This window comes from Trachymyrmex cornetzi, unplaced genomic scaffold (assembly GCF_001594075.2).
Source record: "Trachymyrmex cornetzi isolate Tcor2-1 unplaced genomic scaffold, Tcor1.1 scaffold156, whole genome shotgun sequence".
NCBI classification, from domain to species: domain Eukaryota; kingdom Metazoa; phylum Arthropoda; class Insecta; order Hymenoptera; family Formicidae; genus Trachymyrmex; species Trachymyrmex cornetzi.
In genome coordinates, this window is record NW_017296157.1 from 131,078 (window position 1) to 240,528 (window position 109,451).

Genomic DNA, 109,451 nt, shown 5'->3' on the forward strand with positions numbered 1-109,451 from the left:
CCTTTCACCTGCAGGAAATCCCATGATTGATGCCACATGGCACTATGTTGCTGCCGCATTATATGCACGCGCACACATTGTATACACTCCCCAATAACTACGGGCGCGAATACATACTGCAATAACTCGATATGTAAACCGGTATTCGCATTGCAGTGCGTGATGGGGAACACGAATGCGTTTACAACTTCGTTGAAGGACAACGAAACGTATCTTGTCGTACAGAAGAATATAATTTACCCAGAAAGTCATTTCCTGGTTTTTCTTCATTGATCTTTCTTATTTCGTGCTATAATACGTATAATGACGTCATATAATTTTGCTCGAGGAAAAATTTTTCAGATGAGACTTTTGCGAAGACGAAATGAATGTTGAGTGTTTTTGAGGAGAAGCGTTTTTCTTAGTTAAGGAATTTTTGTTATTTTTTTAATGAATAAATTTCCTAATTACGCTATGAACTTTGTTATTTCCGCGATAAAAAGTAACGAAGAATTATTTCATTAAAACGGATAATTTCTGTTCAGAAAGAAATAATAGTGAGCAGTATGGTGATCTATCTCGATAAATCACGACAGAATATTGATCGATGCAATGTTCAATTTCTATTATTTTATTTGTATACAAATATTTTTTTTTATTACATTTTCTCTGATCTGGCTTATAAATTTTTTGTTTTTCATGTTTTGACAGCTCCAATATCTATAAACCATTTATTTCACTAAACCGCTCTGAGATAGATATTTTCAAAATTGAAGTAGACGTCAAGTTTTTAAAAAAGGGATTTTATACTATTTTCTTTCATATCTTTTATGTTATATCATTTTTCTCATTTAACTCTTCTATTTATTTTAAAATATAAAAGAATGACAATTAAGTTATGGTATAAATTTCAAGTCAAATTGAAATACGCATTTAATTTTTTAAGCTAAAGCTTGACCAAAAAGTTTAAAGCATTATTATTTAAAATTTTTTATGCGTTTTTAAAAATTAATTTTCGTTATACATTGGATTTTTTTGGAAAAATTACGTTTACTAATTACTGGAAAAATTAATCAATTTGATTAATCATTTTATTCTTTCAACACTATAAATTATTGCAAATTAAGATTTTATGTTTTGACAGTTCTAAACTGTTGTAACAAATCATTGCTACGAGGAGAATAATTCATCCTAATTCGCACTCGAGTCGACACTAATCCAAATATTCCAAGGGTCAAGTAGTGTTGATAAATTAAGAAGACGGCATTATGTTTCTCTTTGTCGTAAATTTCTACAAATAAGAGATAAGAACGGGTCATGCGACACGTCGGGCTAATTTCCCAACCTGAGTATCATTCTGTGAGTTTAAAACGTCATTCAAAAACGATAAGAGATCACATACTCTTACATTTGTGCTTGAATGCAGATTTGCGCAAAGATAAAATCGTTACAAAGAGTGCAAGTTGCTCCAAAGAGTGTTGTTATCTTTACATGTACATTATTACGAGCGCATTTCATTTGATCACGTTCAAGAGTGAGATCTAATCTATAATGTAAAAGTAAAAACCTGTGTTTTTTATTATTCTTGCTTGGCGAGTGGAATTTTTTCAAATTTAGAAATCCATACTCTTACACACAGTTCCTGATACACAGACTTGCGCGCGCTCTTAATTCTGTTTTTTTATTTGAGTACATAAACTTGCACGCGTTCTTATTATTAGCGTTTTTAAAAAGTCTTAAGTAAAAACTGTTATAGGCTTCCTACAATAATAACAAAAAATCCAAAAAAAAAACAGGGCGAATGAGAGTCAGCGTGGTAGTTAATACGCAATCTTAAATCTTTAATCCAGAAAATAGAATCTTTATTCCAAAAAATAATAGTACACTGAGAAAAAAATGCTGTTGATTCAATTAAAGTCTATATTACGGGCTGTCACTAGCATAAGTGATTAATTCATGCGTATATTTTATTGATATAAAGGTTGATTATTGAAATAATAATTTATGCCTTTGTGTCAATAAAAATATATATGAATTAATCACTTATGTAGTGACAGCCCGTAATATAGACTTTAATAGAATCAACAGCATTTTTTTCTCAGTGTACGTTTCAGTTTACTTTGGAACCATCCTCAGCAATGCAATTTCAAAATATCAACCCCTTCATGTCCAAGAAAAAATCAGATTAACAGATTTGGTTAATAGACTTGATTTGATTAAACTCTTTAGTGAATATAAATTATAATTGGTTTGATCCAATGTCGAGACAAATTCCTTCTATGTCTTGGGATTACAACATCAAATCTGTTAATCTGATGATGATTTTTTCTTGGACATGAAGGGGTTGATATTTTGAAATTGTATTGCTAAGGATGGTTCCGAAGTGAACTGAAACGTACTATTATTTTTTGGAATAAAGATTCTATTTTCTGGATTAAAGATTTAAGATTGCGTATTAACCACGCTGACTCTCATTCGCCCTGTTTTTTTGGATTTTTTGTTGTTGAATTTGGGAGAGTCCGTAAGAAGATTACATTATTACTATTTCTACAATAACCCATTATCTAAGCTTTAAATCTTAAGCCATAAGAAATTGATCAATTACGCTCAAATATGAGAAGACTAATCGACTCTAATTAGTCATTTTCTTGTGACTTAAGATTTAAAGATTAGGTAATGACTTATTGAAGAAAGCCCATTAAACCAGAACACAGGCCTTTGTATAACACACAATGCATAAAGCATAAGAAAATCAACCAATCAGAGTCTTTTATTACATGAAAAGAAAGGAAATAAAGGACTGGTTCATTTTCTTATGCATTATAGATTATGCGTTATGGAAAACTTTATACTCCCGCCCTTATCTTTGAAACGCGTATTTGTTTACATGTATAGAATTACAATTAAATTGCTTGAATATCTTTTGACAAAACCAACGGATAAGATTGTACATGTAAAGGTCGCTTCACTTTGCCAGGGGCCCAATAATGAAAATAAAAATCAGAGCGTAAGTCGAATATAATGGGAGAGCAACAGAAGCGTAAACGAAACTTGTAGGAAGCGAAAATTGAAACATCAAAATGTAAAAGAAGCGTGAATGCTTCTTTTACATTTCATTGTTCCAATTTTCGCCTTCTAGAAGTTTCGTTTACGCTTCTATTACTCTTCCATTACATTCGATTTACGCTTTGATTTTGATTTTTATCAGGGGGCCCGCAAGCGTATTCCTCAGTTAGTCTTCGGCGTCGGCGGCCCGCTGCATCCGGAGCACGCCCACGGATGCACACGTGACGCGAGATGTACCCGCGCGACGACGCGGTCCGGCGCGGAACGGCGCGCCACCACTGCTGCAGAGCGGTCGTAACGTAGAGAAAGTCAGTCCGACGTTGGCGCCGCAACAGACGTATACGGTGGTAGAACGCGCCTTCCTGTAAAAAGCCACCCTCCTGCCCCCCGATTACCCCACCCACCGAATCGGGGTACCACCCGCGACCGTTCTCTGTCGATTAATCGCGCGGGGGTATAGAGAGGGGGGCAAGAAATAAAAGGAAGATATAAGCGCGGATGTGCCGCGCCAATCGTTCGCGAAGGCAATATTGTTAAAGGATATTTTGGAAGAAGAGGGAAATTGTTCGCGTCCTAAATCCATATCCAGTAGGGGATCGAGATCGATCCTCGGTGTTAATAGAGGGTGTGGACCACGTATCCGCGGGGTTATCAGTGATCAACGAGCGGGTCACCGAGCTCGTAGTGCCTTTTTCCTTTCGTTCTCCGTTTTCCGCGCGAGTACTCCTTCCGGTTGGTACCGTCAGTCCGACCCCTTCCACCCTGCGTGGATATATCAAAGTGACCGAGTAACTCTTCATCTCTCTGCCGAGAGTGTTTATTCTTGTTCCACTCTCGCTGAGATCCCGGCCGCAACATGCTTTCGTCTTCGAAGACTTTCCCGCCGATTCTCGCCGTGGCGCTCGTCATCTGCATCGGTGAGTGTTGCGTTAGAATTAAATCATCTCTTTTTCAAAGAAGTGAAATATTCTATGGAAATCAATATTGACGAGGATCTTCGCGAAATTACGTTACATCAAAATAATGCGCGGTTTGATTTGTGATTTTGAAAATGTGTTAGGGCGTGATAGGTGTGTTTATGAGGTTTAGGGGATGCCCAAAAGTTCGTTCGAAACTGCATACTGTGAGAGGGTTCACGATGTATGTGTGATGTATTTAGGTACCCGCAATAGAACATCACGAAGAATTAGTTTTATTTTCGGATTGTTGACACTGACGCATCATTAATATCTTGTTAAAATGTCCGATATTTTCTAATCAGTATCAACAGTTTTGTAGAATTATAAGCAGTTATAATAAAAATATTCTCGAGAATAACGTCTTAAGCTTTCGATTTATGTTTCTTGTTATAAAATATCAACCACTCGATATTATTAGAAAAAATTATTGTACATTATTTTAATAGCAACTAACCGTAGTCGCCATTTCGCAGAGCCGTCAAGATCACTTAATTAAGTGTTGGCAAGTGTATAATTAAAACGATTTTATGTATCACGTTACACTTCGTTTATCGGAAATGTTATGCTTGACATGGCACATTTAATAATTACTTGCCGTTTAATAAAACTACCGCTATGCATTTTTATATGAGTGCGCTCGCGCAATCGAGAAATTATTAATGACTCAAGGACCATTTTTATTATTGCGAAAAATACAAAAACATTATAACTTTATAAGAACTTGCGAATAAATTCGGTTGTCTTCAATTCAGCTGAAAAGAGCATTCTCTTCTTCTCTCTTCTTTTGCTTCTAATTAATAATGGAAACTTGTTTTAATTAAAGTCACAAGCAAAACATGTTTCCGTTTGTAATAAATATATAATTTTTTGGACATTTCTGTCTACTGGATAGTTTTAAATTAAGGCGGAGCCTCACAGCGTTACATAATTTCTTGCTACACATTTTAACAAGAATGAATAGCGTTTTAGATTCGTTAAAAAAGCGAATTTAAAAAAAAATTGTCATTTATCGATATATTCGCTTTCTCAATAACATTTTTTTTTATTAAATATTTGTGCTTTAATGAAATCAACATACGGTCGGAAATCGTGAAACTAATTAAATTTTCGATTGCCCCCTATAAATAATACACCGTGGATGGACAATGCAAATCGGATTATGGCCGAGTAAATTACTCATCAATGGAATCACAGAAGATAGAGTGTCATATATAGATAAATATGGTTATTACATATGTAAGTAAGAAATTTTTAGTCGACTATCTACCTACTTATATCGACGAAATTTCTTTTTCGACTCAATAATCGTGAAAAATCGGCGGAATTGTTTGTCAATCGCAACTGACGTGATAAAAAGATTACAATTTGTGTTCGTAATAATATTCGGAATTAAATGCTTAATAATTGTATATTTTTTGAGCTGTTTCAACAATTTAAGAATGATTTCGAAATAGGCTTATTAACTCCTCGACACAGACATATTTGGACACGTATTCTGGCGTTTTTCCCTCGTCGATCTATCTCGTACCGAACGATTATGCGCACACAGTTACATGCATATCGATGGGCGTTTTGCGCACGGATTATAGCCCCCTTCCCTCAATGAAATTGGGATTTCGGGAAGGACGTTCTGTGCTATATGCTATATATATATACATATCCGGTATCTAGCGGTCCAATTCCGCAGTAATAGTGTAATCTTGCTGATAAACTGACTTTTCACAAGTAGGTATTACATCTGCTTGCGGCATGTGAGATCCAACGATGATTTATTTCGAAGATCAACATAATTACGCTGTTGGAGTGCAGCGCGAGGAAAGTCGGATATTCTGAGATCGTACAAAATGCTGCGTTGTAATTTCTTCGCGTTTGATAAAGAAGAGGATAAAGGTCAGGATAGATTAAATTATGTTTGCACAGAACTTTTGACGAAGAAGCGATATCGCGGACTGAAATTTTCATGCTAAATTCCAACGTATAACGTTAAAATATTATCAAAAAGGATCAGTTAAAGTTAAAGAATTTAGTACCATAATGATCTAATTAGTTAACCTAGATGCTATCGATGTTAAGTAATACAATATTGCTATTAATATGTAAATTTTACGTATAAGGAAATATTAATCGTAATTAATGTAACATATGGTTTACGTACGTTTTATATGTTTAATGACAAAATATTTATAATCTGGACTTTTATAAACACAAATAAACTAATTATTAACTTGAAAAGAAAGAAAGAAGAAATAAACTATAAAAAATTTAGTATTAAAGTGGTTCTTTAATAAATCGAGTTATCGGTAGAAATGTCTGATTTTTTTATATAATAAAGTTGAAATATTGAAATTGACGTGTGCAAAATTTTACGACAGATTAACGATAAAATAAAAAAGAAAAAAAATGTTAAAAATGTAACCTTTCACATATAGCTTAGTGACAGATAAGGCTCGCAGACGCTTCTTTAACTAACTGTACACAAATCATAAGTCTTAGACTTTTCTCAAAAACAAGATTATAATAGTTTAAAAAATTATAATTTTAAAGGTAATAGATAGACAAAAATGTAATAGATAACGGCTATTTTGAAAAGATATTTACGTGCATAAACATGCATATAAATTTAATCTCGAAAAGTAAACATAATCTTATCTTATTTTTGTTTGATGAAGATGCAGCTCTTGATTTGTTATTATATGTTCTATACTAATTCATTCAGATATACACGTAGTTTTAACATTTCACCCAAATTGTCCAGATATTTGTAATTTTGGGTGGGCTTTGGGGTAAGTTATCCCAAATTTTCGGTACTTTACTAAAGAACCACCTTAAAATAATATAAAGTATATGTAGTCCAGTTATTGTAGACTACATTCTCCATATTATTTTAAGATTGAATTTAACTCCTCATAACGCTTAAATAAAATATATAATAACAAAAAAATAATAATACATAAAACTGCTTAAAATTGAAATCACTTATCACACTCTCTGTTATAATACTTTTTTACTTTATTAAACTGATCTCTTCAGAGATTTTAAACTGATATACGTACAATAGAATTATTTAATTCTTGTTTCCTCTTGTTCTCACGTTTAGAATAGCAGATTGGACCTCCTAATGACCACTAAAGGTATAACTTAGCATTCAATGATCTCATTTACTTGTACGTAAAATTTACATATTGATAACGTTCTAAGATTAAAGCTTTTTTAATTAATTTTAAATTGATTTTGAGATTATATAAGCAAAGAAAGACAAATGTAGCTGATCGCGTAGAATAGACAAACAGTTAATCATCCGGTCTGGATGAGTCGAGGCTATCATAGAGGCAATCACGTAATGGAGGTCCGTTTTTCCGCGGACACATTTAATAAAGCGATGAATATGGAGTCTTTACTCTCTCATGTGCGAATCTCCCATTCCTGGAAGCTGATAATCCGAATGTAGTGTCACCCGCGTTCTGAAGTTCCCTATTCATTGGGAGTAGTAAAGCGATATGGCGTCGTAAGTATACAAGGTGCGCATCCGTCACTTTATTACTTCAAGCGTTCGCGTTGAGGGATTACACAAAAGGGTCCGAGTAAATCTGATCCTAATCCTCGTTGTCGCTCGCAATCGCCGTCCTGGGAGATTCTCGCCAACACGATTGCTTATTTCCCTTGGGTTTTGTATTTGGATAGTACATAATTTGTACCCGCGTACTTTCTTTCTTTTTTTCGGAGGGAATTGAATATCAATATAGTTATATTTTTCATCTTTGACGCTTGGATCTTTCTATATTATTACACAACCGTCGATAGATCTCGAATACACGCCCGCTTGAGTTTAGCTTTTTCGAATCCCAGAAAGGCGGTACATATATAGATCTGTAGTAAAACTGGGATACGTTTGTATCCGATAAAATGTCAAAATGTGGGCTGAGGCTCGGGTTGAGGTTTTACTCGCGGTGTTTACTATTACACGCCTTTGGAAACTTTGTCTTTCCGGTATTGCTTGTGGTTGCAAGCAATCAAAACATCCACGTGGATATTCACGTATCTCAAAGTCAAAAACACGGAGCTTCGAAAAAATAGGTCGGGGAAAATACATGTGACCGAATTGCCGCGACCCGTTTTCTTTATGCCGCGCGTTCGACGCTATTAATTCTGACGAGAAGGTATACACATGATGCACCGAAGATCGATGCAAAATGAAACAAAAAAAAAAACAGAAACCGCGTCGATGACACCAGTTCGTAAGATGACGACTGTAACAAATCCTTGACTTTGGGCCAAAGTTTCGACTGTCCGTCTCCTCCACGCGCACGGTTTGATATCTCGATGTTTACGATTCCTTCCTTGAGAATTAATTGCGGAAGTCATGAAATTATAATTTATAGCGATTCACGTGCCTATCACGCTATACATCACTCTTATCAGGTCCGCTCAGTAAGCAGCTGCATAAACTGACTCATTGCCGTTGTATATCGTGCATATCGTGATTTCTCGTGGTCCATGCATCCGCAGTATTCATATCCATCCGTTCGATAGTGATCCCAAGGTTAGCCTTAACGATTTCGCAATTACTATGCTTCGTTAAAATTTTAATTACTGTGAAATAACATTTTCAGACAGAAATTTGACAATATTTTAAAATTGACGAAACCGAAAATTTATTGAAATTATATTATGGGAAATCACTGAAGAAATATTCTCAACTCAACGAATAATGAATATCAGGTTGTATTGTATTCACGTTTATTAAACTCTTGGTACACAGTGTGGGCGGCTGGATAAAATGCTGTTTCCTGTTGTAAATGTTAATACCGTTTGAGAGACGTTTGTTAATACTATCTTGTCGGGTCTCTAGATGCAATGAGAACAAAGACAAAAGAGAAGAAGCAGCTGTCTCCTTGAAGGCATTCTTGATAATTCTTATAATTTCTTTATATTCGTGACGCTTTGTACTGGTCTTATTTTCAAGAACGTCAACTTCTCAACTATTTATTCGTCAGTATCGACGTTGTCGCAGGAAAAACAGGAAAGAAAAGAAGCAATATAACACTTCCAATGAAACTGGATTAAACGCAGATTCTACTTTCTTACCTTTTACGATGTTTTCTCAGAGCGGACAAACACTTTTGCCTTCCGACGTGGCCGCGTTACCGCGCAAGTTCGATTTTAAATGGCGAACGCCACCGCGTCTCCTCATCCCTTGAAGATATTTGCGTTTTACGACTTGCAAAGTTCCAACCAGTAGAATTCAACTGCGAATCCTTCGATCTCTTCCTGAAGAAGATGAACGATTGGACCGTCCTGCATTGACGTCGGATTTGTGATAGTCTCGGTGACAGCCGTTAATCCTGCGGTGGAATTCACGAATGTCAGCGTCGTTGTCGGCGAGGGAAATCGGGCCACTGTTCGGTGAAATTAGAACATCATCGCCATAACATAGCTACAATCCGACATCTGGCTATCGGACAGTCGACGACATGACTTATTATCACCGAGAGCCCCAAAGTTACCTCATAATTTAGCTATACGTCGGTTATCTCGTTATTTGTCAATGTAAACAGTTAAAGTGGGAGAAATTTAGACTTAACTACTGACATATGGAATTTGCTTAAAAGAAGATACTTCTCAGCATTTCCATCGCTTGTTTTCGAGCATCAAATGAATCGCGTTCACTTCCGCCCACCAAACAAACGCTCGTTCATTTTCACGACTCTCGTTTATCTAGGAAAGCAAGATATTCTTCTTTTTCTTCTCTTCAAGCGACTCAAAAGAAACAGCAAAAATCAGTCTCAGAGAATACTATCTTGTTAATAGAAGAAATAAATAAATCGCGAAATCGAGCTTTGTTTACAAATGTACCATGTCGTCGATGCAAATGGTACAACGCGAAACAATGGATCGGTCTCGAATTTGAATCGAAGATCATGAAAGTGAAGTGAATGCAAAAAGAGAGGAACACGACCGTTTGCGAGCACAATTGAATGTCTTTTTAGTCTTTTTATTTACGAGTTAGACATGCAGTCATTTTCCGTATACAAAGAGCGAATATGCCATGGCTTTTAGAGAAGCATTTAGATGAGCTCATCTACGGCGAATATAAATTTAACCTGACTATTTGGCAGGTACGAAAGGCCCAGCGCTCCCGAAGGTGTTCCATAATCATGAGTTTGTCGAGCCCTCGATATTCATATATCGACATCTATTTTCGTGACACTTTGTCGGCTCACGTAAAATAACAGGTTCGATCGTGGTCATATATGCATTCTATCATCATACGTGTTTGCTATTGTAATCCTGTCGATGACGCCGTCGGTTCCCGATGACGTAAGGACATGCATTTGTATAGCCTCAACAAAGCGTAACCTAATAATAATCGAGTAATTTCATATTTTTATTAATATAAAAAATAAATATAAAAAAATAATATCCTATACATATAAAACCAGTTAGAGTCACGTTGCTGTAACTTACAGTGCATATATATTATGTCACTTATTTGTTGCAACGACATAACTCAATAATTGTCATTTTAAAGTTGCTTACAGAAAAAGAACGGAAATATAAAGAAAAAAAAAACACTCCAAAGGACATATTTTTATTCCTTTAATATCAGTTGTTAGAAAAAAAAACATACTCTAAAATTATTATATTAAATGAGTGCAAAAATTCGTGTCCAATTTATTATTCAAAATTCAAACAGTTACTATTTTTGTTAAAAAAATAAAATAAAATAAAATCTAAATCTTACTTTAGCTGATGAGAGAATTTAAGAATCTGTTAAATTGTGATGGTTTTGATGGAGTTACGAGCAATCAAAATCAAAATATTCTTTTTATTTAATTCGTAACAACTCAGTAATGAAAAATCGTATGGACATGTTTTAAAAACGATTTTATAGGGAAAACTTTAAGTTTTTACATTAGAAATTAAAAAAGTTTTGCAAATTTTTCTTGGACATGTGACAGGCCCACAAAGTGAAGGAAAAATTTCCCGATTCGTTTAACTCGTAGTTTTCTATATGTAAAAATTACAAAACTCACATAAATTCAAAAAATATAGCAACCATTCAAAAGTAGAAAAATTTCAAGCTTTAAAACCTTTTAAAATTTAAATTTTGTTTATTTTTAACAAAATTGCGGCTGTTTGAACTTTGAATAATAAATCGGGAATTTTTGCACTCACGCAATACATTTAAAAATTAATATTACAAAATTTCAACGATTCAAAAATATTAAATTCATTTTCTGGAAAACTTTGTTTTTTGAGTTTGTCGTTATTTTAGCAAATAAGCCATATGCAAATATTTGAAATATTTAGTTATTTAGGTGGATTAAAAATTGCTATATTAAATTTAATAAATTGCATCAAGCGAGCTGTTATATAAAACTTTCGAACGTATTAATCTTCAAAATGCTGCGGCGAATATTTCGTTTGAAAGATCAACCGCGCGTTAAAAAGTATAGCCTCCGCTGACGTATCGACAAATCGCATACACGGCTTAAAACTTCACGGCAAGCCGGAAGTAATGCATCGAGACGAAGAGTTCAATTCCGCCTGGAACGCCCGCGACCTAGTTCAAATGTAGACCGCTGTCATACAATGTTCCTCACAATACCCACTCTTCGCGTGCAGCTCTTTTTACTTGTGAATTTTTCAAGTATATCTTTTAGAGTAATGTGTGCTAAACGTATTGAGCATACCACTCACGGAAATATCGAAAGGCGAACTTTTCTCACTTGCTTTTTGTATTTACCTCAAAATAGTGTTCTTTAAAATTCTCTTAACCAAATAGCACAGCTGTTGATGAAATAACTTACATTAGAGGCGCGATCGTACTACGCTGAAACAAGCTCGCGATTGAATTGCTCCCGACTCTCGAAACGATTTGAAGATATTTCCCTGCAAGCGGAACGGCTAAATAGACGAAACTGGAAAATCAAGCACGTAGTTTCGGCTTTACGTCACGATGGTAGTTCGATACTGACCTATTAGCTTAAAGTAATTTCCGTTTAATTTTAGAGCTCACGAGCTCCAAGACTTCGATGTGCGTACGCGCTACGAAAGTCCTGATAAAGCTTTCGACCTTCGCGTTTGTCATTTTCGCGCCGTTTAGCCTTCTCTCTCCTTCTCTCTCTCTCTCTCTCTCTCTCTCTCTCTCTCTCTCTCTCCCTCTGTCTGTCTTCCTCCCTCTCTTTGCTCTCTCTCTTCCTCAATCTCGACACTCTCTCGAGCTGTCCCCTTGGTGGCCATATGCCGCTTAATGAGTCTTTAATATCGTGCAGCTGAATCTAGTAATGCTTGGATAATGAGCCGTATTTTGGCAATGTTTCAGAGGTATAGCAATTGCGAGAGTGTTGAAGACACTTGATTTGATTGATTATAGGGAAGCTTAAGAACCTTAACAGCTCTGTAATATTGATTTTGTAAAAACATAGGTAACTATATGTAGCTCAAACTGAAATAAAGTAAAATAGTAATATTAGTGATTCGAAAAATAAATATAAGTAAAATGTCTATAACGCGATAGGTACAACTTGCAATTAATTGAGATGTACTTATCAAACAAAATTAAAGTAAACGCAAATGTTTATCGGAACGTCTTGAGTTGTTGCTTCAGTTCTTGCCGTCTCTTCAATCACAAATGGCGCCAATAATGATAATTAAAATACTAGAAATCAAAAGCAAAGAGAGATTAGATATTAGATAGATACCTAGATATTTATGAAGCGTTAATATGTAACTCAAGAGAGGTATATTATGGAGAGAGATATATTATGGAAATTAAATGTTAAGAACTTGGCATTCCTTTCATGGCACAAATGGCGTATTTGGCATGAAGATTAGGCGTTTGTGATGTAAAGCGTAATGAGAGGAAGTGTATCACCGTGATATTTAAATTTTAAGATAAATTTAACATCTCGGACTCTTGGTATTCGACTTTCATTCGTCTCTCTTATCTCAAATGCAAAAGCTATTTACAATGACACGTAATATCTTGAGACTCCGCGAAATTATTGCAGAGATATCCCGGGACGTGACCCTTTAGCGATAGGAGATTTCGTGCAAAAGGTGGACGACAATAATTTATCGTGTTACTCACAGTGCACGTAACGAAGGTATGGAGGAGCCATGATGCGTTCGAGGCGAGGGTTGCAATGAAAGAGCTGCATTCTCGTGGCGACCCTTCTCAACCTCCATCACATCGCCGCTCTCACCCAGTCCCATCTCGCCCACGACCCCACTTCCAGCAGGTCGAAAACTTGATAAAACTTCCGGGCGAGAATTTCAGATACTTCTCGCGGTACCACACGGCGCGATCTTTTTGTTGTCGCATCTTTTCCCGGGGCAGCCATTTTTCTCCGCAACAACGTTGTCCTACTTGTCAACACTGTAAGATGCTATTTTGCACGTCGAAACGGCGTAAAATTGGAAAATAATGCTTCCTGCTGTCGCTTACTGACGTACAACAGATTTTCGGATTAAAGGTACCGAGTTTCTCTGAATAGGGCTTGTTTCGCGGTTTCTTGCTTTCTGACAATACGATACCTATCACTGGACTATAAACATCCATAATGCTAATTTCTCATTAAACGCATTATAGCTTCTATTAGATTCAATGAATCTTAAATACAAATATTGGGAATTGTCGAAATATAAAAATTTATTTAAGATATGAGATTAATAAATAATATACATTTGTCTATATATAAACAGTATATAGAATAAAATATAAATTTTTTCTAATTAATAATGCACCTGAAAATACTTAAGAATAAACAATTTGCGTAAATAACGTAGAGTAATTAAATTCTGTTTAATTAGTTTTATTTTCTCGTCGTCCGAGCTTGTACCACTTAATAAACAATTTTTAATTCTCGTAAGATCCATCTATTCTGAAGATCAGCTACCATCGTTACCATCGTTTATACAGAAAATATAATTTGCAGCATTAATATATAACGTAAAACGAAAACTATCAACTAAAAATAAAATGTAACACAAATATGTAAAATATAATATAGAACAATGTACAGAATTATAAATACAAATTTTCTTTAATTAAAAAATTGCGTAAAAAGCAAATGTGTATGCCTTTTAAGTAATTTTTTCATTAAAAAAAATTTAATTCTGTATATACACTGTTATGTATGTGTTATATTTTACTTTCAATAGGCAGTTTCCATTTTTACATTGTTATTAATGCTATATAACCATTACCTTCTATATAAACGACGATAACGATGGTTTGAATGGTCTTTATGATTATTTTAAAAGTCACTATATACTTCCCATGCTGGATACTGATTGGATTTTATTGACGGAATTTCGTGAAAATCGGAGAAATATTTTCGCGAATTTTTTTCTAGATGTATATTTTCTGGCTATAATCGAACGATTACTATTTATTGTCAATGTAACGATTTCTCTTTAATTATACGGGCGTTAATACACATCACGTTTTTTGACGAATTTGATATTTTCGTGATACTAGTGTCGAATGAAGAACGTGTGCCAGCAGTGTTTATTGCATTACAGGTGAACATAAGCTTCACGAAAGCGTATATGCATCTCGCGAAGGTAAAGCCTTAATTTAGAGCCCACGGGGGCGCAATAAGTTACGACGTTCCTCGTCGTTCGTGCAAATTCTTGTAAGTTAATTTCTACTGCGTCAACCTCGTCTGTTTGACGTTCATTTTATATTGGTTTTCTGTCTTGTGCTGAGTATAGGACGTTGCGTGACTCACGTAATAATTCGATCAAACGGCATCGTTAGCAACTGTACAGTTGCATATTGCGCACGTTAACATTTATTTATCAATCCCGCGAGATTCATTCGCCGAATTAATTTCGCTTGATACTCTGGACATATATAAGTGAATTTTGAAGAGTATCATTTTTTTTCCCCGGGATCGAATTCGCGTGAGCTGCAGCTCGAGAATATTCAACAGAGGAAATTTGCATAATATATATTTCATACAATTTTATATGCAATTTATGATTTATTTGAAAGTTAATGAGACTTATAAATAATACAACAGATATAAAGGTTATGCGTTTAATACAACAGATAATTAAAATACAAAAGTATGTTTGATATATGAATGTTATTTCTCTCTGAAGCCTTTTTATTCAACGACGGAAGCGAGAAATATGGTAGAGGGGAAAAAACGATGGATGGCGAATATAATCGTATGACTCATTGTATCCGCCTCTTGCGTATCACGCTGCTCCGAAAACTTATTTTCGGCTATTCCCACTTTGGGGAACTCCATTTTCTTCGCTCCTTCCTTCCGCCCATGCATTCCTGTCCGCCGTCTAATCCTTTCTTCCGCTCGTTTCGCGGATTAAAAATTCGTCTGCGATTTATCGTCGGCACCCCGGGCATTTGTCAAAATGATTTACGAGCCGCGTTCGCTCGTGAATGTTAACGACCGTCCCTGATGGTGGTTCCATTTGATTTCTTACGTGTCGAACTTCGTGTCGCAACGGAGAGAAAAACGGGACGCTTCTCCGGCCGCCGAGAAACGGCAAACGTGTGACACGATACGAACGATCTTCGAATACACACGATCGCGAAACGAATGATGGGACGCGATTTCACGAAAGAGATTCTCAATAGGAGGTATACGTCGCTTCCGGTCGCTTTACATGCATCTTTCAAATTTATCTGAGAAAACCGCCGATGCATGGAAGCTATAAGATAAATATTGATAGAAACGGCCTCCGTTAAATCGTGTCTTGAATCTTCAAAATCTCGATACTTTTACCATAAATCGAACTACATTGAGAGAAAAGTTTTTGGTATATATATATTTGTGACTATATATATAATTACATGTTATCATATAAAATACACACTGAAAAAAGAAAGCTGCCGTAACTAAAAACTATGTGATAACTAAATGGTAGGTGCAAAAATATGGATAGCTAAAATATAGGTATCATAGCTAATGTCTTAGTTGTGTAATAACAGCAAACCATTTTTCACCATAGTTTATAAACTTATAGTTACAACAGCAAATATATTTTAATAAACCAAGATTAGCTCCGACAGAAAAATTTTTTTTCCATATAGTTGTCCAAAATATGATTATAAAATTATAAATTATAGTTAAATGATTAGTAATCGCAATTGTTGTTATGATAATAATGATTACAATTTGTAGGAATACCGGATATTGGATATACGAAAAGAATGTAACACCGATATTTGGCTGAATATTCGATAGGACAATTATCTGGCCGGATACTTTCCTGGATATCCCGTCATCCTACAAATTCCTCAAAATTCAAAAAAGGAGAAGCAAGGAAAAAATAGCGATATAATTAACTAGTTGTGTAATAATTAATTAGCTGTGGAGCAGGGTTGTTTGTAATACAGTTTCAACAATGCTTAGTAATCAAAGTTTAATGTTAATAAATTTTTCATAATCGGCAATAACATTTCAGCATTTTCTGATAACAATCTGTTTCATAATTATGAGCATAAACTGATTTTCTTGCGCTGAAAAGTCTTTCCGAATGCATGGAAGACGATGGAGTACCTACTCGAGTATTTTGAGACCAAAGTTTTCAGACTGGGATATTCTTTTTCATTATCAATGTTTACTCTTCAAATGGTTCCATAAAGATTTAGTAGAGAATAATTGATGTGTTTTCCCTCTTACAATTTCCTTTTTCCACGTAAAATCACAACATTCAATTTTTTGTCATCATTACTACATATTTAAAAAAATTTCCATTCGTATTTTAAAAAATTCCATAATTATTCTTGTGCCATATTTTATGATTTAACTCTTAATTGGTCATAAAATTTATGATATTTTCTCAGAGTATTTACACAGTTACATCACGTTACAGCAGTTTTTAGGTTACACTCTTTTTAACAGTGAGCTATTAGCATTATTATTGCATCATTCTATATATCCTATTCTTAATTATTTTAGGTTTAATGAATGATAAAGATAGAATAACACAATAGCGCTGATGCTGTTGATATTGCACTTCCCACATGCAGCCTGAGCCAAATTTCTTGCACAGTTTATCTTTTTTTTATCTCCCCAACGTGAAAAGAAGGAAGATAAATTGTACAAGAAGTTCAGTTAAAAAGAATAGAGTTCTGCATCAATGTGACGTAAACTTTCAATAAAAAATTTCAGCCGTATATATATATATATATATATTATCGGATTAATAATGATATCCAATCGGATAATAAAAAAGTACCAGATAATACTGGATAACGGATATTTTTCCAGATATCCAGTGCATCCCTAATAATTATTGTCATTATCGGTGCCAATTATACTTATATATCTATTGATATAATTATATATATAGTTATTATTAACATTATAGCAGTAATTATATGCCATAATTATGGCACCATGTAATTATAGTCGTAAATTCCAGAAATTTTTTAACGTAAAAGAGGATCTACAAAAACTTCTTTCTCAAGAGAAAGCTTGTTCACTCCCGACCACAGATATACTTGCGGCACGAACAAGAAGAGAATTAGATAAAATGCAAAAGATTATTTTGCTTGATTTATTTAATGTGACTAAAATGCTTAGACGTTGAACTATATTTTATCTGAATGACTTTGTTCCATACGCAAGACGAGGAGAGAGCACTGGGATGACTTGTCAGAACAGCGCTGTGAATTCTCATAAAACGTTTTCACGAAAATGTCAGCGCAGATTACCTCGTCATTTTCCAGATAAAAATGCAATCGCGACCAGGCAATCGAGCCCCCGTTCTCTGTCGTGGCCTTTGCGAACTACCGAGATCTTTGATTCCGAGAACTCTCCTCTACATTACTGCTCTATGGTAATTAATTAAAATGTCAGTCCACGTAAACCTGCTAGAATGTCAATTTGCGTTTGACTCACTCGTTCAATCTTTCATGAAAATCGTTGATCATGTAAATGAACATACAAGCCGAAGCAGAAGCGGATTATAAATTGAAATAATAAAATGTATAGTGTATTTTACACAAATTTTCTTCATTCTGCGTTATACTGACAGCACAAAATTGACATATATTTCATGAAAGACACAGTACTTTAATATGCACTTTTTATTTGCATTTCGTTATGTTCAACGTAAAATGTAGAGTAGCTTACTGCAAGTATCCCTGTACTTATGACACAGCTACATTTTAAAACTTCGGTTGTAAGTCAAATAGTAATCTATAAAGTAATAACAACAATCTATTGTACAATAATATAATAATAATAATTTATCATAAATCAAACAATAATTATATAATGCTAATCCATTGTGTATTCTTTCTTTCTCCTTTAGTAATAATATTATGTATTGCTACTTGCTAGTCATTATGAATATAAAAATAATTACAAGATTTTATAAAAAGGTAAAAATTAATGCTTGTTTCTACTAAGAGATTAATTTTAATCTTGGTTTAATTTATTCTTCATCTTTTTCTAATTCTTAGCGCATTATATCAGTCATATGTTCAAAAATTAGTAAATCGAAGTAGTCGTAAGATCGTAGAGGAATATCTGTATATAATTTGATGCGCGAGGCTTTAGGGCCGTAGCAGAAAGACTTACTTATAATCTTGAGACAGTGTCTTAGGACTTACGTCTTATGTCTTTAATAACGCACCAGAATTGTCTTATGTCTTAAAGGCATTTCGTATTTATACACCTTTAAGACATAAGTCATAAGATAGTTCTTGTACGTTAATAAAGACATAAGACATTAAGTCATAAGACATTGTCTTAAGATTACATGTCAGCTTTCTGCTAAGGCTCTAAGTTTCGTTATTTATTTTTATTTTGCTGTTAGACATTGGACACTCATTCGGAAGGTGCGACTTGTGCTGTGAAATGGGGAAGGTCGAGGGGGAAGCCTTCGAGTAATTTCCAGTCGGATCACATGGCTACGCTTGCGAGCTCGTATTAATAACGTCTTTGTGGTCGGCGGTTTCTTCCAGCCCTTTTCTCACCCCAGCATCATCTAGAGCGTTGTGTGTTGGGGTTTGACCCGTTTGCTCATAAATCCACGATGCGCGCCGTGAACCATGTTCCATGGTTGAAATTTCAATGAATACTAAAGTTAAACAAAACCATACGTGTGTGGTACACCTACACATGATAGGTCCGCACGCTTTACGTGTACGGTACTGTCTCGCTTTTCCCTTTTTTTTGGATCTGCCGAATAAAATGGATATTCGTATGTAAGCTGAATTAAATTCCTAACATTTTCCATCAACTCCGGCTCTCGTGCTATTCTCATCGACGCTATTCTCCAACGATGAAAACCGTTCAGAAACCGTTCGAGAAACCGTGCGCTCATCGATATCGGTCATCAATATTGTCCATGCAGATGCTTCCAAGTGTCTACGCATAAGGACGAGGGACAGGTTTTTCCCTGCTTTCCTGCATCTCTCTCGTAATTTCTAGCAAGCTCACGAACACACGTCAATAATTTCCTTTGTGTAGACGCGCGAGCGATTTCTTTCGCGTAGATCCCGCTAAAGTTCCCGCGAGTCCCGCGAGCGTAAAAGCGACGCGGTCATCACATGACATTAACGCTTCACCAAAGGTGAACCTTGACATCTTTGCAGCGTCGATGTGACAGCGACGTTCTGTTCGGAAGAGCGAGAATTTCGTCCCGGGAAGAAAACTACGCAAAGTTGTGTCATCCGGCCGGCAACTCGGAACTCGGAAGCTTCATTGCAGTATAGGGATAGATAGAGAAAGAGAGAGCCGGAGACAGCTTGAATCGATTAATCGATGCCACCGTGACTATTTATGGCAAGATCGGGATAAGAAGTATCCGTGCATTGTCGATGGCATTCATTTTTTATTCGCGTCAAAAATGTAATAGCTTCGCAAACACACAACATAATAAATCCACGTAGATCATCTCGGGCAGATCATCTGATTGATCATGTCTTGATACACAATTCAGTTATTTATGTCCTATGCATTTATTCATTTAAGATAGGAAATTACTTTTTAAAATATTACGGTAGAAAAATGTGAAGTAATATGGGCTAGAATTTTAGTAAATTTTATGAAATTGATAGGTCCATATAGGATTAGATGCCCACTTGTGTAAAGTTTTCTGTACTTTTTTGATAAATGATCGATGTATGCTGTAAGATATTCTTTATGTTTAAATCTATATAAATTACCATACACCTAAATAGAATTTATTTTATCAACGAGTTTTGCCTTAGCGCTGACAAAATTTATTGCGCAATAAAAAAATACACGTGTATAAAGTTCTCAGAGTTGTTTGTATTTATCAGTTTTGATGAATGGTATGATTTACTTTCTGTAAGATATATCACTTGAATGGATTTGTTATAGTTGTAATGTACTATTTATTTTACACCTCTGATATTTCTAGTTCCAAGCAAAAGTAAAGTTCGTCATAAGTTCGATAAAAATAGTCAGAATATTTTTACTGGTCTTGTAAGGTAAAAATTATTTAACCATTTTTCTCCATGTAGAAGCATGGTTAAATAATGGTCTTCTCTACTTTTTCTTTTTTTTTTAACTATATAGGTATACAAACTTACAAATATTTTCTAAAAATGTTAACATATATGTAAACATTACTCAATAATCTTTGTATATTTATATTTAAAAGTTATGAAAATTAATTTAGAGAACCTGTTATACTATATGTGTGTGTGTTCTAGGATTAATTTAAATATATTTCGTAAATGTAACAAAATATTTCAGTAAATAATATAGTTTTATATATATATAATATAATAATTTTTCTTTTTAATTAAGAGGATAAGTTTGTTTGGAAGAGCTGCTCTCGATGCGCGATTCGATCGCGACGAAATCTCTTGGTAGAGTGATATCCTCACCGCGAAAAACGTAAAACAATCTGACAAATCGTTTCGCGTCTGTAATCTCGCTCGGTGGTCTGTGACATTTTTTTCTGGCGGCTTTAACCAGGGATTGTCGTAGTTCGTTCACGATCCACCGAAGAAATCTGCAATTCAAAAGCCGCACTTTCGTTATATTCGGATGGGAGGCCTCATTAACAATTCCAACTGTTCTTCTCCCCTCTTGTCCTTGCTCTCTTCGGCTCTCAGCACCAGCACCGCATGTTTTGATAGAGCGGAAATTAAACGGCAGTGCCGGGTCTTTAATCCCCGGGCAGTACGGACTTCCTTCTGTCAACGATATTTCGTCGCGATGGAACTCGTCGATCCCGCGATCGCGTCGGATGAGAGAGTTTTATTCATGCGCGATTGAAAAGAACGAACAATCAAACAGGGCGACGAATCGATAGCACGTATAGATTTCTATTTTCTTCTTTTTTTTTAATCGGTTATTACATTCACTGATAATTCCAATTAAGTTTTATTTGAGTTAGCTAGTGAAAGGGAGACTCATGATCTCCATTTCCGAATTGATGTGCGACTATAACGGAGATATTCAACTCAAACAGTTTCTCAGGAATCTCTATAAGATTTCTGACACAGAAGGAAGAATATTAAGTGAATTAATTGTGTGAAGAATCACAATCGGTTCTGAATCAAATGAAACGTTGAACTTTCTCATAACTGTAGTACAACTTACTTTACGCGAATCGTGAATCCAGTCTTTTACGTGCGGCGAATAAAAGAGTGCCTTTTCTTCTGTCGGATTTCAAGTTTCCGTGTCCAACCGTGGAAAGAAAGACGAATTGTGAATTAATGAAGCGATCCGAAGAAATTCCGCAGACGTCCGCAGATGTCCAATGCTCAATGGACCAAAAGGCAGATAGTGTTTATAAAGTTGTCAATATGATACTGTTATAATAATAGAACTTCCGTATGTATAATATTGCATAATCCAAGTTTAATTTTCCGCAGCTGACGCCAAAATCTGTAACACAATTACTGACGTTTACAGACCCATGCATTTATTTATGTTAACTGAAAAACATTAATTAATTTTAAGGAACAATAATGACATAACTAGTATGAAAGTTAATGAATGCTAAATATATTTTAACAAGAATAAATCAAATTAAAGAAAACTGAAAAAACTGAAGAATTGAAGAAATTGAAAATTGAAGAAATTGAAGAAAATTGTAACGTAATGAAAATTGATAGACATTTTTGACAAAAAGATTTATAATTTACTGGGTCTAATAAACCCATCATCAGCTCCGGTCTAATAAACAATATCAGCTTCAGAACTTTCTTCATCTCTTGCTAAATGCTCAATTGATACACATAGTGCATGTTTTATGTTCAATGAATCTTGTTGTCTCAATTATTAGCAAGTTTTTGCAATACTATGTATCCAGATACGATGAACGCTAAAGTCACGTTATTTAGTGAAAAGTGAGCATGCGCAGTTCGACTTTTCACTAAATAACATGACTTTAGTGTTTACCGTATCTGGAATTTGGATACACGATAAAACTGTCTATTATTAGGGAGTTTTTGCAATACTGTTTATCCAGATACGGTGAACGTTAAGGTCAGGTTGTCTTCTTCTTAACAACTAATTAAGAAAGGAATAACATGACTTTAGCGTTCACCGTATCTGAATTCACATTATTACAAAAACTCCCTATTGTCTCGATATCTACGTGAGCTTTCTTGCGATTTTAATATTGATTAGCGCAAATTCCAGCATAAGAATTTTTGGATTTCTTTGCTATTATTCTCAAAGGCGACGATGCGGCATGAATTTCGTGTCGATGAATCGTTCGCTCGCCGTGTGCGTAGCAACGTTTCGTACTCTGTCAACGGGCAAGCCTCAGTTATTACGTATTCCATTTCCCGGTATAACTGGAATGTCTCGAGATGATCCGCTCCTCCCTCGCAACATCCCTCGATATCTTGTCCTTTCTATCATTTTTCATCGCGATCAACTTTTCTCGTCCAGTCTATAAAAAGTCTGTTTCTTCATTTCTTCATCGCGCATCCGTACATTCGTGTAGCACGAATGCACTGCAGAAACCTACTTCTCATCCCGTTAATTAACCATTTCGTGCTACCTTTCTCTCATTATCGTTGAGAATGACGGAGATAAGACATTCATCGCGTGCCCTTTTGAATTTAACAATAAGCTTCAAGGATTACTCATGGGGTATAAAGTATAAAGTTGATGGATGAGAAACTTTCTAATGATATCAACATGAATTACAAACATCACACATCACAGAATAATATTAACTATTCGTTTTGTTTTGTTTAATTAGAATTATTAACATAAATTGTAACATCATACATTACACATATTGCAAACAACTGGTTTTAGAACAGTATTACAGGGGGATATGGAATAACAATTTGTCACGCGTTTGGAATCCAACGAGATCGCGGATACAGTTGATTTCAGATTCAGGATCCGTGCTTGAGGAACTTCTGGCGGCCAGACGTCGCGGGAAGATGGCGCAATTTTTTTGCGACCGTCCTCGCTGATGAAAAAGCAACGCACGGTCGAGTCCGGAATAAGTCTTATTACGTCGTAGACAGACACACGGTAGAGGTACGCCCTGGATTAACGTCAGCCTCGAATGCTCGAAGAGACAAAAGCAATTATATCCGCTGACCCAGATGGTCGTGGCGAATGAGTTCTTGCGATGGAGATTTTATGTGCCGCGACAAATATGTGTCAAGCTTTATGTAAAACGTTTACGTAAATCCTAAGTGAAGTTAATCAAAAGCAATTTAACTTATTATTTGTTCCGACTGTATGGCTGCCATGGTTAAAGATTTATTAATACTACACCGCCGAGAACAGGGACTCTATTTATTCCACTTAGTAATAAAATTCCAGTTCAAGGGGGTTGTTAAGAGCGAAACAAGAAGAAACGAATTCAATGAATGAATTAAAGCGTTTTCAAGTAAATCAACCGTTGCTATTTATTTAAATAAATAAATAGCATTTACGTGATTAAAAGTAATTTCTCTAATTTCATGAGGGATTAATTGCAATTCTCTTTGGAGCTCAGAAATAATTTGTGTATCAGTGTTGTTTTCATCTTCCAGCATCCTCGCGAGATAATGAAAGCTTTACAGTCTGTTCTTTAGATTTTCCAAGAAAGCCTTGACAAGTAGTTAGGCATTGTAGTTAGGCTAACTACCGGCGCTAGAGTGCCTCAGCATTCAAAGGAAAGCATGTAAATCTGTAAAGTGAGATCTTCCTTCTCTCTCCTTTTCCCTCTGTATAGAATATGAAAATCCGTACAATCATTCTTATCCCGTTTTTTCTCTGCTTTCCCTTGGTAGTTTCTACGTTATCTGATATTCATCTTGTGAAGTTTCCTCGAAAGATTTATCGTATCGTGTTTTCTAGAAAATAGTGAAAACTAATCTAATTTTTAATAATTTATTTTCACAAGAAGTGTATTATTTATATGATGCAAAGAAAGATATCGTGATATACATGAACAAAAATACAAAGCTAAGTAACTTATATTTTATCTGAGGAACATCTTGGGAACATTCTTAGAACATAAGGACGTCTTCGATGACGTCTGTAGAATGTCTCTTGGAGGTCAAGTGCCGGTTAGAAAATTTTCAAATGATCTCTGACCATAAGAATCTTTATTCAGTAATTAATTATTGTATACGTTCTCTTTTAATTAAAATATTTCAACCTTAAAACAATAGCGTCAAACTCAATAAACTTTTTTAGATTTATTATTCTGACTTTACTGTATTTTATGTTAATATCTTTTAAATTCGCGCGATGAGACAAGCGACTTCGCATTGTGGTCGGTTCGGTTTCACCTCGAAGGATCGGTTTATTAAATTGGCATAATTATATTCGTACACGGCTGTCAGGTGCAATGACATCTGGCACGAAACCTGACCTGAAATTTCCGGCGAGCAACGTCGACAATCTGGTCCACTTCCCGGCTATTCCATCTATCTCGTCCTAAGTTTCTCCCTTTGTCCGCTGAAAATTAGTGAAGTTAGCCTACTCGATGGATGAACTTATCTGCCTGCTCATGCTCAACGTCGTTAATTAACGAAATCTCGCGGATATCTTTTTGAAAACTTCGAGACTGGAAAATTCAAAGAATTGGAGGGAGGGGGGGGGGGGAAAATAAAAATTAATGTGAAGTATTTTATATTTCTTACATTATACATCACTCTCTTGTCTAAAAAAAAATGTAATTTTCAAGTTATCAGTATGAATAAGTTAAGTAAATATTATATATTCTATATCAATCATCAAAGGTAAATTTAGCTTCATAAAAAATTATCGAAATTATTACAATCCAAAAAGAATTGTTTTTTAAAAGTTGTGAAACGAAAATGCCAAAAATAACATTTGATCATGTTAAAAATACTCATTTTATCTCTCTCTCGACATTATTTGATTATAGTCAATAATTTTCTGTCAAGTGAAAAAATAGTTTTTTTCTTTTTTTGAGAAACTTTTTTGAGTTGTGTCACTTTTATGAAATAAGGAAGAGTGATATACATAGATTAAGTATATAAATAAGTTTTCACTGGTTTCTTCGAAACACATTTCAAAAAAGTATTTGGCTTTGAAATTTATCACTATTTTTCGAGTAAAATACGCGATTAAAGAATACTTATCAAAATGCGTTTACATAAAAATCACTACTTTTCAAACTTTTAAACCATTCTTGACACAATTTTTTTAACACAATCTTATCTCCACAAGTTTCACAAGTTATTCTAGTTGTTTCAGTGGTAGTTTTGTTGTAATGAAAATAATAAAGCATGCTGTGGCGAATATGCACCTTTTCATCGTTTATTTTCAATTAAACTAAAATGTAGTTAATTGTCTAACCGTAAATTGTTATATAGCTTTCGAAATACAGGTCAACTTTATTAATGGAAAATAATTGTGCATGGAATTTTAAATACACCGCAGTTAGCGTTACTTAAAGTTAATTGCGGGAACTAATTTATACATCTAATATATACATGGAAAGAACAATCTTAATAAAATCTTAATAAAATATCTAAAAATTTAGCTAAATAAAGATCTAAAAATAATTTTATTAGTCCATCAAAATATTTGCGTAGAAAACTCAAGCATGATAAGCATTGCCATAACAAATTTTGATATTCTAGCAATCAGCTTCAACGTCCTACATCATTATTTTGAGAGTCGAACAAAATTTATTTTTAGATCTATATCTAGCTAAATTTTTAGATATTTCAGCAAAATCGTTCTTTCCATATAATATAACACACACACACACACACACACACACGCGCGCGCGCGCGCGTATCATATGTTTATGATATTGTTGCAAAATTTACCTATATGTTTTAAGCCCAATTGATTGAATATTACTTTCACTTTAAGCGAGACTTAAAATTCTCTCTGTCTCTGTTTTAAAGCCAAAAGCGAGTCAGAGACAGAGAAAGTTTTAAGCCTCGCTTAAAGTCAAAGGCCCATATATTCTGAGTCTTTTTTTATCGATAAAGGCACTTTTAAGCATAAGTATCTATAACATAAAGTATCTATAACTTATATGCTTAAAAAAGCGACTTTATCGATAAAAGAGGATTCAGAATATGGGTTAAAGTAACGTTAATGTAATCTTAATAACGCAAGTACTAGTTTATAGTTGTAAACCCTGAAAATTGATTATCTTTTCGGTTTCATAAAACGGCTTGTTTGGTCGTATGTAAAGTCGAAGTTCGATAACGAAAAAAGGAAAAAGAACATCGCATCGTAATTTTCGCACCACGACGAGTTGAACGCGACGGTGACTTCGTAGTCGGCAATTATAGCGCAATTAGAAGCGACAAGTAGTGAAAATCAACGACGAGGTCGACGATGAAGTGCTTTCTTGTACGACACGCCGTTGTCGTGCGGCGTGATTCACGGCCGCATTTGCACACGGGGCTTGTAAAACGGCGTTATAAATGTGCGGCACAAGGGTATAGTCGTAAAGTTTTGCTCCGATTAATCTATTTATGCCTCCTTTCGCGCACGCGCGCTTGTTAATAATCTCGGAGGTACATCAGCGGGTTTTATGCGATCATGTTTAAAAGTTGATCCGTACACCCGGGGCTATCCTTAACGATCCCTGCGAAATACAGCATGCGGGATTTTGTGCGAGAATTGGGTGAAGTTTGAGCCAGATGATAAATGCGCCGACTTTATACGGGGCTCAACGTTCAGACATTTTAATGATCTTCTGCTTTGTATATATACACGTGTATATACATATATAAGTTTAAACATTTCCTTCCCTTCCTTTTGAAAACTCCCGTTACTATTGCGGATTATTTGTTAATTTCAAAGTTTTGCAATAATTCATCTAGGCGGAAAACCGGATATGTTATACCACGTATTCGCGGAATGCGGTCTTTTATACATATTGGCGTTCCTATAAATCGCACTTTATTCGATAATTTGCTGGAAATTTTTGATAACCATCTATAGAAATTTATTTTGAAATTTTACCATGTTTCGCGGCGTAACTCTAAAAAATATCAGTACCTCATCATTTTAATTGAGCAAATATTAATCTGGCGACAAAATTCACACGTAAACGGTACATATATGATTAGAAAAAGAAATCCGGGATATTCTACGTTATTACTCGAACGCAAACGAGGAAATGCATAAGATACCGTCAAAAATTTAAATTTCGTACTATTACGATGGAAGTTGGCACAAATTTGATTTTGCGAGCGTAATCATGTTTGTAAGTTGAAACCGTGTCGATGATTCCATTTTATCGCAAATGTGATACTCTTCCGTCTTTACGAGTGTATCGGCAAGATAGCGTGTCTTCGAATTTTTCGACGTTTTCAGTGCAGTCACCGAAGAAAGCCGTGTGGTTGTCTCTTACTTTTATTGCCTCAAGTGCTGTCAACGACAGTAACGATAGCGGAAATGCGCGTTCAGAGTGACAGGCGACGCCAAGAAAAGTATCGCCAAGGGAATCGGCGAGAAAAAAAGATAGTTGCGTGAAAGAAGTGAGAAAAGCTCGCAGAGAGATCCTCTTACGGTAATCCATACTTTGCTGCGATACTGATATTAAAATTATGGGCATATACGATTTCTTATTATAAGATAATTGGCATAACGCGAAATTATCGACATTACAGGTTAGAAAGTTCCTCAATTGTTGTAAAATATTGTTTTGTATGGATATCGCTTAACATATTCTTTCTTTTTTAATAACTAATCTTTACGAACATTTAAATATGAAATTCCATCGATTATATTCATTAAAATCTTTTTTTTAATAATGTCGTAAGAAGTTACTTAACATGCTCATTTAATATTTGTTTGGTTTATATTTATTTTTTTTTTTAGAAAATTCATGAAGTTGTTAAATACTAATAAATTGAAAAACTATCAATAATATATAATATATAATCGAAATATAATCACTAATATCTATGTTGTTAATAATAGTTTAGGGTGTAAAAACAGGTGTTTACATAAAAAAAAATCAAGTGACTATTCCTAGATTAAAATACACATGAATAAATTTCGAAGGATATTTTCAATTCTATAAAGCCACTTCACATCACTCTCAATATTTCCTTAATTCGATCTTCAGAATTTAAATCCGCAAAGTGCGACGCTTCTCGGTAGAAAACTTTTTTTTACTACTCGTGCTGCGCGTATAGCTAATGTACTTAAGTGTACGCCTGTACGCATACATATTCATTCGCACGATATAAAATGAACACACGAACTTGGTCGTGTGTGTATTTCTCGCGCTTTTGTAATGGAATTTCTTGTTAGAGAATTTTCAGTGTCTCTCTTCTCCCGTTTTGATTCGTTACTACGCATTTACCACGTATTTCGCATTTAAATGTATACTTATTGTATACATTTACGGAAGCTTTGAAGGGAGCGCAAGAATATTCGAAGTGACAGTTTCGAATAGAAGATCTCCTGCAGGATCTACCATGAAGAAGAACATTCTCAATGCGGTGCGAGAAGTATATCATGGGTGTTAGGCGAATAGCTTTCTAAGTGCTGTCTTGGTGTGCGCCCCTCGTGGTATCTCGCTCGTACATCATTACGGAAATATTCGAGCAAGACGTGATACACTGCCTCTCTACCAAATATAGGGTGTCCCGATGCCATCCCCTGTACATTCCGCGAGACGCTGAATAGCTGCGTGCCGGCATTCTGCATATCTCAGACGCGACATCCGAAGCTCCTTCCACCGACGATACTTCTACGTCGCTTTACGGGAACAAACGACGTCTTCTAAATTCAGGACGCGATGCGAGGACGTACGAAGGGACCGGTGTGTCCCTTTGCGCGATAGAACGGTGGAAAGCACTTGCAAGTGTCAACCGCAGGGTGTACGACTTCTCTGATAATCACATTCCTTTCTTCGTCAAAGAAGACGGGCACTAGTTAGATACTTTTGCAATGAAGCTGCGTTCGGCAGAGAAAGTAGCTTTGCAACTTTTGTAAAATTCATTGATATGATTGATTTATACATTTTGATTCAGTAAGGAATTAAAGGCAAGATCAATCATATTAAAGAATGTTACAACAGTTGCAAAGCTACTTTTTCTGCTGAACGCAGCCAATTCTAGAAAGCGCTATTTACAAACATCATCTTCATGAAGGCGCGGGAACTATAACGGATGCTGTCTGATAGTACAGCGTTCATTTTCGTTACGTCATAAATAAAGAAATCCAATTAATTCAAGGTACGGATAAGAGCAGAATCGGATGTTCGCGAGAGCCGCGTTACGGCCGCGTTACGGCTGTCGGAATAAGACAATCTCGAATTAATCCATTGTGCCCTTCGACCCGCCGCTTGTCTGATGTCTCTTCCGTTGCGCACCGGGAAATTAATCCACGGCAGCCTCAAACAATAGCCGAGCGTAAATAGCCGGCGGGAAAATGACGACGGTACGTGGAGGATACGTGTATTTTACGTTACATCTAATAGGAATGAAAGGAAGGATTGTTTGCCACGATGAAAAGGTGTGTGCACCATCCGTTTGACACTCCAAGTAGAAATGGTTATAATATTTCACCGATTGTCAACCGCAAGACTAAATATCGCACGAGATTCTCTCTCTCTCTCTCTCTCTTCCGTATTTGCTCCTGCATGTTTCAAGCAAGCGGGATGCTTTTCTGGCTTTTAAGATAATGAATGTATTGCGGTATCAAAACGATCTATCATTTTACTCGGTACATACTTATATCGAGCTCATCAAGTGTAGCTCTTTTTCCTATAAAGTTGCAAGTTCAATAGAACGTATCTCCTTAACGAGATCTACGTTGAAAAAGGAAACAGAGACTCTTTCCCAATTCTACATCAATTTTATTCAGTGATTAATCGCCGTAATTGCGCAATGCGATCTAATTCTAGATATCATTTTGAAGCTATTGTGCCGCATTAGCAATGCTATTACAGTGGATATTTTTACGGCCCGATCCGATTAATCCGTGGAAAAATTGATGATCGTATAATGAAGGCTTGAATACAGCCAGTCGTCATTAGTCACACAGAACACATTTGATGGCGAGTGTTAGAATCCGACGTACATTCAGCATTGTTACCCATGTCGCCGACAATACTCGCGCGAAACATTGGTGGCTTGCTGGGAATACCTCAGCAACCTAACCACCAGGCCGTACCAGGCAACTTCCGTATGCAGGTACGAGGGCACGGACAGACTTACCGACACAATACCGACAATGACTGTGTCGACGCTTCACTCCGACGTGCCGTGACATCGTAACACACCGACGCGACGGTCTTGTCGCCAACTTTCGGATTCGGCGAGCGCACAGGCAAAAGTTAACTCGAAGTTCCTCAATTACGGAAATCATCACTGTTTGTATAAAATGTATATTTAATCGAAATATTAGTAGTCTATTGTACATTTAAATTTTATATGGACATTTGAAATTTTTTATTCTTATATATCCTGATAGAAAATATAAAATACGTATTTAATAAAACATTAACTTTTCATACAACAAGAATCTTATTGGACTGTATATAAATACACAACCAATAACTTTTACTATTAATTTCTCAAATCTTAAGGATGTATTAGATGTACTCTCTGCAAAAAGTGACTAGAATTGGAAATTTATATTTCCCATATAATAAAAATGAACATGTTATATACATATGAAGTAATTCAATATAGTTAATACTTAACATTTAACAATACAATTTTATAACTTAAATGAAACCTTTTTCATTTTATTTTAATTATTTTTTTAAAAACATGTCTGTTTCTTATTATAGTTTTTGATTAGTTTCTTAAAATAGTTTTTGATTAAAGTTATAAATTGCCGCCAAATTTTTTGTATTACTTTCAAATACAATATATAAAAATCTGCAGTTTTTTCAAAATATTTCCATTCTGTTCATTAAAAATACGTGCTATATACTGTTAATTCTTTCAAAAGGAATTTATGAAAAACTGAAATATATTCCCATGCAAATATATGAATAAATTGTTTTAATAGAATTAATTTTTTTATTTGTATTTATTATGCTTTGTACACACAATGATTTTTCGATCCTTTACTACACGATGGATCATGTCCAGAGTTAATTTTCATCTCTTTTATAAGTATACAAAAATTATTAAGTAATTTATATACTTTAACATTTTTAAAAAGTATCTGTAATGTTATATATTAAAAAAAAGAATAGAGGACATTATTTAATCAGATGCTCCTAGTATTTCAAAGAAAAGAAACGCGCAGAACACGAACGACCCAATCGAGTATGTCTTTTTATCCTTATAATATACAGGAAAACTGTTTGGAAATTAGTGATAAGTCTTTCGCACAGGGGCAGAATGGACTAAACTGAAAAGAAAAGTCCTCAACCATTTTGCAATTTTCGCAATAGTTAACAAGATATTAATTACTAAAAATTGCCGAAAATTGATATTCAATAATTTTTGACTCAAATACTGTCAACTTTACAGAAAAACTACAAGAAACAAAAATTGTTTATTTTCTTCTCATAGAACTGCAAGAATTTTTTCAGAATTTTTTAATATCATATTTTCTCATATTGGTAAAAACGAGAAAATGCAGTGCTAAAAAGTTGACAAAAAATTCTGAAAAAATTTGTAGAGTTCTATGAGAAGAAAATAAACAATTTTCGTCTTTTGCAGTTTTTTTTATAAAGTTGATAGCGTTTGAGTAAAAAATTATTGAAGACCAATTTTCGGCAATTTTTAGCAATTAATATTTTGTTAACTATGTTTGAGTAAAAAATTATTGAAGACCAATTTTTAGCAATTAATATTTTGTTAACTATTGCAAAAATTGCAAAATGGTAGAGGACTTTTCTTCTTAGTCCATTCTGACCCTATGCGAAAGACTTATCACTAATTTCCAAACACCCTGTATATAATAATATATGAATGTAATTATTGCAGTTTAAAACCAAATAACGAGTACGCTTTGAATAAACTTCTATTAATTCATAAATAATGGACTTTATTTAATTTTTTTCCTTAGGGTTTTCACAGTTCCACTACTCTCTCTTATATATATAAAGACGAATAAAAAGTGAAGACGAATAAAAGATTCTTAAAAATTTTTTACTTCGTATAAGTTACGGCATTTGACACAATAAAAAATTCGATACAGCTAACGATTTATACTCACAAAATATTTCGAGTTATTTCGAGACGGAAGACGGAAGAGACGATTGTGATGATGCACGATGCAATCTGTTTCCAATTCGATCAGAAACTTAATTAATGATTTATACCTGCAACAGAAGTAGACTATCATCGCTACTGATATTCTCACGTGCTTTACAACCATTTCTCTTCCGAAGCGATGTCTGAACACGTATCGCTCCCATTCGTAACGCTACCAATATTCGCGGACAATCCTTCTTGGTTCGCGCTGTCAGTGCGAAGTCCGCTTGATCGATCGCATTTGGTTTATAGCAGATTAACTACAAGTCTGCGCTGCCAGTAACGAAGATTCCTCGTGATTCAAGCAGTGGATTTATAAGGAGAGTATAGGCTTTTCCGGTATTTTCCAAGCCGATCTATCAGAAGCTTGGCATTCCTCGTAGCGTCCCTCTTCCATGAAACGTGACCTGGGTACTTTAAGATGTTTTCAAAATCATGGCTATTACGGTTACGATACCTCTGCCAATTCCAAGCATGGCAAACACATCATTGGCAAACACATATTGCATCGCCAATTAGTCGAAAATATCGCGAGAAAGCTTCAGATCGTACTTCTTCCTTTTTGTAAACTTGATTAGTACTCTTTTCTTGTTACACTTTAAAAACTATCGGAGCGGATTTAACACGACCATGCGGTGTCTATGTAATTCTTATTGTGTTGGTGTTAATGTTAACATCAACATAATGTGGATTTAACACTATGGGTTTTAAATCCACTCCGTGATGGTATTAATATAAATATCAGGAATTATTAATTAATATTAATACCAACACGGTGAAAATTATACAACCATAATGTTAAATCCACATCGATATTTTTTAAAGTACACAAAAGTATTGAGTGATTAAGATGTTTTTCTCTTCGCGATCATTTCCGATCTTATTTTCATCATTATTCTCGTTTTTGCTATTCGAGCAATAAGATGCGACTACAGTTGAATTACGAAGCGAACGACTGTTTTCATTACGACGTCGCGACTTTGAGACGTCGTAATTGATTATATGCGGATGTTATTTCGCGACGTTACACGCGAGTCGGAAAAACATCACCGAATCATCGATCTTTACTCGTAGTCGTTTACTAGTAATACTTTCGCACGGGAAGCTCCCGACGGACGCAATATAGACAGGAACTATGAGAAGAATGGCCACGGTTTTCTCGACCGTTCGACTCATTTTTCATTAGCCTTGGGAGTTTCCTTCCGGCGTATGCGAGCGCAATCATGGAACCAGATTCCTTGTCGAGCGAGCAGACAATGTCAACTTCGATCTCGCTCGCTTCAATGCTTCTTCTCTGGCGACAGATGATGCAACTTCGACCTCGTCTTTGGAGACCAGACAATCTATCTTTTGCGCGCGTCAGATGCTGCGGGGAAGTTTTTTCCTGTCTTCTTACCCTCATGACAGAGGGATATTATTTATAACTCTTTCTTTATAATTGTATGCTTTGCTTTATAATTGTAGAATGCTCTGTAATATTTGTATGTACATACATTCTGTATCAAATTACATCTAGAATAAGATATTGCCTTTTTTATACAATTATATATTTGTATGATTACAATATATTTCGCTTTTCTAACTATGATTAAAAAAAAGATGTAGGAAAATTTCAAGTAAAATAAAAACAGGAAGAAAATAGAAGATACAGATAACGAATCACTTTAATAACTCGCAAGATATAGAACAACAATAAGTTATAGTCTCTATTACAAAAATCATTTGGAGTAAAAGAAAAGTTATGTTTAGACAGCATTTTCTGTCACCGCACAATAAATATAATGGGAAGGTCGTATTATTTTCCTCGTAGGAAATAAAAAAGAGACAAGGAAATAGTTTCATATTTTCGGAGTATTTCGGTGTTACCGACGAAATGCATTTTTTATTAGAAATGTAGAAAGGTCGTAAGTTCACATACGTTTGTTAATATTGCAAACTGGAAAGATCACCGTCCCCATTTGTCTCTTTTCATGAATAATACATAATCCAGATTAAACAACTGCGGGATTGAAAATCACTTTCAGCGATTTTCAAGCCTTGAAGCATTTGAGCAAATGCCACGTTGCCCCGAGGTTTTTTGAGCCATAATGCTCGAGATCTAAAGCCACCTGTCTACTTCTCGATATCAATCATTCTGCAAGAAAGCGAGAATCGGCTTGATCTCCGATGTTCCCGAGAACGACCCGATGAAAGATGAACTTTCAAACGGAGGTTTGCACGTCGTAGTTCTACCACAGGAATTGTGTAAAGGGTCGAGAAGAAGAGGCATGTGCAGGAGAGACCAAAGGATGAGAATGGTAGGACCGAAATAGAAGAGAATTTCGGAGGGCGGTTTTGAGAGGCCTGCGGCGAGCACAGATTAAATACCGCAGTAAAGAGCTAATCTGTCTATCCTCGTCTATTCTCTCCTTTCTTTATCCCTTCTCACTCGTGTCCTTCTTCTGTAACTCACCCTTTCCGTTTTCGTGCACTTCTGAAAAGTGAAAATGAAAATACCGGCGATGCGCGCAACCACCGTTATAGACGTTATATATTGATGCTTGATGGTATAACGATCTTCGTCAAGAAAATCGTGGAGATAAAGATCGATCGTAGCTTTGGAATCTTCCTCCTAGTGTCCTTACGAATTTCGGATTTCGAGTATTAAACATTTAATCGCTTTCGTGACGGAGAAGTTCTCGTAGAAATCGCTGACAGGAAGCTGCTTTCTTCCTTCAGAATTTGATCTTCCTGAAAATTATACCTCTTGGTATCTTCAAGAACCGACTTTCTTCGGCATCGCGTCTTCCGCGTCGCACTGTGAAATTCTCGTTGGTCAATTGGAAGATCTTTTTCGAAATTTTGTCTTTTTCGGGATGATTCTCGGTTTTCTCGAGAAAAGTTTTTCCAGATACTACTTTCCTTTGAAAAAGGAAAGATTCCGGATTTCCGTCAGTTTCCAAGGAAGTAAGTATTGTGTAGAGAATTTGATTTTTTTTCAAATCGAGTAACTTATTGTGTCTGATGGCAATAGAGATTTCCGATATCCGTTTGTATGCTCTGCATTAAATCGAGATGCATTTAAATTAGAATAATGAATACTTTATAATAAAATTCACAAATTTGTTATGTTTGAGGTGGGATTTAATTTTGTGTTCAAGTCGTAGACAAAATAAAATTATTATTAATAATAATTTTAATATCAATTTAATATTAATATTTATTTAGATATTTAAAAAATTTATATATAGATATATTATTTATTTCTTATGACAGTAAAAAATTTATTTCTACTACAGAATTTTGTGCTGCGTGTTACTAATTTTTTTATTCGAGAGAAGTAACTTTTATCTTTTTTAAAATGAAATGAGTAGTTAAGTGCATACAGAACACTCGCTTCATTAAATTATGCCAACCGAGCAAGCTTTTTACATTGCAGTAATGAGCATCTCGTGCATTTCAAGATTGCGTAGCCGCTATTAATTTTACATAGTATATTCCTGTTGATTAATACTTGATTTTTAAAATGCTTGGTATTATAAATAGATGTCTTTCTTACCCTAACACATTATTTACATTAATAACAGCTCTATTATTTTTCATTTAACTCTGAGCGAAATTTCAGATAGAATAAATATGTTAAAAAGATGAACGTTGAAAAAAGTAAGCGAATAAAATGGCCTCGTTCTGCTATTTTTATTGAATAAATGTTATCAGTTTTTTTCTGACTAGAATTATCTAACAAACAGAATTTTTCTGAACATTACGCAACATTTTTTACGAAGTGCGAGCGCGCAAAACAGATTTCTGGTTGTATCGCTGCTATCTCTGTATTCGTGTCATTCCGTTTCTCAACCACCGCTCACGCGAAGGCACTATAAACTTTTTATTAATATCGTAAATGCAAGCTCAGCCTCTATCTCGCGTCGCGAGGCAAAGTTGTCCCTCTAATGCTATTAATTAATTCCGTTGAGAATGCAACGAAGCGCAGCGGAGCGAACGAGAAAGTCTGCCGCACACTTGAAATACATGGTGCAAATTACCTCAACTGAAAAACGAGTTAATCCTACAAACTGATTATCCTTCCTCTGTCACTTCGTTGTAGCGGCCTGTAGACACGTGCTTATTGTCGGATTTCTGACATTCTCGACAATCGCAAGAGATATTACATTTTGTGACTACAGTGAACTTGAAAACTCAACATCTATTGTTATATAATCAATTTTAATCAATTTATTAATGCTTATTTAGCAATCGACACAAAGTAAAATCTTTTCTTACAACTAAAATTTTATAGTCTAAAATTATATAAGTTGATGCCTTTTGGAGCCAAACACAGGATGTCGATGCGTTATAAGGTTTATTAGTTCTAATGACTTATACATACGTTTCGATCCAGTTTCGGATCCTTTTCAATACACATTGAACGAACTCATTGAGTTTCCTGACGCACTGTACAAATATAATCGATATCTCATTGTTAACATGATTAGAAAAAAAATAAATGTTGACAAGAAATAATAATCTAATACATTAAAGTCGTGAACAACTACTAATTCGAAAAACTTACACGATATTCGTTAAGCTTATAAAATATACATGTCATCTGTACGGACATTACGATACATCTAAACAATGCTAAGCTAAAGTACAAATCACGAGTTAAAGCACAAATAACAGAGATATTGAAGAGAGGAAAAATTCAGTTATTTTTTCAAATAAAAAGTCATACGCTTTTCGTTTAATGAATCCGTGTCTGATTGTATATTCAAACTATTTTTCTGTTTGCTGATGAAAACTATTTCTGATATGAGTCTTTCGTTTAATATTTTTTCTTGATCTAATATCTTAACATTGTCCCAGTCAAAATTGTGTGCTTGTTCTAGTCAATGTTCTGCGATAACTGACCTTTAGTCTGTATTTCGATTGAAATTTTATACACTCTTGGTTCAATTATGTTACATTACATTTTGTGCATTATATAATATTATAATTAAGTAACTATATAATTAAGAATAAAATTAAATTTTGATAGAAAGAACAATTTTCTTACAAACTTTGATGTTCAAACGTATCACCTCGTCGAGAGAGTAGAATCAATTATAAGGAAAATGCGATGTCGATGAAAGTACAATAATATTCGGCGTTTGAATCGCGATTAATTAACTAAGCGAGAGTTAATCGAGGAAGAGACGAACCATTCTCAAAGGATCTCCACGAAGGGCGACTCTAATGAGCGCGGTACTTTGGAATTGCTTCCAGCCGCATCGTTCCTCCTCATGCGTGAAAGATCTCCGAAGGGAGTCACTCGGTTAATTATCGACAGTTCTTAATTGCCCCCTTCCTCTAATACTTAGCAGAACCAAGGCTGGCCACGCTGTCTGGACAAAGTTATTTTTCAAGAAACGTAAGATACCTTGTATATATTATATTCCCTGGCCAATTAACAATCTCAAATATGTCTGACGTTTCAATTTCAATAATATATCGCTTGTGACAACGTTGCGCGCGCGATAATAAATGTTGAAATTCCAATTCATATCACGCTACCTTAGAAATGAATAACCAGGAGATAGCTATGTGGCTTATGACAAATCGCATAAGGAGACGTAATTTTCTCATTCGCAGTCACCTCTGTTAGACATACGCCAACAGTGGACGGGTTAAATATTTTTCATGAATCCTCTCAGAATAATGTCTCGGATTGCAAGAAGGGTCAAGCTACGCCAAGGGAGATTCAGTATATATTTCTATAAAGATTCTGTCTAGCGTGGAAGATGATACCATGCAATACGGCGCGCTAGACAAGCTGACGCAGAAGATAAACGTCAAGTTGCGATTTGTTTCTTCGTCGGTCTCGCGCTGGAGAAGTTGCGCCGGTTTCTCTCATACTTTATTGCGCCTCGTATCCATAATATCCTCCCATCTGACACTTTGAATTTCGGACACGGAGAAAGGAGCAGGGGAAAGCTCCCGGTGAAACTTGTTCCGACGTGAATGTTCGCGAGATGCAACCGACCAGATTTGATTATATCCAACCCGGACCGGAGTTTCGGCTCACATTTTCTCAGGGCTTCGCGATCCCTGATTCTATTCGTGAATGTGCCAGACGCATCTCGGTTGGAACGGAGATCAAACGGATTTCGCCACCGGTCGCGCTGCAACCCCTAGACGCCTCTGCAACGTCTCGTTCGGAGATCTTGCCAAACCCGTACAATCGAAATTGCTGTGAGTAAAATGTTTTAAAGCGAGAAACCCAGGCGATTTTCGTATAAACCCGTGAAAGTAGGGAGCTTTTTATGGGCTCGGCTGCTGGTAACTTTAGCAAACGTATAACAAATTGTATTCCGTATAGGGACGAGCGTTGCATCGCCATAAAACAGTTAAACGATTCTTTTATTAGTCAGAATCGGGCCGAATTTATTGCGTCGGGAAATTCGAGCGCGTATGTTTAAAAGAATTATTTAATCGTCCGATAAAAAAAAACGTGATTCAGGATCTGATTATTTGCCGAAATTGAAAACGCTGCGCAACGCGTTTTTCGGGAGTGTATTATAGTCTTTCGCACTCCATCGACGTACATCTTTTTATCCCTGTCACGCGTTTTCAATTGTATTTCTATTCCGCGTGATAAATCTTTTCCATTCGAGCAGTTCGGTAGTTTATCTCTTGGGGGTTACCTCATACCATTTATCTTTTCCAGCCGTGCTTAATTTACCGTCGCTGACTGAATCTCGGGAAGATTATCTTGGCCGTCGGCAATCACCGCGATTTTCAACATATCCATTTCCATTTCCATCACAAGGAAGATCGCCCGACAGTTGAAGTTTTCAACCGTCATATTTCATTTGCTAGAGTATTCTTAAGCAAATCACAATGTTCAGTTGAGAACGCGAATGCAAACTGTACAAACCTACGTACGTACAACAATAAATCTGTTATTATAATAATTTAAATAAGAAAAGGATCAATATGATCGAGGCCAGATGTTGGTGCTTAATAATATTTTTATATATAAATTTTAAACACATCTTTCAATAAAATAAATTATACGCCGCTTTATACTGGATTTGAAACGCACAATCATAAACTTAAACCAAAATAATAATATCATAATTAAATTGATATTATTATTTCATAATACTAATTTATGATTGTGTTTAGCTCTTTCTTTATTTACATAACGATTTAGATTAATTTATTATTGTTTATAATAATTTGTTCACGTTGCAATAATTCAAATCTTTAATTATTCACATCGATACTTTGGGATTTAAGGTCTCTCTTGTACTCATCGTACTCTCAATTTAACACAATTTTTCGTGCATAATTTTTCATTTCCTGTTGTCACACGCGCATTGAGCGATCGTGCCAACGACTTGTATTCTAAAATCATATTATCTTGCCGCGATCCGATGGCAGAAGGCGCAAGAGAGGGCATTTGGCACAGAGGACACATGCAGTACGGAGTCTAGAAGCGCGCCTGGTGCGCCGAGTACATTCACTATTCACTTATCTAGGTCGGTTTGCCCAACCCAGCCGAGGCCTCGACCCACCCCGAAATCCTCGGCTTCGTCAAACTCTCTCCATCTCCCTTCCAACTAGACGAGACCCACCCAGAAATCCATAGCATCCTGTTAGTTATCTTAACGATGCTTTTATTTGGCAAGGATTTCCGGCTCGAGATTATAATCTTCGGGAGATTGTGTCCGATTCGATTCAATCCTCTCATTTTTTTGTTTCGTTAATCATCCAAGCGAAATAATTGCTGCCGATGAGGGTTGATATTGATGTGCCGTTGGCTGAATAATTTCAATGTAATATCTCGAGGATAAATATTATTTGCGTCAGTCCTATTTTTGCGATGGAAAAGGTAATGACAGAAGTAAAGTTGAAGCATATAGAGCGATGATGCATCACGGAACCGTGATTCTTCGAAAAGAAGAGATGATAAGTGATACTTTACTATGTAAATATTATTTTACACATGTTTGCCTTATGAATATTTTATGACGTGTCACATATTTATAAGGTACATGATTATCCATCATTTCGATCAACTGAATTTCACGACAATTTCCATATGAACTCCCTGTGGAACCGCGATTTGATGTAACATTCTATGAATACAGAATTAGTTAGATATTAGTTATAAATTCGAAGTAAGTGCATATAAATATAAAAATAAATATAGTTTTAATTTTTTGGTTTCAAGATTAAAATTAATGTAAGTAAAATGGCAATATAAATGAGTATCTCCGATACTCATTGTTGGTGCCTAAACAATATATAAGATGATAAGATATAATTCGCAAGCAATTGGAATGTAGGTATAGCCGATTACAGAAAGATTGCAACACTTTTTTTCAATGAGTTTTGGAATACAGCTCAACGAGTGATTGGTTTTTACTCATGAATCTAACCATTTATGTTCAACAGTTCTACGAGCAAGACTGAATTCCAAAATTTATCAACCTTTCTGTGGTCGAGTATACTTCCCAATGATGTTAATTGTAACTACAAATTATAATAAATAATTATCACCACTAAAGAACACTCGCCGCTGATTGCAACGGAGTTTTCAAATTTTTACAAGTTTAATTTAAAAAAGACTCCGCGCACTAATCATATAAAAAAAAGTGGTTTCAGTTAAATCGACTGAAATTGTGGTATCTCATGATTTATGAGAGAGACTGATTTTTAAGTCTCTATATCCTCTAAAACTTTTAGAGTAAATCTCTCTTAAGGGTGAACTTTTTTTCAAAATATGACTTTTTTTCAAGACTACTTCAATTTTCACTCTTTAGAGTGAGATTCCAACCCAAAGAATTTAGAAAGTAGGCACAATCATAAAAATGGATAGATTTTGCAGGAGCACTATTTAAAAGTTGTTATTTTAGGTCTAGCTGTATTGAAAAATATCTTTGTCTACAGTACACAGATAGTTTTTTAATTGTTTACAGTGAGTGCAAAAAGTATTTGTACAGAGAAAATATTTTGTAAAAAAAACTTTATTTGTATAAAGTAAATATTATCCAGCGGGAAATGACTTATCGAATTGATGTCGAATCGATGTAAATACGATGATTTCAACATCAATTTGATGTCGATTCGACGTTTAATTGACGATCATTTTTTGTTGGATAATTAACAATTTATTCATAAAGAATAAAATAGATTGTATGTTTCTTAAAATTATATATACCAAAAAAAGATATATATTAATTATACAAAATATATCATCTTAAAAATAAGCGAAAATTAAAAATTGTATTGTTTGAATGCACAAAAAGTATTCGTACAGACGAGAAATTTAGATTCTAAAATCAAAAATACATGCGAAGCTCATTTGTTTATGTTGGAACAGAATGTATTCATTGTATAAAATTGCTAATTAATGTTTATTTTCTACAAATAAGACTTTCTTTATAACAAATTTCCTTGTACGAATAAATTTTTCCTCTCACTGTAAGTATTTATACACATAACCATATGTGTGTCTATTAGTGAAAAGTTTATATCTCACAATCAATGTGTAACAGTGGAAAGGGTGAGTCTACATAATGTATCGGTTGTGTGTCGATGGCTATTCCATTAGTATGTCTGATATTACGTATAGACATACATATGGTAAGTATATATATAAATGCCTGTACAGTTAAAAAGCAAACAATGTACGTGAAGGTACTTTCTAATTCGATTAAACCCAGAACTGCAATTTTTATTAATGTTATAGCAAAATTTGTCCATTTTTTATGGTTAAATTTGTGAAGATTTTGAACATCTTATAAATTACTAAATATTATAATTTTAGCCAATTTGACTGAAGTCACTTTTCCCACATGATTAATGCGAAGTTTTTCCATATTCATAATACACACAAATAAATTCTATTTATAACGTAGTCGCAAGATATAGAAAAAAAGATTGACTAAATTATTAGTTATACGAATTTAATGAAGAAAGCGTTAATAAATGGCTGCAAGCGACGTTATCACAAAGAATAATAATAGCGATAACCCGGGGCCGTAAACATACTTCCCGCGTGGAATTCCACGTGAGAAGAGGACAGAATGTGTCCGCGTGCATCTTCGCATTGCATGCGCACGCGAGTGCATCCCGATCCTTAGTAGTGCGGAAGGGAGTCGCATAGCACCCTTGCATAGTGGTCATTGCGGTATCACGGTGTTATGCGAACAGTACGAGCACAAACGGGACAAAGACGTGTACGAGAGTCATTTTGCACTCGGAACGATTCATATCGCGATACTAGACGAATGTGTGTGTTCCATAAACTGGTGTGGAATATAATATGTGTGTCTAGGATTAACATCTAGAAACATCCAGTGATCCATCACGACAAAATATCATTATGTGAAAAACTTGACGATTGTATGTATATTATGGGAAGCGGTATAGGATCGAGTATAATCAGACATCAAACCAGTGGTTTACTCGATCGCGATCAGACATGCAGGTATCGAAGTGAATAACGTTCGAATCTGATCAGCCGTATTAATAACGGCTGAAAAAATTGTGTTACTCTTGTGGAAACGTCGTAATTCATAATTCCAAGACTTTCTGAAAGGATGGTCCACTGCTCGACTGTTTTCTCATAACGTCATTCCGGAATCTTGTTGCTTTATGCATGGGTGCTCTTGCTTTCCCAACGTCTGGTAAGCTTACGGCGCCTCGGACGCAGCTAATCTTATATCGCTTGGATGCAAACTTAATACTACTCGAGTGCATCGCATTCAACATTTACAGATTTAAACATACCGTTTACTCGATGCATTTATCGGGGTAATGCGGATGGATTTTACAAGTTCTTGAAAATCTTAGAGAAAACTCTATCTTACAAAGATTCCGTTAAATAAGTTCCAACTATTATATTTTGCGGAACCACCATAACTAAGAAACAAATTCAATTGGTAACTATAAGAAGAAATCTTTTTCCTTCTTCATGGTTCTTCATTTATTCCACATTTTTCTATATACACAAAGTTTTTAAATATGCAGAACTTAAATAGGTAAGAAAAGGGTTTAATAAGGGGCTAATATGGTCGAAGCTTATAGATCTTGATACCTAATAATATTTTTATATATTCTAAATACATCTTTTAATTATATAAACTGCGCTTATTGTCGAACTTGAAATGCAATCATAGACTAAAATTAAAGTAATATCACAAAATCAAATTGATCGCGATTTGATAATGATACTATTAAAATATTATTAGTTATCAAGAGTTAGTATTGGTCTTGTCTTTACTTATTTGATTCATTTACATAATAATCTGGATTAACTTATTATTATTCAGAACTCTGTATTTTGCTAAAATTTGCTGAGTCTTTCAAGAAAATATTAATTATTATCTGATATATCTTTACAACACACATACACACACACATACACAAACACACACACGCATATATTAGGCGGACTGTCTTTTTTTAACTTGTCAAATTCTCGCGATTCTTTTTCTTGTACAAATAACACATTAATACTTCGAGAGAACAGTATGAACAGTATACCGCGGTCGGTTATTATTAATATTACAACTGCGGTTATTGAGGCGTACAAAACTAGGGTGCGTGAAAAATAGAGAGACATGGCAATGCATGGCAACTCTTGATAAGAAGAGTAGGAAGATCACCTCGGTAAGCCCGCGGGATATTGAAGTGGCTGCTGGGCGCATTCACATGCAGTTCCAAGGATGAATTCCAGAGATTTAGATTAGTCACGGATCTACCTCAGTCGGGATATTCACCCCTTCCTTCGTTCCTCTTTAACCCCCGTCGTCGCTGCGTTCTTCGAGGATTCCTCGTGACAAGTGCTTAGTCAGCTAATTATTCGTTTTGGTTTGCAAAATTACCTGTTTCCTCCTTCTCGAGAAATGTGGAAGTAGCTAGATATTGGCACGTCTCGAAAGTCAGCTGAGCGCTGAGGCGAGAAATTCTCGGAAGACAAATTCAATGAAAAGGTCGACTCTTGACATGGGTGGTCAGATTATATGTAGACATCGCCATGTAAAAGCTTCAGACCTACCAAGAACCACTTCATCGACATATTTGAGCACAAGGGCCAACTAACGTCTCGGTGATTTTAACTGAAAGATCACTGCCTTCGAGGTCATTACCGGTGACACCTATCGCGAAATTGATTGGTTTTGAGTACAGAAATAGATTTAACTCTGATGGATATCGAGATACTTAACTTTAGTAATTAATATAACAATTAATATGTAATAAATGAAAACAGGAAGAAGAAAAGAAAAATAGCGGTTATATAAACGATGATTTTTAAAATAATTCATATGGTTTTTTACATCGTTACTTGTGCAATCTTGTAAATTTTGTAAAAGAATGTACAATGTAAGATAATACACTTCCTTTTAAAAAAAGTCAATATAATATAAACTGCAAACGCTTCCTTAAGGATAGAGATATTTTTCTGAGAATATTAAAGCCATTTCGACAAACGTACATTGAAAAATTATATTCTCGCCATATCATTTTAAAATTCAGTAGACCAATAGGCAAAAGGCAGACAACATAAATGAACGTTGAATTTTGTTAAGCCTTCCAGGACATTGTAATTGGGATCAGATTGATGTAATTTTGATTAAAATGTAAACCCACAAACGATAGAAGGATCCTTCCAATAGATTTCCAATAGCCGCACACTGTGATTCATCTGTAACTCCAAAGCGATTTCTATCGACGGAAATACGTCTGCCAACGACGTATCTTGCGGGTATCTCCTCGTTTCTACTAACGTCGAATCTAGGTGCCTCTGAATACCCGATTGGCTTAACTGCCCGTGAAATGACGCCGTTTCTCCGCTTGCAGATCATTTACATCCTGCTTTGTGGAGTCTCCTCACGACGCGCGACGGCTTCAGAATCATATGCTGTACCCTTATCGCATCCATGAATCATACTGTCACATAATTTATGTTGTCTGCCTTTAGTCTATTGGTCTACTGAATTTTAAAATGATATGGTGAGATAATTTTTCAATGTACGTTTAGTCGAAATATCTTTAATATTCTCAGAAAAATATCTTTATCCTTGGAAGCGTTTGCAGTTTATAAATGTATATTATATTGATTTTTTTTAAAAGAAAATGTATTATCTTGCATTTTACTTCTTTTTACAAAATTCTGAACTTTATATACAGATGTTTTATTGTCCGATTTAATTGTATCCAGTCATATTTAATATGCAATTTTAATTTATTTTAATTAGATTTATATATATTTTATGAATCTGTTTAAGTAATATAATTATGATAGAATAGAACATTGATTGACAACGGAAATTGGATGTTGTAAATCTCCGATCAATCGGTCGAAAGAGGAAATTCTATCGTGTCGAGATGCAACTTACAAGCAGGATGCCTAAAGCGTCACACCACGCCGACGTCTGAGATGGGCTTTTGCTCTCGATAGGGAAATTCCAAGAGTCCGTAGTTACTTAGATGCTTCGCTCAGAATCCAACAGTTTCAGAATTCTTTGAACTTCCTTATAAGATACGAAGCCGCACAACTAACTCAATGAGCACATTTATAATGAAGAAATAACAGCAATTTGTCTTTATTAAAACCACGGACCATCGCTCGTTCATTTTTAAATGAAAATTTTGGTGCAATTGTTATTCCTCTTAGCACCTTCCGCTCTTATCATCATCGACTTTTAACATCATTAATTATGTACATATACTTACAGTGACTTTTCATTAAAGAATCCGATAATCTGGAAAGATACTTGTAAAATCACATCTTGAGGATTACTTCCGGAATTGACGAGAGCGCTTACTATCTTGGCTCTCTGCATTTCCGTAAAGACTAGCCTCTATAATATAACAAGCGCGAATATTTCCGCGAAAGACGTTCCGTCTCGAAACTTATTTCTTCAATTACTTTCATTCTTCGGTCGGAGTAATAATCCGGTTTCATTCCGCGCGTTGATACACCAGCAACTTTCGTGGCCGGAAAAGGCTAACTTTTCTCTCAAACGTACTTTATGTGAGCATCGTTCGATGCAAGTTGCTTGCCACAAAGCCGATTGTGGCATCGAGATATCGGTATTTCCGTTCAGATACCTTTGCGACGACGACGAAATCTTTCCGCTTGCGTAATGACGTTACTCTCTACTATAAGTTTCGATCCTTCGCGAATTGCGAATTTCCTCTCCCGCAAAGGATTCCGTTCGTGACTCTTCCTCTTTGAACTTTGAAGTTGTCATCTAAGTGACATGATTCATAAAAGCACATCACATTTTTATTCTACTATAAGTAGAATATAATGTGGAAAATAATTTTGGTCCCATTCTATATATAGAAGTAGCGCAATAAGTTAAAATTACTAAAATAATTAAAATTACCTTTTCGTAAAACAAAAATTATTAAAATATGTATATTTCTTTAATATTTAATATAAAAATGTAATACTTAACTTTTAAATGAAAAAAGAATTTTCAAAATTAGCATTAATATAATCAATTATACAAAAGATATTAATATTGCAAGGATTTTGGAATATTTCATGAATAATTACGATAATTTTGGGAGGAAAGCTATTAATTTCGACTCATTTATGAAATTTTAATGTGTTTATTTCATATTAGCAGGCAGATTAACTCGTATGTCAATAGCAAACAAAATCCTCACGGACTTCGTCAAGGATTTTGCTCTCGTCGTCGGTTCCAGTTCTTCCTCGATGATCGCTTAAGCTTACTTGGGGCGACGAAGTTTAAATTGTTTTCGAAACAGCGGCGAATTCCATTGTCGGCGATTGCCGGAGCGAATATTTGATGCAACCACTTATATAAGACAATTTATCTTGTAGTTTTAATCACTGTCATTTTCATCTTAATCAATGTAAATCATATAATTACATAAATTTTTTTAATCAGATAAAAGAAAGAATCCTATTTTTGATTGAAGGATTTTGGCGAGGAGGTAATCACTTAATGTAATAGTGGGGCAATATCAACCGAAATCATTATAAAATTCATATGATATCCTTATGTATTATATAATCCGATAATTACAGATGCAATCACGAGAAATCATTGTGTAATATTAGATAAAATCGTTTATTTTAACAAATAACTTCGTATGTAGTGAAGAAAATTATTTGTAATCATATGAAATCGTATGAAATTAAGTGAAATTATGTAATCTGTGGGACAATATTTCATCTAGTGATTACCTCAGATTTTGGTGCTTAATAATATTCATATGTAAATTTGCGAAGCAAATACATATTTTTTCAGTTTTTAAATTGCGTTCCGATATAGTTTGTCTTGAAATGCAATCATAAAGCTGGAAATAACATCACAAATTACATTAATCGTTAATTTAATAACGATATGCTAAAATAAGCATCTTAAAATACCGAAAACTTTTTATATCAAGCGTTATAAATATTAAAATATATCTAATGTTTAGAATATTTTCTCCAGGGGATTTTTGCTTAATCTTGAGAAATCAGGCAAATTTGCGATAAAATTGTTCATTGCGTACATATTCCACACAGTGAAGCTGCATGTCGGTACAGACTCCATTATGTCTGATCGAAGGCAAATATTTGCGGGAGGATATCAAAGTTGTAGAGCAGAGGAATATAGATAGTTTATCTTATCGCATCGTTGCACATCAACTAACCTTTAGTTCGTATAATAAAGCCGAATAAATGTATGTAAACTATCTTGATGTTCTACCATAGTTAATGAATGGTTAATGACAAAGTGCATCGTGATAGTTGATATGTTGCATGAAAATTATGATATTGTACGTTGTGACAATGTTATAACTTTTGACGTTGATTGAGATATACCGTCGGTTCTGTGTTATTCGTGTCCAAAAATGATAACATTATAACTCTCATCTATTCTGCTTAATTAACTCTCAGCCATGTCTTTTTTCTTTTTTTCGCAGTAAGTAAAAAAAATATACAAAATAATAAAAAATTACATTATTAAACAAAATAACTTTTAAGATCGTAATGTGAATACACAACAAATAGGAAATAAAGGCCTTAAACGATCGAGCTGCATCTTTAATGAATAAATAAATAATATAATAAAAAAAAGTATAAGTAATATAATAGTAAAAAAGTTTAGTGCTTAAAAAATGCAATAGTAAAAATGTGTGTGTGTATAAGTTGCTGTAAAAAACAGCAAACTTAAATACTGTTATAAAAAGGCAATTAATTCTTCGAGGTCTGTGAAATTGGATAGGACGACCGTTTCAATTTCTAGAGTATTGAACGCGGTTTTCGGCAACTAGCCGATCACATCGGCCACGTACGTCTCACCCCCCCGAAATAATGACAACGAGGAAAATACATCTCTCGGCACGTTGGCCACGCTATCAATACTACGCGCCGTATCCGGCGAGAATGCGGGTTCTATCGCGCGTCGCGCGCGCGGTGCCTCACGGAAAAAATGAGCGACGAGATAAATCATCCGGATCGCGCAAGCGAGCGAGCAGGAAGATACAGGCACGTCCGTCTCGGTGAAATTTACTACCAATATTTTTCTTCTTCCGCCCTGAAAACGAGGTCGAATCTACGTGTCGCGTCTCCACCGCCGAACGCGCGCCTGGCAGTCGCGTGGCGGGAGGTGCTCCAGAGCGCGGATATATCTCTGTACCACACGCCGTCACACGCCCGCGTGTCCGCAATATTGAGCGAAACAACCCCCGAATCCTCGCAGCAGATTCCATTCAGAGCTCTATCTATATTCCAGTACTGCCACGAATGATCTGCCAATCTCCCAGAAACGAAACTCCACCGGAACTGTTTATTCAGGTTTATTCAAGTAACTGTTCCTATTAGTGTGTATCCTTTTGTATTTAAATAAGCCTTAAAGAAAACTAGCACAAATAAGTAAGAAAAAAAATTTTTTTTATCAAGTTAAATTGTTGATGTATACTATACCAAAGATAATATTCTCTTTTTTAACTATTAAAAATATAGTAAACATTTTTCGAAAGATATATATCACAATTTAGAGGAATTTATGTGAGTCCAATAATACTGTGAGATTTTAAGCTTGTTTCTATTAGTGTACCCTGTATTGGAGCTATGAGCGTTATGTAATGAGTGTATATTGAAATTGTAAGTATAATTGAAATAACGATTTATGCTATATTGACCAATTACATCTATTATTTGTTTGAATAACTATATAGTAAAATGAATCAAATACGGTTAAGCACATAAATTGGAGGCATATTAATAGGAACAAAAACATTTTCTTTATTTTTATCAAAAACATTATGAAACATTACCATTTTTTTAAATTAAAAAATATAAGAAAAAGAAATAGTTGAAAAATCGATATTGATTTCAAGCACACAAAATTAAAAAGCTTACAATATTTAATAGTTAATTCAGTAATGAGTAAGTTGGCTTAAAAGCATACTAATAGGAAGAGTTACCCTGTATCGCTGTAATTTTAACTCTGTTTAACGTTGACTATGCAACGTAGGTCTGTGATGAGAAGATCGAGCATGTGTCCTTGTATGAAGTTATTATTCTATCTGCTCTGTATTACTCTATCTACTACTGTTATTATTCTATCTACTACTGTTATTATTCTATCTACTACTGTTATTATTCTATCTACTACTGTTATTATTCTATCTACTACTGTTATTATTCTATCTACTACTGTTATTATTCTATCTACTACTATTATTATTCTACCTACTACTGTTATTATTCTATCTACTACTATTATTATTCTACTGCTGAACTGATTGTGAGTTCACATTATTAATTGCTGAATTATGTCCTTGAATATCTATTGTCTATTGATATGCAAGGGGTGTATTAGTGAAGCGATTTCCGGGAGATTAAGGGAAAGCGGTTGGCGTATAATCGAGCTAAGGATTTGCTAGATTGGTGTATCGAATTCCGAACAGTCGATTCGTAGAAAATTGGAAAAGTTGCCTCTTTATTGAGTCGATTCCGGCGTAAGGTGGATATTCAGTCAAGATACGGTAAAAATATTTTATTGGAGATAGAAAAACACTGGCAGGCAGAAAGGTTCTTAATGCGAGGCGGACGCTGATCCATTCTTTTACTCTAAATTGTCGTGGTTTTACATGTAATAGCATCGTCACTAGAATCAAACTCGTTTCGCTTCTTGTTACACCGGGTCATTTTTGTGGCCTAACTTACGATCTGAAACTTACGTTCCAGATCTGTATATTGTGTATTTTACACTGCATTGCTTTGCGGTGGACCAATAAAGAAATAAAATCATGAAAAAGGAACGTAATTTTCTTTTTACGTTGGTGGTAGCTTCCTGTTTACAAGTCTGGACGTTTGACATAAAATCCTGTTATTCTTATAGGTACACGGCTCTGCGATAAGATATAGTACAGATAAGATTTATTCGAGTTATATATCTTTTTTCCAGACTGTCTGACATTTTCTCGTCTATCTTACAGTTTCAATTTAATGCACTATGACATATAAATGAATGTATGCAAACGGACGATCTTAATACTTTGTCGAGGACCGAGTCAATATTGCGGCGAGCAGTGTTGCGAAACACATCGGCCTGGATGAACTCGCAAGTTCATAAAGTTCTAACGAGGTTCACGGTGGTTCACCTCTCAAGAGGACCGTATGCTGAGAGAGTCCCCCCTCTCTCTCTTTCTCTCACAAACTGCGTTAGGAACTGTTGAAGTTCGATGAAGGACCTACCGCATATTTGTACGACGGACACTTAAAGCGTTTCATTACCTCTATTAATCTTGCCTTCCTTGTTTTTATGCCTTTTATAAAAAAACGCTCAATGCGAAACTGCCGCAAGTTTTATTTCGTGAACGTAGAAATAATTAAGCCAAGTCCGCCAAGTTTGTCGAGCGAACTTATCGGCTATTGAAAAATTCTCATTAATAACGTGCGATATCAAAGTTTTATACGGGTTAATTATTTTTAAATAATAAGTATATGTGGTATATATAAATTTTTTAAAGCAATTTAAAAAATTGAATAAATTTGAAATTTATAAGAAGCATTTGAATTAGCGGACTGCATTTAAGGTGCACGTAAAATCTTGTGTTGTTTCGTCGGTAATTTTTCTTTCTATCTTTTTTTTCGTCATGAGAGGCGAGCGAGTTTAATCTAGCGAGTGGCGAATCTTCCGCGACCCTTGCTAGCGAGCGTCTCATCTGGAATCGACGGTGGCGCTTAGTACCACCTCATAAATTTCTGATTTTACGGACGCGCATTATATTCGCCGGCGAAAAAGAGTTCGATCGGTCCAGCGCGAAAAAGCACGGTAAAACTTTTCCTCGCGCGTCGCTTGCATTATGAAACTCGACCAACTTCGCGAAACGAGCCAAGCGCTATTACTCGCGCCACGTATGGAATATGCGCTGGGCGAGGACGTCCGAGTTTTCGCATTTACGAGGCACGATTAAGCGTTTTATAGGTCCTATCAATTTTGGAATCTTATAGCACACATACGGGATTAAGAATCGGATCGTGAGTGTCGAGTTGAGAAGCCAATTGCGAATCTGCTGCATTTTAACTGTCGCGAATTATTTTCGTCCCGATATAGTCGATACAGAGTAAATGAAGAATCAGGAAAATACACTGTTAGATATAAAAACAGCAATGGTAACCGAATTCTTTAAATTAAATAATATTTTGTTATTTTTAACTAACATATGTGTCAAAATGTAAATTAATCCATTTCTGTGGTTAGTTTACTAAACAAAGTAAACATAGTCCATATTAACATATATTTAGTAAATAATAATAAATTAAATTTCAATTAAATGTAATATTCTTTAAATTTGAATCAGTGGATAATTATTCAGTCCTTAGTATGCCACTGGTAATCAATGAATTGGCTGCATTCAGCAGAAAAAGCAACTGTTGTAAACTTCCTTAATATGACTGATCTTATTCTTAATTCCTCACTTGATCTAAATGTATAAACCAATAATATTCAAGAATTTTACAGCAGTTGCAAAGTTGCTTTTTCTGTTGAACGCAGCCAATGAAACGTGGAATCTCTAACCTTGTTTGAAGATTGGAACTGGCATAGAAAAATATTGGTATTTTAATTATATAGGGTGCGACGCATGATGCATTATTTGTTCTTGTTGTTCACCAAATAATAAAGAAGGATAAAACGATATATCATGCGCTTCATACGTAACTCGGAACGCACTCATAATGTTCAAACTTTGTTTTTTAGTAGTTTGAATTTCATTTATTATCTATTGCCATTAGGTAATCAGTGATTACCCACTAATTCAGATTTAGGAAATACATTTTCTTGAGTTAAGTTAAACTGTTAATTTAATTCTATTGTTTTACTTAAATTAACGATATATCGAGTAGGAGTAATGGCAAGCTATAGAAATAATCAAAAATAACTCAAATTAAATATAATTTGATATTATGAGTTCAACAGCATATAATTTCGTGCCTCGTGCGATTTGTATGTAGCACCGACGAGATACTAAAGACCGTCTACCCTGGGCAAATTTTCGCAACTATAATTAATGGGGCCCGGGAATAATTGAAGAACAATGATGTTATCGATAATTAATAAAAATTTATGATTATTAATTATATAAATATTAATAATATAAATATTTCGATAATACATTATTAAATTCGTGATTTTTTATTATATAAATGCTGTATAAATAAGTATGCATATTTTTAATGTTATAATATCTTATATTGTATGTGTGTGTGTGTGTGTGTGTGTGTGTGTCGAAAAATTACAATTTTTTCTCTGCAGTTATCATCTTTATTGATAATCAAACTTGGATGATATAACATTAAAATCATAATTTTAAATCGAGTATTAAGTTTTAAACATATGTACATGTCTACGAAACTAATAAATCATGAAATTAGTACCGTATTATTAGTTTCTGACTCTTAATCACTTAAATTTTAACGGGCACGCGAACTTCCATAAGCGCCGACTGTCTTTAATAGTATCTCGTCGGTGATTGTAGATTGCTCGTCGTTCAGTTTCCTATTTCGAATTATTCTTGCGGCGGCGGCGCGCTTCCCATGTGGTTTTACTTGACGATTAAATGTTATATATGTATCGCAGGTGTCGCGCACGGTCTTAGATGTTACAAATGTGGACAGTACAACGAGGGAGTTGGCAGCATTACACCGTGCATTAATTACACCGCACACATGCTGATGGAATGCCCATCCTCGGACGAATGGTGTATCGTAAGTATAAATTATTTTTCCATTTAATTCGCCGAAAAAAACGACGTGAAATATTTTGTAGACTGTGATTGCGATCGCCGACGTAATTTTACAGAACGCTGCCAAGTATTGTCGGAAGAAAATAAAAAAGAAAATAAAATTATTTTATATTCGATCTTACATCCAATATTGTAGCGTTGCTGAAACACTTGCACAGCTGGAAACGGAAAAGCTCGCCGAATTCAAATATTCCGTGAAAAGATAAATATTTCTTTCGCGGAAATAAGCGTCAATACGGCGCCAATGATCACTTGACACTCTTCCAGAGTCGCCTATAACGACGTTATTTACCTCTCGGCAGACTCCCCGATGTCGGATTTATGAGATGAGTCTGCACAAATTGGTTCGAGAGTCTTTTGCAAGCTTGCACATCCATTCGCTAGAATACCTTCCGGCTTCTCTTCGGTTACAGTGAAGAAGCTCGGTATATATTGTCATGCTATCAAAGGAATTTTTTTAATTTAGAAAAGTAACTCGCGTTCCATGAGAAGTACTTGCGATAGAGTTATAAATATTTGAAGAATTGTATCGCCGTCATATAACTACACTGTTAAATCTAATAAAGTGACTCACACACACAAATTTAACTAATTTGAATCGCCACTGTTCCTACTCAATATATCGTTATTTTATAGTAAAACAATGAAGTTAACGATTTAAAACAGTTCAAATTGATATTATTATAATGTTAAATTTAACCAGCCACTGACTGTGATACATAAACAAGTTTTTCTCTCACCTTGAAGTAAAACTGCATATTATTAAATTTTTCGATCCTTCTCATTTATCACGCAACAGAGAAAACAATGTCTGCTCGAGATGGAAACAAAGCTGTAATCTCTGTTCAATAATACATAACTTCGCGTTGTAATTTGTTCAGAAAAACCGCAGCTTCTCTTTCTAGTGCCCACCCATTCATTAACTTGAATATTTTATTATACGTTTTCAAAGCAAATATGAGGAGAGAAAAATATTTGCGTCACATCGAAAATAAAATTGACTAGGTGAAAACGAGGAATAAACTCGAGGAATTTATTCGAATAAGGACGACCGATATTACTTCGCGATTTGAATAAGGGGATCAATGGCCTATGTATGTACGTTTAGAACGCGCAAATGAGATTTCTGAGTATAATAAAATCTCCTGAAATCTTCTGGAATTTGCTCCGAATGTTCTACGGAATTGGGAAGTGAGGTGGAGTAGAGGTCGATGATGGTCTGTCTGTGTCTGCGACAATAGGAAATGATTGGAAACTTGTCTCGTTTCAGAATAAAACGCCATGGAACCATTTTCTCGCGGCTCTATGAATCTCGAAGTTTACATCCACCGTCTTAATAAAACGGTACGATTTAATCAGCATAACGGTAGAGAATCCTCTTGTTGCTTTGTCAGGAGCTAAGTAAGGCGACGTTCATTCGCGATGAATCCCTTCTTCTTTAGCTTTTCTTCATCGCTTTCCCAGTCATCCCTTTCTACCTCCTTATTCCGTTTTGAGATTTAGTGTGCTGGTATAAAAGCTCGCATACTGAATCCGCGAACAGTATAACAAGGAGCTCAAAGAAATTGACCAATAACGATTTGAGTCATCCTTTACGATCTCGTTTCAATAGAATAAAAATGAAAGAGTCATTAGACAGCCAACTAGGCGGATCAACGAGATTTGATGTTCATTCACACAGTATAATTATTTTATATTTTTCCATTTATTATATCCCGCAAATAATAATTATAAGATTTTCTTTGGCACTAATTCCCTTTGAATGCGTGTATATGTACACAATCAAGAGCTCGAATTAACACGAGATGTCACAACCATTCCCGATGTCCAATTGATTAGTCTTATGATTGATTAGTCTGAGACACGATTGAAACGCATAGGAATATGGAATAACTAGAGTTTAACATACCGTGTATTCTGGTATTGGCATAGTTTTTGATAGATTGAAATCTTTTATTCCCTATTCCTATTGCCTATGCTTTTCAATTGTATCTCGAGCTTTAGTCTCTTTCCTGTCGATCCCGCTGTTGTATAAGCTTTTCGCTCTTCCCAAAGGAATAACAAAGCAAAGGAGGGTGCAAAAATAACATGATCTATGTTATTGTGTTTGATCATAACCCGGCAAGAAACGTTGATCGTCGGTTTCGTGATGGCTGACGTTTAGTCGATTATTTTTGGTGAAACTGAATTCAAGAGTTCCGCCAGGCGAGGAGCCATCAGTAATTAAATGCTTTCCGTGCACGCGATAGCGGCCGACGGCCTTCGAAGTCTCTTCGATTTCGATGTAGCCGACAATCCCCGGCGACCGAACGGAGTTCGATGCCTCCGGACCGTTGAGGTGCATTCAATGCAGGCACTGCATTATTACGCTCACGCTCGTGTTGCTCCCCCTTAGTTCCCCGCTGGGCATTCCGATTTGGCCTTCAAATTAGTGCCAGTTGCATATGTCATGTCGTATTAATTAACATTTAGCTGCGTTATCGACTGTGATAGACCTGGTCTATACGGCTCTGTTGTAGAAATATCCTGTCTCTCTCTCTCTCTCTCTCTCTCTCTTGTTTTATTTTATGTTATATTATTATATTATATTTCATTGTTCCTTTATTTTATATTATTTTCTTTGTATTATGCTGTTTGAAATTGTAATTTCAATATAATTGTTATTGCTCCTTATTTGTTTGTTCGATTTTCTTTATATATTTTTATTTATTTATTTTCTTTGGATCCATTGCTACTTTTATTTGTTTTCTTTGTTTTTAGAGGAGTTGTCCTAGAATGTTATAATAAACGCTTTATCTATCTATCTATCTACCTATCCATCTATCTGTCTCTCTCTCTCTCCCATTTTTTCTCTCGAAAATTCACGATATCAGTAACGATTTGGTGGACGAAACTTTAATGTTTTGAATTCGATCCAATTATTTGATCCATTACATCGATAAAAACCGATCATCGTCCAGCGTCCCATTAACGCGCAATGGATGTGTAATTATCTCGAATCGAGTTAAAACGAGAGTACATAGATTAAAATTTGAAATTCGTGTTGCAAAAGCAAACCATCATAATGATTGTCATATTTAAATAACAGCTTTTCTGCTGCTTATCTAATGAAGTAAACAAATGCTACTCTGAAGCTCCAATGGGCAAATTTAGTTTGCTCAACACGTTTATCTAGAAATAGAGATGTTTAGAATGCATTAATAACTATTTATTTGTTTTTATAAAACAATTAGACAAAATAACAAGAGTTATTTTTTATAAAATTCATTTAATGGTTTATCATAGTTTTTAGTGTCTAAAGTTCTTGGTGAAAGTTTTAATAATATTTAAGATTGTATGTGTGTGATATTTCTTGTTAACTTGTGACATTCTTGCTAATGAAAATTGTTTTATTATGATGAAGAAAAATTGTTCGAGGATTTTTTAAAAATTCTATTTCACAGTTTTACGAAGAAGTCGCGTTAGTTATTAACTCCTCTCCTGAGCTTGGTGATGTCATTTTCGTCGTAAAAATAATCTTCTTTTAAATAACGGAGGACATTCGCGTTTGCAAAGCCATCGTTACTTATTAATGATGAATATACTTCTCACGTTGCAGAGGCATGTACTATTATGAGACTATTTATTTTATATGAGAAGCCTTGATATGGAATACCTGAGTGTTATGATCGTTCTTATGATCAACTTTTTATCGCGGCTGTTTCTATAATAAATATGATAAAATGAATATGTCTGGAGATAAAATTATTTTTGTACTGTCAAACTCTCTTACCCGGTGACATAAACCTCCTATTCATTTTCCACTTCAGATTAAAAATACAAGCGTTCCGCATTCGATTCGTTTCGTTGATAAAACAATCTAAAAGAATCAGCAGTTTCTACGTCTTCACGATCGTGCGACTTTTTTCCTGCAGAAGAGTCCGCAACAATATTTCTATTTTATTCGGATTTTCTGTTTCAAAGATACTCACGCCCCAGAGCACTGACGAAAGTACCACAGATAAATTTGAGGGTACCGAAAACGCGAGGAAGAATACGGGAATTCACTGGTTGGCTTTGCCACCGAAATCGGATGGCTGCTCTCTTTATCTGCCGTTCGATGGCACACTTTTTTTTTCGCGCATTATCCGACATGTTCGTCTCGCATCTGCATAGAGATTGGATAGCGGTGGTGTATTTCAGTTTGAGGGTGCGAAAGCTTAATATTCGTCCACCGGCAGGATCGAACGATACAAAGTTAACGGAAAGTTGCGTAAGCAATTTCTCGACAATATAAAAGCACTATCTATTTTTGTCCTTAATTAGAAGCGAAAGATCGCAAAAAGATCCCAAGGTGAATTTACGATGTCTCTGATTTAATCCTTACTCTACTAGATACAATTTGGTGCCTCAAAAACTAACGGAGACACTAGAATCCATCCGTTTTTTTTTTTACTTATTCAGAATGATTCAAAAAATCTCTAAAAATTCAACATACTTTTAACTTTTTAGAATAAATATTGGCACTTTATTTTGAAAGATAATAAAATGTAGTATAATTTATAGTAATTACAGATAGATGCAAAGAAACTTGTACGAACAGGAATCGTTCGGTAACTAATGACTCCCCTTAGTAAGGTAAGGGTTAAAAGTCATGATCGTTCACGAATCTTCTTTATCACGGGAAGCGTAATCGTTTTCATAATTGCCGGATTTTTGTATCGGCGCAATACAAGAGCCGGGTTGGTAAATGCCGAGCATTGCATTTCTTTCTGATGAATTTATATAACGTTAAAAATTTACGAATGGGAAAAATCGTATCCATTATTTCTTTTTTAAATGGTTTGCTAGATTAATTGTTATGCCCTGTAAAAAATTTGGGAAGATTTTTCTATCAACGGTACGTGTACGTGCCGAATCAATAATCTATAATAGTATCTTTATACTATTCAATTAAGCCGCCGAATAGTGCTGTTGTCGAAATACTATCTTGGATCTAAATGACCACCGAGATTTCCGCAATTTCCGTTTGAAAATATTTCGATTCTTCGCAAAGAGAGAGTCAACCCTGTCATTCTTGAATAAGCAATCTCTTTCGGGATACTCTTGAACATTCAAAGCTTTATCGTTGATTTCTGATTAGCTCTTATTTGTGGATTTCGTCAGGCGGTTTGCGTGTCGAGCTTTCTCATTAAAGAGAATTAAAGAGAAAGAGAAGGGTAGCACTTATATTTCTTTGTACACGATTCTCTTGAAAACCGCAGGATTTTAATCAACGTTGAGCTGAGACTTATAGCTTTGACGATGAATCATTGGATTTTCTACTTTAATGTTTTGTACGTCATTGTGGAAGCATATTAACTTTGGTAATAAAATTAGCAATTGATTTAGCTTAATAGATTTCAAAGAGTGGAAGGATAATCAGCTATTATAATTTAAGTTCAACAGCGCTGAATTAAACACACACACACACACTTAAGAATATACGGAATTTGGAAGTATTTCCAATATTTCTGAATCAACATCGCCGTTCAATCTCGTCAAAACGCTAAGCTGAAATGTCTTTTCGTGTCATCTTTCATTTATATATGTCATTCTTTTCCTACATAAGATCACGACAAAGGTCAGAATGATAAATCGACAGACGTTCGAAACGGGGCATGCACTGCAGCTGACGTGCACGGTCAGGAGTTCCGCGAGATCGGGCACGGGCCAGTTTTTTCGAACCGCGATCGCCCCGCCGGAAAATGGAGTACGTTTTTCCCTTAAAATGCCGTTCTTCCCGCGATTCATCATCTCGCGTGATCATTTCTCACGAGTCTCTCGACTCGATGGCCTCGACTCGATCACGAGCACCGTTGACTTCGCATGCTAATAGGTTTATTCGCGTTGCTTGAAATTCCGAAAAATGTTTGCATTTAAAGCAAATAAGATAAATATATATATTCGAGCGCTGAAGAAAGAGGAACTTCAGAAATATCCTGAATGCAAAAAGTGCAAGTAGTGCGAACAAATATAACATATTGGCATATCTCTCATGGCGACCTTTAAGGTCTCTTTCACTACTCTTTGTATTATATTTTATCTCTCTCTTCCTTTTCTAAGATAAGTAGCACTACCACTACTGCGAATTAACAATTTGTCAATTTGCTTAACCGGAGATTGAAGAGACCTTATACCGGTTTCTATTAAAGTAGATTAACTTTAATCTAGTCTGGTAGAAACTAGATCTAGTTCCAAGAATTAGAAAAAGATGAAGAGTGGGTTGAACCAAGATTAAAGTTAATATACATTAATAGAAACGGATATTAGACTCATTTTTATCAATATAAACTTTAATCTTGAAGTAATTTACTCTTTATTTCTTTTTAATTCTTAAAACTGTAAGAAAATAAAAAGTAATTTAAACCGAGATTAAAGTTAATCTATGTATATTGATAGAAAAATGGATGTTAGGCCCGGCCCGAGGTTCTATCAATGTAAAATAAATTTTAATTCCGATTTAACTTACCGTTTATTTTAAAATTCTTAAAATTATGCTCATTTTTACCAATACAGATTAATTTTAATCTCGGTTCAATTTCACTCTTCATCTTTTTTTAAAATTCTTAAAACTAGAAAAAAATGAAGGATTAGTTGAATCAAAAGTAAATTACTAGAAACGAGCATTAGAAAGAGCTAAAGAATAAATTGAAGTTAATCTTACACTGGTGGAACGCCTTATTCAAATAAATTCTAGATTTAACAAATCAAAGTGTATTTGAATATTATAAATAAAGTATTCGAAATGACGATAATTGAGTTTCGCGGAGTCTTAGCGATTATTTTTCAAATATGAGTTTTTTTCGAAATTCAGTTTTGAATAACGAAAACGTAACTCTTGTTGCACTGTTAATACTAAATTGCCGCTTTTATGCCTTCTACCCGTTTCGAGTTTTTTACTCGCTTCATTAAACGTGATTCAGTCGACGCTATGGCTCGCTGCCCACAATTTTGTGCATCAGCAAGTCCCCGAGTAATATAATCGACACGTGAAATAAGCTTTGAGAAGCAAATTGGGAATAATTACAACATATTATAGACAAGCATAATTACATTCTGCTTTACGTTAAATATGACTAAAAGCTTCACACTTCTCTATTTCTCTTTCTCTCTCTCTGTCTATCTCTCTCTTTTTGAAAGAGTAAATGTAATCGAAAGTGTTGATTATTGTTATGTACGATTAAATTAACAATATATTAATATACACTTGTATTCAACAAATAACGTAATGAGGAAGCGTCCAATTTAATGAATGTTTCTGACGCAAAGGGTTGAAACTTTACTGCGATAATTGAGCAACGATCACCGCAGCGCTTGCCGCATCGGATTTTCATAACGCGCCTCCGCGCTGGCGTTTTTATCGCGAAAAAAAGAGTTTAAAAAAAGGAAACAATTCGGCCTGCCGTTTTCGAGCCAATAAATCGTTGTGCGGAAGTATGTAACAGTTTGCGCGCTTAAACTGCATCGAACGTGACGGGGCGCGCGGCGAGATGACAGGCAGAATTGCACACAGACGCATCCATACGCATACGTATACCTATAATTCAACCTCTGCCGATTTAATTGCGATCCATGCCGCAATCGATTTTAATTTTTTGCCCGTTGCGATGATATCTCTGATACGTTGCCTTGAAGAGAAGAAAGAACGAAACCATAAATCATTCGTTGAAAAAGGGACTCGAAAGTGCAAGCAACTTGTTTGCATATAATTTCTATGCAACGCATTTCTATGCACTTTTTCATTTCTATAGCGCAGTAGCCGGCATTACGAATAGACCGCGCGCAAACGAAAATATTATTACAAGTCAAATCTAATTTATCCATTTTGCGCCTGAAAGAGAATTGATCCGAAAATCTTCTCGACGTGCTAAATCCCAAACGAGCGTTCTTGCACGGAAGAAACTCGTTTGCAGGATATTTTTGGCTCGCGCCGTTGTTCGCAGCGGTGCCTTCGATTTTTACCTCTATCTATTCTCGCTTTCGACTTTATTTTTCCTCCGTCGACATTACTGGCGAGCACTTTGTTTGATTTTCTCCGTGGTAGTTCGCAGCTCCCGTTTTTTTCTCGCCCGGCTCGTTTGCACCGCGAAAACGGGCGGTGCTTCTTCTACGTCGTCGCCTGGCGAAAGAGGAAGAACATGGTACCGTCGGTGGCATCGATCTCTCCTTGACTCGTGATATATATCGTCTCCTCGTCGGCGGCCCTCGATCGGCGGCGGTGCGGCCGGAATTTATGATTTTCGAATCGGCCGAAATTGTCGTTTGCTCGGAAAAATCACTGCCACGAAGAAACAGATAGCCCAGTATTTCTACGTCTCCATGTACGGCACGTTATAGGATATAGGATGAACAGCACAGAATATAATGTCATGTAGGGTGAAAACGATCGAATTCGTTTTCCGCCGCGCTGGGTACGCCATTGTCCAAATCACAGCTGTTACCGATCATATTGGCGCAAGTACCATATAATTTAACATTATGTGAGTGCCAACAGCTGTGCATGTGCGTACAACATGGTCGTTTGTTTATAGAAGCTTTTTCAGATTGTACATAAATCATCTCCTGCAAAATTCCACAAACCGGTCTCTTTAATGCCGGAGAAATATATCCTGGATTATGAGATGTCATACACACTACATAGGAATTTATTTCGGTTCCGTCAGAGCGAGTTTTATCAATGTCGGTTAACTTTAACCTTAGTTTAATCGATTCTCGGTCCGTTTTTGGAACTGGAACTAAAATTAACCGATGTTCCGCGAAAGCGGCATTTACAGACCTCGTAACTTTTTCTCCGCAACTTCACAGGCAGCAACAAATAAAATTCCGTCCAGAATAAATAGAACTTTGGCAGAGGCAACCTTTTCGTCCGCTTACGCGCCCAACGGCGCCATTAATCTAGGAACATAGTGCATCCTTAACCGTCGTTGCCGGTGGTATTCCTCGCTAAATTGAATGCTTGCTTGCTCATTATTCAGTTTCCTAAGGAATTACTGAGATAAGACGGCCGAAAGAAAGAAGACCGGAAAACGCATGGCGGTTGCACGAACATCGTAAACGTGGCAAAGAGATAAAATTTGCACACCCTCTCGAATAGAAAGGGTAAGGTAAATGTATCAGAAAGTCATGGAAATTCTAGTCGAGATAACCGAATTAAATTCTGATTGTCAGAATTTTTTAATTTGTTCATTTTCAATCAGATATTTTTTTAGTATAAATAAATTCGTTGTTTATAAAAATTTAATAAGGCGAATTTATTTCATACATATTCATTAAAAAAAGAAGTGTTTAATTTTAAAATATTAAAATGTTTTGTTCAATTTGGACATGGCCCAAATTGAACAAAACATTTTAATATTTTAAAATTAAACACTTCTTTTTTCAATGAATATGTATGAAATAAATTCGCCTTATTAAATTTTTATAAACAACGAATTTATTTATACTAAAAAAATATCTGATTGAAAATGAACAAATTAAAAAATTCTGACAATCAGAATTTAATTCGGTTATCTCGACTAGAATTTTAACAGATTTAACTAAAAAATTCTGATTTGTCCATTTTCAACTAGAATTCCAATTAATCCAATCTATTTTCTCAGTAGAGTCGTACATATCATTAAAAACTTAATATTTAAAATTCTTGTCATTTCATCCAATAATTGGGTCATGTCCATTAACTGTCCACTAACTGGTACATTTATCTTGGATGTTGTTCGCAATAACTCGTTAACGACATAGAAGAGTTTTACGTATGGTATAACAAAATCGTTTACGTGTGAAAATTGTACGTAATCTGGATATATAATAAAAACACGGTCGGTTCGTAACGACAAATGTAATGCGGCCAGACATAATACATAAACTTAATGCCCGTTTCTGATGACTTTCCGGCCGATAATAAATGTAGTCCTCACTACATACGATAGTCGCGTAGATATTAAGCTGTAAATCACGCGACCTGTTCGGCCGGTTCGCGGCCGAAACGTACGCGGGCAACAACCATGACAGAAATTGAAATGACGTACGCGAGGGTACATAATAGCCGTAAAATATCGCGGGTTGGCGAACCTACTGGTATTAGGAAAAGTAGTAGAGGGATAAGGGGAGAGGGAGAGAAAAATCCCTTGCGCCCCTCCGTTCACAGTATGAAATATGAGGGACGATACGTGAAACATAAATTATTCGTGTCGCACTTTGGCTAAAACTGCAGGTTGAAGTCAAAGTTGGTTTTAAATTTGTAAAATTTTCTAAGGGAATGGATAAATTTAAATGTATATGTATATATGTGTGTGTGTGTGTGTGTGGTGTGTGTGTGCCTGCAACTCTCAAAAAGTTTGATGACTCTTTTAGATTAACATATTCAAGAACGTTCATTATCAATCATTTAAAGTAGATATCAGATTTCTATATCTTATAAATATTTATACAAAGAGTTACGAATAACTGAATACTAAAATTTTATATTTACAAAATAAGAACATTGAAAAATATCGATATTCTCGAGAATCTATATTTCAAATTCGTTCAAGAATATCAGCTGACATAAGATTTTTTGAAGGTAGAATCGATGCGCATATATTGTGGGAGACACTTAGATATTGTGGGAGTAAAAGTGCTTTGGCACTCAATATATACGTTGAATTTCTCTACTTACAAAATAAAGAAAATACCTTCAGTTGCATCTGCATTCGAACGGCAGAATGCCTTGAATTAGAATATCCTTGAATATCCGTTTTTCTATTTTCAATAACTTAACAGGGAGATGGTTGGTTCTTTTTGGAAACTAACACGGTGGACCCTGAAGTAAAAGTAGGATACATTGGGGAGAAAAATATAGAATTCTTATTTTAACCTTAAAATTCAGAAAGTAATATCCGGAGTAGAGAATATTTATTACTTTTTCTTTTTCTCCGAACCATTTTTAGAGTTTGTTTTTCTACAGCAAAGCTTTTAAATATTTTACACTGTAACGATAGCGCACACAATGTTTTGTAAAATAGATTCAAAGTTTTAAGTCTGTTTTCCCTTTCTTTCTTTTTCCGCCTTTTCATTAGCTATTTATAAATTTCCGTATTTAAAATAAAAATCTCTCTAAAAAATAATATTTAATTCTTTAAATCTACAAAATAATATTTAATTGTATAGATAGATATTAAAGATAATAAGAAAAGCATATTAAAAAATATGGCTGTATGATTGATTAAGAGTACTCTATGTCACAGTTACACTGTTGTTTTTAGAAAAGAAAAGCTATGTCCACATCTATTCTGTACAACTCGCCGACATCCCATCCGACAATCCCATCCGACTTAGTTCCGCTTTTTCGCGGTTTCGCGCTCCGTCGAGTTCGTTTTCCTCGGACGCGATGCCGTTTTCTCGACTTCTGTTGCGCTTCCTTCCTTCCGTGATGTTTCGCTTTTCATCCCCGCGACGACATCTTATACATAAAACATTCCCTTTATCCTATGGCGGATGTGCAGTCTACTTTTGCGCATGTATAAACGCACGCGTTTGCGCACATATATGCAATTCAAAATAATATCTACACTTCCCGTCTCGCGAAGTGGACATTCTAAAAAGTTGTCGGCGATGTCGGTGCGCTGCTTATCTGCGATGCGCTTCGATGCATTTTAACCATCAGAGAAACGATACTTGACCATCGCGCGGCGATAATGAAACCGCGAAGACGTCGAGACACTTTTGACATTTTAATGCGGCTCGCCTCCTCTTCTTCGATGAAAACAATTTTATTTGGGGAACAAGGACGCCGCGACGTGACATCTCAAAACGAGCAAATTATTTTATCGGGCTTCACTTGTTCCCAACTTTACTAAATTATTGTAATTAATTTTGTAAATCTCCTAACAAACAATAAAATAAACCGCTGAAATATTGCGTTCGAAACGAAAAAAATTTCTAAACTAAAATAAGATAATGCCTGCAATAAAAAAATTTCTTTATTAAAAACGAACTAGTAGGATTCTGATCATATCGATCAGAATTCCGGTCATCATAATTGAACATCTGATTATGTTAATTAGAATTATAACACTCTAAAAAATATCTGTGTAAAGCGTTAAACATTAACACTTTTATATAGACTTAAGTGTTAGACACAATTCTTACTGTATTGGTGTTAATATTACATCCACACACACCATCTACCATGGTGGTGTTAATATAAACAGCAGGGATTATAAATACACATCATGTTGATAGTAATAGTAACACTGACATGATAAGAATTATATAGACACCGCATAGGATGCGTTCCATTTAATATTCGCATGCATCATTTCATCCTTGTTTAACTTTTGATGACAACAAAGAAATGATATTTGCGAGCATTGCGAACGTTAAGTGGAACATATCCATAGGGCTCCTATAGACGAGCGACTTTGTAGCGCTACAATTGAAAGCGCTGACCCGTTAGTACGAAGCTATTTTCTGGTGCTACAGAGAAATGTCGCGAATATGTTCATATGGACAAATTCGTAGCGTGACAGAGGAGCGTTGCGAATGCGTTATACCCGTGTTACACTACACATTAGAAATTGAGGATTGCGAATTAAGGATTAGAATTCGACCAATCAGATAGTTTTAATTTTAATCCGGTTCGTTCTACACTGAGAAAAAAATGCTGTTGATTCAATTAAAGTCTATATTACAGGCTGTCACTAACATAAGTGATTAATTCATGTATATATTTTATTGACATAAAAAGGCATAAATTATTATTTCAATAATCGGGCCTTTATGTCAATAAAAATATACATGAATTAATCACTTATGTTGGTGACAGCCTGTAATATAGACTTTAATTGAATCAATAGCATTTTTTCTCAGTGTAATTGGCTGAATTCTAATCCTCAATTCACAATCCTCAATCTCCAATGCGTAGTGTGACACGGGCATTTTAGTCACGCTACGAATTTGCCCATCTTGAACTCATCCGCAACATTTCTTGTCGCGCCACGAATTGGCCCATATGAACATGTTCGCAACACTTTTCTGTAGCACCAGAAAATAGCTCCGTATGAACGGGTTAGCGCTTTCAATTGTGGTGCTACAAAGTCGCTCATGTATAGGAACTCATAGTATTCACACCGATATTTTTTAGAGCAGTGCTGGGATTTAGTTGCACATTTCGGTCAATTTTCAGTGTGGTTCCTGCCCCTTACTTAATCAACTCGCGCGCAGCCTAAATGAAAATCGGCAAATAAAATGTGCAACTAAATCCTGGCTGTTTTAGAGTGAATAGACTTAAGCAAAAAATTTTAATTCGTCCATTTTTAATCAGAAATTTTTCTCAATGTATGTATCATCGATTTTGTTCTAGAATTAGATAAATAAAGGTAAGATTTATATCTCAATTTGTACAGTATTTTATTTCAGTACGATATAACGTTTTCAAAAATTATGATTCGATTTGCCAATCACGTTACTGAAATGTCGATATGTAAACAGAAAATGAAATTATTGGTGAGCGAATAATCAATATCTTTCAAACGTTCTCTCATTGCGCGAGTTGCATAGCTGGAGGAATAAAAATTTTACGAGAAAGGGTTAATAAAACCTGGTAGGTACATATATAAAGTGGGAGTGCGCATTTTATCAGACGTTGGTTTCACGTCATAAAACGAAAGGTCTAGCTGCATATACGCGTGGACGCGCTCGTGTAGTTCGCTGAGTAATGTGTTTGTCTGTCAGTTGCAAAAACAGACGATAAGTCTGAACAGAGAGAAAGAGAGTGAAAGAGACAGATTTTCGAACTTATAAGTGAGCGTTCGCTATTCTAGTCAATGCAGCTACGTCAAAAACGAAACGTGTAACCTGAAGCGAAATCCATTTGTCAATCACGACGACACTACATACAGCTTTTTGTCACCGAAATAGTTGTATCGTTAAGGTGAGATTCTGCTTTAAGAATCTCAAAAATAAAGTGTTTTTTTAAAGAAATATTGTTTTGTAAAGAAAATTATTTATTTCAACGTTTTGAATTTTTTATACATAAAAAATATTATAGATATTTTATAATTTCTGAATTTTTGCGTCTATATTAAGCTCTCGTTATTATGATTCAACTAATGATAGTTCGCGGTGACACACAACACAACATGGTCGATCTATGAGAGCTCTCATTACCATTTTACAGGATTGAAATAAAAAAATCAAGGTTTATTTTGCTCATTAAATGTCGTTTTTTTTTATATTAAATCGCTAAAAATGCGAAAATAACGAAAAGACGGTCTGTCAAAGTAAAAGTATCGACTTTTATAAAAAATTTATACCATTTTTGATAGACCATTATTTTGTTACTTTCATATTGTAAGGCATTTTAGTGATTCATAAAAAACGTTTGATAAGTGAAATGAACCTTGATTTTTTTATTTCGGATCTACAGGACGGAAATGAGAATCTCCATAAATTATCTATGTGTGTGTGTGTGTGTGTGTCGCCGCGACTATTACTAGTTGAACCACAATAATAGGAGCCCAATATAAACGCAAAAATACGAAGATATTTATAAAATGTAGATATTTGCATGTGAATATCTTTTATGTTTAGAAAAAACTTTCAATAAATAAGTATTCTTTAAAGAAATTTCCAAGAACACCTTTTGTATTTTTTGTAATTTGGCTAAATTTTGGAGAAAATGAAAATGAATCCTCGAAAAATATTCCAATTTGCTATTCTATGAACGCGATTGCAGAGGCTTCTTTCATTTTGTGAGTAGGACTTCAAGGTATTGGATACGAAGGCACTTTTACTGGGACAATATCTTGAAAAGGAAGCGTGTCGATTCTGTCTTCGAAAAGCATATGTCTTATGTCAGCTGATACTTTTGAGTGAAGTAAAATATTGATACTTAGAAATACTTCGACATTTTTGAATGCTCTTGTTTAGATGAGAATAGACGTGCAACTTTAAAATTCAATTATTATTCTTCTCTCGTGTTTATAAAAGAATTTATAGGACATGGCGTCTCTGATATCTACTTTAAACGATCGACTTAAGCTATTAACGTTCTTGAATATATTTACCTAAGGGTAAAAAGAATTTTTGAAAATTACATTGCGCACATTAAATTTATCTCTACTTTGAAAAATAATATATTTTGAAATCCAATAAATATTTAGAAATCGAATCTTTGATATATTAAATTGATTTAGATTTTGTTGTTAATTACGATTGAATATTAATTATATGTTAATTTTAATTATGATCAAAGTCGTAACAAAAGTCATAACAAGTTCTACAAGATTGTGGAAGTAACTAATTGAAATTTTGAGATATATTCTTTGATTTTAATGAAGATTATTTTCTTGCTAAGAGAGAATGTTCTAACGTCCCGGAAAAAGCTATGAGACAAACGTGTGATGGTCAAAATTAATAACCTCGCTTTTCTTGAGTCGCAAACTACAAAATAAACTACGAAATGAACTTAACTTATAAGGTTAGTGTTTTTAATTAACAAGAATAATTGAAATAGATGTCAACAAGATAATTTAAATTACGTTTTCTTTTAATGTTAAGCGTCAAGCATGGGACTATCAATCTCGATTTAACGTAAATTAATCCGACAGCGTAACGTTTCCCAGCCGACGCGACGTGCCCGATCGAGATGTCGCCGTATATTCGATGGGATAGGCAAACGGAACGAATGTGGTACTCGATTCGACTCACGCTCCTCGCCGTTTGATTGTAAATCCGCTGATCAAACATTTGATTAAAACGATGTGCTCTATTTAACACTTCGCGTCGGGGGCATGAAGGCGAAGCTACGTTGTAAAACAACACCCTTGCTTCACGGGTTGTCCTCGCTCCGTTCGGATGACAATCAATCGTTCATAATTGCTGTTGTCGCGGCATTAAGCGTTATCGAAACGCAATCTTACCTTAGGAGCTTAAGTGTTTCATCGACATCTTGAGGTTTTGAATATTTATGCCGGCTTTACGATTGAGACAACCTGGCTTTGAACGTCGTCCAAGGCTTTAACTATCTAGCTAAGTCGATTCATTACGCGTCTGACATTTCTGTTATTAATTAAGTAATTGAGTTACGTACGATATCAGTGAAACGGAAGATTCTTCTCGTTCATTAGACGTTACACTTTGAATAAAGACGTTCGCGATCTTTCGTAGGTGATGAAATTATTTTATATATAATATTTCAATATATTAAGTAAAATAAACCAAAAAATATATAAACACAAATAAGAAAGAAGAAAGCCATTTTTCAAAGCGGGTCTTAGTGCTTAGTAATATAAATATATGAATATACACACTCTAAAAAATTGCAATGTGTATTTAACACCATGCGGTGTTTATATAATTTTTAGTGTATTATATTAACACCATGGATTTTAAATCCACACAATGATGATGTCAATATAAATATTAGGGATTTAAAATTCACACATCATGTTGGTGTAACAAAAGCAATGTGTATTTAACACCATGCGGTGTGTTTATATAATTTTTAGTGTATTATATTAACACCATGGATTTTAAACCCATACAATGATGATGTCAATATAAATATTAGGGATTTAAAATTCACACATCATGTTGGTGTAACAAAATCCATGATGTTAAATTCATATCATATTCATATTAATATTAACATCAATGAGAATAAAATTATATAGACATCGCTATTTTTTAGAGTAATACAATATATTATTGTGTATATATTTGTATATTTAGGTACTGTCAAACTGACACTGATTATATAAAATTTTGCGTCTATTCTTTTATATTTTATAATATGCATCCTTTATAACTTTATATCACTCATTGCGCGTTAAATTTTTAAAACGCGGACACGACATTACAATAGAAATTATGCAATAATTATTGTTTATTTGGTGGAAAAATTCTATTGTGCAATTAGTAGCAAACCGTCATAAGAGTATCATGGTTGGTATAGTATCAAAGCATACTTGGAGATCCGCAGATGCATTACTGGATACCAGAACCGGATGAAATATCAAGGAATGTGAGTCGGTATCTCGCAGTGATATTTCAAAAGATCTTTGCTGTGCATTATTCCTTTGCTGTTCGCGCCGAATATCACGTTCTCACTTCCGAAAACTCAACCCGAGCCATTAATATCGTTTTCAGTCTAACAATTGTAGTAAGATACGGAATAATAGTTTACGAAATCGATCACTGTCTTTAATCAAGGCGAAAAGCTTAATCTGTAAATAATGAAGGGTCTATACAGTTATGGGAGTGAAGAACAAAATGAATATTACATACAAAATATGGAAGAATATTAAATTTAATTATCCCTAAATATAAAGTTTAAGTAAGGTCTAAGAACGCGCACGCACGAGCAAGTTGTTAAAATAGTAGATGTCAGCTTGATTATTAACTTATTAATGATCCGTAATTTAAAATAGAAATATACGATTAAATAAAATACAATACCTCAAAGTGCAAAGAGGAGAAAGTCAGATTTCATATATTTCTGTTAATTATCATGGAACAGCACCATTCATTAAGAAGAAACCAGAGAATTAAACGTCTACGTTTCATAGCTCTTTGCGAAGTCTTCGTCAATGGCTTGTTGTTCTAACAAGTTTAAAGTACAGTTAAGTATACAGTTAAGTAAAATACGGCGCAGGCATGTTTCCACGCCGACGAATGCTGCGAAAGGTCACTGAATGCAAAGAAGATGTTGAAAGACTTTTCAGAAAGAAAAGAAACTTTAAAAAAAAGGGAAAGAAATCAAATGGAGCGGTGAGTGTTCGAAGGAAAGCCTGCAGCTATACACACATACACATTGAGAAGTTCATAAGTCAAAGATATGATAAAACTCTTTTTACCTGATATATCTTTTATGTGACATAACACGAGTCGATTGGAAAGATTAATAGTTTGCTAGTTAAGTGTCGTTATGCTAAACGTAAGGAAAGCTTTTTATTTTGGAATGTAAGGAAGTGATATATGAAGGGAGTGATACAGACTTAAAACGCACTTATAACTGAATTTGCTCAACAATTTTACTGAAGTTGGCGTTTCTTGATAATTATTCGTTATTAAGAGAAAAGTGTATTATTTTGATCTTTTTAAAGATTCGGAATATCACGAGATTATGAAAAAGCTCAAACTTCTTTTGGCATCGTGTTTCTTTATTCTTGCTTATTTTCCCCTCTTAAAAGGGAGATCTACGTTGCCAAGCATCATAAGGGAATGTGGTTAATGTAGGGTGAGAAACGGATACGGCAGGAAATTAGCAGGGTCACCACAATATTAATAGCTATTTCACTGTAGCACTTCTAGGATAGATCGTTTCTACGCAAAAAACCGGTTCTCATCCCGGTGCTGTTGTTTCATAAGAATAGAGGGAGATTGTCAGTTATGTTAAAGTATGTTAAAGTAGAAAATAATGTCGGAAGAGCTGGTTATCAGTTTTGTTTCGTTTTGATGAAAATTCTCTTCCTATCTCGTTTTTGCATACTAACAACAAGTTATTTTTCGAAAGATCGATCGTTCTTATATGTAGGTTGGACGTCCTTATAAACTAAAATTTAAACTACTATTTTTTCTCATTTATGATAACGATATATACCTATATAAATTTCTAATTATCATTTTTTTATCAAAAAGAAAATTGATATCGCTTTTTAAATTCAGATTTAATAATTTTTTTTAATACAGTTATCAATAAATTATTTAAATTTTTATTACAGAATTTCGCTAGAAATTATTTGGGCGTAACAGTTAAAATTTGCTATTAACGAGTAATTTATCAGTTAGTTGATACAAAGCATAAAAAGGTTAAAATCAACAGAGCAATAAAAATCAATATTATCTGTACTTATAATAAAAATTATAAATAATATATAAAAATAATAATATAAATAATAGATGACAAATCAATACGTCGAACATAAACATTCATTTCTTTATCAGAATTTAACTTCTATGTTCAATTATTATTAATTATTCTTCTCATCAAACGAAACGTCCTCGTCTTTTACGTTGACAGTAATTTTATCTCATAAAGAAAAAATTTCGTTTGTCATGAAACAAAATGCTGTTCATCTAGGTATTCAAGATGACTGTCATGACTTCTGAATATTTAAATGTCTTTACCTTCTGCCGGTGGCAATTTTTCTTTCTGTCTCTGCAGCGACAAAATTATACGTCCATTAGCAACTGTCCCGATGGATGTCCAATTTCAAGCGGGATATAGACAAAAATGAAATTCGTTTGCCAACCGGCGCATTTCACGGTTGGTTTAACGGGAATCACGTCTACAGCTTGTTAATTAATTGTACATTAATAATTTCGTAAACGCTTGTCAGTACCGTGTCCATTTTAAAATGTAACTGTATGATAAAATTTAATATTTTGTCAGGATTCATTGAATTTATGAAAGTAAATATATCAATCAGATTTTCTGCAATTTCGTAATTATGTAATATTGCCTTAATGTATATTGTTACAAAATTATTATAAGTTCACGCATTGATAATAACGAGAATAAGTATAAACTTCGAAAACAGGCGAATAAAGTAATTATTAAAATATTAAGGTCCGATTTTATCGTAACGTTAAGAAATTATTTTCTACGGAAACTTTTAATAAAATTATTATATATACATATGCAGAAATGATCATAACATCTTCGACTTTATGTCAAAAGCGATTTACATAGAAAGTTCGCCGTACAACATGAGTGATCTGGTAATATTAAATTTGATGCAGTCTTCAGAAAACTTCTCGACTGACTTTATAGGCTGCATATATTGCTTAAAAGAAATGTGTAGGCAATAAAACGAATGATTTTTGTGCGATACAATTTGCGAACGATATCCTCAAATTGAGCATTGGTTGGCGGAAATGTACATTGCGTCCATAAAACTCGAAGTCCCAGAGGAAATTGGCGACAAAGTATTACCGTCAACTTCGAGGAAACGGAAAAATGTGAGTCCGCCAAAAACTTGCGAAAAACTAGGAGAGACTTAACTGTCTCGGCTGAAGCGAGCAAATAGCATTGCAAAAATTCACATTTTCACGAATCGACAATACAACTTTCGTCGTTCTTGTCAAAAACAAAACATTATGTAGTTGTTTCGCACCGCAAAAGAAAAAGAAATCGCGAAACGAGTTTATAATACTCCGTATTATTTCAACGGAGATAGAAATACAGGTATCAGTCTGCTATTCTTTTGAGAAAAACAATTCGATTTCATTTAATCATAGATGTAATAAGTGTAGATTGCGCATTTCCTGATCTTAATATCTGTGCACTGTTAGAAAGAATTGAATCATATCAGCATCTCTCTTCAATTCAATACGAGAGAGAGAAAGAGAGAGAGAGAATCGCCAATTATTTTGCACTGAAACTTAGTTATTGTACGATGCAAGATTATAATATTGACATAGAAATATGCAACCTCAAAGCCTTACAGCCACAGTTGGGCGATATCTGCATATTTCTGCCGCTTTTCAGCTTAGTCCCGCCCCTTATATCACTATCCTGCGCGTAGTCTAAATACCGATCGATCGAAATGTGCAGATATCGCCCAGCCCTGCCCTCTCTTCAGTAATAAAGAAATAAACTAAAAGTTTAAAAATTAAATAAAATTAAATTAAATTAAATTAACAGAGAGAGAGAGAGAGAGAGAGAGAGAGAGAGAGAGAGAGAGATGTGATTTAAGCTACCTCACTTTTTCTAAACCGATAATGACAACTTCATATAGGAATGCGCAATCTATTTTTATTATGTTTACGGTATTGTGATCGACTAAAAGTTATATTTTTATCTTTTTAACATTTTTAAACTAATTCCACTGCATTATTACATTTTTTAAAGCGTGTATTTATTAAAACTTTGTTGCATTTGCTGAATATATGTTTGAAATGGCGCGATTCCGTGCAATCATGCGTTTGTACGCAACGATATTGCGAACGCAAATCCTCGAAATAATGCACCACTTTAAAATTGCTTATCATATGGCACCAGGCGTATCGTGGCCTTCCCTTTACCGTATTGAGTTTTCCGGTGGCACTTTATATGCATTAAGATACATATGATCGCAATACGTGTCTCTTATAAGTTACTATGAATCGCTGAATAGAGTGACTTCTATGCGCATTTTTGAACAATGTGAAAGAGATTCATACAAAGGCATTATATAACCATATTACATTCTTCTATTATAAATTTTTATGTTAATTTGACACTGGGATGAAATATCAAATGTCGTGTACGTGTAAATCGCGATTTTATTCGTCTTCCAATTTTTACAAGGCAAATAAATATTATTATATTGTTGGATATAATTTTAATTATATTACCCAATAAATTTAATGTAATTTTGATTATAATTATAATAAAAGTCAATTTTTTAAAATACGTAATTTTAACAAAATGTCCCATTTTATATAAAATAAAATACTTTTTAACTTGCATATATAAAAGATAATCGAACAAAAAAATCGATTCGAACGAGTAAAGAGTGACGAAGCGAAGCGCAGTAGTAACAGCAGTCGGGGTCAGCCAGCGAACAGTAGAATGGCCCGCGATTAAATCAGCCGCTAGTTGTGGACGTCAACGCTTCGACGTGATAACCAATGTGTATCTCAATGTAATAATCGTAAATCCATTAATATCGTTCGCTATTGCGCTATTGTCTGACTTGCTGTAATTAATAGCACGTACAGAGAGATCGAATGAATAATTTTACCCGCAGGAAAATCTTCAACTCCTGTCAATATTGTAAACGCATCAAATAGATTCTGGTCGGTACATATAGTCTGTCCTTATTTTAAGACTTAAGAAAGATTTTTGAGAGACCTTCTGATTGTACTTTTGTCCTTCTGGACATAATCTGACATGTATTTTTATTTTCTCTTTATCTCAATAATTAGCATCTTAAGACATTATAATATAACAGCTTTAGCATTAAAACATTTAGCTAAAGCTATTATATTATAATGTCTTAAGACGGTTCTGTGATTAGCTATGACATCTCAAGACTGTACTTAATGGACTTTCTACAATAAGTTAGTAATAGATTAGGAATCAAAAGCGAGTTATAAATGAGTCAGTAATGTATCATAAGGCAATAATAAGTCAGTAATCAGTGACTGGGTGGAAATGCCAAAGTCCATTTCTTACAATTTAAAACTTAGATTATGTTATGACTGTCTAATCTCGTAATGTTGTTATTTATCTTGAAAATCACCATCCTTCTGATTGGCTGAAATATTGTGACGTAATGGTCTAATGATTTATCCTAGATGTGAGTTTCCTAAGATTTTTGACTTATAATTCTGACTTACCACTAATATGAGTGGTGACTAACGGTTTATTGTATAGAAAATCCATAAGAGTCTTAACCTTTCGCTTGCAATTAGAATCTTTAAAGTATCGATATTTTAATGGAAGATATGGACGGAATAAAGGCCTAATTACAAAATTTTAATATTAATAAAAATTAAAATGACTTGCTACTTTTTTTATTATACATAAATGGATACAATATTAAATGCATTTACGTAATGTCTTTAAGAAGTTACATGTTATAAATTTTCTCTATTATGACCAATATTACATGAAAAAGCTAATTGTCCGAAAAAGGGCCTAAGTAGAATAGTTTATTCCGTCCATCCCCTCAATTGTGAATTTTGGTAGATAAATTTAAATCTAAAAATAAATAAAATACGATCCGCCTTTTATGATGATGAAAACTCGTTATTAAAACTTCGACAGATATATTAGAATTTTTTCAAATTTTTATTTTATACAATCCGGAACAATAAAAGAACGTAAAAATTTGCTTTTGTGAAGACACTTATTGCTAACAGAAGAGTTAAAATTTATGTTGTCGGTGGAGAGTTAAATATAAAAACCGACTATGAATACCAGCCTTTGAAAACTAACAGTTTTTCGAAGCTGTAAATAAGCTATTTAAGATTAGATTATACGCTAAGCAAACGCTGTTTTTGCTGCGGATCGTATTATCGACGTGATAAACCTGGCCGGTTAGCGCGTCAATTATAGCCGCTTTTCTTCCCGTCAGAATCGCAATTTCACAGTTCGGTGCGCACCTTTTAAGGAAAATTGCTCGCGTCTTGTCGCCTGTAAAGAAAACGCGGAATAAGGTGGAAAGTAACAAGGATAAGGTGGTTAACGACTTGCTACTATTACAGCAACGATATTATCTATATAAACATAGCAAACCTCCAAGTGCCTGGCTGTTATTAACTAAAGCACCGTCGGGCGCTGCAACGCTTTATCATTCTGTTTTCACGAGGGAACGATGCGTTAATGTATCATTTAATGTCACCGTAATATGTACAAGCTTGACTTGGCAGTAACATTATCGTTCTCGAAGCTCCGATATCACGGTGTCTCGCGATGACTCATGACGCGTAACATCATCGTTCGTTTCCAGTAATTGCTCCCAGTACCACAAAGCCGCTATAATTACCCCCGAGGGTACCTTACGCCGTAACGAAAGTAGATACAAGGTGACGCTCGAATTCATCAATAAGATCGATTCAAGTCATAATGCCGGTATCATACTAGCGACTGAAGATTATGTCTATGTTCGCGTTTGGTTTCTTAATCGATCAAAAAGAAGCTGCTGACCAGCAAGTTCTTTCTGATTGGTCAAGAGACGCAAAAGCGAATGTACACGCAATCTCCAATAAAGCTAATACAATATCGGTATTAAGTCGGTATCAAACCATGCATTGAAGATTGAAGACTGAAATTTGATCAATTAAAACAAAGGGAGCTAAAATTTCTTTATTTCCATTGGTCAAACTTCAATCTTCAATCTTCAATGCGTAATCTGATACTGGTCTTATGCCTGTATCACACTACGCATTGGAGGTTGAAAATTACGAGAGAATTAAGGATAAAAATTCAACCAATCAGAATCAAATGGATTAATATGAAAATTATCTGATCAGTATCAGATTAGGCATTGAAGATTGAAGATTGCAAATTGAAGATTAGAATTTGACCAATCAGATAATTTTCATATTAATCCGTTTGATTCTAGTTGGCTGAATTTTTATCCTTAATTCACAATTTTCAGACTACGCATTGAAGATTAAAGATTGAAGATTGGAAGATTGAAATTTGACCGATCAAAAAACTAAAATTTCTTTATCCTCATTGGTCAAATTTCTATCTTTAATCTTCAATCTTATCAATCTCCATGCGTAATCTGATTCGGGCTTAACACGTACGTGATTTAGTGAACGAGATTCAGGCGTATCATGGTGGGAGAGAGCACGGGAGTCAAAAACGAGGCGTGATGACAAATCGCTGAACGCCGTCGTTTAGTCGAGCATTCATCGTCGAGTACACTTCTCCCTACTTTATAGCGTGTCACACGCGAAAACGAGATAAACGATCCCCGGAGGATAGAGACGTGACGCTCGGCGTGCGTTTCCGACGTGGTCGCATTATCGTCCGTTGCGGTGAGAGAAAAAAAGGAACGATGACGGCACGCAAAAAAGGGTCTACTGGCTTGCGCGCCAAATTGATATCACCGTGTCGCACGCGTTTCACCGCATCGTCCGAATGGGTCCGTTTATCGGCTCGCTAGTCTTGGGTCGCCGATTGATTTTATTTATCCTTTTTTTCGTCAGTTAGTTATTCACGTCGTTAACGTTGGGCGTGCCCATTTGCGGGCGATATCCAGTTGATAGTTGATGGACAGGCTGATGGAGAATATGGATAGAATACGATACGGGTATTCACGATTTACGAGATATAAAAGCGTGATACATGATGCACTTCGATTTTTCATTCTTTCAAAATCGGTCGGGAGGAGCGAGCAATCGCTTTGAAATTTTATAGGAGACTGATAGTTTTTTATAGCGCTCTTAATTAAACAAGGTACATTTATCGGTTTAACATAAATTTTATATTATATTTCTCATATTTCGTTTTAAGATCGAAAATGATTTTAGCGTGCACTAAGATTTAAGCACTATGATCTGCTTTGAATACAGAATTTCTCTTTTATTTAGATATTATAAGTATTTTATATTATATAATAGTTATTATAGGTAGTTTATATTATATATAATAGTTATTTTTACTATTTTTTTACTATATATTTTTTTTAAATTTTATAGAAATTACTAAATTGATGGATGTATTTAATTATTAAAAAAATAATGCCTGAGGAGAGATCTCAGAATTCGATTATTATATTAGGTACATCTTTCTACAAGTGTACATCGGAGTCTGCTGCGACAAACTATGTTATCTTACTCTTATCCATCTGTTTGTTTCTTTCTCAAATCTTTTCTCCTGCGCTCCTTTGCATGTCGGATAAAACGATGCTTCTCTTCTTACTTGTAACGCTCTTTTCCATCGGAATACTCGTTTACGGGTTTTTCTCTGAGTTTATTCGACTCTCTTTACGATCGTGTTTCCACTTCACAGTCGCGACGCTCTTTATGAAATCCGAAAACAACAAACGCTTCGATCCAAGCTAAGAGGCACGCTCACTGAGATGTAAATATGTTTTACTTTTTCTGCGAACGAATAGAAAATGTTCTATGTGCATTATTACATAATTCCTTTCTGTCTTTAAAAATCAGATATTCAAACAAAATTATGTTAATCAATTCATCTCGATAATTTTACGCGAAACGTATCCTAATAATGTTGTTAACATTCTGATCCATATAACTGACAAGTACAAGAGATTTGTTGAATATGCTGTATTATGTCGTACAACATATGAAGATTTCAGCACAACTAAACTGCTTAAGCATGGAACATCCCGAACTCCCGTCGTCTAGCTGTCTGCCAAGCTGTCTTAAACTCCTATTACGTCTTTCACGATGGATAATTCTATTCTCGATTTCTGTTTCTCCATTCCCAATTATTATCTAATTCGAGACACGGTATTTCATTAGTTTCCAATCGTTATTTGCTATTTCAAGAATCGATGTTTCTGATCAGAAATAGACGATATGTAATTATCAAATAGATAACATTTTAATCCTAAGTATCGGTCTTATAACTTTTTCTGTAGAGCGGAAACGTGAAAATTGTATTTCATGTATATATGCATGTATATGTACACAACATATAAAAAATTTTTACTTTTCACGTTTCCGCCCTAATAGGGAAAAAATTACATGATTGATTCCCTGATCTGTTTGGGCCTATTTGACCCAAGATGTAACTTATTTTTTACATTTTATTTAAAAAATTTTTTCTTTTTTTGGTATTTGATGACTTCGTCTAAATGTAAGATTGCCGCGTTAACCCGGCAGCCGAAACATGTAATGTAATGTAATGCATTCTCATTAAGTATTCATCCGTAAGAAAATATATACAACAAATTTTTTATACAATTATGTGGTCGTAATAAGCAATTATACTCGTTATTTAAACAAAAAAAAAGCTTTTATACATTATTCTCATTCGCCCTTTGAACTTTCTATTTGTTTATTAAATGTAAGCTCTTCTTTTAAATTATTGTATTAAAAAATTGTTGTTTTAATTATATTGATTCACGATATGATTGCGCAGTAAATTTAAACAGACCAACAAAGTTAAATGAATAATTATGCGTCTATACGTTAAAAAAAATATTTTCCTACCGACCTACGGTGTCTGATAATTTAAAACAATGCATCCTTTTGTGCGTTCGAGGTCTCGCTGTTAACGCGAAATTGAGAGCAAATTAAATTCTATCATTACCCAGATATTTTTCTTTCATTATTCCATGCAAACGTCTTTTACACTCATTTACATACAGAATCCGACCGTTTACATGGTAATTTTGGATCGCTACAGCTGTCGTAACTCGTCGTTTATGTCACGTAGTCGTGATGGCGACCATACTAATAACAACGGTGATGATAAACCATCTTTATTGTTTTGGCATACCCGCGAAAGGAAGTGCTCCGTTTGTGGCTGGTGGCATCATCATTCTCCCAAAATGTCATAACGCGCGTAACTGAATATAATTTATTATTTGGGAGTTATGCCACGTAATCCTAGACGCTAACCCGGGTAAAAGAACACAATATCCTGGTAACATAACGCAACAATGCTGCATCGTTAGGCGAGAGATTTCTAATTTTCTAATAAATAGTTCTCCAAAGTAGGTCGAGTCTCATGTTACGTCCGTTTGCTTTGATATACCGATTAATAAGCATTGAAACACAACGTTGTCGCAAATATCATCAAGGAAGAGAATTTGATATAGGATTATGGAAGATGAATTAATTACGAACGCGCCTAAAGTGAATAATACCCCAGCGTTTTGTGAAAATAATCCCCGAAATACAAAATTAATCCCTCCACTTAAATAATAGGACATTTTGTATCTCCAATTTATAACAGCTTATATTTATATAGATATATATGTAAATGTGCTAATACGTATATACAACATATATATTTAAAGATTAAATTTTGTTGTATAAATTTAATTTATCATTTTAGGTATTATTGCCCGAAAATATAATGAATAATAGAATCTATTTTGCGTTTACTGATACGCAAATATTGACGAATGTTTAATAAGAAGAATAGGTCGATAATGAGAGGTTAATTAAAGCGCTGAGTAAACGCCGTGATATGAATGAGGTAAATTTAATTATAGCGTAAAAAAAGGAAAGGAATGTTTTATCGTTACTTCTAAACAATGACGACAGCGGCAAGAAAGTCGCCTGATGCATGATGGCTCAGATCGATGAAGTCGATAAATTGCACCAACGGAGCGAGCACTCAACTCGTTATCCAAGACACAAATGCGCCGCTACTTATCGCCTTATCCCATAAGTAAATTTTCAACGGCGGCACTCGCAGTTACTTCGTGCCAAGTATAGCTCGCACTCTTGTCGCGTGTCGTTAGCCTCGTCTATTATTCAGTTATTTTGTATTTTCAAGAAGCAAAATTTGCAGGAGTTATACGTTTAAGAGATATCCGCATCGCCAATTCGCTCCGATCAAGAATAACGGATTTATAACTCCCATTGTTATAAAAGTCATATATGTATAAAAAATCTAACTGAAAATAAACTTTTCGAGAAAAACGCGTTTAAAATTAACAGCAAATTCGATTGGATGCACTCAGTGCGCACTGGTGCACATTAAAACCGTTGTACACAAAATAAAAGATAAAAAGATATGTTTATATAAATATTATATTAATAAATGTTAGACCATTAGTAACGTTCCAGTAGGAATCGTTAAAAAAAAATTAATTATGATATATATATTTCATGTATTAAATTTAATTTAGTTTTGTGTTTATTTTTTAATAAATTTGACACAAACTTAATTTCTTTTTTATTCTTTTATGAGAAAATTTATATATAAAATTTTTATTTATATATAAAATTTTTTTTTCTTAAAATTCAATTTCTACTTCAATTGTAAATATAGTCTCGGACCAGTTTTGATGACAAATAGATGTTTTATAAAACTGTCAAAAAATCTAAAATTTTAAAAGTCTCGTCGCGTTTCTTCGAAATAAGTGTTACTTATTAATTAATTTTTATTCCTGAATCTTGCTCTATATTTAAAATCTGCAAAAAATTTCTAAAGAAAGATATATGAATAATTTGTTACATCTTAATTTATTATACATATATAACTCTGCCTTTTTCATTTATAGCAATTTCCTCGTAAATGGAAATTTAACATGAATTGTGGTGCAGAGTGCTTTCGAGAAATTCGATTCCTATTCCCATTGAATTTCTTCCTTTCGTCAAATGACGCTTCGTGTTGGCGTTACGTCGGTGCTCGTTCGTGAGGTGAGCGCGAGATAAGCAGGAAAACAATTCTCGCACACCGGATGCTCCGACGAACTTTTCCAGCTATATCCTCTTCGTTCTCTATCGGGCCGCCGATGCAATTGCCAACTCTCAATTTCCGGTTCCAAGTAGCGGCCGTCGACGCAAAGCGGGTGCGATCGCCTTTCAAGTGTCTGAGAAGCACTTAAAGCTGTGACTTGAAGCCGGTAGAAAGCGATAAGGAATAGTGATAGGCAACTTTCCGGGGTTCTCAGGTATCGTTACTCGTGTCTTTACTCGAGACTCGAGAACAGCTTTTTTCTGATATACGAGAAGTATGGATAGTTAAGAGTTAGCTATACATTTGATTATCAAGCAATCGTATCTTGTTAATATTTAACCATTTTTATGTCAATTATAATGTTGACAAAGACTATGGTACACAAAAAAAACATAAAGCAGTAAAAGACCTAAGCAGTAAGCGAATCGATCGATTATAATAGAGACATAATTATACACTGAGAAAAAAATGCTGTTAATTCAATTAAAGTCGATGTTACGGGCTGTCACTAACATAAGTAATTAATTCATGTATATTTTTATTGACATAAAGGCCTTGATTATTGAAATAATAATTTATGCCTTTATGTCAATAAAAATATACATAAATTAATCATTTATGTTAGTGACAACCCGTAATATATACTTTAATTGAATCAACAGCATTTTTTTTCAGTGTACTAGCGATTGCACTTTTGTGATTTACGATTTTTGTTAATCACTATTGTTAATATGATTACGGCTTAAGATAATAATGTAAGCAGTAGCAAATCTAAAATATTGATTAGTTTACGTCTTACTGTTTAAATTTTTTGCGCGTCATAGCCTTAATAATGGTGAATAATTAAAAACAATGATACACAAAAAACTTAAAAATAGGACATAAGTGAATCAACATTTTAGATTCGCTACTGCCTGCTATTGTTTTACGTTCTCTACTGTGATTGGCCAATTCGTTTATTACTTGCGTTTTTCTGCTATTAACTTAACCCTCAAATATTTTATTCGGTTTGTCTGTCTTTCTCTTGCTCTCGAGTTTGGTATTTAATACGAAATTAAGAATCCGGAACAAAGGTGGATTAAATAAATTCTTAAACAAAGCGTGTTTTGTGATATTTTTATTAGGTTGGTCAGAAAGTCTTTTCGTACTTTTGCAAAAAGGTTTACGCAGAAATATGAAAAGACTTTCTGATGAACCTAATAAAATAGATGAGTTAAAAGAGGAGCTTATGGATTTAATCTCTACTCTTGTCCTTTAAATCTTTCAAACACAGAATATGCTATCGTTAACGAATAAAGGAAATTGATCGAAGATCTTCATCTTTTAGGATTGGAAGTTGTGATAGCAGATTTCTCGTGGTCGCTGTAATGCATTTTACTTCAGGAAACTACAAATCTGTGCTGTAAACTTGGGTCGATAAAGTTTATTGCGTGAAGATAGAAAAACGCAGTAAACTGGTATCGCATAGTCAATCCGGTTGTGTTTCGCCACCAAGTGTATCTACTTCCATGCAATCGCGTACAACAAAGCAACAAAAATAACTCTTGAGAAATACTTTGCGAATTTTTCTTTTGAAGACATTTCGTCTTGGCTTATAACGTCGCCTGCTTCCGTCATTTAACATTTTTTTTCGCTTCTCTCTCTCATTTTTTTTTGGCTCTGCTTGCATCTCCAGATTAAATATTCACGAGAGGAGAAATGGAGATTCTTCCGACGCAGAGACGAATTTATTCCATAAATTTTTCTTGGTGAGCTGTGGAAGTGTTACTGAACAATTTATAATTTGAAGAAAACTCTAGTTAAAGAAACATATGACTGAAAGTTAGGGAAAAAGAAAAAGGCAATCGTTATGTAAGTCATGTTTGCTTTGTTCACTGATTTGAAAGTAAAAATTGCTCGAATCAATCGCGATTTTTAAATGTGTCAAAAAGATTATAAATCTAATTTTTCTCTGTGATAAAATAAGATTCTCTTTGTTAATTATTTGCCCTATTTAATTAAACAGCCGACAATATAATCCCTGCTAAGGACAAGAAATTGTCAGATGAGGCGTTTAGGAGTAAATCCATCCTTCGGGAATAATATATGCATTTCTTATAGGAAACTAGCTCATCAGGACAGTTAAAGGCTATATTAATTCTACGTGCTGACTACAAGTTTTTTCGGTGTACAGTCCGCCACGTTTCGTGGGAGCAGGATTTGCGTGATGAAAATCGATCGACGATCGCACCTATACCTATTGCGAATTCGCTCGCAGGCTTTCGCAGCGGAACAAACGTGCGAAACAATTTCCGCCCACCCTTACTTGAAAATTGTCACAATTAAACACTCGTAATTAAAACAATTTCATGATTTTAACATTTATTACCGCGGTTTTCACTCTCGTTAATTCCTTTCCTCACCCTTCGGTAAATACCGCTCATTATTTTGCAATTATGCATTTGTGATGTTCCCTCTTCCTAAATGTGGTTATTTCAACCGCGATCATACAAATTTGAATATTAATTTCTTTTTTTTGTATTGTTTAATTTCTTTCTTTCTTTTTTTCGAAAATATTCCATTTCCATTACGTTTGTAGTCATCGCAATATTGACGATTGCGATACGAAGTTCATCGTTATTTCAAAGTTATTGTACGGTTTCGTAAATTCTTTGCAGTGAACGACTTCATTAAGGATTTATTATTCGTTGGATCTAGTTTACAAAAATTCTCGCCAGATTTTCTGCGGCACCAAAAATCCGCATTTTACACAGACAAGTAAACACGTTCGATCTTCAAAAGATCATCGTTACAAAATGAAACTATATAATCAGTGAATACTTTTGTACTATTTTCGCTCGTGTACTTGCAACACGTCTGATATAACAAAGCGAGAAATACTGATTGATTCTGCGGATGGGAGTTCAAAGAAACAAACAAGATACAAAGGAATACTGTTCAAGCTCTGGAAAGAAGAGTATCGGACAATCAACGTTTCCATTCTCATATTATTTTAGCGGTCACGTCAGGGAATTTTAATAGTGAATTTCGTTACTGCGAAATTCTTGATCAGCAAAAGGAGTTTAATAACTAGAGGGAGGACACAGATAGAGAGACAAATATATGTGAGAGAGAGAGAGGGGGGGGGAGGAGAGGAAACAGTTAGAGGGTTTAATATGACGACGTCCTCGGGGCGTTATAATCGCTGAGTATCGATCATCCTGTGCTACATGACATACTCCGCTTCGAGGGACTTCCGTTTGACCAATCAGGGCCTGCTGAAGGATCATAGCCACGTACTTGTCGTTCCTGATCGTCCTGTAACTCCGCCTTGTATGTGACCACTCTGCACCACTCTGCAGCGATGCAGAAATCAGAATAATCCACATCCGAAATACGTAGGAATTTTCGAAATTTGGTCTCACAATCAGTTGCTGCGTGAAATCGTTCGAAGAATCACATTGCGAAGTATTTCGCACATTTATAGTGCAACTGTACTATCATCGTTTCCTTTCTCGTTACAGACGCGGACACGTGAGTGTTATATTTCATTCCTCGTCGAAAAAATTTCGAATTGTACGGTGTCTTTTTTCCTCCTTTTTTTTTTGCGCGCGTGGCTACAGGGCACGCTGGGGAATCTCGCAAAACAATATTGACAGATGAAACGTTCGTCCTGATTCTCACTCGATAACTGGTGGAGATTTATTGGTCGTATATATGTGAGCGACGCGTGAACGCGCGTATCATTTCACCGCGGCGGATAAAATATTCGCCGCTCCGGTGGCGCGTAGTGCGAAAAAAGCCGCAAATTGCACAACGACATTTATCAATACTCGTCGCTTTCCGCCGTTATATATTATACTGCCGCTCAATGCCATTTATCGGTCGTTTCACGTCGATCTAACAATTTTTCTCATTTGTTTCAGAAATACGTCAGCGAAGGATCGATAGTGCGGGACTGCGTGACCAAGTGCGTGGAAAAAGGTGAATGCGACATGATTCTCGCTCATTATCGCAGATTCTGGGCCGTGTTCAGAAATTTCATCCAGGTGCACTCAGACAGAAAAATATTTTATTGTTAAAAAAAGTGATTGTGTTCAATTTACTTTCTTCCTTTTAAATAACAGTTGTCTTTAATAAAGAATATTAATAATTTTAAAATACATTTATTACAAATTGGAGAAACATTTATTATGTACTCGAAACGAAAATTTATTCTCTTTTAAAGAATATTATCAAATTGATCGAAGAAACGACTTTGTAGGTATAATAGCAAATCGAATGTGTTTCAATTTAATAATCTCAGTTTAAAATTAATAAAAAAATATTAAACTTATTAGGATTTAGAACATGTTTTGAATAAATTTGATGCTTGTGGTGAATTATGATAGATTTGCGAATATATGGACTTGAAACAAATAATTATTGCAGCGTACAGTATATGTATTTTTTTACAGGTGTCATTTTACTGTATTGTTCACCGTTAAACAAAAATAAGATAATACCTGGGTGCACTTGGATAAAATTTCTGAACGCAGCCTGTCGTAAAAAAAAAAAATAAACTTTACAATCCATTTTTACGAAGCTGTTTTGCATGTTTTTCACGCGGTATCAGCGACACTAAATCCATGCGTCCGCTCGTAAATTCTTTGGCACCACGCGGTCGCCCGATGGCCGGTCGGCATCTATTCTGTAGCCGCTCGACGAAATTTACCGTGGATAAAACGACGGATCTTAAAAAATTTGTGAAACGGCGCGGGGTGTTATCGGTTGCTTCGGGCCAAGGTTTGTTATCTGAAAGGCGGTACTGTTGAACAGTGATATCCAGAAGTGGCGCCGGATAGAAACACGTAGAACACATATTTTTCTTTCTTTCCTTCTCTCTCTCTCTCTCTCTCTCTCTCTCTCTCTTCTTTTAAAACAAGAATCGACCGAGCCACGCCATCGATTTCGGATGTAGTAGCGTATGGCCCGCATCGCATCGCGCACTCTTCCTGTTGGCTCTATCCGTCGCTTGAGAGAGAATATGAGAGGATCTGCCGAAAGGATGGAGAACGAATCACGCGCTCTTAAAGGTCCCACGGACGAACAGCGAATGGCCGTGTTATCGGGCCGTGTCGTTTTATTGTTCCCCTGCGGATGAAGGCCTCATACTTTTCCTTTCCTTGCTCGTCGTATTTCTCCGCCACTCGTCCTTCGACACTGCTTCTCTATATCTCCTCTCGCCTCTTTTTTTGTCATATCGCGAAACGGAAGCGCCGCGATTAATCTTTGTCTGATGGCATGCTTCACTTTTCTTTCTCTTTTCCTCTTTTCTCTTTTTATATTTGCCAATATTAAACCTAGCTGAGAAAATTCAGAGTCCATGATTCTCTTAAGGATTATTATTGTTCTTCAAGATTTTTCGTCCGTTATATGTATGCAATAAGTTACGAAAATACACATTATTAAAAACGTGGATGTGTCCATCAGAAGGTTTATGTGATAACAGAATTGACGAATCCCTCTCTCCTCTTTGAAAAAAATTCTGGATCTTAATTAAGAGCTACCTCTAGAATTTTATCTTCGAGTTAAGACAAAAGGATCATTTCTCTTTCAGTAATCACAAAGTAAATGTTGAATAACACAAAGTAAATATTGAAATAAAAATGTCGATAAGAGATTTGAACGTCAAGGACACTTTTAGTAATCAGATTAAGTTGCTGACGGACAAATCGGCTGTTTCAGAGGCCTGGAGCACGAGGACGTACTGTTGCCAGCAGGATGGCTGCAATTCCGGCCCATCGTTGACAGCGTCGAGCAGCACGTACTTCGTCCTAGCGATTTCGTTGGCGGTCTTCGTGATGTGCCGAAGTCTTCGTGGCTAATACGTGTCGTCCTGCAAGACGATGGAACTGCGCTGCGGACGTCACACGCCATCCTTCACAAAACTTGAATCACAAAAACTTGCACTTAGGAAGGGAAGTGGGAAGGGAACGTTGCAACTTGCATCTCAGACATCTGTGCCGAACGATCGAAGCTTTCTACATGCGAATCTATACGGAGACGTCGATACGAAGTCGTCCTTTGGTCCTTTCAGAAAGTCTAATAAAATTTCATGTTATCGTTTATAATTGAACATATCTTCCCTTTCGCGACGATTAACGCGTGCTTTCTACTTTTTGATATCGGTTATCCTGAATGTGCTTAATCAAAATAAAGTTGAAACTCGTGATAATCAGCGAACGTTGCAATGCATAATGTCTCTTGAAAAACAATTCTGTTGACTTTATCAGTTGCATAACAGATCATTAGCTGTGGAAATTAGCATTGATGTGTTATTCCTGTTGCTATTGTCAACTGACAACAGATTGATTTATTAAACGCTGAAGTATTTCTTATTTAAAAGTTGATATCACATAAAGTACGTTTATTGTTCGTATAATATTTTGTAGATATATTTACTATTCACAAAGCCGATCTTTAAGATGCACGTTGTACATTTTTCAAACAGTACGTTTTTAAAATATTTTTTTTTTATCGGAACTATAATATTGAAAGGTAAATCCAATATTGAGAATAATTATTCTGTTTCCAAAGAATCCAATTTGTTGAGGAAAATCTTACGAGCGGTGCTTAAGAAAATATAACAAATTTATAAGTAATGCATATGTAATAAATGCTACAATTATTCCCAAGCATTTATTCTCTGATTAAATGTCACGTTTAACCGATTCATACTGTCGCCTTCCATTTCGGGCGACGGTATCCACGTCGTACAATCACAGCCGACTCAATTCAGTGAACGCTGAATGCACTTGCTAAACTCGAGCCGAGTTAAGTGACGCGGAGAAATCGGCTCGTTAAATTTGATGCGTTATCACGCCAACTTCTCCTCCTTCACTCTATTAAATTCGCACGCTTCCGCATGCTTTTACGGATCGGCTGCCCTCGACAGTAAAGTTCTCTTGATCGGATTTGAGTGAAAGTTCGTTTGGCAAGTCTCGTTTAGAATCGAGGACTCGTGTATGGCAAACGAGGTAATATCTTGCATAAAACTATCGTTATCAATTATAAACTTGTTATAATTTTTTTATTGTCCCGATATAGTAACAAGACAATCGTGTGTGGAATTTTATTAAAAAAATATCTAACCCAATGCAATGTCCCGAAGCTTCGAAAATACACGCTCCGCACGCGATTTCTTGACAATAATGAGGTAGTCGGGATGGTAGCGACGATATTTAACACTCGTACAACACGCGAACGACAAAATAGTCGCCACCATCATCATTGTACCGGGCTTATCCGTTTTCACGGTAGCTTTCGTGCGATCCGATTTTGCAGACGCACATTTGAGCGAGATTTCACTCGTACAATGCGTGATCAGCTTTTTTTCTCTACTGTTTATCAGACTGCATTTTTTTACGGTGTAGCTTTTTCAGCTACCACGAACTAATCGGGCTACGACACTGTAAAAAGTAATGTGTTTTATTTTTATTCCCATGTTTTAAACACTTAAAGATGCTTTAGTTTTAAACTTATTCAATAGACAAGACACTACATACTTGGATTTGAAGCGCATAGTGTTTTAAATTCAAACACGCAGTGTTTTGTCTATTGAAAAAGTTTAAAACTAAAACATCTTTAAGTGTTTAAAAAATGGAGACAAGAATAAAACATTTTAGTATCTTAAAATTAAACACTTCTTTTTTCAGTGGATCCACAGAATTTTGCTTGAAAAAACGGACTCTTAGATAAGAGAATAATGATATCATGTTGGGTTTACCTTTGGGAGAGAATATAATTTAAAAAAATATATCAAGGAAAAGCAAGATTTTTAAATATTTTCTTCGTAAAAAAATCTTCTGGTAGAAAAAATTCAAATGAAAGAGCAGATACGAGAACCGTACGTCGTTCCCTATATCATGATTTTTTCTTCTCCGAGATCTCTCGGTCAACTCCCTGTTGAGGGACAGCATTCTGTCGGCCTTCAACGACGGATTGAATTTATTCAAAAAGTTTCGGCGTCCCATTTTTCGTCGGACGTTTTATCGACGCTTCTTTCGTCGCTTCTTCCGTCCGCCCACTGGCCTCGTACATGCGAGTTTAATAACATCGGGACGACCGGTGGGTTGGTGAACCGAAAAAGCGACGGCTAAAGAGTGCAGGCGCCGATATATCAATATTTCGTATACGAACGTCGCACGATGTGTTTGAATTTCATAAATATTTCGACGTGTCATGCGCTCTCTTTTCATTATATTATTATTTTTCGAAGCCGCATGGGAGAATACCCGCCTCGGAATTGTGTGTTATTAAACTATTGAATTATTATTAAACCATTAAAACGTGGCTCTTCGCGATTTTACGTGAAATTATCGATGAAAATATAGTCGGCCCAAAAAAAAGATTTTAGCAATAAATTTGAATAATTACAATGTTTGAAACGCTCTTTTAAATAGACATAAAGTTATCTTAAAAGTTATCTTCTAAAGAAAGATTAATCACATTTAGATTGAAAAATCTCTAAAAAGCAAAGTTTATAACTCACCTGATTTATAATAAATTTTTAAAAAGTATCTTGAATATTTGAAGAATAAAAGTAAAAATGGCATGGCACACAAGAAGAGTCAGGACAACTAATGTTGCCCATGCGCTTTAATGAGTTATTGATGCCCAAAGGTGTCAGGATGCCAATATTCGGGAACATTGCTTTTTCATGGGCAATTTTTTTTTAAATAGTTAAACCCATATGATCTTTTTTGACGTTATAGCGATGTTATCGATTGTATACTGGCGATCGTATCAATATGGAAGCTTCCTCTATTAGAAAGAAAAATTCACTATGGTAAAAAGAGTTTGACCTTTCGCGATCCCGTTTTTTATCCTTTTATTTTAGCAAAGCCGATTATCGTTTGAATGATAAACTTTATTACATCAGAAAGAGGAAGCACGCAGTAAGAAATTCAAACTCGTCCGTTCTGCATCGTTCGCAAGAATATTTCGCCATTTCATGCATATAAAAGATATTTTCCGGAAGGAAATAAGGAAGAGACATTAGTCTCGAGACATACAAAATAAATTATTAGTTTTGATAAATTAGAAATAGGATGTGTTACCTACAGAGAAAATGCATTAAGCTCTTTCAATAAAACGAGCATCTATCAGAAGTTAATTCCTTTTCCTTGTACATTTTTGGATGTTTGTGACACTTTAAAAGAGTTAGATGGTTTTTGCATACCTAGGGGACATCAAACGCATCTTTCCACAAAAGTTGTTCAGAAGTCAGTTTCGTCCACATTGTCTTACGACGAGATCAATACGGAGGAGTATGTGTAATTAAGGTACTCCAATCACAGTTTCAACTTGATCGAGTCAATTTTGGACGTTTATGATACCTACTTTAAAAGAGTTAACGGGATTTTTGCATATATACTTAACGGACATTAAACGCAACTTTCCATAAGAATTGTTCACAAGTCAGTTTCGTCCATTGACTTACAACGATTTCGGGAGAGTATCACATATGCGATTGAAGTATCCCAATCACAATGTCAACCTGATCGAATCAATTGACAACAAGGGGACACAGCGTCCTGACATATCCTGTTTCTTTGGGACGACTTGAGACGGACGTTTTAGCTTACCGATTCGTGAAAGAAAGCGCCGACAGTTCGATAGCTCGAGCAGAAGGAAACGACGTGGCGACGTTCTCCGCGCGAAAATCGGTATCGATATATTGGACCATAATCGTTGTCAACGACATCGACGTTACTAAAAGATCGAACACTTAAGGGAGCTGATGCAGCAACGGAGCCGGCGGCAGCGACAGCGCGAACAAAAATGGTTGCTTCTGTCGCTCGACAAGCACTTCCTAGCCGTAAAATACACAAAGAGAGAGAGAAAAAAAGAAAAGAAGAGGATCGAACAAATAAATAACGTGGATAACCTACATACAGATAACGTTTAACAGAGGAACAGTGAGGATAACAATAATGATGTTATTATTACTACTATTACTACTATTATTATTATACTACTATTGCTACTAATTACCATTACTATTATGAACTACTGTGCATCACACCGAGTACACATGTAGTAGTTACGACCGATTAGGCGAATGCGAGCAAGCGGAGTTGTCGATTATTATGTAACTGCTTTAAAGTAGCCTTATAAATTGTAATTAAAGCGCGGATAATCTATTACACCGGGTGGCGCGAAGGGACGCGGCATTATCCTCGACGTAGCCAGATTTTCATATTGGTGAAAGTTTGTTATATATATGATTAATTTAATATTAGAGAATCGCTTGTATTTTCTGGTCAAGCATTGAATTAATCCCGTTTTTTTTTTCGATTCGTATCTTCCCATCGAAATTGACGATATTCGAAACATTACTTACGAGAATCAGTCCTTCCGTTTCGGAAACGAAGAAGGGAATCTCGTTCTGTTCCTCTTGTGTCACTCGGTACATACGTCAACGTAATGGATCATGAGCAGGTAGGCAAGAAACTAAAAAAAATTCCTAAGCAAGTAGCAAGATTCATCTTAGCGGATAAGCAGGGAGGGCGATCACGAGTAGCAGATAATCTGTTGTTTGTTCACAGGAGGAAGGGTTTAGCGATCGACCCTGGCAACACGAACATCCGAAAGACATTATATTCTAAAGATTAAGGGTGCTTCCCTGTGACAGTCGGAATTTTGAAAAATGGAATCTCGGAAAAGTAATACGACCAATCAGAATCATTTAAGTTTAGCGCATTCGTGTAACGCGCTATCTGATTGGTCGTACTATTTTTCTGAAATTCCGTTTTCCAGAATTCCAACTGTCATGAGACAGCACCTTAACAGACAGAGACAGCAGCACAGAATATTTAAAATACAATCCGCATAGCGAGTAACGAATAGTCATTGTTCGTCGCGCAAACGAATATTACATATTTTTATTCGCGTATATACACATATAACGAATAATGAATAATCCGATTCGCTATTCGAATAACGAGACTGCGTCTCTCAGTTTTCGTCCTTCAAGATATCTTCTGGACATTCGCGTTGCATACGGGGTCGAACTATCTGTTCTCGCAATTTAGAGGCAGACGATTTATCTAAAGTTAGATTACAAGAGTCTCTAGGATAATCGTTAAAGCTAATCTATTTCCCGTCTCGAACGTCGGCCGATCTAAACGTCGATTGTTATTGTTAGAGGTGTGCATTAAGGTAGCCATCGGCGGCTGCGGTTCGAGATTAATCGTTGACGAAACGCCGGCCCGCATCGACTTAGTATAATTAGCGTAGGATCGATAATCGCCTTTCTCGCCGACGATTAATACTCCGATCGCGAAATTGCGCGAATCATGCGCGATTAGGCGCCTCGGCAGGGAGGATTACGTCAGATACGCGTCTCTGGATTACATCAGAAGACTTTAAGTCGTTCAAATTCCATTCATTAGCCGCGCTGATCGAGAATCTATTTAACGCCGATACGTCTTGCTTAAGCCTCGTCTATATATTTTTATAAACTAAGATAGCACCAAAATCGATCACCATCATCCGCGGATCGCCTCTCAACTATTTTTCCTGCGATATTTTTAAAGCTATACGAACTAAATTTTCATCACGGCTTCATTCGAAAATACTTTGCAACGAGCGATTATTCCATTGTAGTTGCATCTAAATTTATTCAGTACACAGGGGCATAATTCTTTAATGACAGTTTATAATTAATTGGAGTTCCGAGGCGAGAGCCTGTTTTACGCGAAAGATATTTTGACAAGTGCCAGAAATCACGGATTATTCGAAATTGGCTGGTAATTGCCAGAGCATCCTCCTTTCCCGAAATAAGCTCTCGTATTTCGAACGTTTCGAAATCCTCGTCTCGCTCCAAAACTCCGTAGAGATAGCGAAACGTGTCATCGAGAAACAAGCTACACGCGCGCTGATATACAGAATCTCTCGGACGTTCACACTGTAACGATTCATAGGTGATTTCTTAGCATTTAAGGTTATACTATATCGCGAAGGAAATGCTCGATAATAACTCTTCAATCGTTACGAGTTCTATCAGCTTCTGCCGGCAAAAGGATCGTGAAAAGATATCGCTATCGGATCACTCGGCCTTCAACCGCGACCTTTCCATAAGAGATAAACATATTTTGTAGTAAATTGCGTTCACATTACCGAACATTTTCGCTAGTTTAAATTGATATCGAGTTGATAAAAAAGTATTGCCACAATCATTGTATAACTCAAAATAACTTGTGTAACTCAAAATAATGTGTGGAACGGTACATACATCAATTTGATCACGACGATATCGAAAGGAAAATACCATCAAATTGACACGAACGCGCTCTACATAATATAAAGTTACAATTAATAATAATTGTTAAGCCGAGTGATTTCCGCGATAATTATTAGAGTTATATATGAACATATATATACATATATTTATAAATACGTGTATATATATATGTACATATATATACATACGTATGTTATATATTATGATATATTATATAAAACTACGTCACACATATTGCATTACATTACATATATTATATTATATTATATTATTTAGTTACGTAAGCAGAATCATATGTATGACGAGTTGTACATTTATATTAGACACACACAGCAATAATAAAACCTATACTCCGAATATGCGAATGTCCCGATGCTCTTTTATTAGCCTTAAATAATGACACGATGCTCATTCTGTCGGAAATGACAGCAAATGTACGCAGGCAAGCATAAATTTATTGTATATTACGATATAGTTGGATGTAATCAATTTGATGTATATTCAATGATATCTGTATATCGCGCCCCTCGATCGATCTCCGCTCCGAGTCGCGATCGAGAGGTGATGCCTTAATGCAATTTCCATTTGACTTCCCTTTCTCGACACCAACATCCATGTGCTCACGGTTAACACAGATTGCTGTACCGCCGTGGCGTATTTTCCCATTCCATCAGGGCGACGATTATTTACGATCGACATCGTGTTACATTTTTCAAGCACGGTAAAGTGCTCGACGAAAGCACAGCGTCACTCGGACATGATTGATCGTTCATTCGTGAAACCGGCCGATGCGATTTATTTAGAGGAGGACGGTGGCCTTCAACAATACAACTTTTCTAGCATGTGAGAATCACGCATGCCGGAAATCAAGCAGCGAGAAAGTTACCCTTTCCCGAAAAGACGAAATGTATATGACCCGGTGCTTTCAATTCTTGTGTGTGTGTGTGTATGTATGTGTGAATTGTAAATTATCACTTTCCACCCTTTTAAAAAAATTCTAGCCAATTTCTGGAGCAGTCTGTCCATGTAGAAAATTATTTGCACCCGATAAGCGTGGTGAACATACAATTACACACACAAGGTAGGGATTTTTAAAAGATTCTCAATCCTCCGTTGCTACTCTTTAATATAAAGATATGACATACTCGGCTTTCTTTTTCTAATTTTTTTCCGTTGCTTATAATCTTTTTATTAATAAAAAGACATATATTTGCTCGGTACCGTAATGTTCTTTAATGTATAGCGTTTCCATTAAAAACATTTTTTACATTTATTTTTGTGAAAGTTAAAAGCAATCGAATTGGTATGCCAAGTATAATGTCATTCCGTATCCTTTAAAACATTTAGAATAGATTGTCACTCTGAGTAAAAGTTCACTCTTAAAGATTGAAAATTGAGTTCTTCTTTTTCAAGACTGGCTCAATTTTCGCTCTTTAGAGTGAGATTTCACTTCAAAGAATTTAGAGAGTAGTGTGGCGGAGGATTAATTTAATTGTTAGAACTCGTCTGACTTTTTTCTAGCCGATTTGTGATTGTAAAATGTTTTTTTCAGCGGAGACCAGCGGAACACACGACGCTATCTAACTTTCACTATCGAGAGCAATGTTACGTTATTTATTTTAGAATTTGTACGCTCTGTTGTCATGAACGATTTCACAGAGCGTACCGATTCTTTAATAAGTGTCGTTAACAATTGACAACGAAATGCATCGTTTATCTTGGTAAGTCCTCAAACGCGACGAAATCTGCTTGCTAATGGAGATAAAATTTTAATTATTATATTAAATCTTTTACTTATTATCTTAATTATTTCAATTAAAAACAAATATCTTTAAATACAATTTCTAATTCAGCTATCGAATGCAAAATTTATTATTAATAGCTGAAAAGAATTAACTCCCGTCTTCTTCGTTATGATCATATTCGCGTAATGAATACAACTAGTTCCGCATTCTCCTTTAAACCGGATTTGTCATCGTCACCCTCATTAAGTGGTCTATGCTAACTCACCGCGTACTTCTCCATTACGCAGCAGCAACTTAACCGAGATTAATCGACATCCTAGTCAAATACACTTAACTCTGACGTTAAGAATTACTCGGGATATAAACCATTCGCTGTATTACCACACCAATCTCAACCCTTTCGGCTTTCCCAACGAATTAATCATTTTCTCGAAGGGTGTTTGCGAAAGCTTTTTGGACTGGGTTGATTTTCGGGATCAAAAAATAAAGATCGTAAATATTGTAGCAATTACATGGCGTGAGTATTTGTCAGTTTCCTTGTTGAATAATTAATTAATTAATGAGTTAACAAAGATCAATGCCATAAATATGTTAATTCTAGATTCATCTTATTTACTGCAACAAAAAATATTGGCACTAAGTAATGAAGCTCATTAAAAATTATTTCCGTATTCGAAAAGAGTATGATGAGATGAATCTTTGATTCAGTCAATTGCGCTGTGCACTCATTAAAAAGTGCTTCCGTGTAGATCAAATGCAAATTTGTTAATTAAAAACTTCGCCGAGAGCGATTTAAAAAATGTCATTTTCAATTATCTTTCTTTCTCCCTTCCTCTCCAATTTCTTAATTTTTTATTACTGTCACTTGTGAAAACGTATTTAAAGTAAGCGTTTTCCTCAGTCAACATGCATACTAACAAGTGCGTTCTAAAGATTATATTTAAATTGGAAATGTTTGTGGATGACAGTTTAAATGTTAAAGAACATCACAAATCGACGTTTTTTTTCAATTTTGTAATGCACTGTTAAACGAGTCAAGTGCAGTAAGACATTAAAGATTTTTCAATGCTAAAACCTAAAATAAACAAAATTGAAAATCTGCATACAGTCTGTTGGAAACTCAATTTTAAAGTTTCAGGAATTCTCACCAAAACCAATGCACTATATTGTATATATTAGCGCCTCCCTCTCTCTCCGATATTTACAGTTTCAAAACTAAGCTTATATCACTTTCGAAATAAGCGGTTCATATTAATGATGTAACACAACATTGCAGCGTTTGCGCACTTTTTAGCGGCTATAAGTTCACTAAAAAGCAATTTAATAAAGGTCCCTTTGTACATCGAGATTGTGAAATTTCAGTAAAATTTACCGATGAAAAGATACATTAAAAATGTAGCACATACAAGCTACGTAACGCTTATAGATCAAAGGCATAGCCAAAGGTATAGTGATGAAAATATGTGAATATCAAGCAAGAAGTTTCGCGAGATAAATTCAGTCTCTCCATAGAAATAATAATCATTCACAAAGCGTGGACAATTTCCTTTTTGTTCCTTTCTGTATAAAATACATATCATCGATATAAAGCTAAAAGTCACAAAATATATAAAAATAGATTAATAAATCGCAGTCAATTAAAAGAAATTAATTTTTGCGATCTCTGGTTTTCGATCAAACAAGATAGTAAAAGTTAAATAGTATCACAGTATAAAATGCGCAGTTGCAAAAATAATCAATACACTAGTCAAAACATCAGTTCATGGGATGTCTATACCTCCAAGAATATTTTCGTTACACTGCCTAGGACCAGATAATACAAAGTGACGGATCATCTCTCAACGCGGAGAGATTGAGATTTTCTTTCAGAATCGCTAAATTATTATGTCCCTTAGGGAACATGTCTACGCTATCGAAAGAAAATCGCTACGCGATGGAGACGCGTTAGTGTCGAAAACCGAAATCCCAAGGATGACAACTGACGTTCAATAAATATGCTAATATTTCCGTCTTATCACCAGAAATTACGTGTCTTTCCGTGGCACTTTGCCCAATCTGAGTAAAACGATCGTTGATCCTAAGCCGCGGAAATTTATTGTGATGAAGAATTCTGCGGTCAGTCTGTCGTACGGACAGAATCAAGATTTCGCTTCTCAGTTATAATTTATCACTTTCGATGACTTTCGAAAGATCTTGAAAATATTTATTTTGCAGTCTAATCGTACACGTCTACACTGAAAAAAGTGTTCTGATTAAACCAACAAATAAAGGGTTCAACAAGAATGGTATTTTGAAATTAAATAGAATTTCTAGTCATCATAACAGAATTTCTGGTTGTGATAATTGGAAATTCTTCTGTTAGGTCTTACTAGAACGAGATTCTTGTTGGATAATCCATTTGTTAGTTAATCTTTATAGGACAGGTGGGTTTAATTTTCAAGTCTTACAGCTTTTCCTCAAGCAAAATTTATTACAGTTCATTGCATTCCTTGCAAAATCCTGTTTAAGAGCCACTACAGTGGCTTGCCATCCACTACACTGTTAAAAATATCATGAAATTTAGTGTACTTTTAAGTTACACAAGTTGAATTTATTTTCACATTACATCACATTAAATTTTGTATTTATTTATTTATAACTGAAAAGTATATTTGTGTACATAAATATACTTTTTATTGAAATTGAACGTTTTTCATAAAATTTAATGTATTTTCCATAAAATTTTATGTGGATTTGCATCCACATAAAATTTAATGCACACATTCATTAAGTTACTACTGTAACTTAGTTTTCAGTTAAACCATCCACTTTTCAATTACCTCATAACCATATAACTTCCGTTACATGTTATTTAAATTCATTATGAAATTTCGAACAGTGTACGGTAATGTCAACATTTAAAACTATACAAATCTTCTACAAATTTGTTATAAGGAATTATCGGGATCGCTAAATTCAAATTTGATATTAAAAAATAGATCCAATATAGCAGCTTAACAATTAAAAAAAAAATTTTTTTGTGAAATTAACTAAGATGGTTTTGACGTTGAAAAATATTAATAAAAAAGTATGTATAAAGCTTTGAGAAGATTTATATGGAATAAAATGATAAATCGAATAAGATGTGTACTTTATAATACGCAATATACATACGGTAGAGCGAATAAGGCTTATTAATATCTATATAAAAATGAGATGTAAGTTTTTATTTGCAAGTATATGTAGCTATTAATAATCATCTAACGATTAATTTTAGTATTACGAGTCCGGCAGAACAAGTATAGAAATTACAACATGAAAAAAACGAAACAGCGCCACTGTATGGCGCTCTCGTCCTATAAAGATTAATCAAAATATTTTTTTCAGTGTATTTTTTCTGTTATTAGAATAATTCATCTGGGGCTTCTGACATTCTTGCATGTCCCTGCGCTCCACGTTCACCATGTATGAATCGTGGCGACGTAAAGTGGAGGTCGTTAGCTGAAATAACTGTGACACTGTATCTACGGTATCGCGTGTATATTCCCCGCTGTATTCCGTAGCTGCAGTGCAATATAATGGGTAACAAAGGAGAATTGCGAAGACATTGTTGGAAGCGAGGATACGAGAAGCCTCCGACACGCCTCCCTGGAATGCGATACGTCATCAAGTTGTAAAACAATGTTATTTCGAGTCAACATCGGTGAAATTATCTTGCGTGTGTCGTTCGAAGTCTGTCTTTTCGAAACGAATGACGGGCGGCTACGTTAGCGGAAACTGCTCGCGCAAAAACAGACACTTGAAAAATCTCTTAAACGCTTCGGGACAAAGTGCGAGAATCAGCTTTGACTTTTCAGCGTAAAACAAATAAAAATTTGTGCACATACGTCGCGGCCCGATGTTTACGCCGCGCACATCACCGGTGAATGTCAAAATGCTGACGGGGAGGCAAGAACTGATGGCGTGCTTTTAAACAACGGGCGACCTATCAGCACCGTAAGCGTTATTTTTTCACGCTGGAAGCAGCTTGACACAGAGGGTGTTTTTACACGCTTCTCCCCTGCGCTGTTAGCAACAAAAAGGAATTAATTAATCTCTGGCACGCGATCGAAAAACACGCCGCCGATTAATAATCGCGAAGAATGTCGAATAATGGTATCCATATTCAACGCCACACCGACATTCAAATTAGTTTATCGCAGCTTCGCTACTATCATTGCTTCTCGACGGCTAATTAATTAATAACGCTTCCGGTTAAATGATGAATGTCGGTTACGATTCAATACCAATATATTATTCACATTCAATGATTTATTATACATGAAGGAGAAATAGAAAATGATTTCGCTATTTTGAAATCCGTGCCAGTAATAATAGATTTCGAGAAGACCGTTTCCATTTGTTTAAAATTCTCGGTGCGAAAAAACGTATTTCGCGAGAATGCGTTGTGCGATAAAATTATCGAATCCTCATTTAGTTCTGATCTTTCAATCGCACTGTTATAAAAACGTAATCAAATGTTGGTGAAACATTCGTGTAAATTCTAGTCAGACTCTATTGACCATTAATTAAGCACGCATAAAAGTAATGGGCAAAATAATATTGCCTGTACAAGTTTTTGATCTCAATGACACGGTTATAATAATAAAAAGATATTGCACGCGATAATTAACTGTCTACAACACTAAAAAAAGAAGTGTTTAATTTTAAGATATTAAAATGTTCTGTTCTTGTCTCCATTTTTTAAATACTTTAAGATGTTTTAGTTTTAAATTTTTTCCATAAACAAAATACTATGTATTTGGATTTAAAATACATAGTGTTTTTAATCTGAACACATAACGTTTTGTTTATTGAAAAAGTTTAAAAATAAAACATCTTTAAGTATTTAAAAAATAGAGATAAGAACAAAATATTTTAATATCTTAAAGTTAAATACTTCTTTTTTCAGTGAATCTGGGATCTTTTCTGATAGAAGTTTCACTCTTAATTTCTTGGAAATAAAGAGGAGGGCGGAGTTCAGTTTCCTCTCTTAAAATGTCAAAAAATTTTTAGTAAATATAATAGAGATGTGTCGAAAAGTAAATCTCTAAATTTTTCCATACTTTTTTGTAAACCTAAAACAGTAAAAAATTTGGACTGGACAAAAAAGACCCAAATTGCAAACGAAGAAATTAAAAACTGCAAACGAAAGTTAAAATAAATTTTCATTAATGGCATGATTTATCTAAACATTTTTAATTTATCTAAAAATATTGATAACAATTACTTTTAGAGTCTGTTTAACGACATTAAAATAGCGTAGGGTAGGTACAACAGTGAATTAGTAGTACATTATAAACCATTACGATATTTCATAAATGCGACGTTATCAGATTGCAGCGACTCGCATTTGAATTTGAACCCCTCCTTGGCTCCCCAGTCGACTAACAAATCGCGCCAAAGAAGGCCATGTAATGTTACATTTTACGAATTTTGGGTTGCAAAGTAAGTTTTTTTCGTAAGTTTTACGCATTTTTTATGTTTTTATTGTTATGCTTATCATTTTTTTCATTGTGCAATAGTTTTGTGTGCACATTTGGCTTTATTATTCTGTAAGCAATTTTTTCTGTTATATTATTTTACCACATTATTTAGGAGATTATCGTGGAAAAGGTTAGGTGGTCTACAATGAATCATTTTGACATAGTGAACAATGAACCATGGTATATTGTAGACCACATAACCTTTTTTATGATAGCCTTCAAAATAATAATTCATTGTAATAATTATTTAGAACGGCCCCTCTCCCCACCTAAAATCTCAATAAAAATATACTCATTTGACGCGTTTCAACTCAAAACGAAAGAAAAACGCGGCCTTGTGAATCCTCATCACTTTACAATTATCTATTTTATAAATAAACATTTTAAAACATAGCAAAACTAAAATAATCCCAACAATTCGCAGTATAAAATATGTAATTTATTATTAAAAATAGCATGGTTCATTGTGTACACACCCCTTGTACAATAAATCACTTCCCGATTTTTTAAATAATCGAAATTGTGGCTAAATTTAAATAATAACTTAACAGTTATTGTTTACAATATGTAGCCAATTAAATTCATAAACTGTATGCCAAAACTCAGATCTTTAATTCAATAATTAAAAGAGATATAAGCCTCTGAAATTTATGGTTCATTGTTGGACCACTTACCCTATGTATAATAACAGCTACAGTGAGTACAAAAAGTATTCGTTGTACAGAGAAAATATTTTTTAAAAAAAACTTTATTTTTAAAAATTAAATATTATCCAGCAAGAAATGAGTCATCAAATTGATGTCGAATCGATATCGATGATTTCAACACCAATTTGACGTCGATTCGACGTTTAATTGATGATCATTTCTTACTGGGTAATTAACAATTTATTCATAAAGTATAAAATAGATTGTATGTTTCTTAAAATTATATATACCAAAAAGATGTGTATTAGTTATAGAAAATATATCATCTGGAAAATAAGCGAAAATTAAAAGTTCCATTGTTTGAATGCTCAAAAAGTATTCGTAGAATCGAGAAATTTAGCTTATAATATCATCAGGAATACATGCAAAGCTTATTTGTATATGTTAAATATATTCATTGTATAAAATTGCTAATTAATGTTTATTTTCTACAAATAAGACTTTTTTAATAAAAAATTTCCTTGTACGAATACTTTTTGCTATTATTATATATTCGAAGATGATTTCCATTCTATCTCAGATTAATCAATTATTAGTACACTACAAAAAATATTGGTGCAGATTTAACATCATGCGGTGTTTGTATAGCTCTCTGTGTTGGTGTTAATATTAACACTAAGATAATGTGGATTTAATATCATGGGTTTTAAATCCACACCATGACGGTAATGTATTATAAAATAAATAACAAAAATCTCAATTTTTTAATATAAGTATCTTACGTATTCAAAATTATTTATGTAAAATTACATTGCGATACGTAGACTAGTTGTCTAGTAAATAAACAAGATATTTATTTGTTTTAAAGCTTTGTAACTAATCAGTGAATTGCAATGAAACTTTGCATAAGTTATTTTGAATACTTAAAGTACTTATATAAAAAGAATTTAGATTTTTATTGTTATTTTTAAATTTTAATTTATAACAATAAAAATAATAACAAAATAAATATAAAAATGTATTGTTCAATAAAGCAGAATATTATGAACTTTTATATGTACATATATAGTTTGCTAATAAATATAAAAATTAACACATTTATAAAATAACTCCCGATATATCCTTAATATAAGCATCAAGATGAGAATTATAGGTACATATAGATACCGCATAATGTTAAATCCATACCGATATTTTTTAGAGTGTAACGATATTAATTACAAAAAATAATATATAAAATCGATAATTTCTTTACGATATCACAATCGGAAATCTCCAAACTCTTTGGAAGATAATTTGATTCAGCCTGATTCCCGACCTACATAATCCCGTCCTATCCACGGCCGCTCCCACGTGTATTTCACGCCTTTGCTGTCGCGTTGCGGTGCTATTATACACCGGGATTGTACCCCAGTGGCGCGTGTGTATATCCTGCAGCGCGTTCCGCAGCATATCGCGACTCCTTTATTACTTTACAGACCGGTGTGCCGTGTGCATCCAACCTGCCGTAACTCCACTTCCTCTCCGGAAATCGTCAAGGGGATACGAGGGCGCGCGCGAGTTTGTGCGTTCCATGTACTCAACTACTCACCCCGGTACTGCCGTTGGTGTACGTTCACCTTGGCATCCGCAGAATGGACGCTTCGCCTCGGCGAGTTCGATCCAGGAATTCCAGACGGTCCGTTCGACAGCGAGAGACGTCGGTCCTTCCGCTACAGTAATTATTCCACGGACGATATATGACGCGCGCCTCGACAACGGCCGACCCACCGTGAAATTGCGCCGTTGTTATTTCGATTTGTCGTAGTTGCATTCCTACGTCCGACGGGAATATCGGCTGCCACGGGGAATGTCTCTCAGTTTAACAGTTTTAGAGACGGATGCTGCAGCGTTACGATCAAAAACGACGTGACACTCGAGAGAAAAAAATACGCGCAATGGCTGCGTTCAGCAGAAAAAGCAGCTTTCCAACTGTTGTAAAATTCTTGAATATGATTGGTTTATACTTTTAGATCCAATGAGGAACTAAGAGCAAGACCAATTATATCGAAGAATTTTACAACAGTTGCAAAGCTGCTTTTTCTGTTGAACGCAGCCATTGTTAGGAGCTCCGCACAATAAAAGGATTTGTATTGTGGGAATACAAACTGCGTATTCCACAATACATGATTTCTGATAGGTTGAAATTCTCATTCTCTGTTCTCTGTTCCCTGTTCCTTTTATTGTGCGGAGCCCTTTACACTTTATATAAAAAAAAAAAAAAAAAAAAAAAAATAGAAACAAATTCAAAAAGATAAAGCTCAACTTAGAAGACTTTTTTTCAACAGATTATACGTTTTAAGCCGCGTAATGAATGCTGAAGGTACACATTTACGACAGCCTCGCACCAAATAACGGTACGTTTGACAAACGTTTTGACATTTTCTGGCCGTGACGAAGCATATCGGTTCGAAACAATCGTTGTAGCCTAGCATCACGGGTCACCAGGCGAATCCCTAATTCGGACTGGATCGACGTCGACCAGTTATGAATGTCAATGCAATTGTCGGCGACGACAGTAGGTGGTTTGGTGCGTCGCTCGGGAGCATCCGATGCGGATTAAACTCACGTCACCGTTATCGTAAGCACGTGGATGGCAAATTGATTTTAAATCGATGTCAACGCATCAACGACGATATCATGGTTTTACCCACGGTGTTTCCTTCCATCATGGTTCTATCGTGGACAGTACAATGTTCATCTTGTCTGTGATCGGAGATTAAGCGAGAGTAACATCACCCAGATATCATTGCGCTGTCTCGAATCAATTTTTAGAAAGCAAAATGAAAATAAAAGTAAAAATATACAAGATTCTACGATGTTTGTAGCCATTCAGGTATTTGTTGTAATAAATAGTTTTCTATATTCGTTTCTAGCAAATTTATCCAACTGTCATTGATTCCGAATCATAGAAGTTTTATCTATAGACAATTTATTAAATTGAATAAAATTCATACAACACACGAATCTATGTAAATCACGATTCTGTATGTCGAATAAATTTTACTTGCGAAAGCACAGCGCAGTGTCTTTAATTGAGCTGCTTTGTCGCGCGGTGAAATGTCCGCATTCGACCGCGCCGCTTTGTGGGTATAAACTTTTTCCATGGCCGCGACAGATTGGCGTTGCCCGAGGGACAAGCGGGATGATTATCTTTTACAGGGCGGACTCCCGTTATTAGATTAAAGTAGAGCACAGGCTGCGAGTGTCATTAACGTCGTCAATTAGCGCTGCCCCTTGCCGTCTTTACGCGCGCCGCAGTATTTTATCCGACCCCTCGGGATCTTTATTTGTCGCCACAAAACAACGTAAAGCGATGTTTTACATGAAAATACATCGTTCGCGGTAGTTCTATATTATACCGTAGGGATAGACAAGTACCCAAAGGCATATCAAGTCTTTCTAAATTCGCGAATAATACCCCAACGCGAACAAATCACGTTTGTAAGCTAATTGTTATGCATTTGCAAGGGAAAGGAAATTGATGTGTATAGTTTTTATTATATATGATGCACAGAGGAAACACGTGTGATTTTTTTATTAACATGCTTTTCCTCTTATATATAGTGGCTGCCAAATTTTTTCGGTCATGAGTAATTTTATTATATTATTTTAATAAAGAATCTTTATGCAAATAAAAATCTACAAATACCTACTTACTATATTCTAATATTTAAAATATCGTGTTCATAAGTTGATTATAACAAGAGTGTTATTAACTTACAATATAAACTAAAAAACAGATTGACAGAAACTATCTAAATAAAATTATAACTATCTAAATAAAATTATATGTTGACTGGAAACTTTTTGCAGTTATTGTATATAATTTCCATTAATGAAAATTTCTATTTTAATTTAAATTTGAATTTAGATTAAAAAACAATCCCTAACGAATACTAAATACAAATTAGTTCCACTGATTACGTTTTTTGTGCTTACTCTGTATTCAGTACACACACCCGTATCACAGTTTCCACCTTGTTTCACTCTGACACATTGTGTAACGAAACCCCCGAGCCTCCAAGTGTACCATTAGCGTCGTTAGTTAATGCAATTAACCGTGCTCATTCGGTCACCGATCTCTCGCTAGAATTATTTAATGCTCTAAACACATTGCAGACATGCTGAATACTTCGCGATGAAAACAGGCGGTGGCTCGTGGCTCACGAAATCCTGAGCATTCCGAGCAACAAGAAGTTTTGCCAACGCAGAATTCGGAATATTATTACTGTTGTTAATTAACGTTTATTTCCTCGGTAATTAATAGCTAATTGTTAAACGTATTTTGTTGAAGAAAATTAAATACATACTTACCTGTAAATATAATTATGGTTGCTAATGATAAAAAATACTCAATCTAAATTAGCAGTTAAAATAAATTATCACATTATACTTTGACATATTCTATGCTAAAAATTATATACATTAATTTTTATCGTAAATAAATAAGAATTTTTAATTCTAAATCAATGCGTGATTTGTAAGATAGCTGAAAAAGTAAAAGAAATAAATTTTATTATTTATATTGTTTGTCAATTTAATTCGCGATTAATAGAGAGAGTAGTTTTAATTGCGTTTATAGTGCGGAAAAACAATTCGGCGCGCAGTTCGAAAAGATTACAATATGGTACATATGCAAGTGTATATTAGTAATTCAAGATTGAATTATTTAAAGCAATAAAGATCCACAGCTTCGACCATAACAGGCATTTTAAATTTCTAGTATTGATTGTGTTTTCTCATATATGCGGTCTAAAATAAAGATTCTTAATAATGTTTATTATTTATTTTCAACATTATTACTCAACAAAAATTGAATAATATAGAGAGCAAATTGTCCATTGTCTTCGGATTCGTTTCTAACTCCAAGAAGATATTTCTACAGACCGTCGTAAGTACATGACCTATTTCAAACGCCAGACGACTAATTAATAACGGCCAACAACGTTTGATTCACAAACGATAGCGTCGTTATTTCAAGACTTTCCATGAATTTTCTACAATCGAATGTCCAGCATACTCATCTTTTATTCTTATTCACGTTCGCTATTTCAAAAGAATAATATCGCTTTTCTTTACTGAAGAAAAATTCAAAGAATCTGTTTAAAAAAGAAACTAAAATATCTTTCTGAAATAAAGACAATGTTTTTCGAAAAATATTTGAAATATTCCATATATTTTTCTAAGAATGCAATAATTAGTCGTCTGAAAGGAACAAAATGATGAAATATAATATTGTTACATATTGAGTTTTCGTTAGATCAATTAACAGGACACATTATGTCACGAAAAACAACTTTATTTCCAATTTTTACAATGATACCTAGCACGTTTCCCCGTCCGTCCGAAATCACGAAGAGGTTTCGAGTGAGAGGCAAAAGACGAGGTAACGGCACGCGGCACGCGCGACGATCGATGCGATACGAACGACAAGAGTACGGCGCGCGGGAGAGAGTAATATCCGGTTATAAAGTAAAAGGCATTCAACCAGGATAGATGGATGGATGGATGGATGGATGAATCAGGACGAGGAGTTCGTCGAATACACGCATATCGAGTGATCGTCGTAAATGTAAGTGCGACAAAGCGGCGATTTCGATGCGTGCGGTACGCGTGCAAGACGTGGCTGCGTGTCATGCGTGTCGATTGTAAATAACTTAAATATCCGTGCGTACGCGCTGCAATAATCGTAGGACACGTTTAACCGGTTTTTTTTTATACCGCCATCTTTAAAACAAGATTACCTCCGATATTTACACTGCGTTCGGTAACTTTTTACTTCGTCGCGATTCGTTACTTCATCCGTTGGACGAAATAGCGGTGAATACAAATAAATGTTTGATATACACCGACTTTTTCGTGTATGGTTACTTTGGCGGGATTACTTTGTCAAATCTGGAACTCTATTCTGGATAGAAAATTCGACATGATAAGAGAAATGAATATATCAGATAAAATATTTATTTATATATAAATAAAATATTATCAGATAAAAAATTTCATATCATTGTTTCGTTTGACAGCACTCTCGAAATCTATCCGAAGTATTTAAAATTCTGTTCATGTGTATTTCACGTCCTACTAAAAAATTTAAATCGAGTCTAGAAGGCGGTATCTTAATGCGCGCGAAGTGTATTTACGTGCAACGATCAACGTCAGGATGGAAAAGAAAAACGTCTCACTGTATTCGCCTCTCCCGGCACACGATATTCCTATTTTTTTAATTGCTAGAAAAGTGACTATACAAGGCTGGCAGCGATATCTCTGTGTTCTTCGTTCCTTCGTTTTCTTCACTGTCATCGATTAACGCCGTCTCTCCCTGTTTCCCTCTGTCATCCCCGCCCCGTTCTCCTATGGATGCTCATCTCGTGGTTCGGGACAGTTTTCTACGCTCTTCCCGTTTTACTTCTGCTGGAACAATTCGTACAACACTAAAAGGAAAATCGAGGGACGCTCACGGATTCACTTCCAATTACTATAAACGCTCTTTTGTACATAGAGTACTACATTGGTAACACTTGGAAAAAAAAAAAAAAA

General features: G+C 35.0%; 1 protein-coding gene across 1 annotated transcript; it reads left to right on the forward strand.

Moving 5' to 3' along the window:
• Nucleotides 1–3,255: 3,255 nt before the first annotated feature.
• On the forward strand, nt 3,256–90,237 carry LOC108758406 (uncharacterized). Its single transcript, XM_018503364.1, has 4 exons — nt 3,256–3,962; nt 53,709–53,836; nt 86,614–86,671; nt 88,415–90,237. The coding sequence occupies exons 1-4, from the start codon at nt 3,902–3,904 to the stop codon at nt 88,552–88,554; spliced, it is 387 nt and encodes a 128-aa protein (XP_018358866.1). The 5' UTR covers nt 3,256–3,901; the 3' UTR covers nt 88,555–90,237.
• Nucleotides 90,238–109,451: the final 19,214 nt, after the last annotated feature.

Excerpts from the sequence above, each read along its gene's own strand:
- LOC108758406 (XM_018503364.1), top strand. The coding sequence starts at position 3,902 with ATGCTTTCGTCTTCGAAGACTTTCCCGCCGATTCTCGCCGTGGCGCTC. Across the intron at positions 3,963-53,708 it reads GGCGCTCGTCATCTGCATCG|GTGTCGCGCACGGTCTTAGA; the intron begins GTGAGTGTTGCG and ends TATGTATCGCAG. Across the intron at positions 53,837-86,613 it reads CCTCGGACGAATGGTGTATC|AAATACGTCAGCGAAGGATC; the intron begins GTAAGTATAAAT and ends CATTTGTTTCAG.